A 115,060-nucleotide genomic window follows, 5' to 3' on the forward strand; every position below is an offset into this window, starting at 1 on the left:
GAAAAGAATGTATTATTTTTGTTTCACTTCACAATTATGTGTTACAAGTATTGTGTTGGTTTATCACTTTAAATCTTTATACAATGCATTTATGTTTGAGAATGCATGTGGAATGAATACTTTAGCAAGCCACTGTACCTTTAACAAATACAAAGTTATAGTTTATCTGATGGTTTAATTATTCCATCTACTTGTAAAGTGCAACTGTTCCAATGGAAGTAAAACTTTCCCAGAGCATGATGCTACCTCCACCATGCTGAACAGCTGGTGCAGTGTTCTTGGCAAAAAATGCTTAACACTTAGTGCTCCAAACACAAATCTTGCCACTCTTGGCACATGTTCTCTCTGTCTTTTAAACACAAACACACACACACAATAAAAGGAAAAGGTTGAGATATGAGGTTTGGTAGCTGATGTGAGGGGAGGGGGGTTGGAAGGCTTATGCTAGACCAGTAAAGACAGATGTCAGGAGGATTGTGGGAAAGTCTCCTACATATTTGCTGGCTGTGTTTGGATTTAGAGGCTGTGTGGTTCAGTGGTTGTGTTTGAGAAGCATCGGACGCATTGTCAGAAGTGTCGCTGGCTTAATTCAAAGAAATATTGACAAAGGCAGTTTGCCATTTACTCATGGATGCATGCATATGTACATAAACGCATAGGTACATCTATATGAGTACAGATGATTGCACCATCTACTTAACTGTTGTTGTTTAACAGAGGTGCTTTAAAGTTTGTAAAGCCCTTAATATAATATTTATATATAAATATTATACTTTGTCATTTATTTACTGAGGAAAATGATCCAATTATTAGCAATTAGTTTAGTTAGTTAGTTAGTTAGTCTGGTCTTCACAAAACCTGTTTCTGGAAGTGTATCATGGTACAAACAATTGAGATTTATGAGGAGATTTGAAAAATAATTGTTGAAGCTCATCAGGCTGTAAAATGTTTCAAAACCATCTCTGTTGTTGGGAGTCTACCAATCCACAGTCCACAAATGGAGAAATTTGAAGTCCACTCTGACACTACCCAGGAGTGTTCAACCATTGAAGATCACTCCAACAACAAGGCCTGGAATAGACTGTGTGGTCTCAAAGGACCCCAAGGCAGCTTTAAAGCAAATGAAGGCCTCTCTCACATTGGCCAATGTTAATGTTCATTAAAACCCACCATCAAGAGAACACTAAACCTCAGTGGTGTGCATAGCAGGGTTGTAAGAAAAAAAAGCCACTGCTCTCCTAAAAGAACATTACTGATTGTCTGCTGTTTGATAAAGATAATGTGGACAGGTCACAAGGTTATTGGAAGAATGTTTTCTGAATGGATGGGACCAAATTATAACGTTTTAGTTTTAATGAACAGCATACAATTATGAGATAATGGTTTGGGCCTGTTTTGTTGCATCTTGGCCAGGACTCCCAAAGAATGGTTCAAGAAGAATTAAAGTAATGTTTTTGGAATGACAAAGTCAATCTGACATTAATCCAATTAAATGTTGTGAAAGAACCTACAGCGAGCAGTTATTGTGAGGAAACCCACCAACATCCCAGAGTTAAAGCTTTTCTGTATAGAGAAATGGACTAGAATTCCTCCAAGCTGCTTGGGGGGGACTGTTATATTGGATCATGTTCTTTAATAAATATATTATAATATTGTGAGTATAATATTTTGCCCAATTTGTTTAACTGGTTTCTCTTTATATTTGTAAGACTTGTGTCAAAATCGAATGTTGTTTTAGGTCACATTCATGCAGAAATAAGGTAAAAACTATCTATCTATCTGTCTGTCTGTCTGTCTGTCTGTCTATCTATCTATCTATCAGTGGCTATTGCTTTAAGACTGCAAGGCCCCTCCACCGTCACAAAGCACTCACAGACGGACACACTTCACCTCGCGCCAGTGCAAGCTGCACATAATGTCAGACAGTTTTAATGTTGTAGACGGATTTTGGAGAAGCCATTTGATAGACTTCCTTAAGAAGAAAAACTTAAGCGTTAAACAGGCAGATCAACTGCTCAGATTAATTTGGTGTAAAAGGTGGGGAAAAGTAACAGTTTTTTTTAGCTGTTCTGGTATGATAAAGTGAGCTGGCTGACTGGAAGTGCTGTAACAAATAAAATGTACTGAGGGCCATTCTTCTTGATGAAACTATCTCAGGACATAAATGAACAGGGGCCAGTAGTAAGTATTGTGTTATCATTAAAAAGAATTTAAATAATTTAAATTAATAAAGGGATTACTCAAGGAAATTAAAACTGTCCGAAAAGGAACTAAATTTACCTGCATTTTTTCCTTTACCAACTTTAAAGATTTTGCATAATATTTCTTTTTACTGATCATTTTATGTTTATTCATGTCATAGCGTCTTTTTTATGTAATTGTTCAATGTAAAGAATGAGTAACTTTTTGTTGTATAGTGAACACTTGAAAATAATGCCTTTTGTTTACAAAAAAAAAAAAAACATCTCAGGGAGAGTAGAATTTTTGTATAAATAAAACTACATATGTTAAGATGTAGGCCGAAATTGAGCTTCCCCTCCTTTAAAGACCAGCATCCGCCACTGCTATCTATCTATTAATGATAAACATTAATATTATTATTAAAACGCTTTGCACAGACACCCAGACTAGCTCTTATATAGTGAGGTTTATTAAGTGAGTAAGGGGTTATTAAGTGGGTGCAGTGCGGGTGTAGTGCGCAGTGCTGTATTGGGGACGCGGCCCCGGTTTGTGTACTGCTCCGCTGCTGCAGTTCAGCACGGTGTCCCCCTTCCACAGCGCGCAGTAATACACCGCGGCGTCCTCCGGCTGCACGCGCGAGATGGTGAGAGACACGGTCTGCTCCCGGATCACCGCGTTAAAGCGCCTGGGAGTTTCCTTATCGAGAGTGGCGGACTGAGAGCCCGCGGGGAAGTGCATGATGCGGCGCATATCTCCCTCCGGCTTCTGCTTGTACAGGTGGAGGGTGGTGGAGCTCAGGGAGGTGGAGGAGTCCACGGTGCACTTAATGATCGGGGTTCTGCTGCTGCGCGCGACCTCCCAGTCCTTAGCGTAGGTAATCTGCGCCGCAGCACAACCTTAAACACACAGAGATCAGTCCGCCTCAGTACACAGAGAACCTCTCAGGTAATTCTCGGTAAATTCACTGAAATGAACAAAAACAGTCTCACCCGATAACAGCAGAACAACAGCACCCGATATCCACATGGTTAACAGGCTCATTTTATTTTTGTTACCCTTGTTTTAAATATACCAGCTATTTCTCTGCTTTAATACTGAATTTACAGGGGTAAATTAATCACAGTGTGAGTTTAATGAAGAACAAACCACAAGAGTGCAGAGCTCAGTTTACAACCAACTGTTCCTCCTGTGCTGCTATTTAGACAAGCCCCGCCTCCTGTGATTCAACTGGCTAAAGGTTCATCTCAATTTTCCTAAAACATCCCCAACCCACGCCCACAACCAGTCTGTCAAATAATTTGTGTACTTTTAATAAAGTTTACATTAAATTTGGCACACTTTAAATTGTTGTTTTTTATTGTCTAATTTTCTAAATGGTAGAGTAATATTAAAGTCATCCTCCATCATTAAGGATGCATATGGAACTATTTTATAAACAAAAAGTGTTAAACAAACCAGAATATATTTGGTATTTTAGATTTTTCTTAAATAATAATAAATCTTTGCACATCTTGGCATTTTGAGGTAGTCATATGGTATGCACAAAAAAAAGAAAAAAAAAGAAGAAGGTCAGTCAAACTCGAAAAATCAAACAACTTTGAAAGTCTCCTCAAGTGCAGTCGCAAAGACCATCGAAAACATGATGAAGCTGGCTCTCATCAGGACCATTCCAGAAAAGGAAGAGGAAGAGTTACCTCTGTTGCACAGGATAAGTTCCTAAGAGTTACCAGCCTCAGAAACCACAAGTTAACTGCACCACAGATAAGAGCACCTAAATGCTTCACAGAGTGTATTGCTTTGTTTAACACTTTTAAGTTACTACATGATTCCTTATGTTTTCCTTCATGATCTGGATAACTTCAGTATTCATTTACAATGTAGTAAAGTAAATAAATAAATTAAATCATTGAATGGAAAGGTGTGTCCGAACATTTGACTCATAATGCATGTGTATATTATATGATTAGTAGATTTTGTGAAGAATTTGATTTGACTTTTTAGGTTTATATTTGTGAGGTAATAGATTGGATTTACACTTGGGTTTCTGTATTTGTGTAGTGTTAGAAATTCGGCCTTCAGGAACCAGGTGTCCGATTCAGGAGTCAGGAGACGGCTTCAGAGTTGACTTGAGTTTATTCACGTGCAGACAGAAAATCTACACGGGCACAGCTTAGTCAGTCGATCAGAAGCAATCTAACTAGGGATATTTTGAGGGGACATTATATACATGGAATCCTGCTTTGAACACTGCAGGGTGGTCACTTTAATGGGGGTTTCAAACGATGGGGGTCCCTGCAGAGACAAATGGTCAGAGGGTCCCTGCAGAGACAAATGGTCAGAGGGTCCCTGCAGAGACAAATGGTCAGATAACAATTTGGGTCCCTGCAGAGATGAATGGTCAGAGATAGTGGAAGATTGACATCTCAAGTTTTGTAGCAGACATGATGGAGCCACAATTGGGGGAGTAGGAGAGGGTGAAAGAGTTAAAGTATAATTTGTTATGGGCAGAATTCTATCAGTAGTAATACATGTAACTGTATTTGTGAGGTAATAGAGGACTGGACTTTTACTTACATATGTTCGAAAGGTAATATATAATATATAATATATAATATATGATTAGACTTCTACTATATTAATAGAGGATTGAGTTTGTATACTTGTGTGGTAATAAATGAGTGGACTTCTACTTTGTGACAGGTAATAGATTTTTGGGCTTCTGCTTATGTATATTTGTGAGGTAATACAGTAGATGAGTGGGCATCAACTTAAGTATATTTGTGAGGTAGTCAGTGACTAGACTATAGCTTATTTCAGTTATGCAAATGTATACACACATAAGAAAGAAAAAAAGACTTCTGCTCATACAGAGCAGATGATTAGGCTTCTACTGAAGTATATTTATAAGGTAATACATGATTGGGTTTTTAGTCAAGTATATTTTTGAGGTAGGAGATAATTGGGCTTTTACTCAAATATATTTTAAGGTAATATATGGTTGCGCATCCACAGAAGTATATTTGTGAGATAATAGATGATTGGGCTTCTACTGAATTACAGAAAGTGTGCAATAATTCTTTACACATTTGGGCCCCAACAGAAAAATTACATCAATATTTAGCAGATCCTCCTTTTTTAGTGATAACAGCCTCTGAACTCTTTCTATAGCTTCCAATGAGAGTCTGGCTTCTGGTTGAAGGTATTTTGGACCAATTTTCTTTACAATACATCTCCAGTTGAGTCAGGTTTGATGGTTTCTGATCATGAACAGCTCGCTTTAAATCACACCACAGATTTTCAGTAATATTCAGGACTGGGGACTGAGATGATCATTACAGAACGTTGTACTTGTTCCTCTGTATGAACGCTTTAGTAGATGTTTAGGGTTGTTGTCTTGTTGAAGTATCCAGCCCCGGCGCAACTTTAACTTTCTCACTAATTCTTAAAAATTGTTCTAAAGAATCTGCTGATATTGACTGAAATCCATGCGACCCTCAACTTTAACAAGATTCCCAGTATCTGCACTGATCAGACAAGCCCACAGCATGATGGAACCATCACCAAATTTTACTGTGGGTAGGAGGAGCTTGTCTTGAAATGCTGTGTTCTTTTTCCACCATGCATACTGCCCTCTAAATAACTCAATTTTAGCTTCATCAGTCCACAGAACCTTATCCCAAAATGAAGCTGGCTTTAGTTCAAATGTGCTTTAGCTTTAGCATACCTCAAGCGACTCTGTTTGTGGCGTGTGCTCAGAAAAAGCTTCTTCTGCATGACTCCATCTGCAGCAAGATGATGTTGTAGGTCTTTGGAGATGGTCTGTGGGTTGACTTTGACTGTTCTCAGCTTCCATCTCTTCTGCTTATCTGAGATTTTTCTTGACCTGCCACTTCAGGTCTTAACTAGAACTGTCCCTGTGGTTCTTCCATTTCCTCACTATGTTCCTCACTGTGGAAACTGACAGCTGAAATCTCTGAGATAGCTTTTTGTATCCTTCCCCTAAACCATGATGTTGAACAATCTTTGTTTTCAGGTCATTTGAGAGTTTTGTTTTGAGGCTCCCATGTTGCCTCTCTTCAGAGAAGATGCAAAGATGAGAAAAACTTGCAATTGGCTGCTTTTAACCTCTTATAATTGGATTTACCTGTGTATTTAGGTCAAGGGTCAATGAGCTTACCAAACTAATTTTGTGATTCAGTAATTATTGCTAAATGTATTTAAATCAATAAAACGACAAAGGTGCCCAAATTTATGCACCTGCCTAATTTTGTTTAAAGATTTTTTGCACATTTTCTGTAAATCATATAAACTTCATTTTACTTCTCTAATATCACTGTGTTCCTCTGCTATATGATATATATTTAACTGAAATTGCTGATCCAACCAATGATTTATTAGAAAAAATCATGAAAATTATCAGGGGTGGCCAAACTTGCCAAACTCCAAACATACCTCTGTATATTTGTGAGGTAATAGATAATTGGGTTTATAGGGAAGTAAAAGATGACTGGACTTTTACTCTGATATGCATGTAAGGTATTGCAGTAAATGTTTGGGCTTCTACTCAGACATATTTTTGAAATAATAGATAAACAGACATTGACTCAACTATATTTGTGAGGTAAACCTTACATGATGGTGCTTTCACTTGGGCATACCTGTGAGTTTATGGTTGTGATTTTGAGGAATTTCACATCAATCAACCAGAATAGTAAAACCTCCTGTCTAATGTTGTGTAGGTCCAACCTGTTGCACCAAAACAACTCCGACCCATCGAGGCACGGCCTTCACAAGACTTCTGGCAAGAAATTGTTAGCAGCAGATTCATTAAGTTTTTTGATATGAGGTAGTCCTTAATCCCAATGAGCAAAAGTGAGCTATGGAGCCAAAAACACTGTTACCACCTGCTGTTTTGGAGATGCTCTGGCACATTCATTTAGAATTTTTTTTAGATTGAAAGTGCTTCAAAAGTAAAAACGAATGTGTTGGCAGATCCAAGTTTCCGTGCCAATTCTGTGAGATACTTATTATTTAAGTTGTTTTTTAGCTGCTTCATTTATACACAAGTTAATGTAGTTTTAAAAGTTGTTACTACTACTCAACTTCTAAAAATCTAAAAATATTGGGCGAGGAACATGCCCTCTTTTCAATCCTTCCATGTTCTTAAAGAACACCAACCATAAACTGTAATCCAGACTGGCTGACTCATGTGAGCACTGTAGCCACTAGCATTCTTGAGGTCTAGTAAGTAACCACAAGAGTAATGATAAACTGATGGATTTGCTCAAACAGTCTGTCTCAAAACAAAATGCAACAGCACCACCGTGTGGCCACATATTTGCCATTGCACCATCTGTATTAAGAATGGGAAGTGTTCTCAAGCAGTGGTAATTTGAACAGTGCCTGATGGTAGTCTCCTTTATTATTTTATAGTTTTAAGCTTGTCCACTCTGTCCATTATACCAGCTGATTAATTATATATGTCACTATATTTTGTTGCCAATGGAAATAATAAAAAAAGATCACAATTCATTCAGCACTCAGGAACGTAAAATGAATTTGTGTAAGTGCTCACTTAAATGTAGTCTGCTCTCAGATTCTGTTTTTGTACAAAACTTCTTATACTATCTTATACTATCAGATTCTAATTCACTACACATACATACACATTTAAATACACATACATTTTGTAACACAAGCAAATAATATCACTAAGTTATATATATAAGGATATATATGAGTTTTGTACAAGAGCAAAGCTAATCTGAGCAAGACCATAGTAAATTTAGGTGAGCAGATATACTGTATACTGTACTGATGGAGCTGCTCCGACATGGAAAACCATTTCATGAAGATCTCTACACTCTACTGTTCTTGAGCTAATCTGAAGACCATGAAGTTCGGAGGTCTGTAGTGATTAAATCTGCAGAAAGTTGACGGTAGAATTTTCACGACTGGACCTGTTGCACAGGAGCTGCATTTAATCACGGTACCACGCTGGAATTCACTGAGCTCCTGAGAGTAACACTCTTAGTCTTTCACTAATGTTTGTAAAAGCAGTCTGCTTGACTAGGTGCTTGGTTTTATACACATGTGAACATGGAAGTTATTGGAACCAGAAGAGTTCAATGATCTGCATGTTTGAGTGAATACTTTTGGCAATGTAGAGTATTTTAAATTTGAACAAAGGAGTCTGTGAGTGCTGCATGAACTGTGCTCTTGAATTAAAAATTGGCAGTAAAACAACATCCTAATTATGATGTTATGTAATAACAAAAGTTTGGGAGAAGGACCACGCCCGAACTCTACGTTCTAACTCCACCCCGTATCAATCAACCGCCCTGTAAATACCTGCCCTAACTAACTACCTCTTGTGACGAAAGTTCACAACCCACCTCCTCCCCAACAACAACCCCCTTTATCTACTCTTCCACTTCTTATTAAATAAAAAGGGGGGATAAAACTGCATGCTCCTTCAAGCACGCAGTTCAGAACCCCAGCCCAAATTTCCCTCCCCTTTTTCCTTCTTCTTTCTCTACTTCTTTAGGCATGGTCCGCACTTAGCAAAATTCTGTTAAAGCGAATTCCTGTATCTGAAGACCGTGAGGTCCTGTATCTGAAGACGACCATGTAACCATATGAAGTATTCTTTATTCACTTTATAGATAAATTAACACGGATATGTACATCACAAAAAATCTCTACAGTGAAGACTAACGATACAAACACAGGAGTGACCTTTACCGCTAAACCAAACAACCAAGACAATGGTTACCTTTGAAACCAAATGACATATATTGCATATTTTGCAGATCCCCCATCCCAAAACTCTCCCAGTGAGCTTCAGCTTAAAAAATATAAAGTTAAATAAATAGAATTTCTCAACACATAAAATTGCATTCAACATTTTCTCTTTTTTTTTCACTGTTGTTATTGTTGTTCATACATGTACACAGGATAATTTCTGTCTTGTATCTAGAACTGTGGATATACGGAAGTTTCTGTAGTAGGGAACAATGGTTTTTAGTATTGTGCAAAGCTGTATTTGCCAAACGCCACATCTCAGATTTTCTTCTTGAAACATTTCACATGCTCAAAACTCTACATACTCAGGACTGAACTCATTTGGCAGGAGCACGGCGAGTCTCGTCGATGTCAGCTACGCCAAACGTCGTCACCACAGCTGTCCACGCCCAGCCATGAAATCTACAGAGAACACTAACAATGATGCAAGGTAACATTTAGGTCTGAAATGTCTCAAAGAAAACATTGAAGTCTTGCGTAACACTTAGAACGGTTAAATAGATCATATCACTACAAATTCTGATAAAAGTTGCTGCAGAGCAACAAACTCAATACAATACACTTGGTGCAGAGAAGATAAGGTAATTCTTTTTTTTTTTTGTCTTCAGAGGAGAACTCTCGTTTTAGTGTTCCTTTAAACAGATAGGGATTACATGTGGAGGTCACCACAGTTCCAACAAAGCACACATCAATTCGCTGCTGCTTACAGGTAAACGAACAAAAACAGAGAGGTCTCGGTTCGAGAGGAAGGTAGACCGTACTATCGCATCATGCTCTGTTATTTTCTTTTTAAGCTCTTAGTAGGGGGGTCATATGTCCGCTCGTTTTTGTTTGATTTCTCTATTGTCCTCTTAGATACTATTTGTCTTGTTCACTTAGACTGACAGGGTGTCAGTCGGGGCGGCAGACTCCGCGTGAGGGGGTCTGTCTGTAGCTCTCGGATGTCGCATGCCCCTCTCCGGCATACTGTAAAGGCCTTAGCCCAGGCGCTGAGTGAAGTTCTCCGGAAACAGTCCCTTCTTAGCCGAGGCGCCGCGCACCAGCCAGTCACTCTCCCGAACGCCGGTGAGCCAGCCGGCATCCTGCAGAGCCAGCAGACACAGGGGGTTAGTACAGGCCAGCTGTTCTGAAGATCCTGCACTGATAGCTTAAGGCCCAATCCCATTTCACCCATTGGCCCTACCACTTACCCCTACCTCACCCTGACGGCAGGAGCTGCAGCATTTCAGGCGGAACGGAAAAATAAATAAAAATAAAATAAAAGCTAATCAAAGCTAATATTAGCTCCACATCACAGAGGAATTATGGTTTGGACAAAAATAATAATTTTTTGCACCACTTGCCTCCTTTCGAAAGACATACAATGCCCTATTGTTAACTAGTTAACTAGAAGCTGGGTTACTGAACTGATTACATATCGGGTGCTTGAAGGGTTGTCCCAATTCTTAAGGAGAGGATCACCTCTTCCCCTTGGAACAGAGTTACACTCGAAAAGAAGGGGTGGAGCCAAGGGGTAAAATGGGATTGGCACTAAGGCTCATAGCGCTAGTTAGCTGATACACCTACAGTCTTATTAATGTAGCAATGTAGAACAGCAACATAGCAAAAGAATAGTGTTGCCACAATACCAAAAGTATGACTTTCAATATGATTTAGATACCTGCCGAAATGTCAAAATACTGATTATAAAACGATACCATGGCAAATACCTAAAACATCAGAAACTAATGTAATAATAAAAGATCGAACATAGAACTAAAAATTCCAAAAACTTTTTTTTTTATAATAAACAAAAAAAAAAAACTGAAAAGATTAACAATGTGATAATGTTTATTCTTTATTTCCAGTAAGAACATATAGCTTAATGGAATTTATTTGATAGTTAACACTTTGAGCTGTGAGCTATCTGAGAGGAGAGCCTCATCTAACCAGAAAATCAGTGAAAAAAATGTAACAAATGTCAGTGATGTCTTCAGCCCCACCCCCCTACACATGCTCCCAATTGGAATCAAAGTCCAAGAAAAGAATACATTTTCAAACTAATTGTTTGGTGTTTTGATTCAATAAATCGCTGAAAAAATAGGAAACTGTACAATAAGGCATTTAAAAGCTGGGAGACATTTAAACTTTAAAATCTGCTGATATTTCATGAATTATCTTGTGATCTGTCTGATGTGTGGAAGCTTTGAGAAACTTACACAAATCGTTGAGTGTAATGTCAACTTACTGAGTGAATTGGTTTATGAATCGAGTGGAAATTTGAATCAATGAGCCAAAACATTGTTTACAAGCTTATGCTTTGATATCATGCTCTGACTTCATGTATATGTTACACAGTCTGAGGGGGAACTCAGACACTGGATTAAACTTCAGAAGGCCTGTTTCTGACTGAAAACTAGGAAATATTTATTTCAATGATTTATTTATTCCAATTTTCTCCCCAGTTTACAAGGCACCACCTCTTTCTGAACTGCTTCTGATGCAGCATTGGCGAGTTCAGATACATTAGCTTACAGACACCTTGTGGTGAGCGATATCCCATTTTAAAATGATGTGGGAAGAGAGCGCCATCTACCCACCCAGAGAGCCAAGGCCAATTGTGCTCTCTCAGGGCTCCGGTAGCTGATGGCGAGCTACATGAACAGGATTCGAACCGCTAGTAAGTTACTGTGAAAGGAACTTTGAAGGGGCATTTATTATTGAGGGTTTTCCAACATGGATTAATCACAAATCCTCACCGAAAGTAGATGATGCTGCAATTTTTATAAACATAAAAATTAAAAGGAATTCTTTCTAGCTCTTACTAGCCAGACATGGTTTATGATGATGTGTTGAGGCATTCTTGAGTTATGAACAAGGTGTGATTCTTTTGACAAATAAGCCTGGGTAAAAATACTGGCACTAAATAAATGGGGTATTGTAACGTTTTTAATTATGAAGTGTTATATAGTGATATTTTTGTAGTATTGGTATACTGCACAACACTACAGAAGACTGGGCCTAGCATACCTGATCCTCTGCCAGCTCTGTAGGAATGACAAGAACAATGTCGCCTCTCTTCAACTCCAGCTCATCTGGGTTTGCAGCATCAAAGTCATGCATTGTTTCAACCTGTAAGAAAGGAGATGTCAATTTTACATTGACATGCATGAGACACATGTCATGGTAAAGCATTATATACATTAATCATGGCATGTTACCTCAGGAGACTTGTGAGATGTTATCTTGTGAGTGAGACTGAGCACCTCGTCAGCATGCTCATGACAACTTGAAGTTAATTATTAAAGGTGTGATTGAGGGTGCCAGATTGATGTAACATTTAATTTCTGAATATGTACACACATTTAACATTTCTCCACAGAGGCAGATGTGTACTGGGAATGCATGATCGAAGGCATTACCACCCACAGTAGACTGAGCAGTGGGTGACAATGATCGTGACCAAAGAGTTAAGTGGCTAGAAAAATCTGTTTAAAATCACACTGTATAAAGAGGTGTCAAGCAAAAGAAGCACAAATGCTTCATTACCTTACTTATGTAGATATTTTGGTTATCTATACTATAATTCTTTTTCAGACATTTTTTACTTCTTCCTTACATTTTCACACAATTATCTGTACTTTCTACTAGTTACATTTAAAAAAGTCTATTACTCCTCTTTGATTTCGGCTTGTTTTCATTCTGGTTCGTCATTGTTCCTGTTGATTTGATGGATTTTAGCCTAATAATGGTCTTTTTCAGTTCCATTGAGAGCGTTCCATTGAGAGCGTTTAACTGTATGTTGTGTGTTCACAATAACAGCGTCTGAATACAAAAACCACACCTGGAATCAGCTTCAGACTCTTTACCTGCTTGGAGCCCAAGAATAGCTTTTAAGATAATTTGTCCAATTACGTTTGAGGCCCTAAATGAGGAGGCTTTATAGAAAAACGATTGTAATTCAAAAACACTTCAAAGGATATTTTTATTAAACCTGAATCTCTACATTACAGTTGCATCTCATTTGTTTCATTTCAAATCCCCAATTGGTGGCATGCAGAACCCAAATCATTAAGATTGCGTCCAACTAGAAATATTTGCCCATCTAGCCATGTGTAGTTTCATTACACTGACCTTGTACATGAAGCCTGAAGGCATGCCAGAGGAGGGGATGTCTTTGGCTGTTTGGCTGTCCGGTATCACCCCATTACCACTGGTTGCTGTTGGAGATGCAATGTCACCGTCACGGTCATCATCGCCCTCATTGCTTGAGGCAGGCTCAATTACAACAGAGGGAATAGGCATCTTTTCCTGAGAGAAGACAGCACACAACAGCACATTACTACACACTGTACTGACGAACGTATTCACAACACATTCAAATCAAAGAAAACGTTCTCTTATGTTGTCACAGAACTAAATGTAAACGTAAAAAGTCAATATGAAGGCAATATTTCACAAACTGAGGAATACTATAGACATTATCGTGAAAATAAAGGTCATAAAATAAAATAAACAAACATGTTTAACTAAAAAACATTGTTTTATTGTACGATTGCATATCGTATATTTCAACATAGACAGTTTTTACAAAGAATTCTCTGCCAGGTACCATTTTTTTAATCTTTATACTACTAAGTCTGGGGTTCTCATCCAAACTAATGGGCTAATGTTAGGCATGTACCAAGTAAGATACCTCGATAGAATATCTACCTCACTGTTTTCTGCACCTTCCTTACTGGTTTCTTCAGCTGGTTTGACCACTACTGTACCAGTGTTTTCCTCTGGCTTGGGCTCTACTTTACCAGCCTCATCTTCTTGTTTGGCCTCTACGTTACCAGCCTCATCCTCTGGTTTGGTCACAACTGTACCAGCCTCATCTTCTGGTTTGGTTTCTACTATACCAGCCTCCTCCTCTGGTTTGGCCTCAACTTTACCAGCCTCTTCTTCTGGTTTGGCCTCTACTGTGCCAGCCTCATCCTCCGGTTTGGCCTCTATGGTCTAAAAGACGCATCCAGTTGTGAGAGCCAGCATACGAACACTCACTAACAACCACTCACTTGGATGGATCGCTGCAGAGCAGCACATGGGAGAGCACTCATCAGGGGTCATGATGAAGGGAGCAGGGATCAGTTTAACTGCTGTGGTTGAAACTGTCCTCAATGAGGAGATGGGTGTCAGTTTAGTGGCAAACTGACTGGAGTTTCACCAACAGTCAAGACTTTTGAGTTGGGAAAGGTTCACTAGGCTTACGATGAAGGGTTCTGGGAGAACAGATGTCATGGTAGTTCAGTATCTTAATCTAGTTCATGGCACAAGTGGCTTCTGCAATCTGCTTTGAAGGGTGTGACTTGCCGAGCTAAGCTTTCTCACCGTTCTGTTACTACTACCAACAACCATTAACCTTATGCTGTGTTCCATTCAAACGTAGGTATCAGAAATTCCAAGTTCCTAAGTAGGAAATAACAACAGGAACACGCCTACAAATCGAAAGTTCCTCCTTGGGATAGTAGGGAAAACAAGAACACTGCAGTAGTATTATACAGTTTATTTACATTTCTGTCTAATTAAATCAAATCAAATTATCTAAATTATCTGCGGACATTCTTACATGGTGTTGATGCGCAAAATACTGTATAGCACACCGTCAACTAGAATTACTAACAATGGTAAACTGGGACAGTCCTAACAATGACCAATTTTTCGTTGGAATTGCAATAAAATCCTGGTAAATGATTACCAAACCTATGTTTTAAGCTAACTCTTTTTGCATATACAGTGGCTTGCAAAAGTATTCATACCCCTTGAACTCTTCCATATTTTGTCACATTACAACCACAAACAAATATATTTCATTGGAATTTTATAAATAAAAAACTGAAAAGTGTGGTGTGCAAAAGTATTGAGCCCCCTTTAAAAGTATTCACTCAAGGGGGCTAAATACTTTTGCATGCCACACTTTTTAGTTTGTATTTGTAAAAAATCTTTTGAATCATGCTTAATATATATTTTTTTCCAATTCACAACTATAAACCGCTTTTTGTTGGTCTTTCACATTAAATTTCAATGAAATATATTTATGTTTGTGGTTGTAATATGGCAAAATAAAAAAAATGTATCATCATTTCCAGCTTGGAAATCTGACTTTTGAGGTAAATGAAACGCAGCATTAACCAGACCAGATGGTAGCCTGTGTGACTATTCCCTTCTCTTTGTAACATACCAAATATTTTCCAGTAATTCCAAGAATAGCAAATCAAATGAGGCTAAATCTAAACCTAGAACAACATCTGTATGACCATGCATGTCATGAACAACAAATCAACAAACCAGAAGCTTTGAACAACTTTTATAGGTGATAAAAGGAAACGTGTATGAATTGTTTTGCAGCTATTGCTTGAAGTACAAATAACAGTTATATGATGCTAATATGTGAATAAAAGCACATGAATTCCAATCTGAGGGTTTTCACAAAGGTTGCAAAGCCTTTTATCAGGTTTTTATATATTTGACTATCATCATTTGTGTGCACTGTGTAATTGTATTGAAAAGTCCCTTTTCTAAGTCAGCAGACACTGTAGCTCTATATGTTACCAATTTATATTTTGAAACTGACAAACAAAAATGTAACAGAATAACCCAGACATTTAGAATTTCTGAATAGCTATATCTTAACAATGATTAGTAGATAGTTCATTACAATGACATGGGAAGTAGGATCACCATTGAAACCAAAAGGTCATCAGTGCCGGCACACTACTGAAATATTGAATAATTGAATAAACAAACAAAATGCCAATTGCTATATGTGGCTTCTCGGTAAATTGTTCTAATGTTTGTCCTAGGTCATTATTGTTGCACCTGACCTTGTGGTCTCATGGTTTAAATAATAAGGATTCAGGGATAACTCCACAATACAAAAATATATAACCAATATATAATGAAAAAAGAATAAATAATATATAGCATAGATCAGAAAACCTGTGGGAATTACACCCACTGAAAGTTTAAACATAAACTTTAATGGTTTTCTGAGCTATGTTGAATAAAGGCACAATCACAAAATGAAATAAACACAGTAATTTAAATGAATGTTACATTCTCCATCCAGCAACACATCATCAATATATAAGTTATTTAAATCAAGAATTGCAAAGGAAATACAAATTACATTTTATATAACAGAAAATAAATGACTAGTGTGAACACCAGTTTCACAACCCACTGGTATTCACATTAGTGCACTAATATATATATATATAACGTGTACACGGCATACTGTCTCTTCTGAAGCTGGAAGAAATATGTTTTTGAGGATATTTGGAAAACTTTTTGGATTATTAGATTAATATTATCCATTTAATTTTAGAAATCCAAACATGTGGGATGCATACAATTCAAGAAAAATCTCTCTTTCTTGTATTTGGGTTATTTGCTGACAACAAACCAATTGTCTGGAGAGACAAATTTAGATTTGTGCCAAAAACAAATTCTCCTCCAATACATGTGAGGGGAGCTTCGCCATCAGGTAGCCAGTGCACTGGGAGGAAAGTGCCAGATCCCCAGCTCTGACAAATCAGCCAATATATGACTGTGCTGACCAACATCACAATCAGGGTTATAAAAAAAGGATCATCTATTCAGTCACAATTAGCTAGGCCAACTGTACTCTCTCGGACTTTGGCTGCTGATGGTGAAGCAAGTTTGTGATTTTTGACAACATTCGTGTAAACTGTTACTCTCCAGACAAACAAAATTAAGAAATCTAACTCATATGAAGTTAAAATCCAATACTCAGAAAGTAGTCAAAGTACAATTATGAATCAGTGCATGTTTGCAGAAATCAAATTATATAATGTCCTTATACCAAATACCCAAATATTAGTTTTAACAAAAAAGGGAGGCATTTTGCACTTCAAGCAGAGACAGTATACATAGCACACAACACAGGTAAAAAGTTGACATTCTCTCAGCATTATTGATCAGTGTTCTTTTCAAAATAACACTGGAATAGCACTTTGAGTACGCCTGCTTATAAAGTATAAAGACAAAAGTTTTAGATTCAGTGTTTAGTTACCGGAGTCTCTTCAATAGGAGACTCTTTGTCTTCTTCAGTAGCCTACACACAAAAGAAACGTCAATTATCATTCCATGCACACAGTCAGCAGCAGCAAAAATCAAAGGGGTTGGTATTAATCTCAAATAAATATTTTTAAATATTAAAAAAAATAATTTTATTTAAAAAAGGTCTACTTTTAAAACACCAACAAAATTATATTATGTCTATTAGACAGTGTGTATGGACTGTAGATAAACAGACTTGCATTTAGCATTATGGCATGAAATAATGTCACATATTGGTTTTCAAATTACAACCATCAATTTCAAAATCAATTTGAACATGAATAAATATGAATAATACGTCTCACAAAATTCTGCATTATTCAGAATGCAGATGTAGATTATAGTGGTGGCAACAGGAACCTACAGTCATGATATTCTAAGGAGCAGTATCACCCAGAGGAGCAGTTCTTTTTTTTTTAACAAACTTCTGATTTTTTCTACAGATTCCAACATGGCAAACTATCAGGGTCAACAATGATTTAAACCTTTGCTTGCCTCAAAAGTGCAGCATTTACAGAGCAGCTAACCTGCTTTCTTCAATATCCCAATCTTGTGGCCAGTCAGTAAACATTGCACATACCCACCAGTGCTCTTAACAGCTGTAGTGCATATTTAAACGGTGAGCATATCAAGTGCAGGTATCTGTCCAATACCAACCACTGCCTAAGCACTAACACTATAGACCATGCCCTTAAGGGTTGTCTGCGGTTTACTAGAGGATGCTTGAGGTCCCACAAGTTGAAGAACCATTTAAGAGGCCTAAAACTCATTGGAAGTTAATATTTGGTTCCTGTTTTTACCACTTTAAATGGTAACTAAATTCAATTTAGAAAATGCTAAAATACAGGAGAAGTATTTGGGAAGGGCACTGGATGATGTATGGGTTTAGGGAAGGGGCAGAAGGGAGAGCTGATTGGGCTGAGCTGTGTGTCTCTGATAGCGGTGAGAAGCAGGTGCTTGGACGTCAGGGGTGCAGGGGGCAGTATTATTGATTGACTGATCTGCATATTGGATGTCCCCAAAGTACTGAACCTAAGAGGGTGCTGCAGAGGCTGAAATGATCGCAATAATAAAAGCTTTTTTTAAAGGTTAGGAAAGGTTTATAAATATTTTAAGAAGGGTACATTTTAAACTGGTATATTTTATTACTTTAAAGAAACACATTTCAGCTATTAATGAAAAAAATGGTTTAGGGTTTAGTGGCTCTTTAAACGGTTCTTAGTGTAACAGAACATTTCACTACCAATACCATTTAATTTTACAGACATTTTTTAAAAATTGTGAAGTTAACTGATTTTACTATTACAGGGATATCCAGTCTTATCCAGAAAAGGCCAGTTTGGCTGTAGGACTTAATTCCAACCAACCAGAAGAAAAAACTGTGTTTAGAATCACTCCCTATTACAGAAATAGAGCACTTTATGGTGTGTTAGCCATGTTGTAGTGCTATTTGAAATCTCAACAGAACATTTTATTCCCTGCATAGTTCTCTATCAAACATCCATAATGCAATTGTTATGGTTTATGTAATGGTTTTTTGTTTGGTCGTTCCCTAGTCAGTTCACTCTAGAGCAAATGTGAGTTGCTGAGTGCTAATGAGTGAACTCATTCTGAACACAGCTAATGTGATCAGATGTTTAAAGACGGGCCCACTAATTAAAGAAGAGCAATCAGGTGCAGCCACACCAGCCCTTTGCAGATAAGACTGGACACCCCTATTAGGAAGATTAAAGAAAGAGCAATCATGTAGACTGCACTGGGGTTGCGCTGTACCATAAATGAGATTTAATTAAGTATTACCAAAGCCTCTGTGGGCAGCTCCTCTCCTGCCTCTGCCACTGGAGCAGATTCTTCCTACATACAGCAAACAAACAGAAACCTCACACTGCTGTGTTCAACAGCTACACATTCTCAACACACAGTACAAGATGACCAAGCTTCTAATACATCATTTCTTCACCAGATTTACAAATACTCTGTAGAAATGGTCCACAGCACAGTGGATTTACACTGTAAGTCAAGCTCATATGAAACATTGCGACATATGACTTGAACTTCTCTTATGTCTTTCATGACATAAGTCATATTTACCGGAGCCTCCGGGACTTGCTCTTTCTCTGTGACATCAGTCGGGGTTGTCTACACATAAAAGGATGTGAAAGTCTGAATAAACATTTTTATGATTTTTTAAAAAATTACATTTAGCAGAATATGATGAATCCATTTTTTTTACAAACATTATACAATTTTTAACTCCACTAAGCACTTTATAGTTTTATAATTACAGATTGTAGTACTGTATCTGTTTCTCAACATACTGTATTATTCTCTTTTTCTTTTTACCCCGGTTCTTAAATTGTAAAGAAACCACAGGATACACCACCACAGAGCAGGTTTTACTGAGTGGCCATTCTCAGTATGCAAATAAACAGATGGACTACACTCTGTAATTATAAAACTACAGAGCACAAAATGGATACTGGGTGTAGAATCTAGAAGGTGGTCATAATGTTATGCTTGATCTGTATGGGTACATATTTAAAAATATTGAAGCTACGGTTAGTTTCTCAAAATATTATCATGGTACATAGCATCAAGCAGCTAGTGTTGAAAAATGTGTTAGACCACTCACTAAGAATTTGTTAGCCCACTCGCTAAGCTAGCCTGTCTTACTAGCCTAGCTACAGATACACAGAGTATTAGAGAGCTCAGTGCGGATACTGCTGCTGACTAACAGCTAAACTACAAACACAAGTGTTTACAATAAAAACCTGTGTCTGAGAGAATAAAGTGAAGTGTTTTCAAGTGACAAAAAGGCTAAATGTGACTAAAGGTTCTGTCATGTTTAGATTCATAACAAGCCAGAAAGGCTACGATATGCTACGATAGGCATTAGCTAGCTAACATGCTAACCACCACAGCACAGACATGTTCCAGATAAGTGAGACTCAAATCACTCACATTCACAGAATAAGGTCTGATATCTGAGAAGGCTTGTTGATCTAGGTTTGCTTGTTTTCTCTTATATTCAATAGGGCTGCAACAAATTATTATTTTACTAGTCGACTTATCTGCCAATTATTTTCTTAATTAGTCGAATAGTAGGGATTTTTTTTGTCATGTCCTCATTTGAGTTTCCTATTGATGAGGCTTTCAATCCAATGCATGTTTTACTGCATCTTAACAGCTAAACTTAAGGGTCCTAGAACATTATGAGGTTGATGTACCTATATCAAATTACAAAATATATTATAGGAGACTAATCAATTTACTGACAGGCAAATTGTATAAGTACACAATGTTAATTTAAAGAATGTAAATTGCCATTATGTTTGTTAATTATTTCCATGTTATTTGTTTATTTATCAGTATTTACTTCTTTTAGTATTAATAATTTCCTCTGCATTTGGCTCATGAATTGCCTGAGTTGCCAGGTTCATGTTTTTTCCGCCAAACTAGCCCCAAAACCCACTTCCTTCCTTTTAACTTTTTACTCATGACTATCAAAAAAATATATAGCCGTCGGTAACAAAGAGGAAAAGATTTGTTTTTTTGGGCTACATTTAATACTTACACAACCACCAAAATGCCTCCATTGTGAACTGTTAAAAATTTAAATGTACTCTGTTGTGAATGTCTTAAACCCAAACCTTAAATATTGGGCTGTTGTCTTGTCCCCTATCTGGTGTGTTTACAGTTTTTTTTAATGTGATCCTATTACCCCTACCATGCATTCTCTACATCGGGATATATTTCAGTCTTTCACACATTAATGACATTGTGGATTATGTCCACTAATCGATGCAGCCCTAATATTCAGAATAAGCATATAATTAAACCCTTAACTATGGTGGGCCTGCTTTTTTTTAACAGCACATAAATTAATTTGCCATTGTATTAAATACAGAAACAGAACAGAAATCAAACATGTAAATTCTGAAATATTCAGAGATATTGTTACCAATTTGGAATACCACAGTACACAGCATTACCAATATACTGCCCAAACCTAAACCTAAATCAGTGTTTTTAAGAGGCAAACTGGGACCAAAATACAACAGCTTTAATCAGTTGATCTATTACTTAGGAAGGTACTTTTGTTTTACCTGTTAAAGAGTAGAACTATCAAGTGTACAATTTATACGTGAATACAGTCTTGTGGTAATAAAATCTGCACAGCCAATATACCAAATTACAGCAGACAAAATGACATAATAAAAAAAAGACCAAAAAATAAATGATAATAAAAAAATACCAAAAAAGGTCACATTTCCTTTCCTCTGTATGTATTAAATCAAATACATTAAATCAGAAGGAAAACAAACCCTGGATAAACTTTACAATAAGGGTACCTTAAATAACAGTACTTACCACAGAGTAGCTCAGTTATTATTATCAATGTTTACAGCATTTTTTAATTATTGTCTCAATTCATTGTTAATATAAAACATTCTTAATCAGTTAAATTAATTTAATGTTTAATCATATCTACAAAAAGTTATTAATAATTAACAATTAGTTGAGAGATTACTTGAAGATTCAGCAATGTTTATTGTTGTCATAAGTACTGGTTATTGTGACCCTTATTGTAAAGTGTTTCCCAAACCTTATATCCTGCATTTAACAATGCTTTAAAAACATAAATAAATAAATAAACAAATAAATAAATAAAACTAATAGTAAAAAAGTTATGTTGCATATTATAAACAAAATCATTTTCACTGTCATTTCTGCAAAACATTTTGTAAATTTTTTTTTTTTTTTTTTTTTTTTTTTTTGCTGTATCTAATAGAATACAGCACTGGAATGGGGTTAGGAGGCTTATACAGGCTGTGTGAGGCTGATAAAAGGGAAAAAAGCACATACCTCCGTCTGCTCCGCTGCCTCAGTTTCAGCAGCCGCAGGAGACTCCACTGTGCTCTTAATGAGCAGCACACAGAAAAAACATCATTAGCTTCCGCTCTCAGCACAGCACTGATCAGTATTCCACCAAAGAAGCACATTAACAGGCAGCAGAAATGTAGAATGTAAAAAAATTTACCCAAAAAAAAAAAGCAACGAAACATAAAAATGAACGAGGGATAGTACAACGATGATGGGGGTAGAACAATGATGATGCAACCAAAGTGGAAAAAGATGATCGCAGTGACACAAATGAATAATGATGCTGGAGATGCAAGCGATGATGAAGATAAATGATGGTGATGAGAGCAGGAAAAAGCTCTCATGATGATGATGACAGCAGTGATGATGTTGATGATGATGATGCTGCTGATGATGATGATAAAAAATGCAAATTATATCCTTGATGATATACATCACATTTTAACTCACAGGAGCTTCTTCTGCAGGTGGGCTGGCAGCAGGAGTAGTCTCTGCAGGTTCAGGAGTGGTCTCTGTGGGGGGAGGAGTGGTCTCTGCAGGAGGAGGAGTGGTCTCTGCAGGGGGAGGAGTGGTCTCTGCAGGGGGAGGAGTGGTCTCTGCAGGGGGAGGAGTAGTGACGGGACTCCCCTCACCAGCCTCAGCGGCTGGGGCTGGGGTAGGAGCCACCTCCCCCTCTGGGGCTGCCTCTGTACCAGCCTCTGCCCCCTCTGGGGCTTCAGTCTCAGGCTTTACATATACACACACATGCAGTACAGGAATTAGATACAGGTATAATTCCCACCAATTCCAATCTGTGTCAGTTTATTTGCCTTTATTGGCACTGGTACCCATCTTGACAGATATTTCAGGATTACAGGATTTCTCAGTTTGGCCAAATAACTTTAATGTACAGTCAAGGTAAAGAGTTAAAACACAATACTACCGAACACTCGAAAAAAAGTGTGAATTAACCTTGCCTAGCCTTATGCATCCATGTGCATCCATGTGCCATTACATCCAGCTTAAAATAACACATGTAAAACTGGTAAGGCCATAAAAGAAAAAATGAACAAAAATGAACGAAAAAGAAAATAAATTAAATAAAGAACACCACTGATTGCAAGCTATGCATGTGGTTATTTCAGAGTATGCTGTTTTCCCTACTTACCAAATGAACCACATTATCCAAAAGGGATATTTAATAATTAAGAAGCAATTTGCTATACATACATGCTTACATGCTTTACTAACTAAGATACAATTACACTGTGGTAGGCATTGGTATGAATAAGAGAATTTATAAACCATATATTCTATATTGATAGTAACTGTAGTGATAAGAACCCAGGAACTCACCAATTTTTCACCAAAGTCTGCTGCAAATGCAGGTGCCGATGCATCAGTCTTCGGAAGCAACAGGAGAGAATATCAAAGAAAGAATGGTTACAACACAATAATGTTTTATGACCTTATAAACATGCAACATTAACATTAAGGTTAGTTTTCAATCAAGGTCAGATATGTTCAAAATAGTTTCTATTTTGAGAGAAATATTTCGGCGGGATCATTCAGGAAAAGGTATTAGTAGGGGTCATTTCAGCTTTATTCTTAAATACTTAAGACTGTTCAATAAAGTTTAACCTAAATAGTAATGTCAGTTGGTCGAAAAATCTTTGCATTTAGTTTACTTAAAAATGTTTCCTATTTTCTCCCTAATGTGGAAAGCCAATTACTCCACCCATTTATTAGAACTCCCCCCATCATCATCCCATTGGGAATCAGACTCCAGCTGATGGCAAGCAGCATGGTCCAGGATTTGTCAGGTTTTTACTAGACAATAAAACTTTTAAATTAAATGATCAAACTAATCAATACACAAACACTTCTACAGCAGTCAATATGAAGTCATATAGTTCCTAGGCTCTATACGCTTAATCAACATATCTTGTTGCCTAGTTACCTGTGCAAATCCATTAAAAGCTTTGTTGGATACCTAAATCAAACCAAAGAAAGGGTTAGCATGTGGTCCCTCAGCACACTTGCATTGTATGAGTGAAAAGGGATTGGAAATGCTATATGAAAAAACAAAACCAGCTAACATTCAATGCAAGCACAGGAGAGAAGGGAGCAGAGGACAAGGGTCTGTGGACTGTGGGGATCCTGGGGACCGAAGGGGTTTCTAGCAGGACACTGTTGCTTTATCTGAGGGCAGGAAAAGAGGAGGGTCTCTCACTGTGGTCTACTCTACGCTACACTACATAGAGGGAGTAATTTGGGTACCTCATCCTTCTCTGTATCTATTTCTTGGTACAACTTTCCATATCTGCGATTCGCAACCTCATCTTCAGACAGGTCAGAGTTCTCTGGCTCTTTAGGACCGGTTGGGTTTTCTGCAGACGGAGCCTTTGGATTGGGAAAGTTGTTATGAACAGGAAAGGAAGCAAACTGGTCCTGAGCCTGGCCACTCTCACCTGGCCACCCTGCAATGAAGTCCCCTTGGCCATCGGAGGAGAAGAAGCCACTGCTGCCACTCACCTCCTGCCAGGAACCTTTACTGGAGCTCTCTGGATCAGTGTCTTGGGGCGGGAAGGCTGCCCACTGGGCAAAGCCGTTAGACTGTTCAGCAGACTCTGTCCCTTCCCCACCTGCTTCCCCAGTGCTTGCAGACTCCCAACCCCCTGCCCATCCCTGGTTGCTTTCACTTGCAAAAGGATCTTGAGTTGTCTGACTGGAAAAGAGATCTTGGTTTGTGCCACTGGCAAAAGGGTCTTCGATAGTTTTACTGGCAAAAAGATCCTGGGTATCCTCATTGGCAAAAGGATCTTGTGATGTCTCACTGGAAAAAGGGTCTTGCGAAGCCTCATCTGCGAAAGGATCTTGGGTTGCCTCGCTTGCAAAAAGATCTTGCGTGGCCTTGCTTGCAAAAGGGTCTTGAGTGCCCTCTTTTGCAAAAAGGTCTTGGGAGCCTGTGCTTGCAAAAGGGTCTTCAGTGGCCTCACTTGCAAAAAGGTCTTGAGTGCCTGCACTTGCAAACAGGTTTTGAGGGGCCTCACTTGCAAAAGGGTCATCAGTGCCCTCACTTGCGAACAGGTCTTGTGTGGGCTCACTTGCAAACAGGTCTTGAGGGGCCTCACTTGCAAAAGGGTCATCAGTGCCCTCACTTGCGAACAGGTCTTGTGTGGGCTCACTTGCAAACAGGTCTTGAGGGGCCTCACTTGCAAAAGGGTCATCAGTGCCCTCACTCGCGAACAGGTCTTGTGTGGGCTCACTTGCAAATAGGTCTTGTGTGGGCTCAATTGTAAAAGGCTCTTGAGTGGCCTTGTTTGCAAAAAGGTCTTGGTTAGTGTCACTGGCAAAAAAATCTTGGTTAGTCTCACTGGAAAAAAGATCCGGGGTGGTCTTATTAGCAAAAGGATCACTTGCCCACCCTCCTGTATCCGCTTCTTGGGATGCAAATGGATCGGAAGCAAATCCAGTTGTCTGGCCCTCCATTATGGAATTTGAAGGGCCAAAAACATCACCCCCTGATGTAACAAATGGGGCACTGGTATCTACGCTAGGCAACTCAGATGCATCTGTCTCTGATTGCCTGAACTGATCTTTTTCTGAGTTGGCAAATGGATCATTTCCAGTGCCAAAACGATCTCCCCCTGATGTGGCAAAGGGATCATTTCCAAATGGGTCACTGTCTAAAGTACCAAATGGGTCTGAGCTTGGAGTGGATTCTGAAATAGCCAATAAAGAATCGTCTACCCTACCTTCTGGTGTACTGGAGACTAAACCCTGCTTTTCGGACTCTGTAACCTCTGAGCCAGTCTCTGTCTTATCTGCTTGGTCCCAGTTAACTGAAAATGCATTGCTTCCAAAGTCTACACGAGCTGGGCTTTTTTCTGCCGAGGGGGCTGAAGCAGTATCTGCTACACCCCAGTCTGCAAAACCATCCTGGGCCACAGTGCTACTAGGGACAATCTGATCAGACCCTGCATTTGATCCCTCATTCTCTGCAGCGTCAAGCTCATCATCAGCACTGACCCATCCACCATTTTGACCTGGAGCATCCCCCCACTCTTCAGCAGTCTCATAATCAGATCCTGAACCATCCATATCTGCCTGACCTGATAAATACCATTTGGATCTGTTTCCCTCATCCTGATCTGCATATGGTTCCTGTTCACTGTCCTCTGTGGCTTCCGGTACCTCCTGCCCAAATTCATTGGTGAATATGATCCCTGGCATGGCCTGTTCATTTTCTCTCTCCTCTAATCCTGCAGCTGCCTCCCCTGTGCCCCACCCTGCCCAATCAGGCTGATCTGTGGCCCAGCCTGCCTCTGTGCCCTTCTGACCCGGTGGCTGCTTGGCCTCCTCAACCCCCACAGCACAGGGATCACAGTCTGGGTTTGGCTCTGGGTTGTTTTCCTTAGCCCAGTTCCTAACCTCGCCTGTGGCTGTTGCTTCTTCAGCCACTGCTTCTGTGGACCAGCCTTCTGCAGGAGGCCAGCCCTGTTCATCGGCCGCAGGCTGAACAGCTCCTGAATCTCCAGCAGCAGAGCCAAAGTCAGCTGTCCAGTCGGCAGTGAAGCCAGCATCAGGAGCCTGGACAAGGAAGACATTTAGTGGGGGATTATTGTCTTAAAAAACGTTCTCTATGGTTATAGTACCAACAGACCTAGACAAAGCTTAAAGAGAAGATACAAAGAGACGATACAGTAAATACAAGCATGTTTATCCAACTTGAATAGTCCTTATTTAAAAACTGTTAAGAAAATTAAATTTTGACCACTTTAAGTAGCAATAAAGAACAATTATCTAACTGTTAAATACACACACAACATGATAAGTACATGCTCATTGCTCTTTGACTTATGAACATACAAGCCATTATTCAGTTGTTACTTACAGGCTGGGCCTCAGTATTTGCCTGGAAAACAGGGAAGTTTGCGTTAAACTCTTTCAGTAAATCAAAGTTCAGCAAAAACTAAATGCAGAATTGTATTTTGTATTTTAAGAATGAGACAAATGCATCCTCATGGATTCTTATATGTATTGAAACTGTGTGAAGTAGGTAATAGTAAGACCATTGTCAGTCCTGATGCTATCAGCCTGCCTGCTCTGGACTCTGCTCTTAACTTGTCACTAAAGACTCCATTTCCCAGCATACACCCACACCAGACCTCCCACTCTCCACTGATCACGTGATGCAACGGCGTTCCCGCTCTCCGAGATACAGATTGTTTCCACCTGTCCCCCCCTGTATAAATACCTCTCGGTTTTGTTACCGACCTTTTTTTTATCACCATTTATCATCTTTTGCCTTGCCCATTCTACTGATTATCTGTTGCCAACCTTTTTGTATTTTTGAGTCCTCTTTTGCCTTCTACTTTGTATTGCTGGATTTATTGCGTATGAGCCTGGTTTGCATGAATATTCTCTCGTATGTTGTTTATACTTGTTGACATTTTGTTACAGACCCTGCCTGCCCCTCACTACTCGTGTAAGCCTATAGCCTTTGGCAATAAACATTGTTATTTTTATCTGCAAGTGTCTGTCCTGAGCCTGGCCAGTATGACAACCAAAGCTAGGTTCTTTTCTCTATGGCACTAAAAGAGTAAACTGTTTATTAAAATAAACCTCAAATTCAGGATAAAAATAAAAACGCTCTCACCGCCCAAAGATCCCAAGGTAGTGCCTGTGGAAGAGGAAGGTGTAAAGCAATAATGAAAGTCACTTTGTATCAAAAACATTATAACAACAATACATTGTTATTGTAACAGCACAGAACAGAATAATTCATCCAAACATGTAGTTGATTCATAATTCATTATTCAGTATTGTTTATTATTATTGAGGTCTAGTTCATTGTTGCCATTCGCTGAGTGTGAGAGATAGATAAGAACCTGAGCAGGCGACTGGTTTTGACCAATAGGTGTATCACTGTCGGGTTTGAATGGATCAAAGTCCAAGTCCAGAAGAGATTCTCCAGGCCTTTCGTTCGGCTGGAGAAACAGAATCAAAGGAAAAATATGCATGATGAAGCTACAGTACATAGAAATGTAAAAGAAATATTGCAAAAAAACAAAGCTTGCTAAAGTTATCAAGTATATTCACCTGAGGCGAGGTGACACTGATCTCAGGAAAGCCTCCGTCAAATAGGTTGATGATTTGCTCCTGTGCCACCTCCTTGCTGGGAGTGACTTTGGGAGGAGGAGGCTTTGGAGGTCCCATTTTGAGCTGAAAATGACACAAAAAATGTGATCATGGGCATATACACTTATACACATAAACAATCATTCAACATCTGTCTCTCTGGTATCATTTCTACACTTCTCTATGCAATAAAAACTTAATAATATCTATGTTTCCATCTATTACTACTACATCTATCTAATGTTCTCTAAAGAAAGATGACTACAGGCTACATGCTTTAGTGAGACTTACATCTTCACTCTGTAACAGGTAGAACAGACATAAAACAAACATGATTAGGAGAGTTTTATGTAAATAATATTAAATAAATAAATAAAATTATTTATTTCCCAATTTATTTATTTCTGTTTTTCCTTTTCCTTATATGATAATGAAGGGGCTGTCCAGCAATGATGTCACAGTGTCTTAGCATTGCTATTGGTTAATTGATGTCAGATTGATTGTACATGTCTTGCCCCTTTGGCGGTAACTTTGGTTACGTAGAAGATTATTATAAAACACGCACCTTCATTATCATATAAGGACAAGGAATTACAGAAATAAATAAATCAGGAAATTAATGAATGCAGAAATAAACAAAAAAAAAAAATATATATATATATATATATATATATATATATATTTTTATATTAATCATAATTATTCTTTACTGTTTTAATGATCATATTACTTTTATTGAGTGATTTACTTACATTTTTATTTTATTTTATTTTTTCTTAATTTTGGCAGTTTTGGTCCTCCATACAAGTCTAGTCTACTAACTAGACTAGACTTGTAACTAGGATTAATCCCTGTCTGGGAAACCGCCCCAATATTTCTAGACTAAAACTATCGTTTTACTTTGACTGCAAAAGATCTGCAATTTACATAAGACAGTATAATTTAAATTCATATTAAATTGGCTCATTCTTCTTATACTAAGTATAAAAAGGGCTCTAATTATTTTCAATATTTTAAGGCAAATATGGTATCAATACTCATGAACTAAAGTTAACAATTTACATCTAGGATGCTAAAAAAAAAAGAAAGAAAAGGGTGCTGATATGATTTTGAGCTTAACCCGCAAATTCTGCCCCACATTTAATGTTATCAGGTTGTACACTTTATATTTAGGGCACATTAGGGGGACTCTGGAACTCACCTGTGAGGGAGATTTGGGTCGAGGAGGACCAGGTGAAGTAGGCCTTAGCGTGTGGTTCGGACTGACAGCAGGACTTTCCTCTGGACTCTCATCATCAGGAGGCGTTGGAGTTCTGGCCAGGCGCAGGGGGCCTGAATCACTGTACATGAAAACACAGCCCACTATTAAACACAGCTAGTATTATGTGTTGAAAGTGTGTATAACAATTATAGAAATGGAAACAATTCATTAGAATTCATATTTTTTATTGTTGTCATATTTATTTATTAAGTGTATTTACACCTTTAGGTATTGCATAGAATTACATTTTACTACATTTTTATACATACAGTCTGGAAAAATAATTTATAGTATATTTATAGTATATCTTGCACTATTACACACTTTGTCACCTAACAATCCCAAACTTTTTTTAATGAGATTTTAAGTGACAGACTAACACATAGTAGCACATAATTGTAAAGTGAAACGTAAATGATACATGGTTTTCAAAGATAATCAAATAAAAATCTGAAAAGTGTGGCGTGCAAAAGTATTCATTCCTCCTATGTCAATGCTTAACAGAGCCACCATTCACTGCAACTAAAGCTGCAAGTCTTTTGGGGTATGTCTCTACCAGTTTTATGCATCTAGAGCCTGAGATTTTTGTTCATTCTTCTTTTCAAAACAGCTTAAGTTAAGCCAGGTTGGATGGAGAGCGTCTTTTAACAGCAATTTTAATGTCTTGCCACAGAAGTTTACTGGGATTTAGGTCAGAACTTTTGACTGGGCCATTCTAACATATGAATATTCTCTGATCTAAATTGTTCCACTGTAACTCTAGCTGTATGTTTAGGGTCGTTGTTTCGCTGGAAGGTGAATCTCCTTCCCAGTCTCAAATCTTTTGAGACCTCTAACAGTTTTTTTTTTTCAGGAATGCCCTGTATTTCTCAGTCCATCTTCCTATTAACTCTGACCAGCTTCCCTGTCCCTGCTGAAGAAAAGCATCCCTATAGAAAGATGCCACCACCACCATGTGTTATATTTGGGATGGTGTTTTCAGGATGCTGTGTTACTTTTCCGCCACACATAGTGCTTTGCATTTAGTTCAACTTTGGCCTGAATGGAAAAATTGTCAACAGCTGGATCCTATTAAACAATTAAAGATTTCTGAAGGCAGTTGATAGCAGTGAATTTTATTTAGGGGGTTAAGAGTAAAGAGGGCTGATGATTTTTTAAATACACCTCACACTTTTCAGGTTTTCATTTGATTAAATTTTTTTAATCCACTTTAATCCACAGTTATGTGCTACTTTGTGTTGGCCTATTACTGTTTGAGGGGGCGAGACTCAGAAATAAGGATTGCTGGTTGAGGCGGTAGACCATGGACTATGATCCCCGTTAAAAGATCAAGGCGCTAGACAGAGAGATCCCTTCTTATGCCCTGGACATGTCCTGACTGCATGTCTTGACTGCAGTACCGCTGTTTCACCAGTAGATGGCATTCCACAATTGGGCTTTCTCACAATTACAATAAATAAATCTCAATAAAATATACTCAAATTTGTGGTTGTAACTAAGTTAACAAAATGTGAAAATGTCCAAGGGGAATAAATACTTTTGCAAGCCACTGTAACTCTCTTTAATACATAACTTTTAATTTATTATAGCAGAATTAACAGTCAAAATATTGTTTATTAAAACATGATCATTAAAAACTGATAGTGTGATTATGAGGAACATTCTAAGTATTCATAAATGTATAAATTCTATCCACAGATACAGCACAATATACAACTAACCACTTACACTAGCCACTATTAGATCTTAAGACTTTCAATCTACACTACAGCCCCAGACTATGTTCTATATGTCCTATATTTTCTATGTAACGCCACCTACCTTCTCTCGCTTCTATTGCAGAAAGACAAATAGAACCATAGCATATCAACAACAGATTAACACTATTTTAGGGAAAATGTGGTTCTGTACCATATTTTTGATCTTTCCAATAAATTAAGTTTTATGAAGACTAACCTTGGTGCTCCTTGGATGGTGAACATTTTGTCTGGATGTTGCTCGGCGAGTTTGTTCATCACCTCATACAGCTTGTGACAGAGCTAGTGAAACAAAGGAGCAATAAAATGGGAACATTAGTTATAAGGGAATTCATAAAAAGCAACAAGCTGAGTAAGTGAGCAAATTAAATTTGTCATTCACGCTTTTTACCTGAGAGGGCACACTGTTTATAAATACCGTATTTTTCGGGCTATAAGGCGCACTTAAAATACTTATTTTTTCCCAAAAATCGTCATTGCGCCTTATAATGCAGTGCGCCTTGTGTATGGATTTTGCTTGTGTTTACTGACCTCGATTTTATGTGGTACACGGCGCTCTGTTGTGCAGAATTCCTCACCCACGCCAGAAAAAGATCCCCCTCTTGGGCTAGCGCGCGGTTACCTTTGACTGCCGTACTGCCTCTCGGCTGTGGTTCAGGGTAGCTAGTTTCCACTGTAGCTCCGTGGCCAGAACAAGGTGCCGGTAAACTTTCCTTTCCACCCGTTCTGGGGTAATAGCACAAACTGTTTCTTTTTAGCGCCCACTTCTAAGTAAAGTTAACCTCTTAACACGCGCTGGCCCACCGGCGGGCCAGAAATATTTAATATTTCATAACTGGCTGTGTTTCTGAATAGTTATGAACAGTTACAGGTTCAATATAGACATCCAATATACCATTTTAAAGCTTAGAATCTCTGCTTTTGAGCTATTTAGCCTATTTAGCGGAATATCCTTTCAGAAAATAAACATTTAGGGCGAAATATGCCTTGGTTATGATTTTAATAATTCATAACTCTCATATTTGCGTTTATCGTTCGTCCATATTTCATCGAATGCGGTCATGTCATACACCATTCGAACCATCTGGCTCTCCGGATTCCAGAACTGTGCTTTTACTGTAGGATGTATGTTTCATGAATTAGAGCTGCGTCAGAGCGCATGTTTCCAGTAATAAAAGGCTCTCCTTTTGTCCTGGGGTAACCTCCGGTCACTGCCGCCACCCCCCGAACACACACCCGCGCTCAGCCACAGGTCCTACCTTCAAAACGCGTCCAGACTAAAGAGAATCCATCAATCCAGTCTCCTGTAATCCACAGTTATATCCCAACAGCGCTGGAAATCACTTCATCCAGAAATGAAACTTATCCAATCTTTATCTCTGTTTTAAAACCGTTTTATTCACCGAATTCGGCACAACACGCTATTATAGTCAGAAGCCTCGCGGAGTAATACGTACTTGCTGTGCTTCAACATACCGTATTTTTCGGGCTATAAGGCGCACTTAAAATACTTATTTTTTCCCAAAAATCGTCATTGCGCCTTATAATGCAGTGCGCCTTGTGTATGGATTTTGCTTGTGTTTACTGACCTCGATTTTTATGTGGTACACGGCGCTCTGTTGTGCAGAATTCCTCACCCACGCCAGAAAAAGATCCCCCTCTTGGGCTAGCGCGCGGTTACCTTTGACTGCCGTACTGCCTCTCGGCTGTGGCTCAGGGTAGCTAGTTTCCACTGTAGCTCCGTGGCCAGAACAAGGTGCCGGTAAACTTTCCTTTCCACCCGTTCTGGGGTAATAGCACAAACTGTTTCTTTTTAGCGCCCACTTCTAAGTAAAGTTAACCTCTTAACACGCGCTGGCCCACCGGCGGGCCAGAAATATTTAATATTTCATAACTGGCTGTGTTTCTGAATAGTTATGAACAGTTACAGGTTCAATATAGACATCCAATATACCATTTTAAAGCTTAGAATCTCTGCTTTTGAGCTATTTAGCCTATTTAGCGGAATATCCTTTCAGAAAATAAACATTTAGGGCGAAATATGCCTTGGTTATGATTTTAATAATTCATAACTCTCATATTTGCGTTTATCGTTCGTCCATATTTCATCGAATGCGGTCATGTCATACACCATTCGAACCGTCTGGCTCTCCGGATTCCAGAACTGTGCTTTTACTGTAGGATGTATGTTTCATGAATTAGAGCTGCGTCAGAGCGCATGTTTCCAGTAATAAAAGGCTCTCCTTTTGTCCTGGGGTAACCTCCGGTCACTGCCGCCACCCCCCGAACACACACCCGCGCTCAGCCACAGGTCCTACCTTCAAAACGCGTCCAGACTAAAGAGAATCCATCAATCCAGTCTCCTGTAATCCACAGTTATATCCAAACAGCGCTGGAAATCACTTCATCCAGAAATGAAACTTATCCAATCTTTATCTCTGTTTTAAAACCGTTTTATTCACCGAATTCGGCACAACACGCTATTATAGTCAGAAGCCTCGCGGAGTAATGCGGTACTTGCTGTGCTTCAAGTAGTATTATGGTCTGTCGGAGCGTTGCGGCTACCGTTGTCAGGAGCCTCGCGGAGTAATACGTACTTGCTGTGCTTCAACATAATATTATGGTCTGTCGGAGCGTTGCGGCTACCGTTGTCAGGAGCGTCGCGGAGTAATACGTACTTGCTGTGCTTCAACATAATATTATGGTCTGTCGGAGCGTTGCGGCTACCGTTGTCAGGAGCGTCGCGGAGTAATACGTACTTGCTGTGCTTCAACATAATATTATGGTCTGTCGGAGCGTTGCGGCTACCGTTGTCAGGAGCGTCGCGGAGTAATACGTACTTGCTGTGCTTCAACATAATATTATGGTCTGTCGGAGCGTTGCGGCTACCGTTGTCAGGAGCGTCGCGGAGTAATACGTACTTGCTGTGCTTCAACATAATATTATGGTCTGTCGGAGCGTTGCGGCTACCGTTGTCAGGAGCGTCGCGGAGTAATACGTACTTGCTGTGCTTCAACATAATATTATGGTCTGCCGGAGCGTTGCGGCTACCGTTGTCAGGAGCGTCGCGGAGTAATACGTAAGTTACTTGCTGTGCTTGTTGATTTATTGCTCAGAGATGTTGTTATTTTTCACAGATATTGTGAAGGATTTATTGCTCAGAGTTATTGTTACTGATATAAATAAAGTTTCATTTAGTGCGCCTTATAATCCAGTGCGCCTTGTGTATGGACTAACACTAAAAATAGACCGTTCACTCATCGTGCGCCTTATAATACGGTGCGCCTTATAGTCCGAAAAATACGGTAATATTATGGTCTGTCGGAGCGTTGCGGCTACCGTTGTCAGGAGCGTCGCGCAGTAATACGTACTTGCTGTGCTTCAACATAATATTATGGTCTGTCGGAGCGTTGTGGCTACCGTTGTCAGGAGCGTCGCGGAGTAATACGTACTTGCTGTGCTTGTTGATTTATTGCTCAGAGATGTTGTTATTTTTCACAGATATTGTGAAGGATTTATTGCTCAGAGTTATTGTTACTGATATAAATAAAGTTTCATTTAGTGCGCCTTATAATCCAGTGCGCCTTGTGTATGGACTAACACTAAAAATAGACCGTTCACTCATCGTGCGCCTTATAATACGGTGCGCCTTATAGTCCGAAAAATACGGTAAATAAAATACTATTCTTTAAATATGTGGAATCATTCCTCAATAACCCACTCCCCATTCATATGAACTCTCTCTATCACCAGTAATGATTTCAACACTATGAGAGTGAAGACTAGCACGCCCAATATCACCCTACTTAAAGAAAGCATGGCCAGTTATGCTCTCTCAGACTCCTGCTGCTGATGGCAAGCAGCATGATCCGAGATTCAAACCAGCAATGCTCGCCTCACAGTGACAGCATCTTAAAGCCCTATCCGGATGGGATTAGTTTCTCAGGGGGACGTCCGTGAAAAATATTTCACACTTCAACTCAGTGATAAAACTCTTGCATCTGAACTGCAATTGAAAAAAACAGGAGGACCAGTTTTTGGCTTTCTCGGTCACATGACATAGCATTATTAGCCCCCCCATTTCCACTCGCTGTTGTAGTTATGTGTATCTCCATAGAAAACGCACGACCAAAGTGTAATTATGGTGCGCAGCAGTGGACAAATAGTTTACTAATTAAATAGGAGGTGACAAAACTCAAAAATATGGATCTGGACGGGACTTAAATTACCGGAGGACCATGGAGTTCAGCACAAAACAGTAGGTAATTCAGCCTGTATTTTTCTCAGAGGACACATACATAGTTGTTCCGGACGGGAATAAAATCACAGAGGACCCCCTCATAAAAAGGAAAATTACCCCAGAACCCCCTGAGAAATTAAACCCGTCCGGATAGGGCTTCAGACAACTGGATCAGTCGGGGTCTAAGATTATAGCCCATTTTTTGCAGGCAAAAATGGTGATGCCATCAAACACATGTATCCTCTGTGTATTCTTAGCTTTCAAATCATTAATAATAAACAAAAGTAAAACATGTCTAAAAAGACTAACAGAGCTTTCAGACCAACTCTCAGAGACCTAGCCTCCTGCAGAGGTCAGCTCCAACCCATAATAATACTGACACTGCTTTCAAAAGTTAAGAGGTTGAGTTGAATATGGTATTTTAATTGGGTTGGAGATAACCTTACATAACCTTGTAGGAATGTGCATCACCAGGTGGAGATGTGCAGATTACTGATGTAGAATATTAAAACTGAAGTTCATGACAACTGCTTCAAATCAGAACATAAATTGCTAGATTATAAGCAGTAAATTACATTAAATGTATATCAGTAGCATTTAAAATAAAGCTGTCAATGTGAACACATAAACAAATTCGATTAATCTTAATACTTTAACCTAATTATTTTAGCAAGTTTGGCTTATTGCCATAATTCCATCTTGTTACAGAGCCTGGCCAGTTTTTAGTGGTTTTATTTAGAGTCACTATTTTTGAGCTCAGACAGTAGATTATTTTTTATTTAAGCTAAAATTTTAAATATTAAATCTCATAACTCTCAAAACTCCCTGAAATCTTTACTCAGCAGATTAAGAGTTTCAAACTAACTAAATATTTTGTTTATGTAGTACAGTAACAATAAACGCAGTGCTGTGGAGTTTATATATAATAAATAAATAACTTACATGTTAAAGTTAGCGGAACTAAAGTTACTCTGGCCAGAATACACGGCCATGAACTTACTGTATTGTCATTTAGTGTTAGTTATGTCAATTAATTAGATCTGAGTAGTGTAAAATGTTAATAAACAACAAAAAAAAAAACATCCTATGAATTCACTGACTTGAATGCAGTGCGTTTATTAACACTGGCAGATCTGCTGTCTCTGCTGTGGAGAAGCTAACATGCACAACATAAAGCCAATGTTCATGCCTTTATTATTGATTAATGCCTTATATTTAATACTTACGTTAAAATAATTCAACTTAATTTATTAAATTATTAATTATTAAATGATTACTTGTGGTATTTATGTCTATTATGTGTTTTATTTTTTTTTATTTGTGTTTGCAATGTGGAAATGTATGTTGTGAATTTAAAAATTAAACCAATTGGTCATTCCTTATTAAGTAAAATTTTCTCTTGTGTATTTTTAATTGTTTTTAGGCAAGCAAACTTGAAATGCATACCTGTCAATTTTGGACTCAAAAATAAGGAATATATATATATATATATATATATATATATATATATATATATATATATATATATATATATATATATATATATATCAATTCTTTTTAAATAGATTTTACATTGAAATTGAAGTGTGCACAAATTCTGCAAAATGACTGTTGATGACCTAAAAATAGTATCATGAGCTTTTACAAAAAGGACATGGACCAGATATATTCCATAAGTAATTATTAGTCCTAAGGGGCCTACAAAATTAATAATTTCATTAATACTTTTTTCTATTGATCAGTCCAGTCCTGATCAATTCAGTTCATTTTGCACTCCGCAAAACCAGGAACCTGATTGCTGTTTCACCTGAAAGGCAGGACTTTCTCCTTGAACAGGCCAGTGCCCTGTCGCCTCAATAATAAAGTTTTTTTATTCTAATATAATACAAGAAATTTACGGGAAAATACTAATACGGGAGGACGGCGGGGAAAGAGGAGTAAAATACGGGCCAAAACGGGAGACTTGACAGGTATGGAAATGTTGTATGTAGTTTATAGAATAAGCCAAATTTTCATTTTACTCAAACATATACCTATAAATAGTGAAATCAGAGAAACTGATCATTTTGAAGTGGTCTCTTATGTTTTTTTTTTCCAGAGCTGTATATGAGGATGAAACTGAGAGGGCAGAGCATGTGGTGTCCAGCAGAAGGCAGCACAGAGCAGACCTGACACTCTTGACAACGTCAAAATGGAGGAGCATCAAAATGACTCAGTGTAGTTCAGCCCAGATTATTCAGCCTATTATCTTCACCACACTGCTCCAGCTGAACTAGACCTAACAGAGCTCTGCCACTACCAGCCTGAACCACTGAACTTCAGTACGAACACATGCACTCTCACTACTAGCACACACACACACACACACATACACACACACACACACACACATTACACATTTAGCTTGAAACCCCCTTTACAGTCTGCAAAGCCATTATGTCTACATTCAGAATATCAGTAATGAGTATGACAGATACATAGAGACAGAGAGAGGGATGAAAGAGAGAAAGAGAGAGGGATGAAAGAGAGAAAGAGAGAGGGATGAGAGAGGGATGGGTAAAGCAGTATCTGTGCTCTGGCTTCCTGCTGGCTACGACAGGCTTTATCCAAGCACTGATGCCCACGGCATGGACACCCACTGAGCTGCTGCTAAAATAAGCACAATAGACCACTCACACTCGCCAGAGCTACATCACGACCACCAGCGCTAATACAGAGGCTGCCTGAGTGACAGGTTAAACCACCAATGGACACGTTCCAATCAGAAGGTCCTCAGTATGCAGTTGAAAGGACTAATTATATGCAATTAACACCAAAGCCCTCCGGTCCTGCACTTTTACACTGTGAAGCAAAAAAACAAGGAATGCACCGACGTGGGAATTCTGGGCCGATGCCAATATCTGATATAACACATGAACATACTTGCTGATGTCGATGCCAACAACGATATACACATTTATTTATAGTTACAGAGAGACTACATAGCAATATAAGTGCAAAATTTTATAACTAATAAAAATGAATAAAAATGGCTTAAATCAATACATTTTAAAGTAGTGCAGACAGCATCGCTCAGTCCCTTACCAGCACACAATAAATACATCAGCAAGTATTAATTTGAAATACTTGCCATATCAGCCGATGATTCTAAAAAATATATTATTAGTAGTATTACTGGCCAATACTGATATAAATCGGATATAAATGTGCATAGATAAATAACATAATGTCAGTTCTGACACTGTCAGCCAGCCTCTTCTGGTCTCTTCTGAACACTTTTCAATGCACTCCAGTTCTAAGCATGCACTCATACCAGAAACCTTACACACTACTAATCACATGGCGCTCCGGTGTTCCTGCTCTCTAAGCTACTGATTGCTTTCACCTGCTCACTTGTGTGTATATATATATATATATACACATCACTCACTCCCATTTGTTTGCCGCCAAGTATTGCAGCTTTGTATGAGTTTACCTCATACAAAGCATTTTCCTGTTTTGTTTATTCCATTACCGTTTTGTCTCCGTTTACTCTATTGTCTTGTCTATTCTATAGATTGTCCTGTTGCCAACCCTTTGCCTCTTTGTACGACCCTGCCTGTCCCTTACGATCCCTGACACAATTACAAACAAGGCCCACATAAGAAAGCCCAACTTTCCATATGAATTTTGATAAAAACAAATACTAAATCTCTGTACATAAGAAAGGTTTAATAAAGTTTGTGAACATTATTAGAAGGCATTTACAGCTAGACAAATACTAACATTATGGACATGTGGAAAGTAACATTCCCAAAACTAAATGTAAGGGTTGGTGGCCGACCAAGGCATCCTCCAGGGCAATGGAGGGCGCGCCAGGCCAGCGCCGAGGGTTAATTGGCTAATTACCTACACCTGCTTGCAACACCTCTTAAGCAGCGCCAACCAGCCACTCGGCGCTGGATCTTTGAAGCTCGTGAGAGCGAATCTATGCCGGTTTTCCGAGCGAGCCCCGGCTCTTTATCTCTTCCCTTTTTCCCTTCGAGTTTGGTGTAGCTGTGTAGAGCAGTGAGCTCCACTGCCGCCATCTCCCTGTCTCTAGTCTGGTGGAGCAGAGCAGTGTGCTCTGTTCTGCCGCCCCTCTCGAGTCTCTGTGTCTGTGTGTGTTTGTTTCTCACCGCGAGGTACGCGGTTTGTTTACCTTCTCTCTCCCGCGCTGTTCCTCCCCTCTCTGGTGGAGCAGCGTTTAAATCCACAAGCACCTCAGTTCAGTTTTGTTTTCTTTGGAAGCTCTTTTGTTTAGTTACTCCTTCACCTCGTTTTATAAGAGGTAGCCGCACTTCCTCGGCGATCTTTATTTACGTTTTCTCCCCCTCTCTTTCACTCACGCTCGGCGTGAGGTTTGTTTTCCACCCGTTTTCACTCTCTGCCCGTTTTCGTTGCTCCGCCCCTTTCGGCGGAGGCTCTTTAAAGGGCGATTAAAGCGGCCGCATCCCACTCCGCTCGCTGGTGTAGCGGTTAGAGCACTGGGCTGCGACCGCGACAGCCTGGGTTCGATCCCGCGTGGAGCGGGGTTTAATAAGGACATATATATATATATACATATAACATTATTATATAATATTATATATCCTATTAATATATATTAACGATTATATATTATTATTATATATTATTATTATTATTATTATTATTATTATTTCCCTTTTTTCTTGGGTTTGCCTGCTTTGAGATCTACTGCTCTGCACTTGGATTCTACAACCTCCTGGGCTGGAGAGCTACCGCTCCCCACCCATTACACTAAACATTAATACATTGATACAAGTTGCAACAATGTTGCCTTAATTTTTAAAAATGTTAAATAAAATAATAGATGTCTTGACAGATTTATTGTTTTAATATTTATATATAACATATTTTAATATATGTTACCATTCAATAAAACTACTAAACAAAAATTATTCGTTAGTTGATGACTGCTTTTCATACTGATTTTTCAACAAAGCACAAGATAAGGCAACCAATCAGAACTGAGCTCATTTACATATGTTTCCATTTTATGACATATTTTATTATATTCAGTTTCTATTTTATTTTTTTTAAGCTCCACGTGGGACCTGTATGGGTTGCCCAACTGGGAATCAGAAAGCTTTGCCTGTGTGTTCCATATTGGCCTCACATATGGATGCCAGTTTTTTAACTACAATTCTGAGTTGTAGGTGCTTGCACTTCATTTCTGCCCCCAGAGGCTTTCATTATCTTGCCTAGCAGCCGCTTCCTCAGCCCTGAAAGGTGTGCGGTGCACCAACTGAGCGAGGTGCAGAGCTTTTAATTTAAGCCACACCAAGATGCAGCTGTGGAGACCTAGATTGTGATATGTAAAGGTGGAGCCCATTTGCAAATCCATTCAGAGCCTATGCCCACCTTGAAACTCCCCTGGAACCCAACTGGAACTCACCTGAACCCCCCTGGAATCCACCTAGCCCATGTTTCTTCTATGTGAAAAAGGTGGCTGGGATCTGACATAGATTTATGTTCTTCAATACTCGCAATAGCTTGCATGTAAACTTCTAATTCTGTAAAGATTTCTAACAGAAGCATTTGTCTATCTACTGACACTCTGCAGCTTCTATATGAAAAAAATGTTCGATGATCCAAAAATCACATTAATACAGTAATTTGATTAATCAAACTAATTTGATTCGACTCTCAGCTAGGGTTGGGCGGTATGACGGTATTTCGGTATACCACGGTATTTAAATATGGTGACGGTATTGTAAAATAGTGACGGTATATTAACCACGTGACGTGCCAAACCTGAACTTTGAAAAACGGGACGTTTAAGACATTCTGCGCATCCACAATGAAAGAGCAGTAGGAGGGGTAAGCAGCTGGAGCTCCCTGATTGGTTATGGGGTGGGGCTTCTCAATGAGGAGATCATACAGAAAAACTCAATAAACTCTACAGGTTTCACTAATTTTCACCGAAATTATCGCCACAAATAGCCACATTTGTGCTGGAGTGGCAATAAAACCCCAACAACCAACCAACCACCGAAATGATCAGATTTATCAGTTTATCCTGCAGTGTGGGGTGTTCCGGTGTATGAGTTACTCACAGGTAAAATTACAGCTGCTTCTCAAATATTCCTCATCTCCTGTTTCTCTACAAAACATTTTTTTTTTTTATGTCCCTCGCGCTCATATTCTAATACCGTACAGAATTCTGCAGTTTCCTCAGGGTTTTCTGTTGTTATTTCGCGGCTAGCTCGAGCGCTGTAAATATAAGTAATTCCGCGGACCGCGAGGCTCTCTGCGTGCTGCAGCGCGCTGCCGAAATCTGACCCCCGCAGAACCCCGGCTCTCCTTCACGAGCAGAAAAGGCACAACACCACCCGCTGTTAAACTGCTGTAGTGGAAATCTGTAATTTCAGTTCGTTTTAGTTTTTTCTTTTAATTACCGTTTTAATTAGTTTCAGTTAAGGAGAACTTTCATTTTCAGTTTTCGTTATTTCCTTCGTTTCGTTCTTTGTTACTTAGCTGTATGGTGATTATCAGGCCGTAGCTTTATATAAAATAAAAATAGTTTTAAAAAACAGATGACTACCTCACCAGACTATTTCCTGGAGTCTGGACTCGACCCGAGATTTTCCATCACTTTCTTTGGGCCGGGTCAGGTCCGGGCAGAGAAATAAAAGTCAAAGTATCCTGCTATTTAAAAGAATGGAAAATGAATAACAATAATAATATAGTTCTGCATACTGGAGTTTAGATTGTCTGCCTGAACCCGAGCGTGAACGTGAGCTATTTTATATCGTATATCTATTTTTCTAAAAACAGAAAAATAGATATGAAATAGGACAATAACTAACTACACTTAGCTCAAAATGCTAAAGGAAATATAATCTAACGAATTCTAAAATATCAAAACGAAATAGTGTACACACAGGTACAAAAATAAAATAATATACATAAAAAAATAATTTTTTTCAGCCCTAACTGGGGAAATAATAAAATACAAAAACGATCTAGTCCATCTGCCCTTAAATGTTAGATTGATCATTAATGTTTAACTGGGAGTACCTATGATGCACAGCTCATTACCCACCCGTCTAAAACATAATGGTAATGACGAGACCTCTAATGATAACATGCATGCTCTCTAACACCACTTAAAATTTTTTCATGGAGATTTCAGCAGATGTGCAACATTGTTCCAGAGATAAATAGGCCATAAATATCTCCTCTGGGCTCAATGATGCCTGCACTGCAATTTAGTTCAACTCACACTCGCCAGAACGCCGGCCTTTCATTTCTAATAGTCAGCTGCAGAAACCAGCGGAGAGGAAAATGAGCGCGAGAGGGCAGAGTCAGACTCTGAGCGGTGTCTGTCAGGCAAGACGTGTTTTTCACTGCAGGGAAGCAATGCTCGTCAAGCATCTGTCTATGGATTCAGCTTTCTAATCATCTGAGATGTTAATGAGCAGCTTTACACATTTCTCAGTGGAGCATGAGATTTGAAAGGTAATTCACATGTGACTAAATAAATGTTGCATTGTCCGCTAACCTGACTTTAAGTGTTGAAAAGCTGAGCCTCCAAAGCTGTAAAATTGAGCTTTTATCTAGCATTAAACATTTGTTGTTATATTTTTGTATATTTGTTAACCCAACAGATAAAGGTTTATTTTCGTTTTTAAAAAATTATAATAAACAGGTGAAATAAATAGTTTATATAATCAAAGCTTGACAGCTAGCTAACAAGTATCATGTCCCATGACTTTTGCCATGTTCCAAGACCTGTGAGATATGCATGTGGGGCCTCCTTAACTGAATATGGATGGATTTCTTCTAGAGTTGCTTGTCTTTTTGCATGGACAACTCTAGACAGATGTTGCCGGTCACGATCATTATCAGTCCACTGTGGGTGGTAATGTCTTCCATGACGTGTATTTTTTGTGTGTGGTGGACAGAGAGGGAGGGGAGTGTGATGCAGCAGCTGAGGAGTTGATAGGCAGAACCAATGAGCTAATCAGCTGAGTGCCTTCACCTGATAGAAGCCTCTCTAACCATTTATCTTTGTCTCTCTTACAGTAGCTGAGAGAGGAAGGAGGGACAATTTAATTGAGGTGCAGTGATAAGGTGAAACCGTTGAACCGGAAAAGTCCAAGAAGCACCAGTGAACCTTTAAGTTATTTTGAGCTGTGACAATTTCTGTTAAATAAAGGCACCTCAGTTCGTTCCCCCAGCCTTCGTCCACATCCCATTTGATCTGAACCTTGAAACAATTTTGTAAATGGAACTGGTTCTACTATATCCCTCAAACTTACATAATTGACATCACCTTGTCATGAGCACACTGGCCAGTGTTCAGCCTAGGTGCACAGTAATCCGAGGCTCCCTGCTAATGTACCGCAGCCTCAGCAGCCTGCAACCATTTCCGTGGCGAGAGAGACAGTTTAAAGTAGGTTGCTTGTTAGTAAGCTAGTGCTAGCTGGCATAGCTAGCTAACTTCAAGCGACCTACGTTTAACGATCTCTTTCACCACAGAAGCAGCTCGAGATTCTTAAAGATTCTTAAAGGTTCCCAAACCTTGAAGTTGAGGCTGCAGTTCACAAGCAGCGAGCTTCGGTGCTAGATGAAGTTTAAAAACCAAAAAAGGAAAACGAAAAAAAAGGAAACGAAAAGTAACTCATCAGCAGATTAATCGCTAATGAAGCTCTAATCTTACTTTGCATTTGTCTTTTTATTTTGACACTTAAAGCACCAGCTACGCCAAAAACTGAATCACAAACTGTCACTTTGCTATTGATATTTCCATTTTGTGTTTTCATTTTAATTCTGTCAGACATGCAGACTATTGCAGGAAAAAATAAATAAAAACATTACCATTGTATTTTGATTTTAATTGTGACATGTATTTTGCAGGTCATCAAAAAAAAGAGTGAGGCCAAACTGAGGCTTTTATTTTTCTTTTCACAATTAGCTTTTTAATTTTAGATTTGAATGTGATATACCCTTATGGTAATGAAAATAAAACGGCAAAAACCCTTTTTAGTTTTAGCTATTTTTTTTATCACATATGACTCGTGCTTAAGTGAAAAATTACATTTAATTTAGTTTTTAATTTTGTCATAATATTTTCACACTTTTCACAAAACAGTATCGGCATTGTCAATTTAGTGTTTTCATTTGAGTTTTATTTTTTTGGTGTTTAGGATTTAGGATTTATCTACCATAAATCCCAAGCTGTCTCCGGTAGGGCTCTGCGATACTGCAAAATTTGGTATCGATCCAATACCAAGTAATTACAGGGTCAGTATTGCCAATACCGAAACTTTTTACTACTACGATGTACTTTTGTGTAGGGGAGAGCAATGAGAGAGTCTAGCAATGGATGGGAGGGGAGGTGAGGGGGGGCGGAGAAAAGGGAAGGGGCTAAACGAGCATGGGGAAGTGAGAGAAGAGAGTGGTGTTGTACGACCAGTCAGGTCACTCTGTAAATGCTAAAACTTAAGAATCAATCTCATCACACAAGGATCAATCAATACCCAATACAAACGTTAGTATCGATACTATCGATATTTTAAATTGATTCACCAACCCATAGTCTCCGGATCATTTGATCACTTCAAGATCATTTCACAAACTGCTTTCCCTTGACTTTAGTACTAAAGCAGTGGAATTACTCCTCCACAGAGCAAGTTACCCTTCCCTCATCACAGCAGGCCTTACAGCAGTGAGCTCACCACATGCTGTGATGTCTGTCTGCTATTGAGACGTAACTAGAACAATTCTAGTTCATTAAATACCTTTATTCAGAACGTCCTGCAAGGTCACCATCAAATACAAAGCTAAAGGCTTTCTACAACTCTCTACACAGTGTGAAACTCCCTTCCAACAGAACATTTGCACTTCCTGTGGTTTAGAACAACCTTTAAAATGACTAAACACCCTGTGCAGTCCCATTCACAGGGAACTACAAGGGTGATTGAATTGTGCCTCCAAGTCGTGCTTTGCGTGCACATCTAGAAGAGAAGCATTATGTAGAAAATACTGCAGTAAGTTTGCATCTTTTTTAAACTATTTAAAAAACTCAAGCAGCTGCTGCCCTTTCCATTTTGTGAGCATTTGAAAATGAATGGACCATTAGACATTTTAATGATTACAGAACGCCAGAGTAACTTACAAAGGAGATCTCCCTGTGGAATTTGGACTCCAGGCTGCTGACACTCTTGAAGGTTGTGACATAAAACCCCACTCGACTGCAAAGACAAGAGGAGAAATCTATTAGAATACATACAAGATTCATGTTTTCACAAAAAAGGCATTGCTGTAGGTGATAATTCCAGTTGCTCTTAGGCTTCCCCTATAGTGGTGCAGTGGGATTCACTCGTGCTTCAGTGTTGTAAACACAAGGCTTTAGGCTTTAAAGATCTTATTTCATCGTTTTTTTTTTTTTCATTAATTTTAAAATGTCGAGTAATGGTCTCTAGTATGAATTAATGCCATTTGAGCTGTTTTTTGTGGGGAAAAAAAGTTCTCTGGTGATCCGGTATAACGCTGCTTTAGTTCGGTGGAGGAGTGGGGGGAGAAATTATAGGATTCTGGCTCTTGCTCATGAATATTCATACATGCAAACATATCATCTCTGATTGCCACTGCCAGTGAGACAGACAGCAGTTAGAAACGTTTTAAAATAAAGACATTTTTACATTAATAAAGGTCTTTGCAATGACATATGTTACTTTACAACATGTGTAATGCCCTGTTAAGTGCAGTTCAGACACTGATCCAGTCTTAGAGTCTCTGTAAAATGCAAAATCCACCGGAGATCCTATGTAAACACACAAAGGTCCAGATCCAGAAAGTAAAAATAGACACGATGCTTTCCCTGGTCGACTCGTTTTTCTAAATATATTTTATTTTACTAGCTACTGTAAACAATAGGCTGAGGAAGAGTTTCATGTGCAGCATCCATATACAACTCAGAAAGAGAACAAGAAAAAGTGGATTTTAGTGGAAAGACATATTTAAGCACCAAGTGACAGCTGTACACATGCATTTGTTTACAGTCTAAAGTGGAAGAAGCATGTGCTTATATTATAGTGGGGTTATATTATGGAGTAATATTATAATATTATATATATGGAGTAATATTACATGATTTTACACAAATTAATTTAGCAGAGTTTAGGCTATAAATCTCCCCAATTACAATCAGTAGAGCATCAAAATAATTTTAAAGCTTTATTTCAGGGTAAAACTGCTACATAATTATGCGTCAATAAAAACAGGCATTTAATTAAAAACTGCCTTTTCTTTAATTAGTAAATAATACTGTTTGACTCCACGCCTCTATTCTAGGCACGAATCCCAAACAAATCCCTCCACCAAATATTTACCCTCCATAATAAGATGAAACTCTTCTAGGTCATTAAAAAAATAAAAAGAAGAACCATTTTAGCAGTCTGTCTTATTAAAGTGACAAAGGCATCCATAAAGCAGAATAAGAGTCAGTCAATTGATATTGAGTTGATAATGGATAATATTATCCGTGTATATATATTTATTAAAGGAAAAAACTATCCAAACGAATCTAGCCCTGCGTTAAAAAATGTGTGCTTTGCATCATTGTCCTGCTGCAGAACCCAAGTACACCTGAGCTTGAGGTTATAAACAGATGGACGGCATTCTCCTTCAGGATTGTCTGGTAAACAGCAGAACTCCAGATTCCATCTATTACAGCAAGATGTCCAGACCCTGAAGCAGCAAAGCAGCCCCAGACCATCACACTACCACCACCATGTTTTACGTTCAGTATGATGTTCTTTTTCGAAAATTATATGTTACTTTTAAGCCAGATGTTTTAAGATCTTTAGCTGCTTCATGTTGTCCTGCTGTAACCCCAAATGGATGTATTTCAGCATGAATAAAACATTTACCTGTGAATATTATGTCCTTTTTTTAAATTAAAAAATTATCAAAATAATTTTCTCTTTTCATAAATAATACATATGGTATTTGCTAAATCATTCTAAGTAATTTACAAATTAGCTACAGCAGATATAGCATTAAGATCATGGAGTTAAAAAATAAACTGTGAAGCTAATCATAGCCCAGCTGGCCACCAACATCCAATAGGCGTTAATTTTAGGTTTATGAATGTTGCTCATGACGTCAGATGACAAATATTTTACATCAGGATAACGTCTAATACTGTTACGTGCCTGCAGGAAGAGACCATGCTGTATGTTTAGTTTAAGAATGTTGGTTCGGCTGGTCTGTAAACGTTGGTCGTGCTGGTTCAATTGGTTGACCAGCATGATCACATCAGTTGAAACCATGCCATGTACTGGTAAGCTTGCTGGTTAACCAGTCCTTGGCCAGCATGACCAATATCAAATGCATCACACACTATGCAGGTCAATAACAATGGTTATAACCTGCAAGCTTACCAGTACATGACATGTTTTCACCTGAATGAGCAAACTTTTAACCGTTAAAGACTAGCTTAGACCCTCCAAAACCATGTCAAATCAAAAGCTAGCCATGTGCTATATTTTCAGCAGGGGAGTGTTAATACTTCATCCAGCTTCCTTCTCTCCAGGTCTAAGCAGGCCTGAGCAGGGCTAGAGGGTAGAGGCACTGAAAGGCCACACATGATTGGACAGATTACGTAAGCAGACTGCTGCTCCTTTAGTGAGCAGTCAGACGTGATCAGCTCTGCACTGTACTTCACATACACGTCTAAAAAAAAAAAAAAAAAAACACAGCTCATTTCACTAAGGAGCATGATAAACCTGCAGCGCATGATAAAATGTGCCCCACGAGGAAAATTAATGCAATTAAAAACTTGCAAATGATCTGGGGATGAGCTAAAAAAAAAACATAAATCCTTCACGCTCCATTTCACCAGACTGAAAAGTCTTGCATTTTAAATATCATGAATATTTGCTTGATTTTAAGTTATTATTTAAAATATATACAAATGAAGGCCCATAATGTCTCACTATAAATCAAATGATGCATAATGTAAATGATATATAATACTAGCAGTTGTGAATGTTGGCTTGTGTCTTGTTATAGAATTATCTATAGAAATGTCTACTTTTCTGCACAAATTTGACCTAAAACCTAATCAGAGTTTTACACATGTCATAAAAGTACATAAGAAAAAACGAATTGAACGAATAAGATACATTTATATTAGGCTTGCTCATTTATTGAGCAGGTAAAAAGTGTAAGAGGGTGTCCTGTTTATTTTAAAGAACAGATATCCACCTCTAAGTCTGATCTAAACTGTATCAAGATTTCAAAGAAGCTCAGAAGAACAGCTGTTGCTCATCAGGCTAAAAAAAGGTACAAAACCATTTCTAAAGGGTTTGGGCTCCACCAATCTATAGTCAGACAGAGTGAGTACAAAGTAAGAAATTCAAGACTATTAGTACCATTAGTGGTCATCCAACAAAGAACACAGCGAGAGAGCTAGGCGCAAAATAGTACATAAGGTAACAAAGGACCCCAGGGTAACTTCTAAGCAACCGAAGGCCTCTCTCACATTGGCTAATGTTAGTTTCCATAGAGTTCACAATCAAGAGAACACTGAAAACCTACACACACCTGGTGTGTATGGCAGGATGGCATGGAGAAAGCTGAAAACAAAGCTCCTAACAAAAGGCTGCTGGCCATGTGCACTTTGCTAAAGCAAACAATGAGGCAGGAAAAACACTGCTTTACAGCATAAAATCTCCATTCATCTGTGAAACACGGTGGTGATAGTATCACAGTTTGAGGCTGCTTTTCTGTACCCAGGCCATCATTGATGGAACAATGAATTTTGAATTATGCCAGCAAATTCTGAAGGAAAATGTGAAGACAAGTGTTCATAAGGTAAATCTTAAGAAAATGCAGGTCATGCAACAAGACAATGACTCCGAGCACACAAGACGTTCTACCAAAGAATCTTAAAAGAGGAAAAGGCTAAAGGAGTCCTTCTTCTAAAATACACTTTTTCTTGTTCTCAGTGAAGTTGTATATGTGGTCTCTGTGAGTTGTATATGATGCTGCATATGCAACTGTTCCTCAACGTCCATTGTCTGTTCAGAAAAACAAGTGGATCAGGAAAAGCACCGTGTCTATGCCAACTCGTAAATTAGTATTCATGGCCTCGCCCACCAATTTGTCTATGGAACACCACCAGTGAAGTACAATTGAGACAGGCAGGTATATGTTTAAAACAGTTCTATTTACACTAGTTAAAAGTAAAAATCCTCTGCTCTGCTGCGGCTCAGCCAACAAAACCCTGGGGTGGGTTTTTACTCTCTGGACCTGGACTATCCACCTCTGTGTGTTTACACAGGTTTACATAGGATCTCCGGTGGATTTTGTGTTTTACAGATACTCTAAGACTAGATCAGTGGCTGAACTGCACTTAGCAAGGCATTGCACATGTTGTAAAGTAACACATGACATTGCATTTTAAAACGTTTCTAACTGTTGTCCGTCTCGCTGCGTGGCAGTGCTGTTAGCCAATCTAAGGCGATACGTTTGCATGTAAAATATTCATGAGCAAGAGCCGAAATCCTATCGTTTCTCCCCTCTACAATCTTCCACTGGACTAAAGCAGCGTTATACAAGATCACCGGAGAACTGTTTTTTTTTTTTTTCAGAAAAAACAGCTCACATAGCATTCATTCATACAAATAAGAGATTTTAAAATGAATTAAAAAAACTATGGAATGAGCCCTTTAATGTTTTTGGAATTGCAGACAGACCTGAAATACGTTTTGTACAGAGGAATGGGCTAAAGTTTTTTAAATACTGAAAGCGATGGGTCACAAATGTTTGCCTCTTACAGATATGGAAATTTGGACAATTTCCCTTAATAAATATATAAGCAAGTGTAATATTCTGCCTCTTTTGTTTAATTTGGTTCTCCTCCAACTTTTAGAAAACAGAGATTGAAAAGTTTCTGTACAGTACATAAAATAGACACAGTAAGTATGTAATTAGGTCTCATATATATTGTATGCATAGAACTCTGAATAAAAAACGATTTGAAGATTTTTATGTAACACTCAAACTATCAAAATGAATATTCCTTCATATTATGAAGTATTAATTCAAGCAGTTTCTGGCCCATATTATGTAACATAATTAATCCAGCAATCTTCAAGCCATTCAACAAGATATTGTTCTACCATTATCAGAGAGAGAGAGAGAGAGAGTGATGAACCACTTCAGCACTGATACACACTTCTACCACCACGGCTGTCAGCATACCCATCACACACACTGATACTGTACCAATCCCCTGCAGTAAAACCTCAATCAAATTCCCTGCTACACCTGACTAATGCTAACAGCATATCTCAGCACATCTCAGCACATCTCAGCGGTGAGCGTACCTGTCCTCCGTTACTGCGGTGATGCTGCTGCTGCTGCTGCGTGTCTCTGCGACTGTAGGGAGTTATTGTAACTGTACTGCACTCCCGGGAGAACAGCAGGCCAGATGAATTCAATAGTATTGACAGAGGCAGCAGGCTGACAGAGCGCTGTTATTTTATCATGTCCTTGTCATAGCCAGCATGGGAATGGCCTGGGGAACAGTGGAGTGCACCACAGCTACACTTACGCAACAGTCAGACAGCTGATCTACTGACCGAGCCTTTTTAATGCAAATACTTCACAGCTGCTGTTACAGTGAACAAAGGGTTAAAACTCCTGTTCTAATGCAAATGAATGTCTGCTTATGTGTGCAATACTGATTCTCACACACACAACACTCATACAAGCATTATCTCTGCAGCGTTCAGAGGAGATAATGCTCGACGTGGCTGTGTCTTTCGTTGCGCCTTAATTAAAAATGTTATCTATCTTTTTCTTGTGGAATGACAGAGAGAGAAAGAGAGAGAGATAACTATTAATGATAGAGCAGTGAAAGCATGAGTTAACTCATTTTTCTGCAGTCGAAGCTGAAATGTGATGTAAAACAATTAATTCTTAAGAACGTTTGTGGATGTAGAGGCTGTCAGTCCATTGCATACTACCATACACAACTATTTACTCATAGCTAATAATATATGTAATATAGCACAGAGGATTCACCGGAGGCAGGAGGAAACAATAAACCAAACCAATGCTTTGCAGTAGGCAACTAATGATTATTCTGGTTATCGACTAATCTGATGATTATTTTTTTCGATTAGTCGATTAGTCAACGATTATTTCTGCCATCTCTAAACAGCACATGATATTTAAATGGCAATTAAATATCTGAATGTTGTTTAAACATGGAAAGTGCTGAAATTTAGTGATTTAAAATGTAATCTGTTGTGTTCGGGCACTTTTGGAAACACAAACTAAGTTATGCGTAAACTGTGTGAGTGAGCTGTTTACCCATCTCCCACTGCGCTTCTTGTCCCCAGCACTTTGTGTAATGGAGTACTGTTACAAATGAATGATTAGTCAACAATGAAATTTGTAGTCGACAAATTAAAATAATCAACATTGTCGATTATATCGACTAATCGTTGCAGCCCTTCTTTGCAGTAATGTTTGTAAAAATCTAACTTGTAAACTAAGCTAAAGTGGATTCCTCTTCCATTGGTTGCTCTGGTGTTCTATGTGGCTCCGATAGTGTTGCTAGCTGGTTGCTATGGTGCTGCTTGCTTGGTATGGTTTTGCTAAGTAGTTCTTATTGTATTTCATGTGGCTGCTATAGTATTGCTAAGTGATTGCTATGGTGTCCCTCGTGGTAGCTACAGTGTTGTTAAGGTTAAACTCCTTCTTTTTGTTCTTTGTAAAGTACAACAAGTCTCTCTGAGTTGTATATTCATGCTGCGTACTAAACTGTTCCTCAACCTCCATTGTCTGCAGTAGCTAGTAAAAGAAAATATTCTGAAAAAAAACCCAAGTCGATAAAGAAAAGCACCGTGTCTACATCAATCTGTGAATTCATTAGTATTCATGGCCACGTCCACCTTGGCTTGCAAATGCTAGGAACAGCGCTAGAAACAACATGGCTGTTCGTTCCTGTATTATTTGTGCAAATAACACATTGTTATATGCTTTGACCAGTAATTCAGAGCTAAAGAACAAATGGTTAGAATGTGTCTATGGAACACCACCAGCGAAGTACAACTGATATATGTAGGTGGATTTTTAGAACAGTTCTGTTTACACTAGTTAAACGTAAAAATAACTTTCTGGACCTGGACTACTCTGTGTTTCCATTGGTTTAAATAGGATCTCCGGTGGATTTTGCATTTTACAGAGACTCTAAGACTAGGTCAGTAGCTAAACTGCACTTAACAGGCCATTACATATTTTGTAAAGAAACATATATGACATTGCAATACAGTTATTAGTGTAAAAATGTTGCTGCATTGCAGTGCTATAAGCCAATCATAGGCAAAATGTTTGCATGTATGAATATTCATGCGCCAGAGCCGAAATTCTACCGTTTCTTCACCCCACTCCTCGGGACTAAAGCAGGGTTATACCGGATTACCGGAGCACTTTTTTTATACTAAAACCAGTTCACATTGCAATCATTCATACTAGAGATCACTAATAGACATTTTAGAATTAATTAAAAAACGATGGAATGAGATTTAAATGTATGGTAGATGGTTGCTATAGTGAAGCAAAGTTACTGCTATAAAATTACAGGCACTTACAAAATATTGATTAATCAAAATGTTGATATAGCGATATATCGTTAAAAAAAACACTTGCAGTACAGTATCAATAATGTGGCATCAAATATTATTATTTTTAATTTAAATATAGGCGTTCCTTGAGACTCGCCATCCAATTTGATTTATTTAAGTTGTAATAAATAAAGTTACTCCACATGGTGGCGCGAATCAAGTGGAATAGGATAAACCTGTGTTGAAGAATATTGGTTGTCAAATTCTATGAAATTGACACCAATAATCCCATAATTCCTAGTATTTGCTTATTTAGGAATATTTTATCCTCCTGAGAAGCACAGTCACTTAGTGGTTGCTATGCATTTGCCATTGTATCCAAACTAGTGTTCCAGGTGGCTTCTACTGTCTTTCTTGCTATGGTGTTGCTAAGTGGATGCTATTATATACTGAGTAGCTGCTATGGTGTTGCTACAGTGTGGCCAGGTTACTGCTTTGGTTTTAAAAACAGTTGCTATGGTATCTCAGGTGGTCGCTATTGTGTCTCAGCTGGTTGCTCAGGCGCAGTTGCTGCGGCACCCTATATTAAAGATTGGGTGTTACAAGTGTATTTGTATCATCGTCACATTTTATATACATCAGTGCAGTAAGTAAAATATAGAGTATTGTATGGTTGAGAGGTGGAGTGTTTTAAAAGAAATGATGGGTCTGGAAAACAAAATTAAACCATTCTAACTACTGGTTGTGCTTAGAATGAATGAATTGGGGGAATTATTCTTCTATAACTTAACTTTCAGTCAGGTAAAATGAACTTAACAAAGTCTAAATACTGTATGTTCTTTTCAACTGGACACATTTGAAAAGCAAATTTCACGTTTTTCTTTCAGGCCCTTTTTGTAGACTTCCAAAGGGAAGCACTAACAATGAATCATTCATTTATTCCAACTGCAATATGCCGCTCACTAACAGGGAATTATTAATATAAAAGTAACAGGTGGTAAAATATTCATAGCTTTCTTTTTCTGGCAGTTTTCTATGGGTCATTAAAAGCAAAGTGTTGGTTTTATTACATGCACACAGTCTGCAAAGCAATTATCATCTCAGGGGACAAAAAATACAGTAGGAATGAATGAGGATTATAATCAGTATACCATCAAGGCCACCCCAACTGAGTAAACACTGACTCAAAGTCCCATTTTCACCCATTAGAAGGATGACTCACCTATCCCACAGAGTGGGCAGCTCATCCTGCAGATCTACGTTCAGATCATCAAACACCTTCTGGGCCTTTTTCAAGTCCTCCTCTGCCTATGCGAAACACAAACGAGAAATCAGGTCTGCATTATGCCGCTCTAGTAGATCTGCCACCCTCTACACTTTCTTTCATTCACAAACAAACGAGTGTGTAGAGAGTGTGTGTTCTCCAGTACCTTTGCAATCTTCTTCTCGTTCCTCACAGTGGAAGTCTGCAGGGTCTCAAGATGGTGCCTGGCACTGTCATAGTCAATTAACTTCCTGCTCCGCTTCGCCACGCGAATCTACAGAGAGAAAGACCACCATTAGACCCCTGACATACAACTTAGGTTTGCCTTTACTAAGCAGAAGAGCTTAGTTACATTATTCCTTTTAGTCACACTGAATTATACATTTACTGTACTGTACTATACTGTACTGTACTGTTATACAATATACTGTACTATACTCAAATATACTATAATATAATATAGACATTATAGAGGATTACACTTCTATACTGTTTTTCACAATATGGTACTGTACTCCCCAATACTGTACTATATCATATTAAACCGTACTACGCTATTATGTCCTTTACTGTGCTGTACAGTACTATAAACCCTATACTAAATTCTACTGTACTACACAACACTGTACATTACTACACTATACTGTACTGTCAATACTATCCTATACTATACTAGAGTGCTGTGAAGTAAAGTATTTGCCCCATACACATAATCTTTTTTGCAGTTTAAGAAAACACCATTTTGAAATTAGACAGAGAAAACCTGAGTAAATATGAAAAGCTGTTTTCAAATGATAATTTCATTTATTAAGAAAAATAAATTAAACCAATCCAGCCCTGTGTGAAAAAGTATTTGCCCCCAAACCTAATAACTTGGTTGTGCCATTCTTGGCGGCAACAGCTGCAATCAAGTGTTTGTGATTACTAATTTTGGCCCACTTTTGCAAGTGATACCTGCCAATGCTGTTCTTTAAATGTTGTTCTGGGTTCTTTTTTGACCTCCTGGATGACTTGTTCATGCCCTTTTGGAGTAATTTGTGTAGGTCGTGGAAGGCTTCACCAGTGTTTCATGTATTCTTCAGTAGCAAATAATAGTTTTCACTGTGAAGTGCCTTAAAAATAACTAATCTCTCTTTGAATTTCTTCAAATCGGGACATAAAGTCTTGCTTTTTTGAGCTCTTTTATCTTACTTTAGGTTGTCAGACAGGTTGTATTGTAAGTGTTAAATATAACCATCATTTAAACATTGTCTGATATTAAAACATGCTTGATAATCTAAAAAATGTAAGCATGACAAAAAAGCAAAAACAAAAGAAACCTGTAAATACGTTTTCACGTGACTGTATATTAAATATTACTATACTTTAGTGTCCTATACATTACTACGATGCACCATACTGTTCAATACTATACTGTATTTATTTGTACTGTACTATTCTGTCTTATATTTTACTGCAGGTGTTAGAAAATATAAATACATAGCAAATTATTGTGATGCTTTTTTGCAATACAGTATTCGTTTTCAAAAACTCAGAATAAAAAATCTGCTGAATAAGGCCTAAAAAGTAAAGTTTTTTTTTACTTAAGCAAAAATACACTCAAGTTTTTTGCTATAATGTGTAATATTGGCACTGCTGTGCTGCGGTCATAGGCACAAGGCCGGAGGCCTCAGGACGAGCAAAGGGCCGCAAGTTAAAATAGTTCCATTGCTGCTCTGTTTGTAGCTGTGCTGTTTGGTTTGTAAGCGCTGCATCGTTGCTAGGTTACCTGTATGTGGCGGAGTAATACATGGAGAGCTTTGGTTACAGTGCATTACCGGCTGATAACGGCACTCATAGAACACCTCTCAGCCAATCACGTTGCAGGGTTGGAACTAACAGTGGTATAATCAGATTTAATGCATATGATGATGTGTTTTATACATGACAGATTCATAAAATTTGTAAGCTTGATTACCTTACCAACCCTTGAATACTTTTTAGTGTACTATAATACACTATATATTTAGTATACTATACCCCATTGTTTATAATGCTTTCCCTTTTTCCATCACACAACAGAGTTGCAGTGAAACTGTTTAAATACGCAGGCCAGGGGGCTCCAGGACCAGGATTAAGAAGCACTGTACTAAACTAACTGTGTTATATTTCACTATATACTATATTTTACTACATACAACCATTTCAAACATTACCTTGATATCTGGAAACTGGGCCAAGTATGTGTCCAGCGCAATGATTGTGGAGTCCACCAGCTTCTGATGGAAGTCTTCCCATAATTCATCACAGCTCTAGAGGAGAGAGAAAAGAGGACAGTTTCTGAGTGTGAATCAGCATTATTTAAATGAGCACAGACATAACAGAAGCAAACCTACGCATCTGTTAAAACAAAGTTTAACATAAAAAATATAGTGGGACTTATCTTACACCCTGCGTAAGGTGCTCAACGATGCTCATTGCTATCTTACACCCCATGAACAGTCTTTTTTTGCACCTTGTGCCTGTGTCCTTTAAATAGTAATCTGAACTATTTGAACAGTCAAACGTAAGAGGTTCATTGCTACCTTGGCAAAGCTAACGTACACCCTCGCTTGTTATGCACACACAAGGATGTGCAGCAGCACACAAACCCAACATTTACATCAACCATAAACAGAATACAAAATAAAATAACATTGCTAAAATAAATTGCTTGTGCACCTTTACAGCATAACCAAGCACATTAGTTCCTTTACAGAGAAGCACAGAAGCGCTGCACTGTTAAAATAACAATACACCAAAGTCAGAGTGCACCTGGCTCTCAATAGAAATGGCAAGTGAAACACTAATACATTTATTTTACATTACACCCTAAACACACCCAAGATTAATTAAGAGAAGTATTACATGCCTTTTGCACGTTTCGAGCTGCGCAAGGTATATTTTTTGTGCCCTCATGATACCAAACATGACAACTCGCTCTTAATTAAACTGCATATTGCACAGTTGACGGCTGGCAGATGGATTGCTAAAATAGTGTTGAATACATATTCTGTCTGTATTTTATTCTGTGAGCAAAAAGGTAATAGGAATTGTAGTTACTAAAATCTGCCTGCTTTGACTTTCCCACTTTTCTACTATTCATTAACACTGTAAAAAAGTTTTTGGACTTTGTAAATATAATTAAGTTTATTTAAGTACTATCTACAAGAATAATATAGTACAGTCTAGTTATATTAATAATACATTAATAGTTTCACATAAAATTATATGCACTACTTGGTGTTTCTTTGAAATTGTTTGTCATCAAATACATTTGTAAATTTTATTCTAAATGCCAAAGTAAAATTTACAAAGTTTTTGTAATTTCTGCTTTTTATAGAAGCAAAACTCAAAACTGGAAGTAAAAGGTCTCTTATAGGATCAACACATGTGCAGTGATGTCAGATTTCGTTCCAAACGAAAGTTAAACTTTTTTCTCACGGAATGCAGCGGGCAGCGGAGATTTTTACTGCATGTTCAGAGGTTGAAATTACTCTAAATCTATACATTTTTCTCCCCTTTTTGGCATGATTTTCAAAATGTTTTTTCAAAGCATTTGTAATTTTATTTCCATCATAATATACAAGCAAATTTTGTCCGACAATCTCCATTTTATAGAATATCATGTGGTGCGACCATCAAGAAACTACTACTTTGGGACTTTTATGTTGAAATCCATTTAAAGACAGGAAGTTGCATCATTTACCAGGTTGCATGTTGTTTGTAACTCTCTCTCAAATTTGATAAAAAAAAAAAAACTTTTTAGCAGCTGGTATGTAGTTGCCACATTTTGATATCATGTGGTATGACCTCAAAAAAATAATGAATATAAGTTATTTCTACAAATAGATACAGACAGGTCTCTCTTGATTTGTCCATGATCCTTTATCTTGTTAATTGTACTATGTTATTTATTTTGACTGGTAAATAAAGATGAATTACTTTATTGGGGCAAAACAATGAAACATTTTCAAGTTGTTATAAAAACTTGTTGTAAAGTGTGTTACTTCAAATATGTGTTTTTTTTTGGGAAATTATATGCCATGTATTAACACCTACAGAAATTAATACTACAATAAATACAATATTTAGAGGATAAGCATTACTAAAGAATTTCATTATTTCTACTACTGGCTAAATAACAAAAGACATGTGTCATGTCTGGTGCTGAAAGCGCTCCTGTGTCTCCCACACTCAGCTCTGTCTGTGATTCCCAAACTTCCAACTACAATACCCAGAACGCACCACACCATGACATCACACTCACACCCGATCACGTGACACACCACGTGACGCCTCCAGGAAGTCCTGAGTACTGATTTCCCTCACTATTTAAGGACCATGCTCACGCACAAACCTCGCAGAATATTTGTTTGGTTTTCCTGCAATACAAAGCGTTTCTCTTGCCATTGTTTGATTTCTCCGTTTATGACCTCTTTTCCGTGTTTTTCCAACTACGATTTTTGCCTACGCCCGTTTATTGGATTTATCTCGTGTATGACCTGGACTGTGTTTTCCACTCTGCCTTTCGCCTTCGCCCTCGCCCTGTGTTTTGGATTTACTCTCGTGTATTACTTGGACTGTATTTACTACTCTGATTTTTTCCTGCTCCCTTTCACCACTTGCCTGTGTATGAACTCTGGACTGTCCGCCGTTTATGGTATGGTTACTCTCTGCTATCCACCATTGGTTTTGTACCTACTTGTGTTCATTACCCCTGTACCATCTCAGTCTTTTAATAAAGTCTGTAAACTGTGTCCGCACTTGTCTGGTTCCTGTCTGGCCCTGACACCATGGGAGAATGTGGCACATAATTGTTGTAGTAAAATCTACTAAGATATACTGAGTAAAATCTATTTGAGTAATTTGTGTTGCAAAGTAACATTTACTGAAAAAATACACTGAGATTTATGAGTAAATATTACTTGAATATATGCTCTGTTAAATCTACTTGCTGTAGGTGGAAAACAATTTCCTATGTTTTTTTTAAGTAAATGATCAGTAGGATTAGGTGGGGTAAATTAAGCAGACCGCCTGTGGTAATGAAAGGTCTGGCCAGCTTGTTGTCTACTGCAGTCTGTAACGCTCCTGTGGCTGAATAACACTAAAGACTTTAACTGCATCTTCTTAGTGTTAAAACAGTGTTCACACTTTGGAGGAAAAGTGTTTTTCACTTTTAATGGAGCCATTGTTTTCTGCTGAGCTTGAAGGAGCAGCAAATTGCAGTATGCTCTTAAATATAAAGGTGTTTTAAAAGGTTCTTTGAGGATGGAATGGGGCATTTCTAAAGCTCTACAGAACCTTTACTTCATGTTAAAGTTTTTACACACATTCTTATGGAACCAAAATTTGCTCTTCCATGGCATCATTCAAATCAAACCAGAGTTATTTCCTGTGTGGACTTTTTTGATATAGTAATGTATAGGGTACAAGTGATGGCACTCTTCAAATTTCAAAATGATACTACTACACAACAATAACACCCACAAGAGACATAATAGCTACAATCAAATCTGATACCACAGCAACTGCTTAGCAACACCTTACAACACCACTTACAACACTAATAAACACTATAGCAATTGCCTGTAGCCACCACCATAGCAACCAATTTGGGATACCATTGCAACCACTTAGCATTCCCATAGAAGCCACCTTAAAACACCACAGCAACTATCAGGCTACTTTTTGGAAATATCATAGCAACCAGTAAAATAGCATAGCGCTTCCATAGCATATCCTCCTGAGATACCATAGCAACCCCCTAGAAACAACATAACAGCATAACCACTTAATAGCATCTTGGCAACTACATAGCAATTATTTAGCGAAACCATTAAAATAATTTGGAATATCTTGACAACCACTTAGCATCTCCATAGAACCCACCTTGCAACACCACAACAACCACCAAACTACCACCTGTAAACTTAGCAAAACCACAGCAACCATTTATCAACACTTTAGTAACCATCTTGCAATCACCAAGTTCCCAATTGGAAGCATCATAGCAACCATACAAAATACCATAGCAGTACACAGCATCTCGTGACATACCATAGCAACCACCTAGAAACACGGTACACATGGTATCCACTTTGTAAACACCAAAAACCCTTAGCAACCACATGGCAACCACCAAGATAAAAGTTGTAAACATCTTTGCAACCAAATAAAATGCCATAGCACTACTATAGCAACCTCCTGAGATTCCATTGCAACCACCAAGCAACACCATGATATTCACTTAGAAAACACACCACAGGAACTAATAATAACTCCACAGCAATACCCTGGGATGCCACAGCAACCCTTAGCAACACTATAGCAAACACCTTGTAACAGTATGCAACCACATGGCAATCATTTCTTAACACTTTAGTAACCGCCTTGCAACACCATAGCAACCGCCAATCTACTGGTTAGAAACATCATATCTATCAAATAAAATAGCATGGCACTACCATAGCAACCTCTTGAGATACCATTGCAACCAGCAAGAAACACCATAAGATCCACTTAGAAAACACACCACAGGAACCGCATAATAATAATATTAGTAACCACCTTGCAACACTATCGCAACCACAAACCAACATCTAAGCCCTATTCTAGTTACTTTTTTGAACCATTCCACCCCTGTAACTAATTATATTAGTTATGTATTTTTAGCTATATGGCAACCACATAGGAATTATTTATCAACACTTTAGTAAACACCTTGCAACATCACAGCAACCACCAATTTACTAGTTGGAAATATCATAGCAACCAAATAAAACAGCACAGCACTACCATAGCACCATATTGAGGTACCTGTGTACTACCCTCTAAGACACCTTAGCATGTACTTAAAAAACACACCGCAGGAACCACATAATAAGCATGGCAACCACACAGCAATCATTTATTAACACTTTAGTAACCACCTTGCAACACCATAGCAACCACAAAGCAACATATGAGCCCTATTCTGTTTACTTTTCTGAACCATTCCACCACTTAAGTAATTATATTAGTTATGTATTTCTAGCAACCACATAGCAATCATTTATCAACACTTTAGTAAGCACCTTGCAACACCACAGCAACCACTAGTTGGAAACATCATAGCAACCAAATAAAGTAGCATAGCAACCTTATGAGATCCCATCGCAACCACCGAGCAACACCATAATAAACACTTAGAAAACACACCACAGGAACCACATAATAAGCATGGCAAACACATAGCAATGATTTATTAACACTTTAGTAGCTACCTTGCAACACCATAGCAACCACCAAGCAACATCTGAGCCCTATTTTAGTTACTTTTCTAAACCATTCCACCCCTATAAGTAATTATATTAGTCATGTATTTCTAGCTATACGGCAACCACATAGAAATCATTTATCAACACTTTAGTAAGCACCTTGCAACACCACAGAAACCACCAATTTACTAGTTGGAAATATCATAGCAACCAAAACAAAATAGCACAGCACTACCATAGCACCCTATTGAGATACCATTGCAACCCTCTAAGACACCATAGCATGTACTTATAAAACACACCGCAGGAACCACATAATAAGCATGGCAACCACACAGCAATCATTTATTAACACTTTAGTAACCACCTTGCAACACCATAGCAACCACAAAGTAACATTTGAGCCATATTCTAGTTATGTTTCTGGACCATTCCACCCCTATAAGTAATTATATTAGTAATGTATTTCTAGCAACCACATAGCAATAATTTATCAACACTTTAGTAACCACTTTGCAACACCATAGCAACCACAAAGCAATATCTGAGCCCTATTTTAGCTGCTTTTCTGAACTATTCCACCCCTATAAGTAATTATATTAGTTATGTATTTCTAACATTCACATAGCATTCATTTATCAACACTTTAGTAAGCACCTTGCAACACCATAGCAACTGCCAATCTACTGGTTGGAAACATCATAGCAACCAAATAAAATAGCATGGCACTACCATAGCAACCTCTTGAGATACCATTGCAACCACCCAGCAATACCATAAGATCAATTTAGAAAACACACCGCAGGAACCACATAATAAGCATGGCAAACACATAGCAATGATTTATTAACACTTTAGTAATCACCTTGCAACACCATAGCAACCACAAAGCAATATCTGAGCCCTATTCTAGTTACTTTTCTGAACCATGAGCACCTTGCAACACCACAGCAACCGCCAATTTACTAGTTAGAAACATCATAGCAACCAGATAAAATAGCATGGCACTACCATAGCTACCTCTTGAGATACCATAGCAACCCTCTAAGACACCATAGCATGCACTTAGAAAACACACTGCAGGAACCACATAATAAGCATGGTAACCAAACAGCAATCATTTATTAACACTTTAGTAACCACCTTGCAACACCATAGCAACCACAAAGCCCTATTATTTTTCACTTTTCTGTACCATTCCACCCCTGTATACCCTGTAAGTAATTATTTTGGTTATGTATTTTTACGTATTTGGTTGTTTAGTGATTGCCTGAGCAGTTTATGTTTGTTTACTGGTTAGAAAGCAATGCATAATGATGTTTAAGCATAAGCACAGTAGCATAAAAAGGTTCCAGTAATACATTCAAAAGGAAAATGTAGCAGGAGAGAAGTGCCTGCCTCTGTAAAGCTGTTCTCTAAACTTTTACTCGTGACGCTGGATGTGTGACTCACAAAGCAGCAACATTAACATTTAATTACTCTTCCATTGCATCAGCGAGCGCTGTTGTAAATAAGGCTTTGAACACAGCATCCACTGTGCTCCTCCTCCAAAGCTTTAAACAAACATTACAGAACCGAATAACAGAAATGAGAATCCACAGGGTTAATGAAAGAAGTATACCTTGATGAGTGCTGTATTCATATCTAAAATACCAGCTAACAAAAGGACATGTTTCAACAGATACTATTAATAGCTGTCTGCTTCCATTGACAACATCAGGGGGGTTAGCAGACACAGAGAGAGAGATGGCATAGTTTGATTTTTCCAGGGTTTATTACAGCACTGACCTTATTCCATATACCAGTTTATGTTCATATTATGAGCTTATTTTTGCTCAGATCGGATTTGGCTGTTTACATCTTGATGGTTTACATTCATAAATGTTAGTGAGTTGTATCTGTCTGTAGTGTAAATCTGTTCCTGTCACTGTGCAATGAAAAAATAAGTATCTTTATTTTTGTCAATTTTTTAATTTATGCATAATTTGGACACACAAACAGTCCTTTACACTGTGTCAATATTTCTTATGAACCAACAGAAAATGTTTAAAGTTAAGAAGATTTTATCTCTCTGCTGTATTTTAGAGATGCATGTTTTTCATTAAACAGCAATGATTTTATGCATATTGCCTCCATAGAGAGGTTATAAATATGGGCGCTGAGTGTTTCTAAAGTCTAAAGCACTGCCACTATGAGCAGGAGGTCACAGGTTTGAACCCCCACTCATTCAGCTTTGCCATCAAGCCGCCGGCGCTCAGAGGGAGCAAAATTGGCCCTGCTCCCTCCGGGTGGGTAAATGGCGCTCTCTCCCCACATCACGGCTAGGGTGATGTCTGCAGCACAGGGCGTCTGTGAGCTGATGTACCGGAACTGAGTTGCTGCGCTTTCCTCCAAGCGTGTTGCAATGCTGCATTAGCAGCAGTTGAAAAAGAAGTGGTGGCTGGCTTCACATATATCGGAGGAGGCATGTGCTAGTCTTCACCATCCTGGTGTGTTGCGGCATCACTAGTTACAGGGGGAGTCCTAATGAGTGGGTTGGGTAATTGGCTGTGTGAATTGGGGAGAAATGGGAACAACTAGAAATAAAATTATAAAAAAGAGAGGTTATAAATGAGGATAGTGGCCACTAGTTCAAATATGACTAAGTGCTCATAATGCATAACAGGGCACCTGTTTGCGGATACATTTCTGCCCTTCAAGAGGCTTCGTTCGTTGGTTCGTTAAATGTGCTACTGTGGATGCCCCTCATATGGAGATCTGCACAAGCGCAGTAGTCAGAACAAGACAAGAAATAATATTGCATTGTTAAAACAAAAGATGCAAACGATTCTGTTATAAGGGTCTAACGGTACAGAATATTCTTAGTTCATACCTTGGTATAAACTCCACGGCTCGGTACACTTGGTGGGAAAAATAAAGAGGCTGGGCATTCTGTATAGCCTCACCTTTATTAACTTCATAATAACAATGGGGCTTCATTATAACCATGTTTTGTTTTTTGGGGTGGAATGCTGTAACTGTGCTCGAGCTCTTTTATTAAATGCCTGAAACCAGGGTTCTCTCCTACTGTAATCACTAGAGGCTCCATTTTTTGGTTTTGTTCGAACAAAAAAACAATGAGCATAATTGTGGTGCTTTATTAAGAACAAAAACACAACAGCATTATTTTAACTGTTTAAACTACAAATATTTTTTTTCTAAGCACATTACTGCATGCATTTCAGTTTTTTAATTCTTTTTAAGAAATGTCAGCATTAGATTGTCAAAAATAAATTATACTAGTGGTGTCAATCACTTAACAAATTATTAAAATCCTGATTTTAATGCTGGAATTTCCCAGTATTATTGTGAGGGAACCGTAATAAAAATGTAGTGTGGTTTAGGTCTGGCAGACTAGATCATTTTGTGCTGTATTGTAATACCTAAGAGTGAGAGAGAGAGAAGGAAAAAGAGACAGCACAAATGTGAGCGTGCGAGAGAGAGAGAGTGTGACAGTATGAGCGCCTAACCCTGCGTTCACAATGGAAAGCGGCAGGCAACCATTCATTTCCTATGGCAGGGAGCGATTTTAGCACAGTGGCAGTGTGAGGACAATATTAAACATCTGTGTTTCAGCATGCACTCTTTGCTTGTGTGCTCAAGCCTGCACTCTCCGGTCTCCATATTCAGACCATGTGCTCAGAGCAAACTTCTCAGGGCAGGCTAAGTCAGTAGCGAGCTGCTAATAGCAACAGTGCTACACTTTCCGGGTGCAACACTCCTGTTAGTTCCGCATTACGTTCATTGGCTCTTCTACAGACTTGTTTGTAAATAATACAAAATTTACAAACTCGGACTTGACATGTTCAAAAGGTCTTAAAAATCTGATTTTGTGTCACATCAAGGCAAAAAAAATCACATTCAAATCGCTTCAGCCTGGTAATGTGAATGTATTCAGATTTTTAACATAACTCATAATTACTGCTTAGTGGAAGCATTCAAGTGATCATTGTGAACACCTTTTTTATGTGACAAGTGACTTTTTCACTGAACAGCACAGCGTTCCAAATCAATAAAAGACTGGCACACTGAAATGTCAGCTGTCTAGTAGAAAAATGGTTTTAGATAGGGTGAGATAGCACTCAGCTTCAGGCAGGAATGTAGGACTAAAGGTAATAATACTTCAAAATAGGTTAAAATTTGATGTCAAAATAGACCAAATTACAATGTATGAGTGTCATATTACAATATAATGTGAAAGTGTTAATGGCTAAACTCACATAGTATATATGCACACTTTATTTAAGGCAAAAACATATTTTTTTTTCTAATTTTTTCCATTTTCTCCCTAATTTACATGGCCAATTCCCCAACCCACTCATCACTAGTGATACCCCAACACACCAGGAGGGTGAAGACTAACACATGCTTCCTCCGATACATGTGAAGCCAGCCACCGCTTCTTTTCGAGCTGCTGCTGATGCAGCATTGCCGAGCAGCCAGTGTGCTCTGAGGAAAGGGCAGCGACTCGGTTCTGATACATCAGCTCACAGATGCCCTGTGCTGTCTGAGCTTGATGGCAAAGCATGAGCAGGGGTTCGAACCTGTGACCTCCCACTCATATGGCAGCGCTTTAGACCGCTGGACCACTCGACGTCTTTGACAGGAACTAAAGAGGGCCAAAGGGGACAGAGAAGGAAAGGGGAAGGGGAAGCAGGAAATAAGGTTAGACATAGTTAGTGTGTTAGAGGTGTTAAGAGAGTAAGTGCTCTTTAAAGAGCTCAGTCTTCAGGAGTTTCTTAAAGATAGCGAGAGATTCTCCTGATCTAAAGGAGACCAAAGGGGACAGAGAAGAAAAGGGGAAGGGGAAGCAGGAAATGAGGTTAAACATAGTTAGTTTGTTAGGGGTGTTAGGAGAGTAAGTGCTCTTTGAAGAGCTCTGTCTTCAGGAGTTTATTAAAGATCTGGTAGTGGAAGGAAGTTTGTTACACCATTGGGGAACTCTGTATGAGAACAGTCTGGATTGCTTTGTGTGAATGTTTGTTTGGTAAAGCGAGGCGACGTTCATTGGAGGAGCGCAGCGGCCGGGAGGTAGCGTAAGTCTTCAGGAGTGAGTGCAGGTAGGAAGGAGCTGTTCTGTCATCACCTTGTAGGCGATTGTAAGAGCTTTGAATTTGATACGAGCAGCAACTGGTAGCCAATGGAGCTCAATGAGCAGCGGGGTGACATGTCCCCGTTTTGGCTGGTTGAAGACCAGATGTGCTGCTGCGTTCTGGATCATCTGGAGTGGTTTTACTACACAGGCCGGGAGGCCAGTTAGCATTGCGTTGCATTGCAATAGTCGAGGCATGAGATGACCACTGCTCGTACTAAAAGTTGGGTGGCTTGTTGTGTTAGAAACGGTCAAATTTGTGTCTAACGGAGAGCTGATCATCAACCATAACATCCAGGTTCCTAGCAATCTTTGTCAGCGAGAGACAGAGAGAGGTTATGGTGAACTTTGAATGGATTGTTTTGCTGGTAGAACCAGAAGTTCAGTCTTAGAAAGGTTTAATTAAAGGTGCTTTTCCTTCATACATGCAGATATGTCTGAGAGACACTGTGATATCCATGCAGAGATTGGAGGGTCATTAGGTGGGAACGACAGATGGGTGTCATCAGCAAATAAGGTCACATTATTCTTATGAGACCTTCAAAAAAGACAGAGTGCATGTTATACACTAAGAAAAAAAGACACCTGCACTGATAGGGTGTTTAAAACTAGCTTCAGGAGTTCACATATCCTATACTATTTAAAAGAACAAGGCCAGCATGCTCATGACAACGTGGTGTGACTTATTAGAGTTCAAGGAAGATCTAATTGTCAGACATAATATGGATGGAACCTTCCATTTCCAGATTGAAAATGATAGAAAAAGTATAACTTTCGATACTTTATCTGCCTAAATATCTCAAATAAACATTTGGACTGATAATGCAAGAACGAAAAAAATATTCACTTGTTAATTAAAAAAGTAATAATACGTTTTTAGAATTTATTTGGTAGTTAACTTTGTGAGCTGTCTGAGAGGAGAGACCCTCCTACAGGGAAAAAAACATTTGGAATCAAAGATTCCAAGAAAACAACATAATAATTGTTTCGTATTTTGGTTTACTCGATCACTGAAAAGCTAAGAAAACCAGAAAGTAAGGCATTTAAAACCTGGAACACATTTAAACATCAAAATCTGCTGATATTTTGTGAATTATCATGTGATTTGTGTGGTGTCTGAACACTTTGACAAACTTATTCGATGGGTTGAGTCGTGTATAGTCAGCTCACTAATTGAATCAGTTCTTAAGCACAAATTCAAATCTATGATTTTATATATTTTTTACAAACCCAATCATTTACAGCTCTGTAAAAAAATAAGAGACGCTTAAAAAATGAGTTCCTTTGATTTGACCAAATAAAAAAAAACACTGGAATATAATCAAGAGGAAGATGGATGATTTTTTTGTTGTTTCAGCCATTTCTCATTTTTTTGCAAATAAATGCTCTAAACGACAATATTTTTATTTGGAATTTGGGAAAAATGTTGTCTGTAGTTTATATAATAAAGCAACAATGTTAATTTTACTCAAACATATACCTATAAATAGCAAAATCAGAGAAACTGATTCCGAAACTGAAGTGGTCTCTGTTTATTATGCACTGACCTCGTGTATACACTGCGAAGAGAAAATCTTAAAAGTGGCACCTGATTGGGTTAAAGTAAATTTACTTGTACTAAATGAATGGGTTATTGTACCCTTTTTATTAAGAGTATTTAAGATACATGTTTTGTATTGGTATTCCATGCAACAACAAGGCATTACCACTCACAGTAGACAGAGCAGTCAATATGTGGTAAAGATCATGACCCTGGCAAAATTCGCATACACATTCAATGCAGGAGGCCCCACATACATGTCCTTCAGGTTAGTGCAGCAATATTTAGCTTCCACAGGACAGGGCAAAAGTCATGGGACATCATACTAGATTCTGTTCTAACGACATATGGCATGTCATTGTAGTTTATTAATGTGGGATTGATGACACATGTACATTTATTTAATGCATTTCTCTCCTCAGAGTCATAAGAAAGGACAGTTCCTCCATACTGCACTTCATCCTGTCCTTGAAAGCTTATAGCTTACACACGCTGCGGGCTATAGTACGTCCTATTAACTTCCCACCATGTGGCTGGATCAAACCAAGCAGTGTGAACGAAATCCTCTGCAGCCATTGCGTGAACACCCCCATCAGTGGGGGCTTGTCTTTCTTATACTTCAGCATCTTTTATGGCTCAGTGGCCATAGCTAGCTGCAGTTCTTTGAAAGGCACGACATTAAGGACTTGGCTCAGACAGAGGGAACAAATCGCACTGTCCTTTATTGACCCATGCAGCACTGCCAAGCTTGTCTGCTCTCGCCTGAACTGTTTGTTATTGGCTAAAAATTAACATTTGTCTATAAACTGGTGACTTTATAGGAAAAGGCGAAAATGCGTTTATCTTTAAATGAAAGTTAAAGTAAAATAAGTAGTCCTGTGAATGTAAACATGATAATACATGCAAATAATCTGGAAATTAATCATTTGATCAGGTTTAGCCCCATAATTCACTCTTTTACAGAGCCTAGTGAAGTATTAGCGTATTAATTTTCTAATGTAAACACACTGTAACTACTGTTGACTCCAGAAAGTGGCTTAGTTTTTATTTATAATAAAATATGTATTAAATCTTATAACTAAATCTCACTAGGTCTTAGATTATCTGCCTGAAACGAACGCAACCCGACCTGAGGCTCTGTTTTTAATGCTATTTTTATTTTATATAAAGCTATGGCATGATAACCACAATATAGTAAAGTAACAAATCAAACTGCCTAAACAGTGAGCACCTTATAGCTTTTTTTGTGTTCTGCGCTTAGGTTGTATGCTTAAAAAAAAGTGAAAGAAAGTGTTTTTTATTTTCTAAAACATTGTTAATTATAGTTTATAATTAGTATAATTTAAAATGACTTTCAGTTGTTGATTATATAAAATGCTGCTAGAACTGCTAGGCTACTCTAATATACAATATACGGCAATGAATTATAAAAGTACCAATATACAATTTGAAACATGTAGCTTTGTTTTTTTAAAAAGTATCTTTTTGATAGTACCTTATAGGATGAAAAAATATTGAGATATATATCGTATATCGCAATTCAGAAAAAAATATCGAGATATAGTTTTTAATCCATATCGCCCAGTCCTACTATATGTTAAAAACATAAATCGTTTGTTCTAAAAGTATTTATTTTTGCAGAAACTGTTAATTATAATTATATAAGAGTAGACGGGGAGATCGGTTCTTAATAAACATTTTTTATTAAATTACAGGTCTTTGCTTCTTCAGTGTTGCAATGTCAATTAACATAATTCTGAACTTAAACAGCCTGAAAATGTTTTAAAAAAGATCAGTTTTAACAGTTTACTTACTAAAAAAATGCCGGGTTTAATTCAGGCTCAGGCTCATGATGACAGTTTATGAGGCGGGTCAGGTCGGGTCGCTCTCGGGCAGAACGTATACAGGCTCGGGACGGGTCGGGCTAGAGTTTTAGGGCCCGATCTAAGCTCTAACTCTCACAGTCTTACACTCCCTCCCCATCTCTCTCTCTCTCTCTTTTTCTCTCTTGTTCTTCCTCTCTCACACGCAAAAAAACACACACAAACAAACAGCTGCTGCTCCTGTTAATAATGCATGTATGCTCTCATACCTGTGTCAATTTACCCATTTATCTGTTACAAGTTGTTGAAGATGAACATGGAGGACTAGTTTTTTTGTATGAGCGAGGGCTGGACCCGAATATTCGGGTATTCGGATATTCGCTTTTTTTTCCTTTTCTTAGCTCCACCTCGCTCTAACATCACACTTCTGTTTAGGTTAATGGAGGTATAAGAGAGGCAAAATGCCGAGAAGCTCAGCTGTTTGAAAGCATTTCAAATTGAGTGTAGACGAGACAAAGGCAGTGTGCCAAATATGTGATATTCATCTAGCATATCCTGGTGGCACATTAAGCTTGAGGAACCACCTAAATGCGTTAAGTATTGTTTCTTGACGGTGTAAAAAAACAAAATTATTCCTGCTAGCAAACATAGCTTTATGAAGCTGCTTAAAAGTACTGTTATACATGTTAAAAACTTGCAGGCATTTCGAAACTGGTTTCTATAATAAAATATTAATATATATGTTAAAATATATATTCATATGTATTTTAATATATAATAAAATAGTAATGTGGCAACACTAGTGGCTAAATCAGTTACAAAAAACCTTGCCTACAAGAATGAGGTCTGAATGAATTTCCTTTAATCTAATATAATTTAACATGGTTTAGGAATATAAAATAATTTTTTATGGCCTGCGGACTCAGCGGAGAAGCCTTGAAGCATTGGTGCTCCTGGGCTGCGGACACAGCGGAGAAGCCATGGTGTGGGGCAGCAAAAATCTGGGGTAAAAACACAAAAAAAAAAATCTGTAGTGAAAACACAAAAAAATCTGGGGTAAAAACACAAAAAAAAAAATCTGGGGTAAAAACACAAAAAAAAAAATCTGGGGTAAAAACACAAAAAAAAAAATCTGGGGTAAAAACACAAAAAAAAAAATCTGGGGTAAAAACACAAAAAAAAAATCTGGGGTAAAAACACAAAAAAAAAATCTGGGGTAAAAACACAAAAAAATCTGTAGTGAAAACAAAAAAAAACTGGGGTGAAAACACAAAAAATAAAAAAACAGCCTATCACTATTTTGAGCCCGACTCAGCCCGAGGAAAGGGTGGGAAATCTTTTTTTTTTCGGGGCCGTGAGTTTCTGTGTCTGAGATCCCATGTGTTTGATCCTGAAGCTCTACATTAAGCCTTTATTCAGCACATTAAAATATTCTAGGAGAACAAAAGACAATGGCAGAGACAAGGGAAACACAGAGAGTGCCATGTGCTAGAGAGCACATGACTAGGAAAGCAGGAGACACAAAAAACATTGAGACAATCAAGGGACAGGATGAGAAGGTGACATAAGGTGACACAAGTTCCCAGAATTGTAAGATAATTTATATTGGTCTACTTATCTAGATTTGTTTACACAGTGTTCAGATCAGCTACTGAGTCCAAACAATAAAAAAAAAAACTAAAAACAGACAAAAATATAGATGCATGTTCTTTAATTGGACAGCAGCAATGTTTTCTTTTATTCTTCTATGAGAATGCAGATCTCACATTACATTAAAAACATGCATGCTATTCTCCTCCCAGCGGATACCTCTGAGCTTGTGCGCACAGAGCTGGATGGAGAAATTCAATAGCACCTCACCTTGATCTCTCGGCAGCTCTTTCTGAGGCGTGTTTGAAACGCAAAGCCTGAGGCCCTCCCTCGAGCTGTTCACAGGCTGGACTCTCGTGGCCCAGTAAACTGACACCCATATCTGAGATGCAGCTCACTAGTCACTAGAGCTTTGGTCAGGGACACATTCAGTTCTCTCCACAACTTCCTATTGTGCAACACTACATGGCATGTTGATTTAAAGGGCCATATAGAAAGACAGTTGGAGGTGTTTGGTGGTATTTGGCACCAAGGTGTTAGCAGCAGATCTTTTTAAGTTCTGTAAGATGTGAAATGAGGCCTCCATGGATCACATTAATGAGACCTGAGTACCCATTACCTCAAGTCACTCTTTTACTGACTGAACTTTTTTGGACTACTTTTGGTAGACACTGATAGCTGTATACATAGGACTACTCAACAGAATTCCTTGCCAATTTGACAAAGTGGGTCAATCTTCATAACCTGACTGTTTACTTGCTACCTAATACAGTCCCTTCCAAAATATTGTGAGGCCAATCCCTCTATTTTTGCTGTAGACTAAAACATTTGTGTTTTACAGTAATAGAGGAATATGACATAAAATATCAACATTTAACTTTTATTTTCAGGTATTTAGGAATTCATCTGGAACTGATACACAGTTCAGAAGATAGCACCTTAAACCTACCCGTCTTTCTTATGAGTGAAAGTATTAAGGTGTGTTATGTTGCCAATGTCAGATTTTTTATAGTTAGAGAAGTAACCAAAAATTAAAAAACAGAAAGCTGTCTATCAGTGGATAACAAGCAATTAGAGACTCAAATAGTTCATCGGGGGTAAGATGTGGAATAACTGACCTAGTCACTCTCCAAACTTAAACCCTACAGATCATGCATTTTACCTGCTGAAGAGGAGACTGAAGGGAGTTACCCTGCAAAACAAAGACTAACTGAATGAGGCTGCAGAGAAAGCCTGGAAAAGCATCACAAAAGAAGACTGCAGAAGGTTAGTGATGTAAGTGGGTTACAGGCTTAATGCAGTTACTGCAAGCAAAGAATTTGTTACTAAATATTACATCTCATTCACTTTAATTTATTTTCATTTATTTTAATGTATTTATTTTATCTGTTCCAATACTTTTGCTCATAATACAAATGAGTGGGCTCAGACAGAAGATGCTCTCTTCCGAACTGTGTATCAGATCCAGATGTAAATACCTGGAAATCTGGGGATCTTTTGTGTTCATATTTGTATGTCAAATTCAAATGTTTTCAGTCTACAGCAAAAATTAAAGGACTAGCCTCACTGTTCCAATACTTATGAAGGGGAGTGTATGTCCACCCTTGACAGACGTCATGTTTTGATGCACACCAGTGGTTCTAATGTTATGTATGGATGATCAGTGTAAATCATATATCTAGTCACTTGGTTCAGTCAGCCCCTCTGTGATTACTTTCTTATTCTCATGTAACTCTTGGATTTTGACTGCAGAGAGGCTGCTTGGAGCTGGAGCTGTTTCCGAAGGCTTCTGTACCTCTATTTATTATATATAGTACAATACATCTGCATTAACATGCCAAATGCCAAGGGATACAAGACTAGTATTGTGTCCCATGACTTTTGCCATGTGGCATGGAAGCTAAAAATGCTGCACTGACATGTAAGTTATGTGTGTGTGGGGTCTTCTGCTTTAAATGCAGATGTGACTTCCACCAAAGTCACTTGTCTGTTTGTATAGACAATTCTAGCCAGAAACCACCAGGCACAATCATTACACATGTGACAGAGTGGATTGAGGAACACCCACGCAACATAAAAATGGAATGAAAGCTGACACCAACCACAGGACTTGTCATGGCCTTCCCATGAGCATGCCGGTCAGTGTTCAACGCTTACAAGATAACACCTCACAACCTATGAAGTTGTGGACATTCCTAACATGTGTTAATGATAGTGTTCAACATTTTAAGAAACTGTAGAGATTTTCTCTTTAAACACAAGGGCGCCTTGTACCCTGTACAAGGCGTGTCACAATGCTTTTTGTACCCCCTCAACAGGATATTTTTACACCCTTCACCCGTGTTGGAGTTGTGAGATGTGTTCAAGTAAATGAATGGCGTATTGCTATCTTTGCGGCAGAAAACACAGGTGTGTGCCACTGACCGATTTAAACCTTGACAAAAGTCAACAGTCAGCCGCTTGTTACACACACAAATAAGCGGCACTGCAGCGTGCAAATCCAGCATTCACATCAAAAATGAACAGAACAAAGAATAAAATAACATTGCTGTTCCCTTAAATGAGCTGGTTAGTACAGGTTAGAGTTGAGAACGCTGAGATGCAGAGCGCACCTGCCACTTAAAGGGAATGACAACTGGCACACTGATTGGTTTATTTTCTATTACGCCCAAAACAGACACACTTTTCAAACTGTGCTAGGCAGGCTTTTTGCATCCTTATGATACCAAATACAAAACGACATGCCTTAAATCCAGCTGTGTATTGCGCAATTAAACGGTGTGCTATAGGTCGCTAAAATAGGGCCCGATGTCTCTTTCCTTGTTGTGGCATTCATGGTGCTTGCTAATATTGCAAATATTTACTTGGACTGAGTAGTAATAATTAAACCTGAGAGATTTTTTTCTTCCTCCAGAAACTTCAGAGCTAAGAGCTGGTTTCTTTCCTCTGTCTGTTCCGAGATGTGATGTGGTGTTTTGTAAAACCTGTCACAGGCAGATTCCTAACGGATCAGACTCTGATACGCTCCACTGCTGGGGTCTGTGCAAAGTTCAAATGTTCTGAACTTTTGTGAGATGTGTTTTTGTAAACTATTCTTTTGTCAATATTCAGGGAACTTCCAGACATGTTTACTGCCCTTCTGTTGGATGTACTGAACCCCCAGAAAGCTTTTTTTTGGGAGGGGTGGAAACCAGCAAGCTGTTCTCACTACATGACTGGTTGTGCTGTAATCGCGAGTCTTTCAGTTGTAGCATTCACACTACATTACTAAACATTGGTACATGGGTCATGAATTACTTGATTTTTTTTCATGAGATTACATGAGAACATGAGAATTAAACGCATCCCTTTCTCTCTATGTGGTCCCATTGGCAGTAGGTAGCTGCTCTTGACTCTCTGTCACAGACTGGGTCAGATATTAAACATGCTAGATGCTTGACGGGCCTCTGTGACTCACAGGTGACCACTCAGCAATCACTCTGTAGTTCACACTACACAACTGAGCAAACTTTGAGTGATTGGAAATTTGCCCCCCAAAAATTCCTGTCGGCAACTGCAAAATTGTGTAGTGTGAACTAGGTATAATGCTACTGTTTAGAGCCGAATGCGAATGTGACACAGGAACTGTTATAAAAGTCTATTTGATGTAATCTACCTTCTGTATATGTGTATTTATCTGTATACCAGAAATGTATTTAGGAATGTGGTCCAGTGGAACCGGATATAACCATTTAAAAAACCTTTTCCAGAGAACCTCAATGGAAATACACTGTCTGGCCAAAAAAGTCACCACCTGGATTTAAGTAAGTAAATGATGTGGGGTTGATGCTGCAGTTGGTCTGCAGGTCTAGGTTCAGCAACAGTATGTGCTGAAAGAATGAGGTCAGCTGACTACCTGAATATACTGAATATAGACCAGGTTATTCCATCAATGGATTTATTATTCCCTGATGGAACGGGCATATTCCAAGATAACAATGTCAGGATTCACGGGGCTGGAATTGTGAAAGAGTGGATCAGGGAGCATGAGATCATCATTTTCACACATGGATTGTTCACCACAGAGTCCAGATCTTAACCTCATTGAAAATCTTTGGGATGTGCTGGAGAAGACTTTGTTTAGTGGTCAGACTCTACCACCATCAACGCTGCAAGATCTTGATGAAAAATTAAAGCAAAACTGGATTGAAATAAATCTTGTTGCATTGCAGAAGCTTATTAAAACAATGCCACAGAGAATGTGTGCTGCAATCAAAGCTAAAGGCGCTCCAACCAAATATTAGAGTGTGTGACCTTTTTAAAATAATTAAATGCTACTGTCTCTTTGTTCCTTGTATATAGTGATATCTGCCAGTGTTCCCCCCACAAGTCTATCCAGATGACACTGGTCACAATCATTACCACTACCACACTGAGGTAGGAAAATTGAATTTTGCATTCATCTGCTTCCACTATTAGGTCCTCAAACTCTGATAATTAACATCACCTTGCCATGAGCATATTCACCAATGTTCAACTTCCCAAGTTGCCCCCTGAGTTTAGCATTTCGTGATTAGTTTACATACTAATCATAGCTATCCCATGTCAGCATGTTAGTGTATGTGAAAACTGAATTGTCCTAGCTTTAGTAAAATATTAAGTTTTTAGTAATATGGAAATACTGTTCACATTTCAAGATGTACCATCCACTCTGCAGTAAAGACTGTCCATATACAAAAGCTAAACAGCAAAACTAGCCTGTTTATAATTCATTGTTTGGGTCTTTTAAATAAAAAGTTATGTAAAATAGTTGCACCCAGAAGTAATTAACTAACAGGAATGAAACTTGGTTGGTAGATTTGGCAGTGTGAGACATGCAAATAATTGAAGTCTCACGCTTGGTTCTGAGGGTCTTACTACTGAATATATAAAGTCAGACTGTAAAAGACTGAAATGGTGTCATGCCCAACTGTCCTGGAGTTACTCAGATTGGCAGCAGGTCATCTTCAGGGATGAGTCCTGCTTTTGTCTCGGTGAAAACGACCATCAAATCTGTGTATAGGCACTATGGTCAGGGCAAAGATCAATTTATTTGCTGTCACACACCACATGTCCAGGTGGTGACCACTCCGCCCCTACCACAAAATGGCATGGGATTGATTGTCACAGGACACTATTATGAACCACTACAACTCAATGCTGAGACATCTGGCACAATGGTGGTCCAACCCCATACTAAAAGACTCTGTTTCTGTAAATGTAGCTTAATAACATCATTTAATATCATTCATTGTTCCTGACACTTCCTTCTGGGTGCAACTATTCTTTGAGCCCCCAGTTTCCAGCTGTACCTGTAGATTCAGGGCAACAAATGCAACTAGACTGCAGTTCCTGCAGAAACTGTGAGTGTGATTGCAGTGCTGATTTGTGGCTGGTTGATATGATGTCTCTGTTGGTTGCTAAGCTATTGTTTAGTCATTGCTAGATGGTTGCTAAGCAGTGGCTATTGTATCCAAGTTGGCTGCTATGTTGCAATGGTGCCCAAGGTGTCAATGTTGTTTCTAAGTGGTTGCTATGGATGTTGCTAGGTGGTTGCTAAGGTGTTGCCAAAGTGTTGTCATGGTGCTCATATTGGTTAAGTGGTTGCTAAGGTGGATAGTTTGGCGGCCTGTCCAGGGTGTATCCTGCCCTCCGCCCGATGCCGGGTGGGGTAGGCTCCAGCCCCCCTGACCCATAACGGATAAAGCGGTTGACGATGAGTGAGTAAGTGAGTGAGAAAGTGTTGCTAAGGTGTTGCTAGGTGATTGCTATGGTGTCAATGGTGGTTGCTATGGTGTTTGATAAGTGGTTGCTAGGTGGTTGCTATGGTGTCTGTGGTGGTTGCTAAGGTGTTGCTATGGCATCCGTGGTGGTTGCTAAGGTGTTGCTATTGTGTTAGTGTTGGTTGCTATGTTGTGTCTGAATGGTTGCTAGGTGGTGTCTAAGGTCTTGCTAAGTGGTTGTTAAGGTGTTACTGTGGTATACGTGGTGGTTGATAAGGTGTTGCTGGGGTATCCATGATGGTTGATAAGGTGTTGCTATGGTGTTCATGGTGGTTGCTATGGGGTTGCTAAGTGGCTGCTAGGTGGTTGCTAAGGTGTTAATAGGTGGTTGCTAAGTAATATATTTGCATAAATCATGTGCAAATACATTGCACGGCTATGGAAGCTAGGTTGCTCTAGACGTGCGGGGTGTTCACATTTTTTGAGCAATAGCTGCTTTATCTATTAGCTCCTCCATACACTCACAGTGCAGAAGGCATTCCTTGAGCACCTTAGTTGGGCCCCTTTTCATTCCTATGGGGCAAATTCGTACTACAATTGAGCAAAAACCAGTAAGAACGCATGTTTTAGTATTGGAACGGAATCGATATCTCAAAAAAAGGAATAATAAGAAGAAGAAGAAGAAGAAAAAGAAGAGGAAGAAGAAGAAGAAGAAAAAGAGGAAGAAGAAGACCTAAGAAGAACAATACTGTGATTGATTGGCTACTGCAATCACGCTAATTACACTAACCTTTCCAATGGACATAACATCATCCTTGCCATGCCAGTCGGGCTCATAGACTTCGTGCAGAGATTCTGTCAGGTTCATGGAGGCCTGTTGCATTGCTGCAGTATTAAAACACAGAGAGAGAATTCAGTTAGGCATCCCAACTCATCACTCAGTATTATCAGCTGTGTGTATGATTGTGTGTGTGCGTGCGTGTGTGTGTGTGTGTGTGTGTGTGCATGTGTCAGACAGGGTGAGTCACCTTTCACAGCTGCTATATAAGCCTTCATCTCCCTCTGTAGCCTGGAACCCTCCGACTGCGGAGACAAAAGAAAATTAGTCTCAGAACACAAAGCCCCCGCAGATCAATAATTACACATGACCTGTCAACCACTGGGCAGAGACAAACCTGCTGCTGATACACTATTCTATTTTATTAATAAGCATCATGAGAGCGAGTGAATTACACTCTCAGCTACAGACTTAATAACAGACACCTAAAGAGAGAAATATTAGAATTATACAGTCAGGTAAATTTATCCATCAAGAGAACATTAGCTTCCAAGGTTATGATTTCACAGCCTCAACTGAGAGAAAGCAGCAGCAGCAGATTAACAACAGCGTAGCATATCCGTGTGTATGTCATTGCTACAGCTCTGGAAAAAATTAAGAGACCACTTCAGTTTCTGAATCGGTTTCTCTGATTTTGCTATTTATAGGTTTATGTTTGAGTAAAATGGACAGTGTTGTTTTATTCTATAAACTACAGCATCATTCCACCCAAATTACAAATAAAAATATATTGTCATTTAGAGCATTTATTTGCAGAAAACCAGAAATGGCTGAAATAACAAAAAAGATGCAGGGCTTTCAGACCTCAAATAATGCAAAGAAAACAAGTTCATATTCATCAAGTTTTAAGAGTTCAGAAATCAATATTTGGTAAAATAACCCTGGTTTTTAATCACAGTTTTCATGCATCTTGGCATCATGTTCTCCTGCACCAGTCTTACACACTGCTTTTGGATAACTTTATGCCACTCCTGGTGAAAAAAAATAAGCAGTTCAGCTTGGTTTGATGGCTTGTGATCATCCATCTTAGAAATAGAGGGGTATTTATACAAAGTCAGACAGGAAATGGCAATCTCAACAGTGAGGTGAGCCAAAGCATCACACGATCCGGCATGTCCGGGAGGTTAGACAGAGGTGCATTCTGGGAAATGCAGTCTTTAGAGCAAGAACTAGAGTTTGTGGCAGGCAGACAGTCAGCAACAGCACTGACATCAGCACTGGTGTCACAGCAGATACTTAAAGCAAAGGCTCACATATTTTTGCCACTTACAAATATGCAATATTGGATCATTTTCCTCAATAAATAAATAACTTTGTATAATATTTTGTTTTCTTGTGTTTACTTGGGTTCTCTGTATCTACTTTTAGGACTTTTCTAGGCATCTGATTATGTTTTATGTCATATTTATGTAGAAATATAGAAAACTCTAAAGACTTAATTTATAATAAAAATATAGTCAGATTATACTATTTCCTGTATCGGTATGTAATAGGCATGTATTCAAACATTCCTTTTTAATGCAATTAAATAAAAGAAAATGCTGTATATGTGCTGCTTCTGTGCAGCAGCTGTGATTGATCGGCAGTGTGAGGGGTGTGCTGAAAGCAAGCGTCCTGATTGGCTAAGTTCATCAGTAGTCAATTACATATTGGAAAGGCATCAGCTTTCCCCCTTCCTCAATTACTGCTCCTTCTCTATAGTCCTCCTGCTCTTCTCCTTTCCTACATTCCTCTGCCTTTTTCTGTCCTTCCTGCTTCTCCCTCGCTCGTCACACTACCTATATCCCTCATTTCAAATTAAAAGCTCTCTGCAAAGTTTTGTAAATATGATGTCCTTACATTTTATACAATTCTGAAGCAGCAGCAGCAATAATTTAGCCGTTTTAGGCCACAACAGCAGAACAAAAACATATACAGCAGAAATACAGTAAAATACAGTAAGCGCTGGCTCGGCAGCATGATCACAGCAACTCTCGGTGGTGGTGAGTTACTGCTGTCCGTGGTGCTGAACTGCCTCTGCAGGACGAAGTACTAACAACTATTCCATAAGCATCATCTTTTGTGGTCTAAAAACTGCTATTGGTGTACTTTGGGTCAACATATCTTTTTGCTGATATACTTATTATCAAAAACAATGCAACAGAAGTAGTTATTGGAATTTAATAAAACTGTATATATGTGCGAATTTAATGATTTATGTAACTAATTACAATATTATAGCAGAAGTATAAAGTTAATTGGTAAAGAATTTATAACTGAATGGAGGACTCTGTTTGGCCACCTTTTTGCCTGAATAGAAGTTGAGAAATGATTAAGTATGAAGGCATATCATATACAGTAGGATCCATATGCATCCTGTGGCACTTTGAAGAGGACGGGTTCCTTTTACTGAGTTTTGGTTCCTCCCAAAGTTTCTACTTGCCACTTTTGCCACTATCATCAAAAAAAGGGCTTTAATCCATATCTCTGTAAAGAGGCTTTGTGACAACATTTGTTGTAAAAAGCGATGTATATCGTATTTTTCGCACTATAAGGCGCACTTAAAATCCGTTCATTTTCCCTAAAAAAATCAGTGGGCCTCATAATCTGGTGACCTTATGTCTGAATTTTACCAGTCAGATAGTAAGGAGCAGTAAAGCCACTCCACTGAAGTACATCGTTATACAGGAGTTTCAGTTTAGCTCTTCAGCAGTATTAGCATTAGGTACTAACCGCGCTTAGTGCTAGCTCTTTGGCCATCCAGAGGTAAGTATTATCAGTCTGTAGCCTGTTGCTAACCCCAGCTAGCACTGCTGGAGAAGCATTAGCTGCTAATCGCAGTGTTAGAGCTTTTGCCATTTATAGGTGAGTATATTCGCTAGCTTATATTGCCCTGGCTTACTGGAACACTCAGGGTTCCTCAGTGTAGCGTTGTTGGGCAACATTAGCAGCTAATAGCAGCTAGCAGCTAAAGCTAATGCTCCAGCCATTAGTGCTGGAAAAAAAAAATCAGGAGCGAAATCTATGTAGATTAATATTCAGCACTCATTTTTTTTTTTTTTTTTTTTTTTAAGAATTACACATTATTTTGTTTGCTTAAGATAGCTTAGCTCTACAGGTATCACCACCCAGCGGCGAGACCTGCTGAATTAGAAGAAAAACATGGCAACACCCCTGTTCCTGACTATTGTCGCATAATGCGCATTATAATAGATGTTTATTATAAAATAGATGTTTATTCATAATGCGCCTTATAATACTGTGCACCTTATAGTGTGAAATAATACGATAAATACATTTTAATATAATTACACTGTTTAATTTTTTTATTAGTGGGAGCCTTTTTGGAGTGTTTTTCTTGCAGTTTTGGCTAATATAGGAAAATACAGGCAAACAGGAAATGTACCAGTATGTCATTTGTAGGTTATGATCATTTAATCACTTGATGTGTGTGACGTGTGTAACATTGACATAAGAGTGTGTGTGTGTGTGTGTGTCAGCCTAACTCTGTGTCTTCCTCAGCTCCTAAAAGTGTGGGAGGCCACTGCTTCACCGGGAGAGAAATTACGGGCATTAGTGAGAGCCGGGCGTGTGCTCTCTCTGGTGCGTGGGCCGTGTTTTTGGCTGCGTTCGGGATCCTCCTCCTGCAGTAGCAGCAGCAGCAGCAGCAGTGACAGACACTGACTCAGCAGCTTTAGGCTCGGACTCCTTCAGTCTGCCGGTAACAGAGAGCAGCAGTGGTGGTACTGCAGAGAGCTGAGGAACAATGCATTCTGAAGGACAGTGATTCACAGAGGAGAACAGGGGAACAGGACAGGAGAGCAGAGGAGACGTTTCGCACTAAGCCCTGGCGGGCTGGTGCATAAAGCACTCTAATCAGGATTAGTGAGGACAGGTGGAGAAGGCGGGATTAGACTGCTGCTTTTTCTCCACCATTACACACGCCATCATCAAGAAACACACTTTCCCTGCACTTCTGCAGCTCCTCGTCCTTCCATTTCTTAACGTTATTAATAATAATCGTATAACTTATATATAACGTTACATAAGAACAGAGCAAGATGATAAACTAACAGGCTCTTTGTAATTCAATCTAAACAAAGTAAACTGATGATTTCAGCACTAATATAAGAGCTATAGTAAAATTACATTTTGTTTTTAGGATAAATTCTATTCTATATATTTGTGCTGGGTAGCTGTAAAGCCAAGGTCACACTCTTTCTTCTTCTTTCTGACCTCTGAAAAGGGAAAAACAGCTCTTAAGACCCAAAACAGAGGAAATGCTAACTAACATTAGCTGTGTTTACTGCACTAATCACCAAGTGAGTTAGCTAGCATGATAATCGCTAAGTTAGCTCCATGGCTAATCACAGTTAGCTATCTTTAAGTCAACTTTACCCTACTGCCACTAAACAACTTCTATATAGTTTTATATTAAAGCTTAGTGTGTAGTACTGCACTGTTTATGGTAGCTGTGTTAGCCAGCCTGCTAATAGCACAGGTGTCATATAATGAAGTACAAATTAAAAAATTAAAAAATTAAAAAAAAAATTAAAGATTCCTCGCTTAAATCACCAGATTCATTCACTAAAAGACTGCACCACAATCCACGTTTTAAAAGTTTTAGCTGCAATTACACATTCTCCATTACGGGTATAGTCTTAAACGCAAAAAAGTGTTTTTTTTTTCACATTTTTTCAACATATTTGTGAAAAAATTCTTCACTGAGTATTTCACTGTAGCCATCGTATTAGCTTCCACAGGCCAGGCTACAGGTTATTTTTGCACTCTGTTACTGTTGTGTTGAGAAAATGCATCACATATTATGTCAGTTCACTATCGACATAAACACTCATATTATATATAGATGTATTACACACAGAGCAATCTATTTTAAGTGTTTATTTCTTTTATTGTTGATTATTACCCAAAAGTCAGTGTCTACAGAAAATTAGTCCTGCTGGAAAATGAAATCTACATCTCTATAAAAGTTGTCAGCAGAGGGAAGCATGAAGTGCTGTAAGATTTTGTGGGAAAACACTGCATTGACTTTAGACTTGATAATAAAACACAGTGGATCAACACCAGCAGATGACATGTCTCTCCAAACCATCACTGATTGTAGAAACTTCACACTAGACCTCGAGCAGTTTGCACTGTGTGTCTCTCCACTCTTCCTCCAGACTCTGATCTCTTGATTTATAAATGAAATGTAAAATTTACTGATGATCAGTGATGGTTTGGAGAGACATGTCATCTGCTGGTGTTGATCCACTGTGTTTTATCAAGTCCAAAGTCAAAATCTTACAGCACTTCATGCCTCCCTCTGCTGACAACTTTTATGGAGATACAAATTTTATTTTCTAGGAGGATTTGGCACACTGCCCACACTGCAGAAAATGTACCAATTGGTCTTATATAATATTCTAATTCTTTTTGGCTGTAAACCATAATCATTAACAATTAAATAAATAAATGCTTAAAATAGATCACTATGTGTTTAATACATCTATACAATATAGGAGTTTCACATTTCAAACTGAACTACTGAAATAAAGTTACTTTTCAATGACATTCTAATATTTTGTGATGCACCTGTATTTAGTCTATAATATTTTCTTTATGTCTAATAGTGTTCCTATGTGTGAATTCTAAGTCATAGGCCAACTACTGTGGCTCTTTGAGGTCTAACTGAAGACAGAAGAAGAGTGAAAGCTGGCACAGTGTGGTGCTGAGAGAATCTGAGCAGTGCTGGAAGTGTCTGGGAGTGTGTGATGTGCAGTGGTCTTAATGCATGAAGGGGTTAATCGTTTGACTCATTAGTTTGTCTTCATGTGAGCGTTACCTCCTGTTGCTTGAAGTTCAGCACGCATTGTTCAAACTGCTCGTCTTTCGTCTCATCGGCTTTCCCCAACTTCTGCAGCACCTGGAAGAAGAGCAGAGAGGACATCAATCACTGCACTAATAAACGCTTTAATGTTGTGTTAAACCTGCGTCTGTCACACTCCTGTCATCTCCAGTCAGTCTGATACTGCTCAGAGCATCTGAAAAACACCCCTAATATCACCAGCACCACTGAGCAAACAAGGGCAAACACACACATTTCAGCAGAGAGAAAACACAGACACATTTTCAGAGGACTGTCTGGGGTCTGGAAGAGTCTACAGAGAGTAAGTGTACCGTATTTTTCGGACTATAAGGCGCACTTAAAAACTTTTAATTTTCACAAAAATTGACAGTGCGTCTTATAATACGGTGCGCCTTTTGTATGGATTTTACTCGTCAGGTTGTAAGGAGCAGTAAACACACACTCCGTGCAGCGTTATAGAGAGTTTCAGTGCTATACAGAGTCCAGAGCCGTGCAGCTCCGAGGCTGAGCAGCAATAACATTAGCTAGATGCTAACCGCTAAGCTAGCTAGCTTATTCACTGAGATCAGTATTATCTAAATTTTACTCGTCAGGTTGTAAGGAGCAGTAAACACACACTCCGTGCAGCGTTATACAGAGTTTCAGTGCTATACAGAGTCCAGAGCCGTGCAGCTCCGAGGCTGGAGCAGCAAATAGCATTAGCTAGCTTATTCACTGTTCAGAGATCAGTATTATCTAAATTTTACCCGTCAGGTGTAAGGAGCAGTAAACACACACTCCGTGCAGAGCCGTGCCGCTCCGAGGCTGGAGCAGCAATAGCTAGATGCTAACCGCTTAGCTAGCTAGCTTTTTCACTGTTCAGAGATCAGTATTTTCTAAATTTAGCACTTTTAATACTGCTGGAGCAGTATTATTAGAGTTAGATGCTAATCGCTAAGCGTTCACCGTTCAGAGGTGAGTTATCGGCCTGTAAGTCTGTGCTGCTTTGCCTGGCTAGCATTAGCTAGATGCTAAGCGCTAACTCTCTCAGAGGTGAGTTTTATCAGCCTGTAATCTGCTTGTTTACCGTGTTAAAACAAGCTACGGGGGACGAATCGCTAGCTAATATCTCACTGTCTTACCAGAACACGCAGGATTACTCAGTGTAACGCTGTCGTTTAAGTTTGGGTTAACTTTACTAGTTTAGGTGACTAGCTAGCGTGCTAGCGGATAGCTATGCTAACGCTGGTGCAGCAAGCCTTAGTGGACATCTGGAAATCTAAGCTTACTGTAAATAAACTGAAGCACGTTACTCACCCAAATAAACAGTTTTCAGGAGAGGAATCTGTGTAGATTAATATCCAGCACTCGTTTGACTTTGAAAGAGCTAGATTTATATATACTGAGACGCTCCACCGGCAAGCGACCACCCCCGGTGGGGGAAGGGAAACATGGCGCCACCCCTGTTCACTTTGATATAGGCACCCTTTCTAGTGTCACTTAACGCGCCTTATAATGCGATGCGCCCTATGTATGGAAAAATAGCAGAAAATAGGCGTTCTTTGATAGTGCGTCTTATAATACGGTGCGCCTTATAGTCCGAAAAATACGGTAAGTGAATCGCTGGAGGAAAAACAAAAAGCATATGGCACCAAGCCAATAACATGCCGAGTAAATCCTCGTAGAAAGTGTGCTTTAGTGCCTTCTCCCAGGCCTGGAATCCAAACAATAATACACAACACACACTTCAGACAAGGTTAGAGAATGGTAGAACTGTGGAATCTCTACCTTCACGCTCACTGAAATGATTGTTCCATACTACCATAATAATAGATGTAATCACTACATAATAGTTTATTTGTGTGTACATATTACACAAGTAGGTTACATAACCACAACATCAATTTACCCCTGAAATTAGCAGGAAACTGTACACAAAATAACTATGATGGAAACATTCTGAAACATGTATTGAATTTTACTTAATGTTAAATATGGGCCCTGTTTTGTTTTGTGCTTGTCGCAATGCTAATTGCTATCTTGCACCCCACCAGCAATCTATTTTTAAAAAAGCAAAGATGCTTGTATATCTATGCTAATGGGTGTGGTGATCTGGAAGTGAGGTGTGTTCAGGTTAATTCCTGGTAGGTGTGCTCAACACACATACAAGGACCCAACTTTCAACTTTCAACATCAACAATGAAAAGAATATAAAATGAAATAAATTTACTGTTCCCATTAATGAACTGCTCACACTCCTTCCCAGCATGAACAAGCAGGAATGGCAAGCAGGAAGAAGAGCAGAAACGCTGCACCATTAAAATAGCAATCCGCCAAAGTCAGAGCTCACCTGGCTTTTAAAGGGAATGGCAAGTGACACTCTGATTAGCTGTGGTTTATTTCAGGTTACATTCAAAACACACCCTTGATTAATTATGAGAATGAGTGCATGCCTTTTGAGTGTTTCGAGCCTAAAAAAGTGTACTTTTCCCGTTGTTACGATAGCAAAGAAACACTGACACGCCATATAGCAAGGTACATGGTTGACAGCTTGCCTATAGATCTATAAAATAGTGCCCCATATGTCCATATGTTTGTGGACACTTCTCCGAATGATTGCCTTTATATTCTTAAGGTTGAACAGCTTGTTTAAGAGAAGTAATTAGAACAGGACTCTATGGAGCAGATAAACTTGAATATATTTGCACCATGCCGAATGCCAAATGTGAACTAGACAGGTATAAAGGGCCCAAGAATTGAGCTGTAGAGCAGTGTTCTCTGGAAAGTTGGTGCTTCATCAAATACTTTAAGGATGAGTTGAGGTTGAAGTGAGGTGGTGATCACCTAACATTCTGACCTCACTAACACTATAATCGCTAAATGCAATCAAATCCTCACAGCCATGCACTACAAGTCTAGTAAAACCTTCTTTGGAGAGTAGAGCCAGTTACTCCAACACAAGCAAGAAAACCTCTTTTGAATTCATGTGATTTTAGAATTAATAAGAATAATAATTTAGTTGTTATCCCAACACTTCTGTGCACATTGTCTATATACAGTACAGGCCAAACGTTTTTTCATGACTATTTACATTGTAGATTCTCACTGAAGGCATCAAAACTATGAATGAACACAAATGACCTGGCCTCCACAGTCACCAGACCTGAACCCAATCCAGATGGTTTGGGGTGAGCTGGACCGCAGAGTGAAGACAAAGGGGCCAACAAGTGCTAAACGCCTCTGGGAACTCCTTCCTTCAAGACTGTTGGAAAACCATTTCAGGGCCACCACTTGAAGCTCATTGAGAGAATGATGCCAAGAGTGTGCAAAGCAGTAATCAGAGCAAAGGGTGGCTATTTTGAAGAAACTAGAATATAAAACATGTTTTTAGTTATTTCACCTTTTTATATAAGTATGAAACTCCACGTGTTCATTCATTGTTTTGATGCCTCCAGTGAGAATCTACAATGCAAATAGTCATGAAAATAAAGAAAACGCATTGAAAAAGAGAAGAGAAACTTTTGGCCTGTACTGTAGTTAATATTAGAAATGTGTGCATTGCCATGGATATTTTTAGTTAAAGAAGCTCTAGAATGTAAGACTTAATTTTTCGTGGCATCAGGTTCTGTGCAAAGTGCACTGTATTGTTGAGCGATGCACAGTGACACCATCTGCACAAGATGATGCTGCAGCTCTTTGGAGGTGGTCTGTGGATTGTCCTTGACTGTTCTCACCTTCTTCTTCTCTGCCTTTCTGATATTTTTCTGGGCCTGCCACCTCTGGGCTTAACAAGAACTGTCCCTGTGGTCTTCCATTTCCTTACTATGTTCCTCACAGTGGAAACTGACAGGTTAAATCTCTGAGACAACTTTTTCTATCCTTCCCCTGAACAACTATGCTGAACAATCTTTGTTTTTAGATCATTTGAGAGTTGTTTTGATGAGCCCATGATGCCACTCTTCAGAGGAGATTCAAATAGGAGAACAACTTGCAATTGGCCACCTTAAATACCTTTAGGGGTGCCCAAACTTTTTCATATGACATATATATATATATATATATACAGTGATTCCAAGAAGTATTTGATCCCTTGCTGATTTTCTTTGTTTGCCCACTAATAAAGACACTATCCTTCTGCACTTTTAATGGTAGATATATTCTAACATGGAGAGACAGAATATCAAGACAAAAATCCAGAATATAATTTTACAGAATATATTTTAATTAATTTGTATTTCAATGAGGAAAATAAGTATTTGATCCCTCTTGCCAAACACACTCAATACTTAGTGGCAAAGCCTTTGTTTGCAAGCACAGCGGTGAGACGTTTGTTGTAGTTAACCACAAGTTTAGCACACACACCAGGGGGAATTTTGGCCCACTCTTCTTTGCAGATCCTCTCTAAATCATGAAGGTTGGTGGGCTATCGCTTGGCAACTCTGATCTTCAGCTCCCTCCATAGATTTTCGATCGGATTGAGGTCTGGCGACTGGCTGGGCCACTCCCTGACCTTAATGTGATTTTTCTTGAGCCAATCCTTTGTTGCCTTTGCTGTATGTTTAGGGTCGTTATCATGTTGGAAGACCCAACCACGGCCCATTTTCAGATCCCTGGCAGAGGGGAGGAGGTTGTCCCTCAGGATTGTGCGGTACATGGCTCCATCCATCTTCCCAGTGATGCGGTGAAGTAGCCCTGTACCCTTGGCAGAGAAAGACCCCCAAAACATTATGCTTCCACCTCCATGCTTGACGGTGGGCACAGTGTTCTTGGGGTCATAGGCAGCATTTTTCTTCCTCCACACATGGCGGGTGGAGTTGAGGCCAAAAAGTTCAATTTTGGTCTCGTCTGACCACAAAACCTTCTCCCAATAACTTGGTTCATCTTTCAAATGATCATTGGCATACTTGAGGCGCGCCTCCACGTGTGCTCTCTTCAGCAGGGGTACCTTACGGGCACTGCAGGATGTGAATCCATTGTTGCGCAAAGTGTTGCCAATTGTTTCCTTGCAAACTGTGGTCCCAGCTGCCTTCAGGTCATTTGCTAACTCCTGCCGAGTGGTTGCAGGACGATTTCTGACCGTTCTCAGCATCATTGCCACCCCACGAGGCGAAATCTTCTTTGGAGCACCGGGCCGAGGTCTGTTGATTGTCATGTTATACTCTTTAAACTTTCTGATAATTGCACCAATAGTTGTTACTTTCATATCCAACACCTTACTAATCTTTTTGTAGCCCATTCCAGCTTTGTGAAGGTCAACAATTCTGACTCTGAGGTCCTGTGACAGCTCTTTGGTTTTACCCATGTTGGAGACTTGAAATCTGTGTGATCTGTCTGATTCTGTGGACAGGTGTTTTTCACACAAGTGATTAGTGAGAACAGGTGGCTTCAGGTCAGGTAACAAGTTGATTGGGAGTGTCTAACTGGTCTGTAAAAGCCAGAACTGCTAATGAATACTAAGGGATCAAATACTTATTTCACTCCATGAAATACAAATCAATTAATATATATTCCTTAGATTTATTTTCTGGATTTTCTTTTTAATATTCTGTCTCTCCATGTAAGAATACATCTACCATTAAAAGTATAGAATGATCATGTCTTTATTAGTGGGCCAACGAAGAAAATCAGCAAGGGATCAAATACTTCTTAGACTCACTGTATATATATATATATATATATATATATATATATATATATATATATATATATATATATATATATACAGTCACTATGATATCCTTTTGAGGGTAAATGCAACAGTTAATTCTGAAGAACATTAACAACAGCCAATGCTCCTAAATCAAACACTTAAGCACCACAATGAGAAGGGAGGCCAGAAGAGTTATGGATGAGTTATGGCCTGAAGACCAAGAGGGCTGTGCATCACAGGGAGGTCAGGAAAGCCGGCAAAACTACACCTTAACTACATACATTGCACACCTGACAATAAAAGTACTCAGAAAGGACATAAACACACTCTGGTAAGTCAGGTATTCCACTGACTGTGTGCTTTAAATGTTCATCATTAAATTATTATTACAAATGCACTGGTAAAATAACAAAACCTGGTTACAGACTGTAACTGTACACACTAAAAAAAAGTAAGTACAGATTTGTACTTAAAAGGGTACAAAGCTTGTCGGTGGGGCTGTACCTTATACTGAGGTACAAAAAAGAACCTTTTAGTGAAAATCCTTTTTTGTACCCATGGTTTTGTGCCAGTAAAGATTATAAAGAATATAAACATTATCATCAACTAAATATGGCTCAAAAACTTGATGATCCAAAATTGTCTGACTTTCAAATTAGAAAATGTGCAATTAAAATATATATTGTTTATTAGTACAGTGATACAGAATACAGAATGTACCCTGTGTCTTGTTAAATGGTACAAATTTGTACTTACTGCTGTTAGGAATGACTTTGTACTTCAGAGGGAACACATCTGACCCTGTAAAGACCAATATTGTACCTTTGAGGGTACAATTCTGAAGTACTCATATCATACCTCTGTTTTTTTTAGAGTGTAGGATATATATTAATAATTATTAAACAATACTAAATAAAAGATAATATGAACCACAATGAGAATGCCAGTATCTGATATTTTTAAATACAAGCCACTAGAAGCATCGATTGCATTTTTCATTATTTGAGTACAAGGGCTGTGCAAACCATGTAATTTTCACTTTTTCATTGCCTGTGGACTTCAGCATGGACAAACGTGCACTCTAGCACCGTTGAACTGGTGCTGGTCTTAGCGGCGGCACAGAAAAAGATATTACCTTCACCCTAAATTTTGCTCAATATCCTTATGAAACTAATTTTAAATTTATTAATATAACTTATCTTACACCAGTCCATCCCAGATCACTCTGAGCTTTGTTTCAAATGTAAACTGGAAAAAGGTACATTTTTTGGTCATGTGACAAGATGCAATTCTTTTGGAAAGGGATACATTAAGAACTTCAGAAAATGCTGAAGGTCCGGTTAGCCCTTACTCCTGCCCTTTTTCTTTTGACTTTTGATACAGATCGTGTGCTTCATTATAAAATAAGGCATTTATTTTTTATTTTAGTGTCTTTATCTAAGAAATGCATTTTACTTTTATGGTCAGCCCCTCAGGTTCCATCTGTCTGTTTCTGGCTGACACAAATTACAACAGTACTTCCTACGATATTTTTTTATGTCAAACCTTGAAGAATTGTCTTAAATTGATACTTGATTTAAATTCCCTTTTTTTCCCTCTTTGCTTTACATGTATACCATATACCATGAGAGTGTGTACCCAAAACCTTGTGTGTCCTTGAACCTGACTATATGTGCAAAAAATATATAAATTGCAAGAAAAAGAAATTACACACGACTTTTCACAAAGTAATGAATAAATAATGGTTTGCTGAGCTGCTGGTGTTCAAATAGTTGCGTTCTCTCTTGCTCTCTTCTGGGACTGTATATATATAACTCGGACTTCAGAGATGAAGTTGTCTGTTGGTTAGTGCAGTTAATGCAGAGTACATTAGCATGGAATTGGGCCCGATACCGGTACCAGTATTGGTATTGCATGGATTACCATACAAGAATTTTATAATATTTACAGTGAATAGCCAAAACATTAAAACTACTGACAGGTGAAGTAAATAGCATTGATCATCTGCTTACAATAACACCTGTCAAGGGATGGGGTATATTAGGCAGCAAGTAAACAGTAAAAAAAGAGAACTAGGCAAACCTTAAAATCCAGAACTAGAACTGGGTATCATTTAAAAATACCAATACCTAAACAATATTTTTTTCGATAATTTTTTTCTAAAATACAAAAAGCAATAATTATTCTCACACAGTGCATTTATTTAACAGCTGACATATCAAATGGTTTATTGTTAGAATTCTGAGGGCCCTAGCATTTAAAAACAACTAGGCCTGGCAATAAGGAACTAGGGCTGCAACTAATTTTTTGATTATTTTGGTAGTCGACTAATCTGACGATTATTTTTTCGATTAGTCGATTAGTCACGTTAGTAAACGTGGAAAGTACTGATATTTAGTGATTAAAAATATAATCTGTTGTGATTCGGCACTTCTGGAGACACAAACTAAGTTGACTGTAGACTGTGATTGCGTTTCTGTCCCCAGCTGTGGTCAACTGTGTAATGCAGTACTGTTACAGATTAACGATTATTCGACAATGAAATTTGTAGCCGACAAATACAATTGACATTGTTGATTATATTGACTAATCGTTGCAGCCCTACTGAGAACACAAAAAACGTCCAGCTAGTTTATTAAAAAACACTGTTTATACACACAGTACCTTCAGGTAGTTCTCCAGGTGCCGCCATCTTGATAGTCATGATTAGTTGACAGATAAGCACCAACAAAAATGACAGCTGATAACTGATGTGAATAGTCGAATTAGTTTTGCACTAGAGTGGTGCAACAGAAGTTGGCAAATTCATGCATTCCCACAAAATTAATTTTGCAATCTGTTCCCCTATCCTACCTATTTGTTCGTGCTTGTCAGTCGTCTTATCGTTAAAATTTCAGGACCCTTTGGTAGAATTCTACCAATGAATTGAGGAGCTACTTTGAGCTTGTTATTGGTGTAAAAATAGTGATTTCTTTGCATGAGCAATGCTATGCCCCTATCACTAGAACTGTATACCTGTTGGGAGCATCAGCTAAAAGCACTGTTTGTTGGTAATCAAAGGTGGGCTATTCGATAAAAGTTCATACTCGTTATCATGTTTCACTACACCCCAAGTCCATTTCACAGCTGATTTATCCTTTAAACTCAACATAAAATCATTCAGTGTGAGTGTGATGTGTTAGGCTAGATTTGTTTTTTTTCCCTTAAATCATCAGCGATATCCATTAATTTATTCATCTCTAGCCATTACGATGACCAAATTGTAAAATGTACAATAGAGGTATATCTATATATTAAAATACGCTGAATCATAACAGATGTGGCCAACAGAGTGGCCACACACTCAAATTCAGACTCCAAACTCTTTCTACAGACAGACTCAGGAGATTCTTTGTTCCGAGAGCCATCAGACTCTTCAACTCCTCCCAGTGGAGCTGGAAGAGAGAGGACAGATGAGGAACGAGTCTAATATGCTTTTTTTAATCACAGTCTATTTTTATCTCTACTATAATCACACTCTGTAACATATATATATATATATCTATATATATATATCTGTGCCCTTAGACTCTATTGACACTTTACTGTACATCCTGTACATTTGCACTCCTGGACACTATGGACACTTATTGGCACATCCTGTATATTCACACTCCTGGACACAACACTACTCACTTAACTTAAATACAATACTTGCACAGGTTTATGTTTAGTATTTGTCTTATCTGCTTATCTCATATACTTATTATACTTTGTTCTGTATTGCTGCACTACCTCATATTTACGGCTGATTACTTCAACACTTTGTATAGTTTTTGTATTTATATATTTATGTATATATTCTTCAAATCTCAGTTTAGAATCTTATAGTCCTTCGGGATCAATAAAGTATCTATCTATCCATTCATCCATTTATCCATCCATCCATACATCCATCCATCCATCCATCCATCAAACCTCTACTGACCTCTACTATAGAATCACTTTTCTCAGTTCACATCTGTGAGGCTGCGTGTCGATCACACACCTCTCTACCAGTGCATGGGCTGATGTGAAAATACAGCTTGTTGACTGATGTTGCGGTGTGTAAGGAAACACACTCCAGCCCGATACTAACCCATTCACACTGCATCTGACTCAGTGAAGCACGCTGAATTCATATCAGAGGAGCACGCCAAGGGAGAGTACTGTAGCTGAGATCATACACCCTCTGGAGAGCATGACACACACACACACTCACACACATACATACAGAAGGGAGGCGGAGATCGGGCTTTCCAGTCTGTCGTGTCCCTCAGCCAAAAAGATGACCCTAGTCACATGACCATCCCCCTATCCTCCCACTGTGACTAACACATGAAAATGGCTGCCACGAGGAAGACGACTGCCTTCAAAGCAAATGATGCAGATCCTCTTTTTTGTATCAGTATGCTGTTCTGCTCATAAGGAATGCATAAAAGATCTTAAAATAATTCTTCCAGAATTCTTTCCAGAGAGTACAGTGTATAATGAACAGTTAGTGCTGGATGATATGGTCAAAATGTATATCTTTTTTTATATATATTTGTGTGTGTGCATGTCTTTGATTTTACCAAATTGAAAACCTCTAGAATATAATCATTAGGAAGATGGATGATCACAAGCCATCAAACCAAGCTGAACTGCTTGACTTTTTGCACCAGGAGTAAAGGCATAAAGTGATCCAAAAGCAGTGTATAAGACTGGTGGAGGAGAACATGTCAAGATGCTCATTGCTATCTTGCACCCCGAAAACAGTCCATTATCACGCCTTTCACCTGCAACTTTTAAATAGCAACGATGCCTATAAATATATCTACACTGTTGGGTGTTGTGGTCTGGAAGTGAGGTATGTTCAGGTAAATCTCTAGTGTATTGATATCTTGACAGTGAAAAACACAGGTGCGCCACTGACTGTTTTAACCCTGACAACAGTCAGCCATGAGAAGTTCATTGCTGTCTTGGCAATGCAGGTGCATGTACACCCTTGCTCATTACACACAAAAGGACACACCGCAGTGCCCAGTTTCAGTTTCCTTAGCTGAGAATGGCAGAAGCACTGGGCCATTAAAAATACCAATCCTTCAATATCAGAGCTCACCCTGATTGGTTTATTTCATGCTATGCCCAAAACACACCCATGATTAACTAGAAGAATTAGAGCATACCTTTTGCATTTTTTGAGCCTCGCAGCGTGTACTTTTCCCGTCGTTACGATAGCAAAGACACACTGACACGCCCTAACCAAAGCTCGCCTATAGCTATAGCTCGCCTATAGATCGCTTTCTGCTCGGCTTGAATGCAGTGACCTGAGGGCAGAGACCTGTAAATGAACATCCGTTAGTAATAAATAGTGTAAATAGTGTATTAAGGGTCTTCCTCAAGGGTCCAACAGTGGCAGCTCAGTGGACACAGTTATCGAACACACAACCCTGCAATCAATACACAGTGCTCTAACCACCAAACCACTGCTACAGATTATCCAAGAGCCAATAATTAGTACAATCAATTACCTGCCACCTGATTTCATTTTCTGATTGCTTCACCTTTACTTAACCATTTATTTATACAACCACTGATGAGTACAGTAGAAAATACAGCACAAAAATACATGATGTCATTATCAATTAATGAACTACATATACCACATGGAAAGATTAGACTGTAGGGGGAATTTAGCCTACTCTTGCAGAACTGCAAACTGCAGACTTTTTTCAGCTGCTCTTTCAAATGTGGTGTTTTCAATGGGATGCACATTGCAGATATCCATGTGAGTGGCGAGAGCTGCAAATAAACCATTCAGTGTGAAAATCGTTTAGCATAGAGCAGCAGCAGAGACAGCGTTTGTTAATGGCTATCGATAGATAGATAGATAGATAGATAGATAGATAGATAGATAGATAGATAGATAGATAGATAGATAGATAGATAGATAGATAGATAGATAGATAGATAGATAGATAGATAGATAGATACATTTTTTGTAGTGATTATCTGGGTAATAAATCAGTTTAACTGCACCTGAACAGCTGTTTAGCTCAAACATGTGGAACATATTTGATGGCTAGGTCAGATTGAGATCAGATCATGCTCTCACCTCACCCCATGGAAACTCTTATAACCTCTTCTAAACACAGGCACAAACCTAAACGCACCAAAAAGTGTCCCAACAGACCATTACCATACTTTCCTCTGATTGGTAAAATAAGTGTACCACATAAAAACACTGTGTTTACTTTGAAACTGTGAAACTGTGTTTCTGAGTAAATCTAATGATGTTATCATTGTTATCATTCATCAAAGTATAGACCAATCAGATTAAACAGCTAAGACTCCTAGATTTAGGGAAGAACATTACATGTGCTTTCTCAGAGACACACTGTGACGGAATGGAGGCTATGGATTGACGAGGAGAAAGAGGTCGAGAGGGTTTTTCCCTTTGTGTAAAATGTTCAAAATAAATAATAAAATCGTAAAATTAAGAGCTTTGGGGGAAAAAAGAACAGAAAACGTACCGTTGGGTTCTTCATAAAAATATTGGAATTCTTATATTTCATTACATTACAGTGGGTTCCTTGTCACCCACCATAGATCAGCTGCTCACTGCCCAGTTTTTGCCACCTGCCTTGGACTAGTTGCTCACTCTTCACTTCTTCACTACCGATTACATCAAAGGTTACATCTCAACTCTATCAAGGAATTTTTTGACTGCTTCCATTGCTGGTGTGGCAGTATGTAGAGATCTGAGGCGGGTGAAGCACAGCTGGTTACACAGAGGATATCAGAACTGAAACTTGCAAATTGATTTACAAGATACAAGATTGAATTAGAAATAACATGAATGAATAGTCGAATGGACGACCGAATCCACTTTGAATAAATTCTGTTGCGTACAGCCCTAAAATATTCCTAAATAAGCAAATACTAGGAACTATGAATTGCTGTATTTTTCTTACTATAAAATGCACCAGATCATTAGGCAAACTATCAATGAACGTCTATTTTCTGGTCTATTTTCACGTATAAGGTGAACCGGATTATAAGGCGCATTACGCGACATTGGTAAAGAACGGGGTGTCGCCATGTTTTCCTTTTAAGCTAAGCTAAGCTTAGCAAAACACTACACAAAAAAAACTGCAATTCTTAAAAAAACATTTCAAATGAGTTAAACAATCACTGGATGTTAATCTACACAGATTTCTCTTCTGTAAACCGTTTATCTGGGTGAGTAAAGTGCTTCCATTTATTTACAGTAAGCTTAGATTTCCAGATTTCCACTAAGGCTGAAGCTACACTAAGGAACTTTATCCCATGTATACTCACCTCTGAATGGCAAAAGAACTAGCACAGTTAGCGGGTAATGCTAAGGCTGCTCCAGCAGTGTTAGCCTGGGTTAGCAGCAAAAATATAGATAGTTGACAACACATATTGTCTATCTATTAATGGCACCTAAAGTACACAAATGGGTGCGCTACAAAAACAGCAGTAAAAACAAAACAAAAATGGATTTGTGCAAACCAGCTGATACCTGATCCAATAAAATATTGTGTTATTATTTTATTTTAATCCCCATTAGTGGCTATCGCAGTAGCAGCTATTCTATAATATAATGATGCCTAATTGGATTGCAATCTGCAGTAATAACAGCGCAATATGGTATATTGTTGCGAGTTGCAGCCCTCGTCTGTGCGAATTACAAACGCTCAAATCTCACACTCACACAGCTCTTTCCAGTGCCAAAATTAACACTTAGAGTGTCTAAATCACACTCTGCAGTTACACCGCTCTCCTGTAAACAGGGTATGTGTTAATTTAACACTGCTGATCTTGCTGTGCAACAGATCCCACATACACAAAGCTGAAGACCACAGAGGAAATAAACCCTGCAGCTTCACAGGGTTATTATGCTCAGTTAGAGCTGATTAGAATATGTGTAATATATAATAATGTTGGATAATAGTCATGAGAGAAGCACTACTGTTGAAAGGTTTGCTTGTTATAAAAACTATAAATCTACTGTAAGAAAAGTATTTAAAGAAAGTATTTAAAGATTGTTTTATTAAACATGTGTGAAGACAGTGGAGCTATCTGTGCTCAACCTCCAGTGTATTACTGCAATTATACCACATTTCTAGTCTTGATACGTAATATATTTCTAATTACTGACCAGAGATGTAACAATTCATTAATCTGTATCAATGCATCAACTTAAACTGCCAATGATACAACACACCGATGTGATGCAAACACATTAATGCGTGTGTTTTATGTTTTTTTTTTTTTTTTTACTTTTCTTTTATTGCATTAGTGATAAGCAAGTGTGGGCTGTATTGGAACTTTGTAATGGCAACCTTGGTTAAAATGTTGCTTACTACTTACCAAGAGCAGTAAACAAATGAGCTTTTCTGCTGTAAAAAATTGAAATACAGCTGCTTTTAGCTTAGCCTTCCTTATTTCACTGTGTTAATTGCACTTGTTTGCAGTATATACAGCTCAGGAAAATTTAAGAGACAACTTCAGTTTCTCTGATTTTTCTATTTATAGGTATATATTTGAGTAAAATGAACATTGTTGATTTATACTATAAACTACAGACAACTTTTCTCCCAAATTCCAAATAAAAATATTGTCATTCAGAGCATTTATTTGCAGAAAATGAGAAATGACTGAACTAATAAAAAAGATGCAGCGCTTTCAGACCTCAAACAATGCAATGAAAACAAGTTCATATTCATAAAGTTTTAAGAGTTCAGAAATTAATATTTGGTGGAATAGTTTTCCTGCATCTTGGCATGTTCTCCTCCACCAGTCTTACACACTGCTTTTGGATAACTTAAGCCACTCCTGGTGCAAAAAATCAAGCAGTTCAGTTTGGTTTAATGGCTTGTGATCATCCATCTTCTTCTTGATTATATTCTAGAGGATTTCAATTTGATGAAATCAAAGAAAGTGGTCTCTTATTTTTTCCAGAGCTGTATTTACTGCTTGTTTCTACTACATATGACATTTAATAAAAATATATATATATTCACATTCAATTTATTTGGATTCTCAAAAAAGGAACAGATTTTAATCGCATCAAATCGTATCAAACCGAATTGTATTGTGACATATTTTGATATTGTTGTCTAAAATAAGAAATATAAGATTGTATTGTGATTAATCTTGTGATTTACATTCTATTACTGAGTAATACTCTTTGTGCCATATAAAACTTTGGGCACCACTGGTCAGCATTTCTGTTACTGTAAATAGTAACTTAAGTGGAACAAGAGGAAGTGGAAGATAAACTGTTCGCAAACAAGGTATAAAGGTATGTGAATAAAATGACACAAGCTTTTTAACATGCTAAGAAATATCAATAGTGTTGCACCTTTAACAATACTGTATCAGTATTGGCACTGATATTAGCATTACATTATCGGTATAGGCAATAAAAGTTTCATTAAGCTGTTACTGATGCGCATGTAGATTATTCAACCAGTAAAACTTGTTTTCTCAACTTATTATACATTACCAGTCAAAAGTTTGGACCTTCTTATTGTGGCGTGAGGAGGCGGGGGAGTTGTGGGTCCGCCCCACGCCAGAGCGCAAAGCCATGCCTGTCTCAGCTGGCCCGCATGAGGGCTGATTGAGCCGCCAGTTGAGACAGGCATATATACTCAGCCTCCGCCATCATTTGAGGACTTTGACTGGGGAGCGGAGGGCTGAGGCTGCGCGGACTCAGCACTTTAAAAAGAGACTATGAAACTCTAGAGCCCCATTGGGCCATAGTATGTTCTTTTGAGTTGTTTTTGGGTGTGGTGGAGGGTGTTAAAAGCCAATAAAGGTATGTTTTGAGTTCATTTAATCCCCGTGTCTGTGTATCTCTGTGTGCTTCCTCCTTCCGGGTCACAGTGGTCACGCCCCTAACCCCAGGGGCCTACCACATTATATAATGTTTTTTTTTTTACTCTAAATTAATACTGAAGTCATCTGTGAAGCATTTACGCGGCTCTTGTCAGGGGTGCTGTTAACTTGCCGACTCTTAAGCTCTGAAGCTGGAAAAGGTAACTCTTGGAGGTCCTGACGAGAGACAGTTTCATCATTATGTTTTTAATGGTCTTGGTGATGGCACTTGAAATTTCTGATTAACTGATATTCAATTATTAAAGTATATTTATCTTTACTTAGCTGACTATTTCTTGCCATAATATGGATTAGAACGTGTATTCAAAGTAGACTAACTCTACCTCTTCACAACTTTACAACTGATGCTTTTAAACATATTAAGAGGCAAGAAATTCAAGTAATTAACTCTTGACAAGTTCAGCACAGCTGTTAACTGAAAGCCTGAATTCCAGGTGACTCTCCCTCATAAAGCTGACTAAAGTATCAATCTACAATGCCGAACATTTTAAAATAATAAGGAAAAACCACAGAATTCTGAAAGGTGTGTCCAAATGTTTGGTACTGTATATTTTTGGGATACAGAATACTGCCTTAATCAATATAAAATTTAATTTTATAAATTTCAGCATTTAAAGTCAAGTAGTTCAGAATTTGTTTTGGCATTGGTACTTGCTATCTGCAGAAAATCCAGCATCAATATCAAAAATAACACTAGTACTTTTTAAATATTAGTGTATTACTTATCGTTTGTACAATGTATGTGTACACCAATGGAAGTGCAGACATTATCCAGAACTGCTCTTTCTGTGTAGAACATGCAAGAGGCACAACATGACCCATTGTAAATACTGCAGAAAATGACCTGCTTTATTCATACATTGGGCCCTATCTTACACTTTGCACAAGGTGCATTGTGATGCTCATTGCTATCCTACACCCTGCCAATTGTCTATTTTCAAACCTTTTACCTGCATGGCTTAAATAGCAACGGTGCTTGTGAATATATCTACGCTGATGGGTGTGGTGGTCTTAAAGTGAAATGTGTTCAGGAATATCTCTGGAGTATTGCTATCTTGGCAACATTAAACACAGGTGTACCACTTGAAACAACCCAAGCAAACGTCAACAGTCAGCTGTTCATTACTATCTTGGCAGTAAACTGTCAACACAGGCATGCCCCCAACACACGTACACCCCCACTTAGTATGCACACATCAAGTCAAGTCAAGTAGTTTTATTGTCAATGCTGCATATGTACAGGACATACATAGAATTGAAATTACGTTACTCTCCTTCCCAATTTTACAGCAAGTACAGATAATGGATAATAAAGAAAAATAAAGAAAAAGGGGAGACACTATGTGTACAATACAGCAGCAGGGACACAGACATACATGAGACAGAACAAGGTGCAGTAGTGGTGGGAGTGAAATAGATATATAAATAGAAATAAAAAGAAATAAATATATAATCTAAATCTAAATGAGTGGGAGACACTATATGTACAATACAACAAAAACACAATAGACATTTGTGAGACAGAAGATAATAGTGCAATATTAATGGTGATTAAGATCAAGTGACAATATAAATAGAACCCGTATAACAGTAGTGCAATGTTGTATCTAGCTTAAGGCTGGTAAAGTTCTTAAAGTTCCCAGTTCTTGGGGAATTAAAGTGTGTATGACAGTGCAGCGTAACAGTAGTGCAGGTATTGGGTGTGTAGTGCAGGTCCTTTTACAAAAGTTACAGTACTGTGTGTGTTCTAGTGCAGAGTTTCAGTACTGTGTTGGTGGGAGGATGTGGGGTCAGGATGATGAGAGTGTGTGTGCTGTGGGCAGGATTGGGATGGGGGGTAGTGCGGGAAGAGAGTTCAGCATCCTCACAGCCTGATGGATGGGGCTGTCTCGCAGTCTGCTGGTCCTAGACCCGAGACTCCGCAGTCTTCTCCCTGATGGCAGCAGGCTGAAGAAGCTGTGTAGTGGGTGGGAGGGATCTCCTGCCAGACGGAGGGCTTTCCGCGTGAGGCGGGAGCTGTACAGGTCCTGAAGGGAGGGGAGAGAGGTGCCAACGATCTTCTCAGCTGCTCTCACGATGCGCTGGAGGGTCCTGCGGCAGGATGCTGTGCAGGCCCCGTACCACACGGTGAAACAGCTGGTCAGGATGCTCTCGATGGCCCCTCTGTAGAAAGTGGTCATGATGGGGGTGGGGGTTCCAGCTCTTCTCAGCTTGCGGAGAAAGTAGAGACGCTGGTTTGCCTTCCTGGCCAGTGATGCTGAGTTGGTGCTCCAGGAGAGGTCCTCTGTGACGTGCACACCCCGGAACTTGGTGCTGCTCACCCTCTCCACAGCAGTTCCGTTGATGGACAGAGGAGTGTGCAGTGTGTGAGTTCTCCTGAAGTCCACAACAATCTCCTTAGTCTTCTCTGTGTTCAGAGAGAGATTGTTGTGTTTGCACCAGGAGGCCAGGCGGCTCACCTCGCTCCTGTAGTGTGACTCATCGTTGTTGCTGATGAGACCCACCACCGTCGTGTCATCCGCAAACTTGACGAAGAGGTTGGAGGTGTGTTCTGGTGTGCAGTCGTGGGTCAGCAGAGTGAACAGGAGGGGGCTCAGTACACATCCTTGGGGAGCCCCTGTGTTCAGTGTGGTGATGCTGGATGTGTTGCTGCCAACCCGCACTGCCTGTGGTCTACCAGTCAGGAAGTCCAACAGCCAGTTGCACAGGGAAGTGCTCAGCCCCAGACTGTCCAGTTTGTGTATGAGCTGTTGGGGGATGATTGTGTTGAATGCTGAACTGAAGTCAACAAACAGCATTCTGACGTAGGTGTCTTTCTTGTCCAGGTGTGTGAGGGCTGAGTGGAGAACAGTGGAGATGGCATCATCGGTCGAGCGATTTGACCGATATGCAAACTGGTAGGGGTCCAGGGAGGAGGGGAGTGAAGACTTGATATGGTGCATGACTAGTCGTTCGAAGCACTTCATGAGGATGGGGGTGAGTGCAACCGGACGATAGTCGTTGAGACAGGATGGCGATGCCTTCTTAGGGACAGGGATGATGGTGGTGGCTTTGAAGCATGTGGGAACCACCGCCTGACTCAGAGAGGTGTTGTAGATGTCCGTATAAACCTCTGCGAGTTCCCAGGCACAGTCCTTCAGCACACGACCAGGAATGTTGTCAGGTCCAGGAGATTTTCGAGCATTGATCCTGCTGAATGCTCTCCTCACACTGTCTTGGGAGAGCGTTAGCACCTGGTCACCAGGAGGAGGGATGGATTTCTGGGCGGGTGTGTTGTTGAGTGGCTCGAACCTTGCGAAGAATCCATTCAGGTCGTTCAGCAGAGATGTGTCGCTGTTGCAGGTCTGTGGATGGGGTTTGTAGCCTGTGATAGACTGAATCCCTTGCCACAGGTTCCGTGTGTCTCTGCTGTCGCTGAAGCGTTGGGATATCTTCTTGGAGTACTGCCTCTTAGCTTTCCTGATGCCGCGGGACAGGTTGGCCCTGGCTGTCCTCAGGCCTGCCTGGTCTCCAGCTGTGAAGGCTGCATTTCTAGCCTTCAGGAGCTTGTGGACCTCTCCTGTCAGCCATGGCTTCTGATTAGCCCGAACAGTGATGGTCTTGAGGTCGGTTACATCATCAATGCACTTGGTGATGTAGGCAGAGACAGTTTCTGTGTACTCCTGAATGTCCGTGGAGTTGTTGTGGGTGGCAGCCTCTCTAAACATGTTCCAGTCTGTTGTGCTGAAACAGTCCTGAAGTGCCTCTGAGGAACCCTCTGGCCACACTCGTACCTGCTTCAGAACTGGTTTGGAGACTTTAACCAGTGGTCTGTAAGCTGGCATTAGCATAATGGTGAGGTGGTCAGACGCTCCGAGGTGGGGGAGGGGGGAGGCTCTGTAAGCCCCTCTTTTTGTAGTAAAGACCTGGTCCAAAGTGTTGTTTCCCCTGGTTGGAAAGTCTATGTGTTTAAAAAGTCCAGAAAACACACTCTTTGGGTCTGCATGGTTGAAATCTCCAGCCAGAATGAGAAAAGCATCTGGGTGTGCTGTCTGCTGCTCACTGATGTACTGGTACAGTTCATTCAGTGCTTCACTCCTCACGCTGTTGTTGGAGGTCGGAGGGATGTAAACAGCAGCGATCAGCACGGCGGAGAAATCTCTCGGTAGATAGAACGGACGGCATTTGATAATCATCAGTTCCACTACCGGTGAGCAGTGTTTACAGACCACAACAACGTTCCGACACCAAGCATCGCTGATGTAAACACAGAGTCCGCCGCCGCGGCTCTTACCTCCGTCAGTTAGCGCGCGGTCCGCCCGATAGCATGTTAGCCTCTCCAGCTGAACGGCATGGTCCGGGACGCTGTTGTTGAGCCAAGTTTCCGTGAAAATATAAACACAACAGTCTCTCACGGTCTTCTGAGTTGACTGAAGTAAGCGGATGTAGTCCAGTTTATTGTCCAACGATCTTACATTCGCCAAAAGCATGGTGGGGATAGCTGGCTTGTGTGGGCTAGCTGCTAGCCTCGCTCGGATACCTCCCCGCATACCGCGCTTCTGCCGTCTCTACCGCCGCCTGTGGCGCTTCCATTGTGGGCGAGCTGCAGCGGTGGGGGTCGGTGGGGGTGCGGGTGTCCGGAGCACGCCGCAGGCTCGCAGCTCTTCTCGGAGATCGCGGTTTAAATCCAAAAGTGAGTTTCTACCGGCTTCCAGCAGAAACTCACGGCTGTAGGTGCGTTTCAGGACGTGAACGCACGACAAAGACGTACAAAAACAGGACAAAAAACACGAAAGCGCTGTATCCTCGGGAGAGCGAGAAGCCGCAGCGTGTGCACGCGCCGCCATCTTGATTACATGGACAGGCAGCAGTGCACAAACCTATAATCTGTGCCTGTTTGCAGCAACGCAAACTTTTACATCAGCAATAAACAGACATCTTTATGGTGTGAACGAGCAGGTCAGTTTTCACTGCGTTTGTTGGACACGTTCAGGTAGTTGCACCATTTAAATTGCAATCAGCCAAAACTCAGAGCGCACCTGCCTCTTAAAGGGAATGGCAAGTGGCACTCAAAATACACACATTATTAATTACGAGAATAAGTACATGTCTTTTGTGCTGCAAACATTTCCCATTGTTACTATAGCACAGACACACTGACACTACCCAGATACCCCTATTAAGAGTTCATTATTCAGCAAAGTACAATGAGTATTAGAACTGAGATCTGTACAGAATTTCACATCTTTAAGGTGGTTGATTTCTAAAAATAAAATTTCATTTTATGAGCATGGTGATGCATTAACAAGTTTACCTGGAAAAGTTAATGTAGTATCTAACCCAACCTTGGCATAAATAGCATTAAATGTACATGTGATTTTGAGAGCCAATTGTCTCTTAGCATGGACAAATCTAGCCAGATACTGCTGCTCACACTTATTACAACCCCCCAAAATATAAAATGTCCCACCCATCAGGCACCCACTATAAGACCCCACTCTAACTCCTGTAATTCATGTCACCTTGCCATGAGCACACTGGCCAGTGTTCCTCCTCACAAGATATCACCACAAAAGTGAGGATTACTGCTATCCCATGACTTTTGGCATGCCAGTGTAATTATCAATTGAAGTATTATTCAAATATATGCCAACCCTGTAATATTACAATTTATCCCAGATAGGGATAAATAGTATTTTAAACATCAGAGAAATATGAGCTATAGAGTAAGACATAACAGAATCTGCTACATGATAATATTGCTCTGGGGATCTAAATAAATTCACACACACACACAAACACACAAACACACACACACACACACACACACACGGTCTCACATATACATCCCCCCTCACACACACACTCACACACACACACACACACAGAACAGGAATAACACAGCTAGAGCTGCAGGCTAGCAGTCGTATTCCATCTGCGTATCTTCCTCTTTCCCACACTGTCACACATGTTCCTGCAGGGGACGTGAGGAGCATCAATAGATAGTTAAGTCATTATCTCAGCAGGCATAAGATAATATTCCAAACTGATTATGCACTATTATGGCTCTACACAGTAATAATTTAGTGCATTTATTTTGCTGCTAAAAAGATGTGCAAAAGAACTGTATGCACTTAGGATTAGGTCTGTCACAATAAAAAAAATATTGTTATACATGATACTATTGTCATTTTAATAGCATTTAAATGCCACTAACATAATGATAAAATAATAACAAATCATAAGAAAGCAATTATACCATTTAAAAGACAACACATTTGTAAGTAATCATAGTTTGGCCAATGTATACTTTATTCTTCACCTACTGCAGTCTGTCTCTTCACTGTTTGTATGTAGTCTGGTAGTTATTGAAGCATCGGCCTGATATTGCATGACAAGGTAAAATACCCCTCTGTTATATATGTAAAGACTATAGACAATATCACGATTATCAAGCATTATTAAGGTCATGTCCATTTATTGTTTGATGAATCCAAAATGCATATACAAGCTTCTGGGCTAATTTATAAACCTGTGGGTGATGCATTATCAAAGGCACAAAGATTGTACTCTAATAATGGTGAATGCTTTAGTACAAACAATACAACTAGAAACCTATCAGCATTAGGCACGTTTTCAGGCATTCAGCATTGTTTACTTCTCTGAAAAATGCATTCAAAGTATTCTTTTTGAGATTATTATGTGATTTGAGATGATTAAGGCATGCAGTTAGAAATTGCTTGTAATGTTGCATTAATTGTTATTTGTGTAAGCAAAAGTAAAGAAGCAAACTAAGTGGAAATTAGGTCAAATTTTTCATTGTTATCTCTATATGAATTGTCACAATACGCACATCGGAAGAGCTTGAATATCTTTGCCAACAGTGTTGGGCACGTTACTTTGAAAAAGTAATTAGTTATAGTTCCTAGTTACTTCTCCAAAAAAGTAACTGAGTTACTGAGTTACTCCACTATAAAAGTAACTAGTTAGCAGTAAAAGTATCTATTTCGTTACTTTTGTGTTACTCGCCCCCGTAACCCCAAACCCCCCCTCCCTCCGGCCCCCACCTTCTCAGAGCGTGTTTCATAAGCCAGATGAATAGAGTGCACGACAGCAAAGACAAGTACCTGCATAGAGGTTGGTCAATGACAGTTTTTTTGTTCGGGGACATGATGTAAACTTGTCGTGCACATTTTTACCTTTTGACCTCAGTGAGTTTAATATAGTGTCGGTATTTCCATCTGGAAAAGGCTGTTTTACCACTGGAGTCCTCCTGACTCGCCATCTCTTTCTATGTGCTCTAAACACCCACCCACCTATTTTCTCTGATTGGCTGAAGAAGTAATCTTCATTAATTACCTCAGCCAATCATTGCTTAGGCAGTTATCTCATCCTCCCCTCCCTTGTGATTCTCACACACACAACGCACACACACACACTTGCGCCTTTGTCTGTATGCGTGAAGTAAAAAAAAAGTTAATTGAGCGGCTAAAGTAAAGTGCAGTAACGGGGTGTCGGACATGGTAAAAGTGTTATAGTGACAGTCAGAGTAATTAGTTAGATTACTCGTTACTGAAAAAAGTAACGGCGTTAGTAACGCTATTCTCATTATTCTCATTACTGTTCGTCAATAACAGCAAATATAATAATATGCTCATTCTTATCTTACAGGAATATATCTACACTCTTTAGGAATATATCTACGCTGATGGGTGTGGTGGTCTGGAAATGAGGTGTTTTCAGGTAAATTTCTGGCGCATTGCTATTTTTTGCAGCTTGCGATATCAAAGACACACCGAAACGTCCAAAATTCAGCTTCGAGTTACGCCATTGATTGGTGTGCTATAGATCACTAAAATAGGGCCCAGGGAGCTTTTTACCATGTAGGCTGTGCTCAAGTTAAATAACTACTGTTTTTTTTTTTCACACTATAGGGCGGACTTAAAATTCTTAAATTTTTCCAAAAGTCGCCAGTGCACCTGATAATCTAGGGCGCCTTGTGCATAAATTTTATCAGTCAGGTTGTGAGGAGCAGTAAGTGAAGGTTCTCCAACACCGGGGCTGGAGTAGCATTGGCCGCTAACTGCGCTAAGTGCTAGCTCTTTCGCCGTTCAGAGGTGAATTTTATCAGCCTGTAGCCTGCTGCGAACCCCCGCTAGAACTGCTGAAGCAGCCTTATCATTTCCTGCTAAGTGTAGCTCTTATGCCATTCAGTGGTGAGTATTTTTGGCCTGAAGCCCCAGACAGCCCAGACAGCACTGCTGAAGCAACATTAGCATTACCTGCTAAATGTGCTAGCTCTTTGGCCGTTCAGAGGTGAATTTTATCAGCCTGTAAACTGCTGCGAACCCTGGCTAGCACTGCTGAAGCAGTCTTAGCATTACCCGCTAACTGCACTAAGCACTATTTTTGTTTTTCTATTCAGAGGTGAGTATTATTGGCCTGTAGCCTGCTGCTAACTCCGGACAGCACTGCTGAAGCAACATTAGCATTACCCGCTAAATGCGCTAGCTCTTTCGCCGTTCAGAGGTAAGTATTATCGGACTGTAGCTGTAGGGGCGTGCCATATCGTATCGTACACAATAATATCGCCAACGTTTTTGAATATCGTGAACGTTATTATACCCTGAAATATCGTGCCATACAACACACGCCTAATTATCACACTGGGTACTAAGTTTTAGCTGTTTTTAGCAAAAGGAAAATTCACACTGTTCTCATTTCCCATTATATATCTACTAGAGACAGATTATAGCTGTCCAGTATCATTTATTTTACTTTAATCCTGCATATATGGAGATATTTGGAGTGCATTATTAATATAATGACATTCTGGATCATTGACTTCTGTTACAAATCTGATAAAATTCTTGTATTTTTTAATACAAGATTATCAATAATTAATTTAGAGGTGTGCCATATCATATTGTATGCAATATTAAAATTTTCATTTCGTTGCAGTAGTGTATTCTTGAAATAATGTTTTTTATTCAGTGTTTTATCATATCGCCAAAAGTATTGTTAACGCAAAAATACCATGAAATATTGTGATATTATTTTAGGGCCATATCGCCCACCCCTAGTAGCCTGTGCATTCACAGTTATGTTTACTTTACTCAGCTTAGATTTACAGGTCTCGCCACCCAGCAGTGAGACCTGCAGAATTAGAAGGAAAACATGGCGACAGCCCTGTTCCTTACTAGTGTCACATAATGTGCCTTATAATTTGAAGCGCCTTATGTATTAAAATAGACCAGACATTTATTGATAGTATAGTAGAGAATGGTCAAGCCAGGTAGAGGTCCACAGTAAACAAACACACCAAACTGTTTAGTCAAAAAAAAATGAGTGCAGCCAAACAAAATGCCGAAAAACCTTTGAGGAACCTTTAAACTAATTTACAATCTTTATTCTTTATGTTTCATATAGATATTTGATTATCCAATAGCATTATTACACATCCTAATTTCTGTCCATACCTTACACACCTAATGCTTTGCCTCACTTAAAACAAGTTTTAAATACCTTTAAAACTAAATCCCTGAGAAAGAAGGTGAGGTATTTCGTGACTTTTCGCTTGGCAGCCTGGCATTAAACTCACTCTTAACTGCCTGGAGACACCGCGCAGCACAGGCAGCCAGCCTATGAAATATTAACAGTGCTTGGGCCCCAAAACCAGACGGTGACCACTGCAGAACGCTGCTATCTCATCCGCACTGAGAAACAGTTTCAATTCCCAACACCGTGCTCTCTAAAAGAGTGATATTAAGAAGTGGATGCTTTCGGTTTTGGATGAGAAAAGGGGGTAAAACTGGGTTCATCAGTTTCTTCCACAGGGAATAGTGGCACAATGAAGAGTTAATTATGCATGTTGTCTCGTGTTCTGCGAGAGGCGTGTATCTGAGCTGTAAAACGCAATGAGGCAGGCTAAAGGCTGAGTCGATTTTCATGCATTTCTGCTATAATTACCAGATTGACACGAGTAGTGACTCATTATTATTCAGAGGATTTTAAATGCTGCTGTTCTCTAAAAAAATGCAGCTCCAGCACTGCAGTGAGATTTAGAGCTGCAGCCTTCTGTGTAACCCAGCAGCGAGGGTTTTCTGTTGAATGGGATGTATTTTGTCACAGTTGGAGCTCGGATGAAGAGATCTTTTACAGTTCTTATCATATTATCTGTCATGGCTCAGGATCTAAAATTCCACTGAGGCTAAACCGTACACCTGCACTTAAAGGCTTAAATCACCTGGGGTAGATGTCACAAGTTGGTGTTTAAATGGTAAATATTACATAAAAATATATGTATTATTAGATATAATACAGATAAACGTTTGAAGTAATGTGTAAACGCCAAGCATACCACTCAGCTGCAAAAGCTCGGAAAATATTTTGTTATTATTTTCTTCTGTAATATCATACAAACAACACATGTCCTTATTTAGTCTGCTTATTTAGTCTTTTTTATTAAGATCCACCCACTCATGCTGAAATCATAAGTCATTTTTTCAACCTGTACTGAAACATTATGCCAATTACAAGGCTTCACAATTTTATTTTATTTACATGAAATACATTGTGTTTAGCTTGAACTAAATTGAGGTTGAGGGTTGGTGAAAACAAGAATGTGAACCTCAGAGAGGAAAAGAACAGAACAATTTAGAATATGGGTCATTTAGTTGTTGTTTTTTTTATTGTGTAAAACTTCTAATTATCTCCTTAACAATTAAAAAGGTGTGTTTAGAAAAGGAAATAAGGCAGTAGGTCAATGAGCTGGTTAAGACAATGGTGGTATTTTGACAAAATAACATACCGGCACTGCCATATAATATTAGTAGGAGTGAACGATATGGACAAAACTGTTAAAAATGTTTTGTGCTTTATGTATTTTAATGTAGGGCTGGCGATATTGTAAAAAAAAAATTCAATATTCTTCTAATATACAAAGTGTCCTTGGTTGTGATGTAGATTTTTCTTTCTAACAATTTAAAGTGATTCACAAGCTATTGTTTGCTTTACATTTAATTAAATTTTTTTAACGAATAGTAAGCAGTCCCTTCATACTTACATGCATCTTTATATTAAACACAGCGCAAACATAACCTCCTTATATTTCAGTTAGATGTAAGAAAATGTGTAAAATATATAAATCCTTGCCACATAAAAACAGATTCTATTTGTAAACAAGTGCAATCTCCACTATCCCATTTAGAAAATCGCATAAATACAGTAATTTGATTAAGCAAATTCATTTGATTAACCTCCAAGCCCTAGTATAATGCATCAAAAAATATTTATTACAGGACCATTTTTCAACTATTCTTCCTACTGTGCCTTTAAGATTACTCTTACTAACTTCAGTATGAATGCATAAGATTAAACTGCTATAGATTATAGGTTTAGATTAGTTATGTGAATGTGTGATGGCATGAGAACCATAAATAAAATGTAAAAAATCATACATTGACCAACCACATGGGAGAGGAACTAGAACTGTGTCCCATGACTTCTGCCACGATTATGACAGGTTTGCTTGTCGGGACACATGGACAATTCTATTTAGATGCTGCAGGTCATATTCATTAACACCCATTGAGCTGTACACTGTGGGTGGTAATGACTTCAATGATGCAGTCCTGTTACACATGTTACACTGTAGATTGAGGAGCGTTAAAAAAGGCCTGTTCCTAATCAGGCCTAGCTTAACCTCCAATAATCCATGTCACATATAAGCACACTGCCAAATGTCCAACTACACTCAGAAAAATAACACCTCACAACTTATACATGCGAGGGCATTCCCAATCTGTCCACTGAAGCAACACTTCATGATCAATGTACACACTGCCCTTTAAGGATGAAGAAACAATATCCTGTGCAATCCAGGTTCCTTCTAGAAAGATCTCTGAGATAAACTACTCACTATTTAGCTGCCCAATTGCTGTGTTTACTGCACCACTTGACAACTAATCAACTGATACAAGGTTTAACAAATATATACCTTTTAATATTGTCAATTAAGCTCCTGCGTGTGATGACAGAGTAATGAAAGAGATACATCAGAGTGAACTGGTATCAAGAAACTGCTCAAACGGACAGATTAATTCACGACTTAGAGATAAAGCCTCCCTGCATTCTAGGTCAGTGTTGTGAGTGTGGCATTAATCTTATGTGCTCTAATAAAACCATTGCTTTCCCAGTGGTGGAGAATAAACTGAGACGACGGCCTGTGTTTGTTTACAGTGCTGGAGAGACGCGGTGAGCTTGTCACTTTCCTTCGCCTCACTGGACCCGGCATTCAGCCTGCTCTGCTGGGGAGGACCGTGGATATTAAAAGAAAAGCAATCCTCTTACATGACGCTCGGACCATGTGGGGGGACACCAGCGCTGCCTTGTCTTTGCCTGACGGTACTCAAAACCTATTGGCCAACCTGAGCTTGTTTAAAAAAAACAAAAAAACAAGGCCGCAACCAATCTGACAAACGGTTCTGCTGTGGCAATCTGTTGGACACCTAAAAATATTAAAACAGAATGATTGGTAGGTTCTAAGTGCTGGCTTACTTGAAGTAGACCATAGAAAGTTGGACCTAGACGATTTCCTTTTCTACTTATAGACAGGACGTCTTAAATAGAGGTCTTAGGGGTATTTTTACATCCACGGAGAGACCCAGAGAAGCCAGGCTCAGGCACTTACAAATGGATGACAAAACCCCTGTGAGCAACTACTAGCACCGCATAGGAGAGGGGATCCCCTCCTCCTCCCCTTCCTCTGACCTTGCAGGAAGAATACAGATCCAAAGCAGAGCTCTCAGCAAGCACTGAGCTGGGGCTGGTGGCGAGGAAAGGCATTAATAAATGAATGAAGGCTTTTGGCTTGGATTGCAGCAGCCGTGCTGGGTCCACCAGCCCTGTTTAACGTGTCAATTCACCCCTCCGCCTTCACATGTTCCAGGATACCAGTCAAACAGCCAGTCATACAGCTGGAGAAGCTAGATACGTAGGTACGTACATGCATACGTATGTGCCCTGCAATCATACTGGGGTCAGCTTTTTGGCCCCAGGAGGGCCTGCCTACAATAAATGAACATGCATGCATACATGAACATACAAACCTCTGTTGAATGAAAGCTATATATAGTTTGAATTAAGGGAGTTGTCAAAATGTCCATTCAAATGATCAATTTCTGTAATACAATTACCTTGCATAGCCAAACTGTCCCATTTGACCTTATGTCCCTTATGACTCCATATAATAGCAGTCTTAAATCAGCCCTGAATGATTTAATGATGAAGGAAACCCTGGCATTTACCACCTTTTTTCCAATTTCTCTATATCTCTATATGTCTCTATATTATGTTAACTAGCAATGATACCGCTAGCTAGCTAGTGGACTGACGTTGCATCTGTCATAAGAAGATATGATGAAGGCAATATTTGAGCATTATGGGATGCCTAAGCATAGCATGATACATGAACAAATGTAGAATTCGGAGTATTTTATCATAAAAACGCTTAAAAAAAACATGAAATATTATTTTAAACGTTGCAATTTATACGTTTTCCATGCTCATACACCATAAGCTGATACCTGCTCCACCTAAACCTTCTCAGAGCATCTTCTCCTCTCTGAGCCCTGGCAGCTCTTCTCCCCCTTATAATAAATTGAATAAATGCTGTTTTTTTCCAATTATATCAATAAACCACGGAGAAAATCCCTTTTTCAAAGCGTTTGAAATAGGTTTCAAGCTGCCTTACCTTTTCCTGAGCTCGACTGAGCCTTTTCTGGACGTTTTTCGCGAATATGCCCGTCTTTATTTCAGCCATGGCTGCTGCTGCTGGTACTGAGGCGAGCCCAGCGATTTCAGCACCTACATGGAGGAAAGGCGGAGGGGGAGGAGCCGCTCTTAAAGCGACAGGACCCGGATGTAAGATGCAACACGAACGGCGTCGTGTTTCGTTTTCAGTAATAATAATAACGCGCTAAACGGCGGAAATACGCGGTGTGGATGCGTTTTTCACTCAGTAGCTCGATACAGAGGTGGTGTTGATTCTCAGCGGTTCGGTGCTGAATCCGCCTCGGTTCGGTTCAGTGAGCCTCCCTCACCCTCTCTCTGTCTCTCAGAGCTGCTGATACTTCAGGCTGCCATACTGAGCGGTAAACAGGCCACGGAGCCCCGCAAGAAACCCGCACACAGGAGCGTGACTGAGGGGGTTAAGTCTAATAGTGACAGGATAATAATAGTCGAAATTAAATAGCTAAATCTGTGCTGACAGGCTGGGGAGGAGGTGGGTTTAAAGGATAACTGCTGGGTGATATTTAGTAAATACCTTATAATCAATCTTCAGTTATTTTGCGGATTATATGGTCAGGGTTGCCAAGTCAGTCTGAAACCTGCTTTTCAGAAGCATAAACTAGCCCAAAATAAAACAAATATGAGTGCATGCATTTTGGTTATAAGGGATTTATTGTCAGCATTGGCTTAGGTACCGGAGGGATGGGTGGGACGTGTTCATCCCAATATAGGTGAAATAGGTGGCTTTGCCCCCCCCCAAAAATGACACTGCAAAAAAGGCAGAAATTGTTTTAAGATAAACGTATATTTTGAAAGCCCATCGAATTCAGCACCCCCTCTCGGGAGTGCGTTTCTGGTAAAAGTTAGCTTGTATCAAAAAGATATGGGTGCACGAGAGAGGGTGCTTTTCCTGGTGGGGGTGCTGAATTCAGCACAACAGTGACTTTTTACGCGAGGTCAGTGATGAGATCAATGAACAGTAACAATATGCTGCAATAAAAATGGCTTATGGGTAATGTCTTGTTCTGCTAACAGACTAGAAGAGTTTGGGTTATCTAACGTTTATATTAACTGCTGCAAAAAATATATATAAAATGTAAAGTTAAAAATAGAACACCATGGTAAGAAGTGCTTTTAGTAGAAAAGAAAAACAGGACCCAACACTACTGAGTTTTTTTAAAGAGTGGAGTAAATGTAAGTATACAACAGAATTTACATACCAAGACAAATCGGTTATATTAAATATTAAATTAAATATTTAATATTTATTAAATATTAGGTGATAACTGATAAGTTTTTTTGTCATATGTGTATTTGTCATACGTATATAATTCAGACATTGCACACATCATTTTTTCTAACAACAGTAAATGTAATGTGGAGTAACGTGCTTAGGTTGTAAATTCACTTTTGGTTGGATTTAACTACTAATAAATCCCAGTCAAGGGCATTTAATAGTAAAATAATTAGCAAAAAAAAGGAAGGAACTGACTTTTACTTCCTGTACCTGCCCCTCCTGAACTCTCTTCTTTCCTCTTTATTTATTTAGTATTTTATCATTGCCTTGTGATTTCTGGTTACACTGTGATCCAAGGAAGATTGATTTTGTGTCGACGCGTTGTCCGCCGCATTGATGTAACATCTGCAGAAACACATACATTTTTGTTGTTTTTTTTGCCGGACAAAATAAAAAAAA

At 38.9% G+C, this 115,060-nt stretch overlaps 1 protein-coding gene and 1 gene segment (V, D, J or C); both read right to left on the reverse strand.

Annotated features, from left to right (window-relative positions):
* Window positions 1-2,632: 2,632 nt before the first annotated feature.
* LOC111194305 (Ig kappa chain V-VI region NQ2-6.1-like) lies at window positions 2,633-3,384 on the reverse strand. The segment is given in 2 exon segments: window positions 2,633-3,077; window positions 3,171-3,384. Coding segments are annotated over 2 exon segments (459 nt in total).
* A 5,428-nt stretch (window positions 3,385-8,812) lies between these two features.
* amph (amphiphysin) lies at window positions 8,813-113,450 on the reverse strand. 2 transcript variants are annotated; one of them, XM_015603253.3, is made up of 26 exons: window positions 113,327-113,450; window positions 84,015-84,095; window positions 78,381-78,435; window positions 78,143-78,237; window positions 56,446-56,541; window positions 54,417-54,524; window positions 54,209-54,294; window positions 45,519-45,594; window positions 31,313-31,395; window positions 29,297-29,435; window positions 28,057-28,179; window positions 27,846-27,944; window positions 27,614-27,637; window positions 26,849-26,869; window positions 26,386-26,544; window positions 23,912-23,944; window positions 23,308-23,355; window positions 22,423-22,698; window positions 21,955-22,008; window positions 19,180-19,227; window positions 18,889-18,942; window positions 17,042-17,083; window positions 13,678-13,965; window positions 13,099-13,275; window positions 11,995-12,096; window positions 8,813-10,067 (listed from the first exon to the last, which is right to left on the reverse strand). In XM_015603253.3, the coding sequence occupies exons 1-26, from the start codon at window positions 113,393-113,395 to the stop codon at window positions 9,963-9,965; spliced, it is 2,541 nt and encodes an 846-aa protein (XP_015458739.3). In that variant the 5' UTR covers window positions 113,396-113,450; the 3' UTR covers window positions 8,813-9,962. The 2 variants fall into 2 exon arrangements, with proteins under 2 accessions (XP_015458739.3, XP_022533732.2); XM_022678011.2 differs by lacking the exon at window positions 23,912-23,944.
* Between the last annotated feature and the right edge of the window lie 1,610 nt (window positions 113,451-115,060).

The sequence above is a fragment of the Astyanax mexicanus genome, chromosome 8, assembly GCF_023375975.1.
Source record: "Astyanax mexicanus isolate ESR-SI-001 chromosome 8, AstMex3_surface, whole genome shotgun sequence".
NCBI classification, from domain to species: Eukaryota; Metazoa; Chordata; class Actinopteri; order Characiformes; family Acestrorhamphidae; genus Astyanax; species Astyanax mexicanus.

Bases quoted from the DNA above. Each gene is read 5' to 3' on its own strand.
- amph (XM_015603253.3), bottom strand. From the start codon at position 113,395: ATGGCTGAAATAAAGACGGGCATATTCGCGAAAAACGTCCAGAAAAGG. The intron at 26,545-26,848 runs GTAAGTAACAAC...TTCCTTGTCCAG, and splicing joins CAAATACTGAGGCCCAGCCT to GCTCCTGATGCTGGCTTCAC. The intron at 22,699-23,307 runs GTGAGTTCCTGG...GTATATGTAAAG, and splicing joins CAGACTTTGGTGAAAAATTG to CCTGAGACTGAAGCCCCAGA.